Source organism: Lissotriton vulgaris, chromosome 1_1 (assembly GCF_964263255.1).
Source record: "Lissotriton vulgaris chromosome 1_1, aLisVul1.2, whole genome shotgun sequence".
NCBI lineage: Eukaryota > Metazoa > Chordata > Amphibia > Caudata > Salamandridae > Lissotriton > Lissotriton vulgaris.
In genome coordinates this window covers 1,956,323,919-1,956,468,097 of record NC_141685.1, presented here as the reverse complement: position 1 = coordinate 1,956,468,097, position 144,179 = coordinate 1,956,323,919, and the positions used below count along the sequence as shown (strand labels likewise).

At 46.0% G+C, this 144,179-nt stretch overlaps 2 non-coding genes across 2 annotated transcripts; both read right to left on the bottom strand.

Moving 5' to 3' along the window:
• Positions 1–3,101: 3,101 nt before the first annotated feature.
• Positions 3,102–3,209, bottom strand: LOC147751435 (U6 spliceosomal RNA). Its single transcript, XR_015300362.1, has one exon. It is a non-coding gene; the product is annotated as a U6 spliceosomal RNA (small nuclear RNA).
• A 732-nt stretch (positions 3,210–3,941) lies between these two features.
• LOC147751434 (U6 spliceosomal RNA) lies at positions 3,942–4,048 on the bottom strand. The gene has a single exon (XR_015300345.1). It is a non-coding gene; the product is annotated as a U6 spliceosomal RNA (small nuclear RNA).
• Between the last annotated feature and the right edge of the window lie 140,131 nt (positions 4,049–144,179).

Sequence of the window (144,179 nt, the reverse complement as noted above, 5' to 3'; positions counted from 1 at the left end):
TTGCTGCAGACAGCTAATGTAATATGAAGTTTTAAAAAAGAATACAATATCTGAAATACTCAGAGTGAATGAACTTTGGGTTAGTCACTGACTTTCATCTAATTTTCAGGATTTGCACGTAAGCGCATGGCATTTCATAGAAGATTATATTGTCCTATTACTGTTACCATTACATTTTCATGATAGGGCCTTAAATAGTCTTTGACATCTCACTCGCTCCTCATCCTCGCCTACTCTTCATTGTGGGACACACCTAAAGAAACTGTATGTACTGTATCCGAGAGCCACGAATGCCAGAAAGAGCCACCTTTCGGTTCTATATATAAAACTTATGCCTCATAGTCGAGGTTCCATTACCTGTTTAGCTCGAAGCCCGGTTGTGAAAAGACTTTTTTCTGCATTATGAAACCTTCCCTGGGAATGTATTCAACCAATTGCTTACCATTGACTTGGTGGGTTGTAACTCACATTTTCTGTATTTCTATTTGTCTGCTTTATTTGTTTTAGGCTGTCCAACATGTCTTCATCCCTCCTGTGGAGCATAGCCTGTTCACCATCATTGAATTTTTCATCTAGTACTCTCTTTTTGTAAACAGGCCTTTAAACCTTGTTCTTAACTTGTCACATTTGCAGTGCATTCAAAGACAGAGGTCAAATGTCAGACTCTGTCTTCCAGGGTGCTTGGTGTTAATTTTTCTTTCACTGATTTCAAAGTGCGAAGATTTATGTGATAATCTTGCTGGGTGCTTGGAAAGGAAAAAAAATTTCTAGCACACAACAACATTTTTATTTTTATTTTTGAGTATATCTGAATTAGGAAAGGACAAATAAAGCACTGTTCTGTAATTCTGAAGTGTGGTGGAAACAAATCAGTACACTATGTAATGCCATTTCCAAACATTATTTTTTGTGCCCTGTGTAGTTTTATTAGTCAAACCGTATGGGCAAATGTAAGGGTCATTTCAATGAAAAATGTGTTTGTCTGAAATGGCAGTGCGCTAACACACCATACATTCTCCCCTCTAAGCCACTACACTTTATGACACTCCACTCTACGACACTCCATTCCACTCTACAACAATCCACTCTATGACATTCCATTCTACGAAACACCACTCTACAAAACTCTGCTCTATGACACTCTACTCCAATCTACCACACTCCTCTTCACTCCACCACGCTGCACTTGACTCAGGGTCACTTTACTTCACTCTATGACACTCTATTACATGACAGTCCACGCCACTTTACCGTACATCACTACACTCTTTGACACTCCACTATATGACACCCTATGTCACTCTACCCCACTGTACAACACACCATGCTGCTTTACTCCACTCTATGCCCCTCCACACTATGCTCTCCACGCTATAACACTTTACTCAATTCTACGCCACTCCACTCTGCACGACTCCACCCCATGGCACTCCACTGTACGCCACTCCAATCAGCAACACTTTACTCTACTCTAAGCCACTCCACATTATGACACTACTCCACTCTACAACACTGTACTAAACTTTACTCCACTCACCTCCACTCCACTGTACGTCACTCTACACCACTCCATTCTAGGCCACTCTATGCCACTCCACTCTACACCACTCTGCTCTTCTCTACGACACTCCACTCTAACACTCCCTCCCCTCCACAACATTCAACTCCATGGCACTCCACTCCATGACACTCCCCTCCACTACACTCCCCTCCAAGACACTTCATTCCATGACACTTCATGACACTCCACACCATGACCCTTTTCTCCACTCTTTGCCACTCTACTCCACACTTTGCCACTCTACTCCATGACACACCACTCCACACCACTAACCTTTAGCCATGTTGAATTGCAGCTACACTGGTAAACAACAACTTGAATAAGTGAGCCCTATTGGCTTTGCCAATACTTGTTTTCTATAGGGTCATGGAATGCTCCCTCTGGGTGCAGATTACGAACAGGGGCACTGTTGTGTGAATGAGGGGCTGGCATTCCTGCTGTACTGCCCATTGACACATGGGCGCTAACGTGTGTCGGTGCATGACCTACTTGGTTGCTTGTGTCAGTGCTGCATTAGCTCACCCTTTCTAGCACAGTATAGGCACTGAAGGGGGTTGGGTTGCATTCTACCCTGGGGTGACAACAGCGCCAGGCAGGTGGTGTAAGCTTTTAAGGTGATGCAAAGGGCACATAATGCCCCGGTTACTTACCGGTAATCTTCATTACTCCGAGTATGGTCTTCCTCGCCACATGAGTTACATAGTGAGCATAAGCTCCACGACAGAACCCTCCAAAGCAAAAAAAGCCTCCCACCCCTCCCAACATGGCCGACCAGTCCCACCTGACCTCTATAAGAGGCGGGCCGGCCCAACCAACAGCCTGATCTACCAAGCAAACAATGAAGCCGATAGCCAGACAGGGAGGGGGGGAGGGAACTCATGTGGCGAGGAAGACCATACTCGGAGTAATGAAGATTACCGGTAAGTAACCGGGGCATTACCTCCTCGTTAGTCTTCCTCGCCACATGACTTACATAGTGAGCAAATACCCAAGCCAACAAGGCTTCATTGACCACCATAAGAACAGCACCACACGGTGATGCAGAGAAACCAACACAAGGTTGGGTCAGACCAATGAAAAGAAAACAGGGATCACAGGAAACCTGAAATCAAGACACAAAGGAAAACAAGGCCAACCAGGAGCCGCAGCTCCTGCACTCAGAACGGCCCCAGCGAAGTCCCCCGGGACTGACAGTGACCCATGAACAAGGAGGGGGACGACAGCGTCTGCGCCCGACAAATCACCACAGAGGAGACACCCATGAAGGGAGGCCCAGGACACAGAGCCACTCCCCGTGGCCCGACCCCGGACCCCCGCCGGACCCACCGAACCCAGCGCAGCATATGAAAGGATGATTGTGTAAGCCAGCGACTCCAGGAGAACTAGAGAGGGCCAGCGGCCCGAGAACCGGACCGAACAACACAAACAGGCCATCCCACCGGGGAAGGGAAGACGAGTGCTCAAGAGAGGCCCAAAACAGCACGCCAGACAACCAGCACAGACAAGAGAGGAACCTTGTCGGCCGGGAAAGGCGGTAAAGCCCAATATGGAACGCTTCACGAACATGCGTGGCATCCTTGCGCAGGGGCCATGCTTAACCACTCAGTAACGCTCCATTTTCAGTCTAGGTGCTGCCGAAGGAAGTCACCCGAGCCCGGGACACCAGGGAAGGAACCCCAGGAAGGAAACGGGGGACATGCCGGAGGAACAACCTGTCCGGCAAAACCCGTACGAAAGGAGGGGAGGGCACGACCCCCGAACGCCCATCCGCCCAGCAGCCACCAGGGAAAAACCACCTAAAAAAGGCGAGGAACCGCAAAGCCACCGAGGACAGGGGCTCAAAGGGCGGACCCTGAAGAGCTCGTAGAACGAGCGAGACCCCAAGGGGGAGACAGGTAGCGCGTCCGAGGGCGACGGAGAGACCAACACCGGAGCCAAGCGAGCCACCAGGGGATCAGCCCGTCGAACACCGGACTGCGGAAGGCCCGCAAGGCAGCCCCCCGGGCCCACAGGGAAGAAGGGGCCACGCCCCAGGAAAACCCCACCGTCAGGAAAACCAAGAGCCACAAGGGATCCACGGAGGCGGGGTCAGCACCAAGCCGACCGCACCAACTCGAGAAGGAAGCCCAGTGCCGGGCAAAGGAAGAGAATGTGGAAGACCTGCGGGAGCCCAGCAGCAAAACCACAACCCCAGAAGAACAACCCCGAGCAAGCAGTGCAAGAATCAGGCCTGCAGACGGAGGCAGGCCAGCCGAAAGAGCCGGCTCAACACCGACACCGGACCAACCACGGAACGGGAATAACCGGGATCGGCCAGTAGGCCCGAACCGCCAGCTCGCAAAAGGAGAGGGTACCAGGGGCGGCGGACCCCGCCGGGAACCAGAAACAGGGACGCTTCACGAATTTGCGTGTCAACCATGCGCAGGGGCCATGCTAAACTTCTCTGTAATGTTCCAACGTTAGTCCACGCGCTGCCGAAGCGAGCACCCAGGAGCACCCCGGCCCTGCCCAAGCGAATCCAGCAGAGGACCCGTGATAGCAGAGGGCACGGGAGAAACGCGTACATCAGACCGAAAAGGTCAAGCGAAAGACAGGGCAACCACAAGGACCCGGGAGGAGAGAGTAGAACCTGGGCAGGAGGGCCGAGTCCCCCTCCGTGACCACCGGAGGCAGGCCGAGTCGAGGCCCCAGGCGCCGAAACACCACCGGGGTCAGGGAGAGACCAGGCAACGAAGGCTAGATCCGACTCAGTCGAACCGCCTCCACCAAGTCGGACCCCGGGGGAAAGACAGCCCGAAGGGACAGGACAGGCGACACCTACACCACCAGGTCGACCGACCCGACCAAGACATGGGGACCCCGAAGCACCGGTGCAAAAGACGGCAGGCCAGGAGGGCTGCCAGCAACCCCCGAAGCACGAGGAGCTGCGAGACTGCAGGAGATCCCAACGACCCCCAAACGCCCCGGCCAAAGGACGCCCCCCCCCCCTGAAAGAACCAGAGGGAAGAACCGGGACCAGGCACACGACCCCCGAAGGAGGACAAGCCCGAGACGGGAGCCGAAGGGACCACCGCACATAGTGCCGGGAGCCGACGGAGGAGAGACACCGCCTGACGAGACGCCTCACCCACGAAAACGATGAGGCCGAGAAGATACACACGTCCAGACAGGGAACACCAAGACCCCCACCCGGGGAAGAAGATCCACCAGGCGGGCCAGGAGCCCAGTCCCCACCCACGGGTCCAGAAAAAAACCCACAGGCTAGACAAGGGAAGGAGTAGGTACCCTAACCCTCCGAGAAGGTGGGATCCCGCGGAAAACCGCAAGACTGGACACCGGCCAGCAAGCCCCCCCCCTCCAGGGAATCCCCAGGAGGGAGATGGCCGAAAGCCAGGATCTAGGGGCGAAAAAGGGAGCGGCCGCACCAGCACGAGACCGGGAAAAGCCGAAAACCCGGGCCCGGAAGCCCTGAACGCCCCACGTGAAGGCCGACACCCCGAAATCCAGGTGGAATGTCGAAGGACCCCACCCAAGAGACGGCGAGACGCCCTCACCCCTAGGCAGACGAGGAGACCGAAGGACGGCCACGCCCAGGGGAGCGGGCCCCAGACGAAAGGACAGGAGCCAGAACAGGCCCGTCGCAGAAAACACTGTCCCCGCCGATCCAGATGCAGCCAGACCAGACGGCCGAGCCAGCCCCTCGGCCACCTCGTCCCACACAACGAACGCAGGCCGAGGAAGGGAGTCCGGAGACAAGCGTAGATAATGCACCCAGAGAAACCCCGGGGACAATGCCATAACCTGGAACGAAACACGATTCCGCGTGACATCCCAGCTCAGGGGCCAAGCTAAAAAATTCCGTCGCGTAAGCGACACAAGAAAAAGCGCACAACACCCCCAAGGGTCTCAAGGCGCCGGCACGAATGATCAAAGCCTACAGCACCCGGACTTCCCAGGCCGACTCCCATCCAGGGACTAACCAGGCCCGACCCTGCTCATTTACTGAGAGCGTACGAGATCAGGTGCCTTCAGGGTGGAATGGCCCTATGCCGCAGTGGCACCCCTCCTGGCTTACCCAGTGAGACGACCCACCCGGACACCCCTAAGGTGGAGGCAAGGCACCCTAAGCATCGTGGGGGCCGGTATGAAGAAAAAACAAGCTATTGCCCAGAGAAGAATATGGGAGTCCACGAGTGGAAGAGGCCCCGAGGTGAGAAATAACCGGTCCGTGGCACCCCATGAACCGAAGCCCCGCCGAGGCAGGGAACTGACCACAGATCCCGGGCCAGACCTCCGAAGCAGGGCCGCCGCAATACACCGAGCCACACTGCACCACGATCCATTTAAGCAAAAGTGCTGCCGAAGCGTGCAGGAAAGGGAAGGCCCCGCCGACGGTGACAGAAGAGGGGCCAGGGCCCACGCCACCACGAGCGGACCTCCTGACCACACAGCACACCACCCCATCGGGGGAAACACGGGCCCCCAGGACGAAAAAACCGGAACTGACGAAGCGGGGTCCGAACCCACGCCTGTTAGCTCCCGAACGTGCCACTGGCGCCGGGGGACAATCCGTGCAGCAGCAGAGCTGCCCGAGGACGGCAGCCACTAGCGGGGGACCTTTAGATCTTCAGTCTAACACTCTCCCAACAGAGAAATCTCGGCCTGCCTCAAACAAGCGGCCGGAGACGCCAATTTCATCACACACCGGAAGGCGAACTTTTAAAAAAAAACATCACCGAATGAAATCTTCCCACCCTGGGAAACTCCACAGTACAGGTCGGAATCGAACCCAAGTCCGTGCGGGCAGACCCCACCAAAGGCATAAGCCTTACCTATGAGCCACTGCACCTCGGTCCTGGACCCCAAGGGCGTCAGCACCGCTCCGCGTGCCGCCGTGACCTGCCGCCTGTAAGTGTATTCTACAGCCCTGGCCGCTACACAGGCCGCACCTGGCAGAGCGACGCCCCGCCCACAAGAGGCGGGAGGCACCCGTAGCCAACCCCAGCGCTGCAACCAACCGCGGGACCTAGGGAATCCTAGAAAATCCCGTCAGGAGGCGGAAGCGACCAGCGCCGTGACCCGAGGCTGCAGAACAAACACACCCGGACCCGACCAGCAGAGCCCACGAGGACCCGCCGACCGACGAGGTAGGTGCAGTCAGTAGCTAGAATTCGTAGTACCGAAGAACATCGGAATATGCAAGCGCCGAAGCGACCCCGTGCGAGGCACGTTACACGCAGGCAGACCAAATCACAGGGGCATGGCCGGGGCCACACACAGCGATGCGTTAATGGCAAAAGTCTGGAGACGCCGGGGATTGAACCCGGCGCCTCCTACATGCAAAGTATGCGCACCACCACTGAGCTATTTCTTCAGCAGACAGGAGTACCAGGGAAACGCGCCGCACTAACGCGTGCAGGGATAAAGTGGAGCCATTGCGTTGTGGAGTCGGAAAGAGTGACTCTATCATTGGAATAGGCACCGGGACGAGAAATATCAGGTCCGTTGTAACAGTCCACTGCTAGACAGCGTGAGCCCCAAGGACCCACGCCAGGCGTTTCAAAGGTAACCGGGGCCCCAGCATACACACAGGAGAACCCCCAGCGCCGGACCCAAAGCCCCTCTAGTGGCCAGGGCCCATTAGTAACGACCTGGGGAGAACACGGGAATGTACCAACACCCCACATCCCCGGCCGCCCCCCCCCTGTAAACTCATGGCACGCTAGAGCAGCACCTAACCGGCCCCCTTAGGACCGGGGGAAGGAAGAGGGGGGGGGGATTTTTAGGCATAAGGCACCAGGGACCGCTAGAGCAGGTCCTCAACCCTAAAACCCAAGGGCCAGCTCACGCCGGCCCATCTTACCTGAACAGCGCCTCTGGAGAGAATCGCGCAGAACAAAAAAAACAGGCTGTTGGTTGGACCGGCCCGCCTCTTATAGAGGTCAGGTGGGACTGGTCGGCCATGTTGGGAGGGGTGGGAGGCTTTTTTTGCTTTGGAGGGTTCTGTCGTGGAGCTTATGCTCACTATGTAACTCATGTGGCGAGGAAGACTAACGAGGAGGTAATGCAGTTAGAGCACACATAAAAAGCAGCTCCTGGGGGGCACAGCTTTTCCACTATCACAGATCTCAAGTGGAGGTTGAGTTGGCCGTGCTAAGCACCCAGGTGCCTCAGTGGACCCACTGATTTTTAAAAGCTGCAGAACGGGGCGGGGTTGTGGGTAGTGTAAGAGAGGCAATGTCATCCTGTACTGCTGGAGCTAGCAGAGAGGCAGAAAGTTGAAGGCTGGAAAGGCATTGTAGAGAGGGGTGAAAGGAAGGGGCACTACTCTACCCTCCCCCCACAGTCCCTCATCTCGAATCTTGTAGGGATTTTTCGACAGAACTCCATAAGGGGCTGAGGCAGGAGAAGGGCATTTGGGATCTCTCTAACCACTGACTTTTACCAATCAGGAGCTGTGGCAGCTGAAGGGGTGGGGCGCACAGAGGCAAAGAGAGAAGAGTTGAGATGAAGCCACCAGTAGTAGGCGTTGAGGTGCATAGACAGAAGCTATGATTGAGTAGCGAGTGAAAGTCAACAAGAAAAAAAATGTGAGGCTGGATGAAATGGAGAAACGCTCTTGCTAAAAGCTGAAAAAAGGTGATATTGAGCGAATTCAATCTCTGCTGAAGCAAATACATTTGGAGTTAAGGCTATTTACTTGGAAGACCTATCTCCAAATGGCAGGCACAGGACACAGCAGGGCCGAAGAGACCTTCACACTTCAAAGACTTAGCGAAGGAGTCAGTTGGGGATAAGACATTTGGAGGGAGTTCTTGGAGGATTTCAAAGGAGTTTCCATGTTACAGGGGTAAGAAATGCCTAGCAGGAAGCTGAGTTTTGACAAAGATACAGCAGGGAACACTAGCTTTGGAGCATTCTGGGCAGGATGTTTAGTAACATTAGGTGGCCAAAAAGCTATCTCATTACCAACATTATCTTCCTAAAGCTGTTTCCTATTTTGGTGGGAGTAGAAATCTGGGCATTTTGTGCTCACACAGCTTGTCTGTTACACAACTAGATACACAGGTATTCGGGCAGTTGATATAGTCTGAGCAGAGTAGAAAAATATAAGTTACAACAGACATAAATAAGCAGATCTATACATCTTAATACAGTTAATGCTGTTCAATACACAAAATCGCCATTTTTTTATATAAACATGGGAATGATCCAATCATCAGAAATAAAGTGCATTTAGTAACATGGTACAAATTCAGCAAGCTTATTTTCAACATTAGCAGGAGTCGTCACCTAAATCATGTATATTCAAGAGAGGGCCATACTCCTAAATAAAAGTGCGAATGCAGATTCAATTGAGGTCAGAGAAATACAATTATACAGAGAGAATTGATACAGTTAACTATTTACAATGTTTTCATCCAAAAGGAGTGTACATACATCTCGAAGACTATTACTTGAGATAAAAATACAAATGGAAGGCATCCCCTAGAGGATAATACTTAAGAGAAAACAACCATTCTCTTCAGCTGAAGTGCACATCAGATTAATATCGCTGGAGTAGAATTAAACCACAAACATAATAAAGTTATCCCTGCAGATCCCTCTCCATTTGATCAAGACATTTTTTAACGGCTCCAATCCTTTTCGCATATACTTCTTCGTATGCTCTAGTCTAACTCGTTTCATTTTTTTATACCAGTCTAAAAAAGTTGGACTTTTTGTTGTCTTCCAGTTCTGAAGAATCAGAGAGCATGCCACCAGAAAGGAGATTGATAGAAACATTTCCCTCCTTATTGTAATACCCTGGTTTGGGCTTCGTTTTAATAGACCAAACAGTGCCACCTCTGGTTCTAATGGTATATTACTTCCCAGAGTGTGGCTAAGCCCAGCGCATAATTCCATCCAAAACTGACTCAGCTTAGAGCATGTACAAGCAAAATGGAGCCAGCTGCCCTCACCAGCTTGCTGACAGCGAAAACAAGTATTTTCAATTTCTGGATACATTTTATGGAGAGCATATGGGAGTAGTTGATATAGTCTGGGCTTGCTAAGGGCTTTGATACTGAAATGTGTACGCTTTGATATTAATTTCAGGGTAATGTCTGTGCAAGGATGCAAACATGCTACTGATTATTATTAATCTCGTTTTCAGATGGAAAGGTTCAGGATGCTACAGCAGAGGCAGAAGAGGGGAAGGGCTCCATCCCAGCAAAATCTATTGAGTTTTGAGCTCCCATGTGAAACAGCTTGGCTCTCAAATCACACAAATATTAGGTAAGTATGAAGTGTCGTTGGAGACTGATCCAGCGGCCCCGTGGAAAATCTGTCTCAACATCACTACCCAACACCACAATACTCACCCTTAATCATAGGCCCATAATTTACCGAGACAAATATTGGGCTACTGAATCATGTGACCTAATTAATCAAATCTATTCAGAAACTATTTACACATTTATATACAACTGCAGTATATCACTAACAAATTTATAAAAATATAACAAAAACATTTAATTAAGTCACCTAGGTGATAGATTAACTGATGGTAACTTCAGAAAACAAGACCAGCTTGTCATTTCAAAATCAATTTTATTAATTTTATTTTCAAAATAAGAGCATTAAATTTAGAATCTTTTTATTAGCAAATGTAAGCATCATTTTATTAAGGCACAAACTTTATGAACTGGCACTTTTAATGCAAGTCAGAAACAATGAATTATTTGCAAATCAGTTTTTCCATTATAATCTATTTCCCTGACTAACTAAATCTCAACCTGAAAAGGAAAAAATTAATAAAGATAGAACATCTTACGTGCGCCAAAAGTTCATCTGCACGGCATCAGGTATCAGGAAACAGCCAGCAAGGGCTGACCAAAGAAACCAGTTTTTATACCTTTCTAACTAACTAAGTAGCTAAATCTTAAAAGTCTCCAAAAATCCTGCTTTACTATTGGCTGAGCCATGTCAGTCCACTAACGTGTCACTCATTCCTGACCAAGTCCGGGGCACATCATAAGCCCTTATTGTTCTTAGATTCCATCCTTCTAGCTTCCTTCAAAATGCAACATTTATTCGAGTGAATAAACTTCCACTTCCTTTTCTTGGCAGGCAATACAGGCTCACTGTCCTTGGTGCTCTCTCCAAGAACACGTACTCGACCATCAACTGTTCTGCACATTATTCCTTTGTTTTGGGAGGAAATTCTTTCTTTATCACAGCACGTGAGTGAAGACTTCACTCTGGTCAAGTCATCATTTCAGCTCTGCCAGGCACCCATTTTCTTTTCTAAGGCCCAATCGAAAAACTAATATTTAAACAAACAAGACTTATTCTGTTACCCACCCTCCTTGCTAATGTTAACCCATTAGTTTATGTTATCAAACTTTAAGCACATGAAAATGCAGCAATATAAAAACCCTCTTCATCCAGGATTCTCCACGAACGTATGCCACATGTATGACACAACATAGACAAAGGCAAAAATAAGCACATGCCATTTAAATAAACAGCCGCGATTAATGTTGACAGACAATAGACAAAATTAGTAAATTATTTTTCACAGACTTTCAAGTGCAACATAAAAGCACATTAGTCCTGCGTATAGTGTGTGCAATTTAAAACTAGGTTGAATTAATACAAAAACATGCAAAAACCATTAATATTTTTAATTCATTATGGAAGTATGACTTCACGAGCCAAAAATAAATGTATTTCTAAAACTTGCTCCATCAAGATGTTTAGGGACTGGTATAGGAGTGTAGCTGCACCAGCCATTGGTTACATCAGAAAGCATACATAATTTGTTTGGGCTTCCCAGAAACTGAAAGTGAGGTCATGGGTGGCCCCCAGGCTGGCAAATGTAACATTACTGGCTAGGGCAAGAGCAAAACCAAAATCATAGTGGGGTTATAGCTCAAAGGATAATGCTGAGATGGGAAGAGTGCAAAAGCACTGTGAAGGGCAGGAACAAGGGCATCTCTATTCCAATGTTTAAAAGTATGTTGGGGTTGTTATCAGGGTGTAGTGTAGTTTCTATTTTCCCAATAGGCCATGCGCATTGGAATAACATAAACAATAGTATGGACGTAGAAGTGCGGGTCTTTCAGGTCTCTACTGACTATGCTAAACTTAATTGGGGTTGTTACCAACTAGCTCAGAGGTCACTGGAAACTTTCTTGACTGAATAGGAAGTGATCAGCTTCCCTGGCACAGACAAGAAGGGATTCAGTTTTCCAACAACCGCATAAACATGACAACTTTGCTCCTTAGAATAAGAGTCAATCTCTAGAGTCGTGTGAAACAATAGACAGTTATTTTACTCAGTCAGTTGTGCAGATTACTTTCACCAAGAAGCAGAGACATAGAGAGACGGGCGTTTTCAATAAAAAGGTATTATTTATCGAACAGTCTTTCTTCTCATGCAAGAGAAATGAATTGCCACAATTGCAAGACTAGTTATTATAAAAAAGTGCGTACAGTAGAATGAGGATTGCGAAATAATACTGTAAAAGCATTGATATGGTTTCTTAGCCATACAATGGTTTAAAATGAGTAAAATATATACATTCATATATACATTTAGCTAACATACTCAACTGGTGCTTCTAACTACGCCTACCCCAGTGTACCTGACCTAAGCCTAATACTTGGGAGGGAGTAAGTAAGTAGCAGTTTTAGTTAAGTTGGTTTTGCCAAGGTTTGCTTCAAGAATTCTCTCTAAGGGTTTAGTCAACACCATACCTCTGAAATAGAATGTTGGAGGTCTTGTATCTCCTTCTAGGACTCGATATCCTAGTCACTCGCAAGAGTAGGCTGGAAACGCCGGAGCTGGATTTTCTCTGCAGGAGAAAAGACAGCGTCTCTCTCAGCGCGTCGAGGAGGAGGAGGGGCAGCGTCCGTGGGCAGCTTGCATCTGCTGGGCTCTGCAGGGGACAGCTGTTCTGCTCCTATGTTCACCACACCATCGCTATCATCGATGTCGTTGAGGCAGCAGCGTTTGCTTAAGGCAACGTTGGTAATATTTATACCTAAAAGGTGCCTTGTTTGACGTACGGCTTTGGACATAAGACGTCAATAAAGATGTCACTAGGAAGTGATCGTCTCTCAGTGCTCATTAGAGTTCTATTACTAATCAAAACATAGCAAGCGGGGTTTTCCCAGGTTGCTGAGTTTTATCTTGTTGAAGAACTCGGAGTGTAATCTAGGAATCTTAGATAGTGGCTTCTGCTGTGTTATTTGCTCTAATGAGCTGCAGAGAAAGAGATTCTGAAATGTGGCTCTGATCGTGTTAGGCCAGAGACGAGTTTCTGAAATATCGCTCTTGATCGTTTATGCCATTATAGGGGAATAAATGGATTATAGCCGTATAGGGGCATAAGGTCACAGTATTGATCGGGGTCCTAGATTAGAACGGGACAAGGGATCTCTCGTTCATCTGGGGAGCAGAAGCATTCAACTTGTGCATAAAGAATGGCTTTTTATGGGGATTTACATGTCACTGAGATGGTGGAGGCCAGGAGGAACGAGAATGATAATTCAGGTCAAGAACTGTTGGGCGGAGAACAGGACGAGTTTCTCTGGATAAGACAGGACAGACATGTAGGGAACATTGAGTAATTCTGCAAACTAGGGGTAGATATCCCTGGTTCCCAGTGGTAGCAACTGGGACAAGTCTGCAGATTCATGGGGCAGTGTGGAAGGCCTCCTGGTTCACAAAGACTCTTGCAGTTTACCAGCCCAGTGAGACCTTGAAGGCCATGAGGATGAAGTGAAGATCGGGTCCAGTAGTACCCATTCACTAGGACTGATGCACCAAATCATGAAGATGGGTCAATGACATTCTAACTCATGCCAATGCCGCAGCACACATAGAGCCAGAAATCCTCTGGTCTGGGTCGTAGTGAAGCTTGGCGTGAAAGAGTGCTCAGACTCACTCAACAATAAGATGAGATTTCAGTTGCCACAGGAGCTGTCACAGGCTGCTTATGCCCAAGGATGGATCTTGCCCTAAGGGTATAGGCTGTAGTCAAAAGGGGAGATTTTTGGGGCTTGCTTATCACTGCTAGCGCTGCTTTTCTTAGGAATGCTAGGGCCAGCTAATGGCAGTTGGGTAGGTCCTGTGGCATGTTCATGTGTATGCTGAGTAAAATGCATAATGTTTGCACCTACCAAGTTATGTTGCAGGTCTTCTATATCAAGTAATTCAGCTGTTACTCGAGCCAGAAGGAACAAGTTGAATTCCAAATTGTAATTATTTTGTACACAGATGTTGTAAACAGACTCTTAAACAAGTAGATCCTGATATGTATGCGTTAATATTAGCTGCAGCATGCTCCCAAAAGAGGTGGCGGTGGATACCTGCTGTAAATAGACTACAAAGGATGAGATTTCAAGGTTGTAGGGAGCCATAACTGGCTGGTCCTTATTAGTGGGGCTGACACAGCTGTCAGGAGTCACTGGGTGGCTGTGGTGGTACCACCTTGTCATCTTGGTGGCACCAACTAGGAAGGAGGGCAACAGTACCTGTGCCGACTCCTGGAAAATATATAGCACTTGGGTATTAGGGAGGAGGGTTTCTGACTCCAAACCCTGCCAGAAGGTGCAGGGGCGGAGTCTAATATCCTCCGAGGATCATCATCCGCATTTAAGGCAGCGCCCGCTCCCCCGGGGAAGGGATTGAATATCTGGGTCTGCAAAGCGTCAGAAATAACTGTGCAAAGCTTATATGCCCACGCTCCTCAGGTTAAGCTTTCAGATTATGATGGCCAATCATTGTTGTTTCTCCTTTCAATGAACATGCGTCAATAAGATTAAAAACAGCTGCAGCCATAAAACCCATGCAGGTGATGCGCTTTTGTGTGTGAGTGGAAGGGTCTACTACTAACGTTGAGATGTTGGGGGATGACACTAGTGTGTGGGTCCAAGGCGAACCAGCCCCATCATGATCCATATAACATATCTGTGCATGCCTTGACATGCAGTTCTTTATTCCTTCTTCTTGTGTTTGCAAAGCTCACGTCACCAGCCGTTCACGCCCTGTGCTGCCTCGTTGCCAGGTGGATGCCACTACCCTCCCAGATGTGTGTGCCGATGTTTTAAATGAGTCCTGGTGCTGATGATGCCTCGCTCTTTCTGGTGCTGCAGGAGAGAGTCACAGTGAGATGGCCGGAAGCATCAGAAGTAGGCAGCAGGGCCACTCCAGTGGCTAACGTTTACCCGGACCCTGCTGCGCGTCCAGCAGCACTGGCTAAGCCCCTGGGTTGACAGAGAGCCTCAGAGTCGAGGCAGGCAGACATTGTCTGCGCCATGACCCTCAACCCAACTCTGGCCTGAAAGGGGGCCTGCTGGAGCAGAGGGTGGTCGCGGGCTCCCTCAGGAAACACTCTGATGGTTTGTTTGCAGTGTTCTAGGCGGGAGTGTTATTGCCCTAGTCATGTGTCAGAGGAGAGCCGCCCATGTGCAGCAATGTATGGCCATGGGGTCATTAGTTACCAATGCCGAAGTCCACTCTGCTGTTCCTGAGCTTCTCTAGTCTTTTCTGGAACCGAGAAGGCTGATCAGGTCCATCAACACTCACCCGCAAAACTTGTGCCGTAGGACCCTTATTTCCGCATTCTTAATAAGTGAGCGTAAAGGACTATTGGTGAGCCTCGAGAACAGTAACTTCAGCTGACTCTTACTCCTCATGTTTGCTCCCACCTGAGGTTGATGGAAATATATATTATTTGTGTAATATGTATTGATCTGAAGTACCCCTCGTCTCGACCAATACTGGAAGCAGGATTCCCTCGGGGACATGCACTCCTTACTCACATCTGGAAAGGTTGTCATCCTCATCCTCAACAATTCCAATGTCCCTAAATGGGATTTGCTACAAAAAGCACTTCTATCTGACCCCAGGGACCCTAGTAATCGACATGGGGACTGCAGTCTGCCACACTAAGCACCCTTGTCAGACTCGAGGGAACTCCGATAATGCCCTAAGATACTACAGTCTGCACCAGGAAGGAGCCAATTGCAATTTTTTCAAAACTCCGAGGACATACAAAGATGAATGGAAGTAGGGACGGAATATGCAAATATGCAAATGAAATGCATCATATCCACGTGACCCATGCACATGGGCAATGTGGATGGGACACTCCTGAGCTAGCCTTCGTCATGTCCCTGAGATGCCCTTTGCAAGAAGGCTATCTGAATCACTGTAAGGATGCTGCCATCAAGACGCGGCGTCTCACATTAAAACTGTGCCTCAGACACCTGAGAGAGCGCAAAATGTAGTAAGAAATTGTAGGGGTGCACCATATTCATGAGTAATTAGCACCCGTATATATAAAGGATTATAATCATGTTTAAATGTGACACAGAGCTATGAAACCAAGTGCCAGAACTCCATAGCTGTAACGTGAAGTGCTTTGAAAGTACTAATGCCATATTAACTTAGAAATATTGTTTGCAGTGCTAGCAGTTAGGAAATACTAATGTAATCAAAGGATGCTCAATAGTCATTGATGTATTTAAATGTGTGTTTAGAAATTCTTTATTGTATTCACATAACGACATAGAAGGGTTTAGGTTAGAAAATGTATTCTTTTTGTTTTAATGATGAAGGCCTAATGAACGGGAAGAATGTTTGCCAATGTTTGGATGTGATATCCCGAAACGTGCAGAGGCCCAGGTGGGGAGAAAGACTGTGTAGGCCGAACTAAGAATGTTTCTTTTAACATTAAATCATGGAGATGTCTTCTCTAAAGGGTTGCTTTAGAAACTTAATTGCAAGTAGCATGGAACTGTGAATCGATTTATGTGCGTTCCATTGCAGGTGCAAGGTTAACTAAAGATAGTAGAGAAGGGCCCGTTGTGTATGAGCGTTAGGATGGTAGTCCCAGACATGGAGGAGTGGCTGCAGAATTTAGGGAAGCAACTTCAAGAGGAGAAGACTCTGGGACCCAAGGACGTTTTTCAACGAACAAGGATGAAGATGTCGTAATGGAGTCTTTTTGAAAGTTAATACTTTTGAGAGGGGCGTACCCTAGGGCGTGTCGCCCTTATTGTGGGGTTTGTATTAGGGACAGCACCCCGGTAGGAGAGCAGAGCAGATGCGCATGAGGGCGAAGAAAGATGCTGGGTAGGCAGAGAGCTTTGCTATGCGAGATGGGTTCTTAGGCTAAGTCCGAACATGTGAGTGTGCTTCCTTGGAAGTCACCACGGCTGCCACCTTTGTTAGGAGGAAACTTTGTTAAGTAGGGATGCCATTTAGTATAGCGTAGGGACAGATTAATCTGGATTTATTTCTTTTTCCGATGCCTACCAAAACCCAGATCATTGCAATTCTTGCTAGTCTGGTGGTTTTGGAATTAGTACTTGTATTGTTTCTTAGTCGATTGAGACTTTTCCGTAGGATCATGTTTGTATTAGTGCCTATTTATCTTCTGAATCTTTTACTGAGGTGTTTATATACACAACTGCTTTTGGCTTTATAATAAATCTTTAAATTTGACGTTTTGTCAGTGGTTTTTCAGGGAGAACGGTGGTGATGGTTCGAATTGATAATACTCTGTTGAAATAGATTGCCTTCTACACTCTATGACAGGTAAAAAGGTCTAGTCGACCTGTGGCGGGATTCTAGAAATGTTATTCTGATTCTAGCGATTAAAATCCCACCTTTCCAGTTGGTAGCAAGGTAGGATGGTTTATCTTCTGGAGTGAGGGTAATCTAGAGTAGGCTAAGATACTCCCCAAGGCCCATAAAGATCTGGAGATGTGCGTCCGCAGAACCGCGGACGGAAGATGGCGTTCCACGGAAGATGACGGAGAGTGACGGTGTGGCGGAAAGCAGCAGGTCGTAGGAGAGTGAGTATGAAAAGGGTCATGCGTGTTAGATTGCGGTGTGTATTGTGTTGTTGAAATTGTATTGTCTAGCGGAGTTGAGTACCTGTAGTGTGAAAGGAGATCAGGTTGTGAGCGCGCGCAACCGGTGAAAATCTTAAGCTCAAGGAGAGTTTAAGTGGTTCGGGTGTATCGAACACCTACAGTAATTTTCTACCATTGAAAGGGGATCATGAGGTACCATTGATCGCCCGCAGGACCGAGATAGGGGGAACGAATGTGTGAGTGTGTGGGTAACGGACACTGGTCGGAAGTTGCCGTGTGTATGTAACCTATCGGAGAGGCGACTGTCTGGTCGTTAAGTGGACAGACATTTGCCAGTCGGTGACAATTACAGTTAGACTGTGGACGTACAGTCAAGGAAGTGGTTGCTTGGTCGGAAGTGATCATTTCAAGTGTATGATTGAGACGCATGCATGATCGAGAGACGAGCGGAGAAAGGAGGGGAACTGCTGCGAAGCGGAGGCAAGTGACGTCAGAAAGAGCCACGCTGGGATAGGACGGTTAGTGTGGAGCCGCGCTGAGATTGGGCGGTTAGCAAGAAGCGAGTGATGTCAGAGGAGAGCCGCGCTGGGATTGGTGAATTGTCATTGTGAAGTAAAACGAGCATAGTAAACAAGGAAACGTTATGGGTTTCATCAAGAAATGTTTAAAAGGATTGCGAAGCTGTTTTTCGGGAGAAAAGAGGCTAGAACCTCGGGGTGGGGAAGAGGCTCCACCCGAGGATACGCCAGCCCATTACATGGCTACGAATGTTGGGTTGCATACCATATTGCGGCTTGAGAACTGGTGTAAGATGACTGACGGAAGTGAGGAATTAACTTTTCCTAGGTACGGGACATTCAGATTAGAGGTGTTGTACCAGTTAAAAGCGACTATGGCTTCTTTGCGACCTTTGCCTAGACCAACACAGTTTGAAGCATTAAATGTATGGATCAGGGCAGCCCACGAAAGGAACAGGGATAAAAGACAGGAAAGAGTGAAGAGAACAGTTAGGGCGGTACAGGACGCGAGGTGGGATGCACTGGCCAAGAAGTGGAGAGTGCAGACCATAGAGGGAGACAGACTTTACCCACTGTTGGTCAATGCAGGGGAAATGCAGAAAAAGAGTACAGAGGATGATGACAGTGAAACAGAAGACAGTCTGATAGAGAGACTGTTGTCAGAGAGACCACCTCCATATAATCCAGAAGTAGAAGGGAGGTCACCACCACCAACAGGAAGGGAGACATCTGTAGGAGACGGTGGAGTCCTAAGAGAGAGCGACTTGGGCCCAGTAGGGGACAGGTCCGGCTCGGTGGAAAGAGAGGGGGTATCTCAACAGACCCCAGAAGCGAGAGTAGTGGGAAGATTTACAGTACAGCAGGTGCACTGTGAAGAGGGGGCCAGCGCTCAGAGGCTACCAGATGCTCTTACAGTGCCAGTCACCATAGGTCCCATAGTATCAGTATACAATCCGGAACAGACACAAGGTGAGAGTCTGCCACAATTAGACAGAGAGAGGAGTACCAGCGAAGGTAAAAGTAATGTGGCGGACGACTGGAACCAATGGTCCAGACCTGTAGAAAGGAGCACCCCTTTGGCAGCATCGGCAGACTCATCCAGAGAACAGGGAGGTCTGAAAGGACCGATGGATCTGAGAGGACCACGGCCAAGGTCGATTAGGGAATTGAAGCCGGATTTGAGAACCTGGGAGACGGTTGTGGATGCCCAGAGCGATAGGACAAGGGAAGGTTATGGCAATGGAGGTCAGGACAATAGGGGGGTGTCCCACTGTACGCCTAATGGAAGCAGACATGAATGGGATTGTGGAGGGGAGGAAAATAGGGGAGCGTCTCCCCCTGCATCTACAGATAGAAGACAAGACTGGGACCGTGAAAGATGGGAGCGAGGAAGTGTTCCCCATAACACACCTGAGGAAGACAGACGAGTGAGTCAGGAATGTAAAGGGAGAGACTCGAGTGAAACCTCTAGTCAAGGCACATTGAGGGCGGCTATAAAGGCAAGGAGAATAGATGTGCTGAGACTTAAATCAGAGGTGGAGGAGATAGTGGAAGGCACAATACCTTTGGAGAGAATAGAACTTTACGAACCAGATGAACTGTTGTTTGTAGCGAAAGATGTTACTCGCAGAGCTAGGACAGCTCACGAGAAGCTAACTGAACTAGCGAACAAATACTCAGTGGATCTGACCAGGACAAAGGCATTTCAGGGTGGCCATAGGTTACAGTATACAGACCAAGACCTAGACGAGAAGAGAGTGATCGGATTAAAAACCCACATCAGAGAATTAATTGTGGGAATCCGAATATGGGTTCAACTGGACAAGTGGGAGGAAAAGTGGTCGAAAAAAAAAGTGTTAGGCGGAGCACTATAGAGACATCTCCAGGAGCTGGGCTGATGCATGCAGAAGCATACCCCTTGAGGGAAGTAGCTCATGGAGGATATGTGCATGTACCCTGGAGCAGGGGAGATTTGGCTGCTTTTACCAACACATTTCCAAAATTAAGAGAGCCCAGTGGAGTGGTACAAGCAGGTAGAGAGGTTTGTCAAGATCTCGAAGGTACTGTGGATTGATTTGAACACATTGTTTGACATCGTGGTTCCGGGAGATCTGTGGGTAGCATGTAAGGTCAGTGTTGAATGGCCCACAGAGGAACCAGAACGAGATGCACTCACGAATGGACCCTCACCTAGGGTGATGGTAAAGTACGAACAGGTGATTACGTGGTTAAAAACCAAGGTGCCACCACAAGACATAGATTGGGTGAAAATCGATCAAACTAGGCAAGAACCGAAGGAGACAGTCCATGAGTATTATGAGAGACTGTTGCAGATATTCAAGCAGTGCAGTGGTTTGGATGTGATGGACCCGAAGGACATGGGACAGTTTGTGTCCAAGTTTGTTCTGGGACTGAGGCCCGAGATCTGTCTCATGATACAACAACATTTGATTTGTTGGCAGAACAAACCTTTAGACGAGATTCTGAGGTATGCCAGGTACTGCAGTGACGAGATAGACTCTAAGACTAAGAAACTCAAAGATAAGCTGATGTTAGTCCAGATGCAACCGGGAGGACAGGGTCAGTCTGGAAGTGGAACATTAGGAAGAAGATCGGGGGGTCAGAAAAGGGACAGTGAGGATGGTCCAAGGCCAAGGGTAGACCTGGCGACTCTGAAAAAGACAACTAGGTGTCATCAATGTCACGAGATCGGGCATTGGAGGCGCGAGTGTCCACATAACCCAGAAAATCAGGTACAGGAGGAGGAAGAGGAAAGTCAGGCCCCTCAAGTATCGAGAACAACAGTGGTTAAGCTCAAGGCGGCAAAAGGGGGGACCTCCGCTCCTAGAGCTCCCGAAGATTGTAACAGGGAACAAGACTTACCAACAGATGCCTCTCCTGGTAGACAGAGATTAGTACTATCACTTTGACCCAGTGACAGGACGATGCCTGAACGAAGGGGAAGATTGTACCTTGGGAGCAGTACTAGGGATAGACCAGAGAGGACCCTTTGTAGAAGATGATGTAGCCGGACACCCCACCACATTTCTAGTGGATACGGGTGCTACTCGTTCTACCGTACGGTCCGCAGTAGTTCCCAACTTGCCCCTTTCCGGACAAACTATCCAAGTTGTGGGAGTCACAAATAGGAAGATGACAAACCCACTGACTGAGCCAGTCCCAGTAAAAATAGGAAACTTCAGGGACAACCACCAATTCGTGGTATGCGATTCTAGTCCTGTGTGTCTGCTAGGAAGGGATCTATTATGTAAACTTAACTGCACAATTTACTGTACACCTAAGGGAGTGGAGTTAGAGATGAACGATGATGATGCTGCTTTCAAAGTTGCAAACACCCGTGTGTGCATAGAACTGTACCCTGCCCTAACGGTGGAGGAACTCCCCTGGGATTTGAGAAAGACAGTCAGACAGGAGGTTTGGGACTTTACAGGAGAGGAGATTGGATTGATCAAAGGAGTGGAGCCGATTAAGATTCAAGTGAGACCTAATGCAGAGTTCCCAAGAACACCCCAGTACAAGCTGACCCCGGAAACAATTGCGGGAATAAAACCTGTGATTGAATCCATGATTAGACAGGGAATCCTGAAGGAAATAATGGGCAGTCCGTGTAACTCTCCGATCATGGGCTTACAGAAGCCCAGCGGGAAGTTCAGGATTGTGCAGGATTTACGAAAGGTGAACGACATAGTTGTCCCATGCTGTCCAGTGGTACCGAATCCATCAGTGATACTGTTCCAGATTCCCGCACAGGCTAAATGGTTCACAGTGATCGACTTGTGTCAGGCATTCTTCTCAATACCATTGCATGAGGAAAGCCAATTTCTTTTCGCTTTTAAGCTGGAAGATCGTGTACTAACATGGTGTCGTATCCCTCAAGGGTATACAGAGAGCCCATCGATCTTTAATCAATTGTTGAAAAGGAATCTTGAGAGTCTAGTACTGCCCCAGAACTCGGTTCTCGTACAGTACATAGACGACCTCCTTGTTGCGTCAGAGACAGAAGATGCTTGCAGAATAGACACCATCGCTTTGTTGAACCATCTGGCAGAAAATGGTCACAAGGTTTCTCCCAGCAAATTACAGTACTGTCTGTCTGAAGTCCAGTATCTGGGACACAGAATAGAAAAAGGCAAATGAAAGGTATCTCCAGACAGAATAGAGGCCATAATGAAAATGATGGTGCCCTCTACGCAGAGAGAAGTTAGAATGTTCTTGGGAATGGTTGGCTACTGTCGCCAGTGGATTGCTAACTTTTCCTTGAAGGCGAAGCCCTTGCAGAAACTGACGCTCAAGGACGTGAGTGATCCGGTACCATGGGACACAGACTGCATGATGGCTTTCCTTGAGTTGAGAGAGGACTTGTGCCCTGCTCCGGCTCTGGGAATGCCTGATTACACCAAACTGTTTTCACTGTTCTGCTGCGAGCGAGAGGGTTGCGCGTTAGCAGTTTTAACCCAAGATCATGGAGGTGTCCGTAGACCAGTTACTTATTTCTCGGCTACCTTAGACCCAGTAGCCTCGGCGTTGCCCGGATGTCTCAAATTTGTTGCTGCAACAGGTGTCAGCATTGAGAGATGTGAAAGTATTGTGATGGGACATCAATTGGTGGTACACGTTCCACATTCAGTAGAACTGTTAATGACCAGGACTAAAACACAGCACTTGACCAACAATAGGCTTACACGCTACGAGCAGGTTATATTTGCCGCGGAGAATGTGACCCTAAAGAGGTGCTCTGTTTTGAATCTTGCTACGTTGATGCCATTGCCAAATGTTTTAGATGATGATTGTGAAGACCACGACTGCCTGGAGGTGACTGAACTGTGCACCAAACCTAGACCAGACATTGTCGATGAGCCATTGGAGGACCCCGATGAAATTTTCTTTGTAGATGGCTCATGCATAAGAGACAGTGCTGGACAGTTAAGAGCGGCTTTTGCTGTTTGCACGATTCATGGGATAGTCGAAGCTGCCTGCCTAGAAGGAGTACACTCCGCCCAGGTGGCTGAAATAGTTGCGTTGACGCGTGCCTGTTTGGCAGCCAACAAAATTCGAGTCACCATATACACCGACAGCCGATACGGGTTTGGTGTGGTTCATGACTTCGGTCAGTTGTGGTCTCAAAGGGGTTACATGACATCGTCAGGTTCCCCTATCAGGAATGGAGAATTTGTCAGGTTACTGCTGGAGGCTCTGCAGGGCCCAGCAGAAATTTCTGTGGTGAAATGTACAGCACATAGTAAAGGTGCTGATTTTGTGTTCCTGGGAAATCGCTATGCGGATGAGGTTACACGCTACTGTGCCGAACAAGCTTACTCATTTACTGAACAAGTTATCGAGGGGATGCATAGAGGGACCGAGCTAAACATGATACTTGAAGTGGCAGATACTTGGGATGAATTGAGAAAGATGCAGGAACAAGCGTCAGATTTTGAGAAAAGGGTGTGGGTGACCTCTGGTTGTATCAAGGGGATCTGGATTTGTGGATTTCAGCTGATGGGAGAGCTGTGTTGCCAAATGAACTAGTGAGCCCGATGGCTCGACAGATACATGGTCCTGTGCATTTGGGAAGGGATGCAATGATACGAGTGTTTAGGCAGACTTGGTACAATCCCAAGTTTCGAACGGCTGCGGAAGCGGTGTGTCAGAGATGTGTTACGTGTCAACAAATGAATGTTGGGAAAAGGACACCAGTAACGTTAAGTCACGTTGGGAGGTCTGGAGGGCCTTTCAACAGAATGCAACTGGATTTCATTGAGATGCCAAAGTGTAATCGTCTCAGATATGTCTTGGTGATTGTATGTGTGTTTTCCAGATGGGTTGAGGCATACCCAACTCGTATACACTCACAGTAGCAAAATTATTGTTGAGGGAGTTAGTGCCTAGGTTCGGGGTCCCGACCTCTTTGGAATCGGACAGAGGGACGCATTTTAACAGTGAAATTGTGAAAATGCTCTGCTCTGCACTGAACATTGACCAGAGACTGCATTGTAGCTATCGACCAGAGGCTTCTGGCATAGTAGAGCAAATAAATGGAACCCTCAAAGCTCGAATGGCGAAAGTGTGCTCATCCACGTCCCTGAAATGGCCAGATGCTTTACCATTGGTGTTAATGAGCATGCGTAGTACACCAGACAGGAGGACAGGACTCTCACCACATGAGGTGTTGATGGGAAGAGCTATGAGATTGCCGTCCGTCCCTTCAGCAGCCTTGCTAAATATCACAGATGATCTGATTCTTGACTACTGCACGGGACTATCTGACGTCATCCATTCTGTGTCTCTTCAGGTGCAGACTGCTGAAATCCCGGCTTCTAGAGACCTTTGTCACGACCTATGTCCCGGTGACTGGGTCCTGGTGCGGAAGCACGTGAGGAAGAGCTGCTTGGATGTGCGCTGGCGAGGGCAGTTTCAAGTCATCCTGGTGACGAACACTGCCGTCAAGTGTGGTGGGTTGCCGAACTGGATACATGCTTCTCACACTCGAAGAGTCCCAGCGCCCCTGGAAGAAACAGCTCCTCTCATAGAAGGAAATCCAGCTGTGGAGGAAGATCCACAAGAGGGAACAAGGCAAGCTGTGGGGGCGTCTGAAGAGGCTGGCAACTCATCTGACCGAGCTAAAGGAGATCACGACGGCAGTGACACAGAATCCGCCTCCGAATGGGGAAGCTGCTGTGAAGGTGACCTCAACCCTGAAAGAGCTGAAGGCAGTGACGAGCAGGTTGTGCCGACGAGAAGCAGAGGAGTGAACAGCACAGAGGCAAGTTGGCCTGAAAGGCGGAAAAGGCTGAACGTGAGGCTGACCTCTGAAAGAGATCTTGCACCTGTATCTGAAGAATCAGACCCGGAAGAGGAAAACAAAGAGTCAGAGGAAAAGGGTCCGAGGAGATCAAGGAGGGTGAGAATACCTCGTCGAAGATACACCACTCCGGAGTGGACCTACCCTTTGACAAATGCCAGGTGCACTGAGATCCGGGAAGGTGAGGTCGGTGCTTGTGACCAATACGACCCCCAATGTTAAGTTGGAAGTGATACTGTTGGTAGCTGGACTGGAAATTGAAGGTATACTGACAATCACGATTCCTAATCCTCCTTACCTAAGCAAGATAAATGACTTAATCCTGAATAGACTGGTTTCTCCTACCTTTGGCCCTGAGATACCTGCTTATGAATCTATAGTCCTTCATATGGAACTCTTGGATTATGTGCTATGTGCAGTTGGAGAAAATCTTATCATTGATTGTCAGTAAAGACTTTGTAAATAGCTGTGTATTTTGCCTAGGGCCGAGTTGAAGAAGAAAAAATTTAGGGACATCCCTTAGAGGACGGAGAAGGGTCAGGGTCACCTGATGGCAAATGGAAATGAAGAATTGAAAGGGGATTCCTGCTTCTAGGTGTGGTTCGAGAAATGTCATAAAGCCAAGGAAGAGACTTTGTGTTACTGCTAGAAACGAATCACACTGTCTGAGACCATGGAGGCTGGGAACCCGACTCGTAGGGCAAAATGTATTATAGGCACACTTATAGGGTTAGTGATTTTTTTATATTTGTAGTAGTTTTAGCCTCTTATTTAGCACCACAAGAGCAGGAAGCGGAGGTCGAGGGAACACCTACACCTACCACTCCTAGCCAGAAAGAGGTAAACATAGGTGCTGAGAAAGCTTTGTTAGCAGAAGAAAGCCGTAGATTACATGCAGATTTGTCTAAAGGAAACTTTGGAAAGAATGCGTATGCGAAGTTGTTGTATGAGTACATTGATGCGATGGATGCGAAAGATTGTTATGTGTGTATGCAATTGCCAGCTTCAGTAGACGAGGGTAATAGATACCATTACCTGCCATTGACATATGGAATTTCATGTAGTTTGTTGCTTAGCATATTTTATGGGTGGAATCATTTTGAATATTTCTTTTCTAATTATGATGCTGTGTTACCGGAAGTCCCAAACTACAAGCATTTGAACAAGTGGGACTATTATAAGTCAGAGGATAGACTTAGATATTTTTTCATTCCAACAAAAGGAATAGACACCTCATATGCTCATCGACATAATTTGACCTGTTCATTAGCAGAGGTAGAGAAGAAGTTCATAGAACAGGTAGAGGATAGGTATCAAAAACAGAAGTAGTTGCAGGCGTCAGGCCAAGGTAAAGTAGATTGGACTTATGAGGAGAAGTTGCATAAGACAAGGGAAAGCTATGGTCCGATAGCATTGGATGAGGTACAGAAAGGGAAATTGTGTCTTCACAGGCCAAAGACATATTATGGAAATGTGTACGTGGGCCAGACAACCTGTGAACACACTTTTACATTAGAATATTACACCAAGGATTTCCTAAAGAGTGTGATGCAAGTGATCCCTACGGTGTACTTTGTCTGTGGGAAAAATGCATACGTGAGGTTGCCGGATAAGTGGTATGGAACATGTTACCTGGCGATTATTTTTCCTAAGATATACCACACCGAGGACTTTGCTCTGGTGGAAGGTGGACAATTGACGAGGGTGAAGCGAGGAGAGAGTGCTGGTGCAATAGTGGGGGATGTGTTTGGAGCTGCAATAACAATGTTGGGAGTGATCTTGAATGACGTAAAGATACGGCGGTTGGCGACTGTGGTGGATGAATTGTCAATGAGTACAGCTAAATCATTGGTGTTGATTGAGGGCGAGATGTTGTCGATAAGGGCGATGGTTTTACAAAACCGTCTTGCCTTAGACGTTCTTTTAGCAAAAGAGGGCGGAGTCTGTAAACTTTTAAAGGTTCAGGAATGTTGCACGTATATTCCAGATAATTCCAAGGATCTGAAGAAATATATACGTAACATTACCGCAATTCATTACGAAATTGAGGATTTGACGCAAGAGAATGCATGGGAGAAAGTTGGTAAAGTATTTGGAATTGTTGGAAACTGGTTTGCCAGCCTGGGGAGGAGTTTCCTTGGATATATACTGAAACCCCTTATTATGGGGGAGTGGCGGTAGTGGTGAAGAAGAGCGTTTCCTGCTCAGTGCTTCCCCTGAATTCCATTGGGAGCGCTGAGTCGCTCGCCTTCACGCTCAGACTGTCCCTGGGCCAGGCTCTGAAGGGGTTGCTGGTTTACAGACCACCAGGCCCTGTGGGTTCCTTCCTGGAAGATCTGCAGACAGCTGTCTCAGAGTTGGTGCTGACCACTCAGCATTGTGTCTTGGCCGGTGATTTCAACTTCCACCTTGACGCGGCGGACGACCCGGATGCGGCCAAATTGCTGGATATTACATCTCCGCTAGGTCTTATACCGTTCGTGTCAGGGCCAACACATGAGAAGGGCCATATCCTGGATCAGGTGTTTTCGTCTGTCCCGATTACGGAGGTTGATACTCTGCCGGTGCTCTGGACTGATCACAGGCTGATCAGATTTTCAGTGTTGGAGAGTGCGCGGCTGGACAACAGCGCCTCTACCTTGTCTAGACCGGCCTCAAGAGCGTTGCACAGAGTGACACCTGACATGCTCGAGCAGGCGCTTCTGGATCACCCATGCCATCTCTCAGGTGATTTGGAAAGCGACACCGAGACTCTGCAGCTATGGCTCACTGACAGGCTGGACGATCTTGCCCCTAAGGCAGCCCCCCGGTCCACGGCGGCACGGCTATCTGCACCGTGGTTTACGGAGGCGCTTCGTGTGGCTCGCAGCCAATGTAAGGTGGCCGAGAGGGCCTGGCGCCTTCTGTATGATGGGGAGGCTAAACTCGCCTATAGGGCGGCGGTGAAGGCCTACCATCGGGACATTCTGGGAGCTAAGAGGGAATATCTGGCTAGGAGGATCGAGCCTTCTGCCAACTCCTGTAAGGAGATCTTCACCATTGTGAAGGAGTTTACTACCCCCAGCTCCTATTCGCCCCCATTAGTTTCTTCGGATGCGTGGGCATGTGATCTTGCCAGGTTCTTTACCAATAAGATTAAGGCGATTCAGGCCTCCTTTGCGGAGGGACCGGAGGATGGAAGCGGCGTCACCGAGGCGGGTTGCGGGCCTCCGCACACACCTGTGGCGGTGTTGTCTGATTTTCCTGCTGTTTCCAGCGATGTGTCCAGGCTGCTGCTGGGCAATCTTAAATCTGGCTCGCCACTGGACCCCTGCCCCGCCAAATTTTTGGCTGGGATGGCGGGGGTGGTGAACCCGCTGGTCAACCCCATACTCAATGCCTCCTTGAGGGAGGGGAGGGTCCCTAGCTCTTGGAAAAGAGCGATGGTGATCCCCCTCCTAAAAAAAACGGGTCTCGATGCTGAGGCTTTGGCGAAATCGCCGGTCCCACCAGCTGGATCCCTCACGTTAGGACGGGGACACGCCCACTCGAGGCCACGCCCCCTTTTCGTCAAATTTCACTTAAATAGCGCGCTGAACCACAAGCGCCCTGACAGCCAGTCAGCTCCTGAGGCACAGCCGGGAGCAGCAGTGTAAATTGTGTTTTTAACCTTGTAAAAACTGAAATTTTAATTTGTTTGAAAACTCACCCACTTGTCTGTAGCACGATTACTGTGCACAGGCATCCATTGCAGAGCAAAAACGAGCGCTGGGTAGGGCGAAATCGCCGGTCCCACCAGCTGGATCCCTCACGTTAGGACGGGGACACTCCCACTCGAGGCCACGCCCTCTTCACTGCCCCCTTGCCATAAACATGTGCATGTGCCGGAAGCGCAGCGGACGAGCGCAGCGGGCGCGACGGATGCGCGCCGAAGGCGCGCCAAAGGCAAGCCCGTCTGCGCCCGTCCGCGTCCGACCGGGGCCAGGGGCGATACCCCCTGCAAGTTCAACCCAATGCCTGCAGACACCCATTCACTATTCTCGTAGTGAACTGCTAACTTATCAGAAAAACAACAGAGTTGCCGTAAGCCAACAATGCGCTCGCCTGACACCAGGCACTAACCATGGACCCATTTCGTGCATGGCCTGTCACTGGTCTAGTATGGCTCCAGCCCAATTCAATAGTCATTCACCCCCCACGAATAATAATCTTGTACTAAACTGTTTATATTTTAATGCCAGATCTTTACCGGGACATGCTCTAGATATCTGGGAGCTATTAACATCCAAGTCACCGGACCTGGTTTTTGTAACAGAAACATGGTTGTCTGAATCCAATGCTCCTGATCTTGCGATTGCCATCCCCCCCAATTACAAAATCATCTCCAAAGACAGAGCCGGCAAAAAGAGAGGTGGCGGGGTTGCTGTTATATTCAGAGAGCACTTAACCTGCCTGGTCGAAACAACAACCGCCCAACCCGAACACGAAATCTTACCGTTCAAAATTCTCCTGGACGGCTATACCATGCTAGCAGGTGCAGTGGTTTACAACCCCCCAGGACATCAGACAAACATCGGGGCAAACCTATTAAAGCAACTCCTGCCAATATGTTTAAAACACAGAAACTACATGCTAGTCGGTGATTTTAACATTCATTTCGAAAAAACAGATGCCCCAGGATCTACTGAACTCAAATCAGATATGGAAATTCTTCAACTTAAACAGTGTATTGTGGGCCCCACGCACTCTGCGGGCCACACACTTGATCTTCTATTCACCAACATCACTTCCACCAGCATTAAAGAAATCAACCCACTGCCTTGGTCAGACCACTCTCTTATAGATTTTTCTCTCTCCCTTCCTGGGCGACCCCCTAAAACCAAATCCGTTCAACAGATATCCAAGCGAGCTTGGAGGTTGATTAACGAAACAAACTTTGATTCCAATTTCCCTAAAGACAAGGTCATATTTCCGGAGGACTCTTCTATTTGTCTGAACGCCGCCCTACTTGAGGAGGGCATTCTGCAAACACTGAATGCATTAGCCCCACTAAGAACAGCCAGAACCAAAACCATATCTGAGAAATGGTATACTCCCAACCTAAAAAGCCTAAAAAAAATCTGCCAAATAAAGGAACATCTATGGAGAAAGTCCAAAGACAGTGAAACCAGATTAAACTACGTCAACGCTCGGAAACAATACATCCGTGCCATAAAACAAGCAAAAAAGGACTACTTCACACAACGAATACAGGATAACTGCAACTCAACAAAAGAGTTATTCAAAATAGTCAAAGAACTAGGCAAACCCCCCAGTACGTCACAAACTCTAACCCCCTCCACAGAGGCCTGTGAACGTATTAGCACTTTCTTTTCGGACAAAATCAAAAAGATTTACTCCTCCTTCATCCCTCAAAACACTAATTTGTTTAACTTTTCCTTCACAAATGTCCCCCCATCAGAATCCCGTACAGACCTCCTAAACTCCTCAGACCTAGACACCGGGCCCAATCTCACCAGCTTCGAATTATTTTCAACCGAAGAGGTCCTGGCAGTACTGAACACAATTAAATCTGGATCCCCTTCAGATCCCTGCCCCCATTTTGTGTTTTCAAAAATTATATCCGCGCTTTGTCCCCTCATCACCCAACTGTTCAATAAATCACTAACCACAGCCACCTTCCCACAAGCCTGGAAGCACGCCTCTGTCACTCCCTTACTAAAGAAAGCTGGAACCGACATCTTAAATCCCGAAAACTATAGACCAATATCACAGCTCCCTTTTCTCTCAAAAGCCCTGGAGAAACTGGTCAACATACAGCTGACTAAATACCTAGAGACCAACTCCCTCCTAGACCCGTCCCAAACAGGGTTTAGAGCCAATAACAGTACCGAAGCAACGTTGCTGGCAGTGTCGGACGGTATCAGATCCACCGCCGACCAGGGTGGGGCGGTGGCACTGATATTGCTCGACCTGTCAGCGGCGTTTGATACGGTCTCCCACGAACACCTGCTTCATATACTTCGAAGCAAGGGAGTACAGTCCAAAGCCTTGGGCTGGCTCCACTCCTTCTTATCCAACCGTACCCAAGCTGTACACATGGGACAGTATCACTCTAAACCAAGCACCATCGGCTGTGGGGTACCACAGGGTGCCTCTTTGAGCCCCACCCTCTTCAATGTCTATGTTTCATCTTTAGCCGACATTGGGAGGAAGTGGGGCATTGGAGTCTGCTCATACGCTGACGACACACAGCTGGTGGTGACTATGGATGAAGGCCCTGAGGTCATCAAATCCAAACTACACAACTGTCTAGGAGAAATGGCCGACTGGATGCACAAGCATTCCCTGAAGCTGAATGCCGGGAAATCAGAGATCCTACTATTTGGGGGAGCAAAACATGTATGGGATGCCACATGGTGGCCCCCTTCACTGGGAACGGCCCCCTCTCCCAGTCAACAGGCCAGGAACCTGGGAATCATTATGGACGATACTCTTTCCATGAAAGATCATGTCAGATCACTCTGCGGGAAAAGTTTTGCCATACTCAAACTCCTTGCTAAAATATTCCCTTGGCTACCCTTGGACTGCAGACGGTCCGTTACGCAGGCACTACTGGTCAGTCGCCTGGATTATGGTAATGCACTTTTCAATGGGATGAACGACCATCTATTCTCACGTCTGCAGATTGTGCAAAACCAGGCGGCTAAACTTATTCTTAACAAAAGTAAGCGCGACTCAGCATCAGAGTGTCTAAATAAACTCCACTGGCTCCCAATGCGTCAGAGGGCTGCCTTCAAGCTACTCAGTCATGCTCACAAGACCCTACATGGAACTGGCCCTTCGATACTGCAAGGAAGGATCGAATTTTACAAACCTAACAGAAATCTGCGATCTTGCCAATCTGCATTGGCAAAGCCTAAACGCATCCATAAGGTCAGAACAGGTGGACGTTCCTTTTCCCACCTAGCAGCCAAGAGATGGAACGAGCTCCCCCCCAAGCTAAGACACACCTCCAACTATCTTCAGTTCAGAAGGAATCTCAAAACGTATCTCTATACTAAACCATAAATCCCAGCTGTCACCCTAGCAGCTTCTCTGGCTCTTAGCGCCGTGATATCCTTCGGGATGATTGATGCGCTCTATAAAAACCACAAAATAAATATAGGCCAATTTCACTCCTTCCGGCTCTAGCGAAGATCACGGAAAAATACGTCCACGGCATCCTGTCGAGCTTTTTGGAAGCTAACAATCTGCTCCACCCATCCCAATCCGGTTTCCGTCCTAATTTTAGTACGGAAACGGCTTTGCTGGAGGTCACTGAGATCATCAGGGAGACCTTGGATGTCGGCGGTAGGGCCATGTTGATCATGTTAGACCTATCGGCGGCTTTCGACACCGTCCCCCCTAAGGCGCTTTTAGCTAGGCTTTATGACATCGGCCTTAGGGGGACGGTGCTCAGGTGGTTCACATCTTTCCTTGAAGGCCGCCGCCAGACGGTCTGGGTTTCCCAGAGTTCTGCCGAGATGCCGCCACTGGGAGTTGGGGTTCCACAGGGCTCTGTGTTGAGCCCCACGTTTTTTAACATCTCTATGTCCCCTTTGGCGGCCTTGGTGGAGGCATACGGGGCCCAGATCGTCTCCTACGCCGACGATACGCAACTCCTCTTCACATGCGGGAAAGACCAGGAGTTTGATGGAGAGAGAATTCGGGACTGTCTTGCACTGGTCTTCGACTGGTTCCAGCGGAACAGTCTGAGGGCCAACTCAAGCAAGTCTGAGGTTCTATTCTTTGGTTGCGTCGCTGATCCAGAGTGAGTCCTCCTGCACAGTCTTCCTTGGGGGCTAAAAATCTGGGTGTCAAGCTGGACAACCAGCTGTCGCTGAGAACACATATTCTTGGTCTGGCTGGCACCTGCTATGGAATCTTGAAAATGCTCTGTAAATTTCTGCCCCTGCTGTCTGAGGAGCACAGGCGGATTACTGTGCAGGCTCTTGTTGGCTCAAGGTTAGACTATGCCAACGCCCTCTTCCTTGGCCTCCCTGATTACCTGGTTCAGCGTCTACAGGTGGTGCAGAACTCCGCCGCCCGGGCGATTTTTGGCCTGCGTAGACGAGCCCGAGCCTCCGGGCTGCTACAGGCGTTACACTAGCTGCCCATCCGGAAGCGGATTCAGTTCAAATCCCTGACTTTGATGCACAAAGCCTTGTTTGGATCAAGGGCTTGGAGTTCTGGACTTTTTGGTTCCGTCCAGAGGTGTCAGGGAACAACACCCGAAGACCCCGGAGTTCCACCTGTCTTGGTGCACGAATAAACAGAAACACAGGCTTCTCGATGGTGGCGTCAAAGACCAAAGGTTTATTACTGCAGGGACACAGAAGTCACAGAAACTACGCATGGGCAGTGTCTAGGAGCCTGTTCGATTTGTACAAAGAGGGTTGCTCCTTATATACTGAAAATTGGGCTTCGGGCAAATTCTTCACATGTTAGTACATTCCCAAACCTTTGTGTCCTAAACAATAAATATTTGGCGTTGCACAGGAATCGTCGACAATATCTGATGACACAACATTACGAATGAGAGGTTCCCACTTTTCCATCATAATCTCATGTCAACTTTTCATTCAGGACCCGGACCGCCTCATCGTAAATTTCGTTACCTCCCCCTAATAAAGGCCCAGAAGGAAAGGAGCAGAGGCAGGTGCAGAAGATAGAAAAGCAGGATAAGAGATGTTTGTGGGTTGTAAATGGGCAAGGCTACCAGCTTCGGCCGCCTAATCGTGATCAGGCCAACGGACATGAGAACCAGTTCAGCAGGGCTGGCCTCGGGCAGAGGAGGCAGCCTTTGTCGAGTCATGCAGCTACAGCGTGATCTGGTCTAAGGTGCACGTGTCACTAGAGAGGTGAATCTCCGGCTAAGGCTACGTGTCCTTAATCGAAATGAAGTGATCAGAGGTTATTGCGTATGTGAGGGCAAGAAACACAAAATGGCTGCCATGATCTAAGATGGATGCCATGGGTAGATCAGAAATGTGTTTGTTACAGGAGTACTCTTGCTCGTAGCATAGCGAAAACACCAGGATATGCTAAATGGATCATTTGAGGTTCGCTGATACCAATATTATGTATTTCCGACAATATTGAAAACACGGGTTCAAATCGTCACGGAACCTCAGACCCTCCTTTTGCCCTTACATAGGCAATTACTCAGTCTATGTCAGAGTCTAATTCTATGCTCATCAGGTCAGTGACATGTTGTTGTATCATCATCCTTTCTCGCGCCTTTTCTCCAAACGCAGGTGGTTTTCTAAAACAGGTTGCAGCACAAAGACTACACAGAGCTGGACCACACTGGATAATCAGGCAGCATGAGAATAGGAATACTAAGATGACACCAATGACCATCAGAACCTTCCATCCCCACGCTGATATCAGAGTCCAAAACCACTCCATGAAGGACCAGTTTCCCTTGTCTACGTGTATAGAGTCGGAAATCTTGTGTAGCTTAGAGATCGCCTCATAGACTGTTGGAGCATTATTGGGAATAAAGACACAGCAGCTCGATTGGATCATTCTGCATACCCCACCTCGATCTGCAAGTATTACGTCTAGAACCATACGGTTCTGCAACGTCATGAGTCTATCCGCCTGAAGCTCAGCTGTCAAATTGCTAAGGGCACCAGCAGTTTTGGTAATAGTAGATTCAACTACCCGTGTTCGCTGACGTATGTTTCTACTATTGGCCATAGGCCCCCAGAACGGAAGGAAACCTTTGAAGAAGTCTCCAGCTTCCTGACCAGCGGTATCTTCCTTGCTGAAGACACCTCTTGCTACTCTGGTCTTGTGGTAGTCAGAAGAAGCAGTGTATGTTGGAGGCAATAATCGAGCAATATAACATGATCCTGAAAAGTCAGCAGGTAACCATGTATATGCCCTGTCTCGACAGATGAAGTAGGTACCCCTAGCAGTAAGAAAAGCAGGGGAAGAGTTAGACGGAAACACGTAAGTCTCTACGCACTCACTCCTCCCTAGCTGAGCTCTCGGATTTCTCCCATTTCCTTGCAAACAGACTTGACCTCGGTGAGGCACGACCCAGATTGGAGTTGAGCTTTTACGCTTGCTTTCTCCCAAACTAAGGCGATACTCTGAAGAATTCCAACTCAAATATACTCGTAATTCGTCTCTAGGGTAAGATGGAGTATTATTGACGTCCTTGATCATGTCAATAATTCCCTGGACTAAAGCTTTGTTGGCAGAGTTATATTTAGCGGAACGTGGTGGACGTAGAGGATAGGTTTCAAGAGCATAAGCAAAGATGGTTTGAAGGGCCTGAAATGATCCATTATGGCTAAAAGGCAAAACCAGATAGGGAATGCCTTTATCCATAGTGTGGGGTATCAAGCCACACACCCAGCAGTCTGTAGTGTTAACTACCAGTTGGTGTTGGTGCAAGAGCTGTACAAAAGTGTTATTGATGAATTCTGAGCGTCGAGCTTGCTCATGTTCAGGAAACGAGTGAAAAGAGTGTATGGAAGAAACAGTAGAAGTAGCAGGATCAAGGGGAGGTACTGTAGTTACTGGTACAAAAATCAAACTCATACCAAAGACGATTCCACCCACCAACGTTATCAAAACAATCAAAAATGTAATGGCACATTGTATCAAAAAGCATTTGCTGTGAAGAATTTTGTAAAGTCTGTTTCTGCGAACATAAATCACATTTTCTCATTGCAGCGCAGGAAGCTCCATCTTCTACAATCCGCTCGTGACCACTGATGATGTGTACGTAGATGAAAATGCCTCTATCAGCCCTGGGAGTTCCCAGAACCAACAGAAAGATCGACCTTGTGTCAGACCCCCGCAGATTCAACTAGGCACACAGCCACGACCCTACGGCTACCCAGACGGCAAGGCAATTTTAAAAACAATAAAACAATAGCAAACTTCCTGGCTGAAGGCAAAAGTTCAAAATTTCAAAATATCACAATAGGCAGTTGCCTGCTTTATTTGTCCATATTACGAGGTCGTAAGTTGTATCTTAGTTTTGCAGGAACTGTTTGATCGGCAAATAACGTATCACTAGTAGCTGTTGCAGTGTTCGGGTTCGCAGATGACAGAGTTTTTTCTGATGCAGAGGACAAATGTTCAGAGTTCAAAGGAGTCTTTTCAGGAGGAGAGTCAGAGTTCGGAGTGTCAGTTATCAATTCGGCATCGCTGAAAGGGATAAACTTGGGCGTTTGCTCGCATTCAGAGGCACCAATTCCCTTCTTCACCCAGTCGTCGTAAGGAAGTGGCAAAGGTACAGGTTTGACATGAGTTGCGTGTATCCAGTGCTTACGTCCAGCCACACGAACGGCAGTTCTCGTTGCAAGCAGCACCTGGAAAGGTCCGACAAACTTGGGTTGAAGGTTCTTTGTCCTCGCGAAATTTCGGACCACAACGTGGTCGCCGGGTTTCAGCTGATGCCCTGGACTCTCCGGAGGCTTTGGCAATGCATCGAAAACCTGTTGGTGAATAAGACTCAATTTAGCAGTCAAGTCGTAAAGGTAATCGATCAACATAGGATATTCTAGAGAACAAAACTCCTTTGGCCTAGGCACTCCCCAAACATTTGCCGGACGGCCAAAAACAATTTCGTAAGGACTAAGCCCTACTCTAGAATGTACAGTTGCTCTCGTTGATAACAAAGCCAAGGGTAGTGCGTCTGGCCAGGATAAACCCGTGGATGCCTGTATTTTAGCTAGTTTTAGTTTGAGGGTGCCATTGTAACCCTCAACTAAACCAGCAGACTGGGGATGGTTTGCACTGTGAAATTTCTGTTTAATGCCCAAACCGGCACACACACTCTGCATAACTTTCCCTATAAACTCACTTCCGTTATCTGACCATACAATCCGTGGCATTCCATACCTAGGGAAATACTCTTTGAGAAGAATTTTGGCAGTTGATAGGGCAGTATTGTCCTTTAGTGGATATGCTTCGATCCATCTGGAAAATGCACAAACTACCACCAGGACGTATTTTAAATTATTACACCGATCCATGTGTATGAAATCTAGCTGAATCACTTCAAAGGGGCAGGAAGGAGGAGCGAAGTGACCAGCAGGAGTTGGGGTTCCCTTGCCAGGATTATGCATCAGGCATACCATACAATTTTTCACCACTTTCTCTGCACATTTACTGATCCCATCATTCTTCCAGACTGGAGCCAACATCTTACCGATTCCTTTAGAACTTATATGCGCTACTCCATGCGCCATTGTCACTACTGCAAGCACATACGCGTCAGGCAACATCCAACGCTGTTGTTCTGACAGATCAATCCAACACCCATTCGAATCCAACTTGCCCGTACTTTCTTTCCATGCACGTTTTTCCTCCTCAGTTGCCTCTTTCTGAATCTCCTTCACACTTTCCACTGTATCCTCACACATCCCAGACTCAGAAATCCATCTTGCAGACGTAGCAACATACATTCTACTCATCATATCTCTAGCTGTCTGTTTAGCGGTCTCATCAGCAAAAGCATTCCCACGACCAACATCATCTGTGATTGCTTTATGAGCACTGCATTTCACAATCGCAACTTCAGTCGGCAAGGTTAGAGATTCCAACAAGTCGTTAACTAGCTGACCATGTTGAATCTTAGTCCCATGGGACGTAATGAAACCTCTTTCTTTCCACAAACGGCCAAAACTATGGGCCACGCCAAACGCGTACTGACTATCTGTAAACACATTCACTCTCTTTCCCTTAGCTAAAACACACGCTCTTGTTAGAGCTATTAATTCTGCAGCTTGGGCAGAATTCTGACTCACTCTTGCAGTTTCCAGAATCGTTCTCAAAGTCGTTACCGCATAGGCAGCAGTCACATCACCATTCTCCAATTTAAAGCATGACCCATCAACATACAACGTGCCATCTGGATCTGACAACGGAGTGTCTTTTAAATCAATTCGTCCTTTTGTCTCTTCCTCGGTTCTAAAACAGCAATCATGGGGCTCGGAATCACTCGACTCTTGATTAGTTGGCAACAATGTTGCTGGATTCAATACATTGCATCTTTTAATCTGAATATGACTTGCTAGCAGTGTCAGCTCGTAGCCAGATAATCTCGCACTGGTAAGGTGTTGTGTCTTGGTTCGATTCATGAGTGTATCCACAGCATGAGGAACCATAACTACTAGCATGTTGTTCATCACCAAACCAGCAGATTGTCGAATGGAAGCTGCAGCTGCCGCTGTAGCTCTCAAACAACTAGGTAATGCTCTGGCTACCGGATCTAATGTTGATGAAAAATACGCACAAGGGCGTTGTTTATCACCAAATTTCTGTGTCAGAACACTCAACGCGCAACCTTCTCTCTCGTGAACATAGAGCGTGAATGGCTTGCTGTAATCAGGTGTGCCCAATACAGGAGCTGAACACAATGCTTTTCGTAACTCAGAAAAACTCTCCTGACATTCATCAGACCATGGCACCGGACTCGGAACATTTTTCCCAGTCAAAGCTACCAACGGTTTTGCTAAAAGAGAAAAATTTGGGATCCACTGCCTACAGTAAGAGGTAATACCTAAAAAGGCACGTACTTCTCTCTGTGTACGAGGAACACTCATTTGCGTAATTGCTTTTATTCTCTCTGGGGTCAACTTCCTTCCCTCCTTTGACAAGAGATGACCTAGGTAGGTCACTTCTTGGCAGCAGTATTGCATTTTCGAAGGTGATACCTTGTGATTCAAATTAGACAAATGATGCAATAACGAAATCGTAGCTGCTTTGCAAGTTTCCTTGTCATCGGCAGCCACTAGAAGATCGTCTACATACTGCACTAGAGCAGAACCTTGAGGAAGTACAAAAGAATCTAACTGACTTTTTAATGCCTGACTGTAAATGGATGGGCTCTCACAATAGCCTTGTGGAGCGCGTTTAAACCTGAAGCTTCGACCTCCTAGACAGAAGCCGAAAATATCTCTGCTTTCTTCGGCTATCGGAATGCTGAAAAAGGCATTCTTCAAGTCGATGACTGAAAACCATGTGGCTGTAGCAGGAATCAATGTTAACAAGGCAGTAATGTCTGGAACTACAGGAAACTGCGGGACCACAATCTTATTAACTTCTCTGAGGTCAATGACAAACCTATACACTGGAGGCTTTGTAGGATCAGTTCGTTTCAAAATCGGTAATACAGGACTGTTACAGACATTTCCTCTAGTTTCTTCAACCACACCTTTCTTAATCAAATCTTGTACAATCAATAAAAGTGCACGTTCACCTTCACTAGATATTTTGTATTGAGGAATTCGTGGAAATTTTACATTTGCTTTCAAAGTGACTACATATGGTGGTATTTCTAAAAGGCCTACATCGTTAGGACCAGTCGCCCAAAGAGTATCAGGGAGTGAACGCAGCTCTGGCGGGAGTGCATCCATTGACAAGTACATCGGAGAGGTGATTCTTTTGCCCAATGTAAGCTGTACTCCTTCCGGAGAACAGTACAATGTCGCATATAGGCGTTTTAACAAGTCTAAACCAAGCAGATTTTCATTACAACCTGTCGTCAAAATCAGGGGTGCTTTCAATTGACACGGTCCAACAGAAATAGATAAAGGACCAGATATGGGGTTGTAAACAGGGGCGCCTGAAAAACCTACAGAAACATTTGTTGAGCCGGACAAAGGTGCGCCAGGGAGTTTCGCATGCATGATAGAACTTTTTGCTGCACCAGTATCCAACAGAAACGGTTCGACTACACCTGATGTTGCTACTGCGACATAAGGCCCACTCTGATCCACTGGAACTGATACTACTCCCTCTCTCTGTCCATGGCTGTCCTAGTACCCATTTTGCTGAAATCCCTCATCCACTTCACAATAGTCTTCAACAAGATACTGTTGAGATCTATTTTGCTGGGCAGACTGTCCATTTTGTTGATCAAAGTGATTGGAAGGGCGATCATTCGTCTGTGGAGGCATAGCACCTCGTCCTCGACCTCTAGAATTCTGCACAAAACCACCACGACCTCTCTGAGCTGCTGCTGCGTTATTTTGCGCTAAGACTGGACACTCATTTTTATAATGACCTTCTTTCTTACAGTACGCACACTGGTTCCACTGATATTGAGGTCTCGGTGAACTATAATCTGTCCTTTGATATGACCCTTGCTGCGTATTAGTCTGATTCATACGAGGCGGATACGCCTGTTGCAAGAGAACTTTAGTCTTTAAGTCTTTTGTTTTCTTATCTGATTTCTCTTTCTCCTCTTTCTCCCTATTTTCATAATACTGTGCAGTTGCAAGTATTTGTGCAGTTGTAGAGACAGCCCACGCACTCTCGGAATCTTTTAATTTATTGCATAACTCAGGTAACAGATTATGTACAAATTTATCGACAAACAGTCTCTGTCCTCCTTCTGTGCTCATATCCTGACCACTATGATCTACAAAAGTCTCTTCGAACCTCGTGAAAAAGTCGGAGACACTTTCGTCTTTCTTTTGCCTGCATGCGGACAACTTGTCCCAGTTAACGCGCAATGCGGGCATCAGAGTCTTCATTAAGTCAATTATCCTACCTGGAAGATTAGCAATTAGAGGTTCGGGTTTGGAACCACCTATTTGCTGACCATCCGCTGCAATGATATCTGCCCAATTACCACCTAGGGCAACTGGATGATTCTCTTTACGTATCTTGGCCCAAATTGGTTGTGGAACTACATTTTCAAATAACATGTCAATGTCCGCTAAGTTCATTACACAAGCCTCAACTGTTTGCGCGAACTCCTTATAGTACCCAGCAGGATTCTTACGCGGATCTGGCAAGGCCTGTTTCACTGCTAACACTTCGGCTCGCTTCCACGGAATGTGTATCCACACTCTTTGGAATTGGGCCGGAGCGGCTGCAATACCATTAATGGCATCAGCTTGCACAGCTTCGCGCCAAATTGGAGGAACCTCCCTCATTGGATATTGGCGAGTCTGTTTCGTACTACCTTTCTCTAAGTCTCTCGGTGAACAAAGTGATGGATCATTTCTATAACTTAAAATCAGTTCCATCGCTTCTTTTATATTTTGACCTACTATCATTCCTGCAGCAAACTCTTTCTGAACCTTAATTAAGTCTTCTAAATTCGATTCAGAGTCATCTTCTTCTAATTCTTCACGTAAAAGAGAGCACATCTCGTCAAAAACATATCGTTGCGTTGGTTCATTCCACTGCATAAATGTATCTAGTACATCTCTCGTGCTATATCTCCTACTCTTCGAGATCCATCTGAGAGCCGTGGAATCTAATATTCCCCGTTCCTCAGTACTCGGAAGCTGACTACGTCTTTGTACAGAGTCAGAAGTAGGAGTCTTAATTAAAGTTTTATAGAGAGGAGACAGAATGCTAGAGACAGAATCAGTGATTCTTCGACGAACAGAAAGTGGAGTCAACATACTGGCAGATGCAGAGAACACAGTAGTAGTTGGAATAGATAGCGGGACAGTAGGAGTATCGAGGAAGATAGCTTGTGGAACAGTAGGTGTAAGCGATACAGGTATAGGTAGAGAAGTCGGCAACCCAGGAAGAGGAGGTGCCGTAGGAACATTTACATTGACCACAGGAGGTATAGGAGCTTGATTCTGAGGGGCAGGAGCAGGAATACCAGGTTGTCCAGCAACCGGCAATTGAACATTTGGTACAGGTGGAGCCGTAGCACCTTGTGCATAAGGTGGAGGTGACCGTAACAAATAAGACAACAGAGGATCGTTCTCGGGGTCCTCCAGTATCTTAGTTGTTTTCGATGGCAAGGCAGGATAGCACTTGTCGATCGCTAAATTATGCTCTCTAATGGCCACCTGTATGGCCTTCTCAGACTCGTTGACTTGCAGCTGTTTAGCCGCTTGTTCTAAAGTCAACTCTTCTTGCTCTTTCTGTTCTTTCTTCAACCTTTTAATCTCTCTCTGTTTAGATTCTTTTCGCCAGTAACGGAAAGAATCAAACATTGCCGGCCGGGCTTTCTTCCTAAACAATTTCGCTTCTAAATTATCAAGGATTTCGGGTTCAAAACTACCATGCAGTGGCCAACTAAGGACACCATCCTTTTCCGTATAGCGGACCCATACCTCATTATAAGATATAGGACCCACACCATGCTTACAGTACAGATCATACAAGGGAGTCCCAATCGGAGGAACCAGACATGAGTCCTCCAATCGTGAATCACTTTTGCAACCAAAACAGGACAACATACAATTTCTCCGACTTACCATTTTGCAATTCGGAACACAGAACAAACAAAACAAGAAAACAGATATGTGCACCTGAACCAAGAACTTAGGCCTACCAAAAGCGAACTGATGTATCGATACCCAAACTAAACCAAATAGATTATCGTAACCGGAACAACCAGTGATAATCTTACGAAACCAAACCAAACCAAGAACCAAAAAGGATTTTAACAACCCTCACGAAGTAACCAGCTAGCAATCACTAAATACTTAACTGAGGCACTGAAGACGTCACCAAGGAGAAACCCGTCACGTTTCGCCGTACTAAGGACTGCACCTCGGGTCCAAGACAGGGCGACGGTCAAGGCAACGGCCCACTACAGCCGTCCTGAACGGGAACCCTCGTGGAAGAGAACTTCGGGCCACTTTTGCGATATGCCGGGATCGATGAAGTGGGGCGCCTCCCTCAGGAATCTTCACACGAAGCTTCTCGAACTCTTCAGGCTTTTGGACCGGTACCGAATGACGTCGCCCTACGTTGGGTGCCAATTGGAGTTCTGGACTTTTTGGTTCCGTCCAGAGGTGTCAGGGAACAACACCCGAAGACCCCGGAGTTCCACCTGTCTTGGTGCACGAATAAACAGAAACACGGGCTTCTCGATGGTGGCGTCAAAGACCAAAGGTTTATTACTGCAGGGACACAGAAGTCACAGAAACTACGCATGGGCAGTGTCTAGGAGCCTGTTCGATTTGTACAAAGAGGGTTGCTCCTTATATACTGAAAATTGGGCTTCGGGCAAATTCTTCACATGTTAGTACATTCCCAAACCTTTGTGTCCTAAACAATAAATATTTGGCATTGCACAGGAATCGTCGACAATATCTGATGACACAACATTACGAATGAGAGGTTCCCACTTTTCCATCATAATCTCATGTCAACTTTTCATTCAGGACCCGGACCGCCTCATCGTAAATTTCGTTACCTCCCCCTAATAAAGGCCCAGAAGGAAAGGAGCAGAGCCAGGTGCAGGAGATAGAAAAGCAGGATAAGAGATGTTTGTGGGTTGTAAATGGGCAAGGCTACCAGCTTCGGCCGCCTAATCGTGATCAGGCCAACGGACATGAGAGCCAGTTCAGCAGGGCTGGCCTCGGGCAGAGGAGGCAGCCTTTGTCGAGTCATGCAGCTACAGCGTGATCTGGTCTAAGGTGCACGTGTCACTAGAGAGGTGAATCTCCGGCTAAGGCTACGTGTCCTTAATCGAAATGAAGTGATCAGAGGTTATTGCGTATGTGAGGGCAAGAAACACAAAATGGCTGCCATGATCTAAGATGGATGCCATGGGTAGATCAGAAATGTGTTTGTTACAGGAGTACTCTTGCTCGTAGCATAGCGAAAACACCAGGATATGCTAAATGGATCATTTGCGGTTCGCTGATACCAATATTATGTATTTCCGAAAATATTGAAAACACGGGTTCAAATCGTCACCGAACCTCAGGCTGGATATCTGCGGCGGAGGCTGGCTTTCTATCGACCAGTCCGCTCCTTGCGTTCGGAATCCCTTTATAAAGCGGTGGTCCAGCGGGTGAGGAAGGCGCGCACGGGAGGGCGTTCTTTCAGCTGTAAAGCTCCCCAGCTGTGGAATTCGCTTCCTCTCTCGCTCCGTAGCACTGCCAATCTGCTCCAGTTCAGGAAGAGCCTGAAGACCTGGCTTTTTAATCTTTAGGCTGTTTCTAATGTTTCTTTTTTGTTTCTTCTTTCTTTTTCACTATGTTGTGTTATTTTTACTCTGAGTTGCAGGTGGAAAGCGCCGGGACACTCCTTTCGAGTAGCCGTGCGCTATACAAAAGCTTCATAACATAACATAACATCATAGTGGCATGTGTGATTGGACTATGGGGCTTGTTGAGATTGTACAAATGGTATAGGTCAAATAGGTTAACTAGATCAATGAGAGTACAAGAGCAGAGAATGGAGAACTTGCAAGTCAATCAATATCGAAGTCTAAGAGCATTAGAAATGCTCAGGTGAGGGAACCTTGCGACAAGTGCTGTGTAGCTCGGTCCCTACTTTAAAGAATGTTGGGTTGGTGCTGATGACACAGGTCATCAAAGGGGGGACTGAGAGAGAACGCAAAATTTAGTTAGAAATTGTAGGGGTGCACCATATTCATGAGTAATTAGCACCCGCATATATAAAGGATTATAATCATGTTTAAATGTGACACAGAGCTATGAAACCATGTGCCAAAACTCCATAGCTGTAACGTGAAGTGCTTTGAAAGTACTAATGCCATATTAACTTAGAAATATTGTTTGCAGTGCTAGCAGTTAGGAAATACTAATGTAATCAAAGGATGCTCAATAGTCATTGATGTATTTAAATGTGTGTTTAGAAATTCTTTACTGTATTCACATAACGACATAGAAGGGTTTAGGGTAGAAAATGTATTCTTTTTGTTTTAATGATGAAGGCCTAATGAACGGGAAGAATGTTTGCCAATGTTAGGATGTGATATCCCGAAACGTGCAGAGGCCCAGGTGGGGAGAAAGACTGTGTAGGCCGAACTAAGAATGTTTCTTTTAACATTAAATCATGGAGATGTCTTCTCTAAAGGGTTGCTTTAGAAACTTAATTGCAAGTAGCATGGAACTGTTAATTGATTTATGTGCGTTCCTTTGCAGGTGCAAGGTTAACTAAAGATAGTAGAGAAGGGCCCATTGTGTACGAGCGTTAGGATGGTAGTCCCAGACATGGAGGAGTGGCTGCGGAATTTAGGGAAGCAACTTCAAGAGGAGAAGACTCTGGGACCCAAGGACGTTTTTCAACGAACAAGGATGAAGATGTCGTAATGGAGTCTTTTTGAAAGTTAATACTTTTGAGAGGGGCGTACCCTAGGGCATGTTGCCCTTATTGTGGGGTTTGTATTAGGGACAGCACCCCGGTAGGAGAGCAGAGCAGATGCGCATGAGGGCGAAGAAAGATGCTGGGTAGGCAGAGAGCTTTGCTATGCGAGATGGGTTCTTAGGCTAAGTCCGAACATGTGATTGTGCTTCCTTGGAAGTCACCACGGCTGACACCTTTTTTAGGAGGAAACTTTGTTAAGTAGGGATGCCATTTAGTATAGCGTAGGGACAGATTAATCTGGATTTATTTCTTTTTCCGATGCCCACCAAAACCCAGATCATAGCAATTCTTGCTAGTCTGGTGGTTTTGGAATTAGTACTTGTATTGTTTCTTAGTCGATTGAGACTTTTCCGTAGGATCATGTTTGTATTAGTGCCTGTTTATCTTCTGAATCTTTTACTGAGGTGTTTATATACACAACTGCTTTTGGCTTTAATTGATAATACTCTGTTGAAATAGATTGCCTTCTACACTCTGACAGGTAAAAAGGTCTAGTCGACCTGTGGCGGGATTCTAGAAATGGTATTCTGATTCTAGCGATTAAAATCCCACCTTTCCACACCCATGCCCTTGCGTGACAAGATCAGAGCCTGTGTGGAGGACCATACCTGCTTGCCACACGTCATGCAGCTTTGCTCTAGACTGGCATAACTTGATGAGACCTGGAGGGAAGGACATGTCTTCTCACTTACTCATGTAACGTGATTTGTTTCAAGCAATTTTATTAAAGTTCGTAAAACAAAAAATACACAGAGCAATTCTTGTAAAGTTGACAATAAAATCACAGAATTAAAGGAGACATAGCAAACATAAAAGAATGTAAATCCATAACATATATCTGAATGAGTGAGCGGGGAGAGGATGCACCCTAACGGCTAGGACGGTCGACCTCAAAGCTGGGGAACCACGTTCTAGTCTCGGCAGGGGCGCTCAACATCCTGGGATTCTGGGCAAATCACTCAATCTCCCTGTTCCTAACAAAAATGAATGTGTCCATCTGTAATGCAACTGGTGCTCATGTAAAGCACTCTAATGCCTTCGGGTCTAGTGCGCGCTATATAAAACTCCTCCAAAAAATGAGTGAATACAATCATATGAGAAAACATAAAAACAATCTTGCCAGTGGCATTAAATGGAGGCTCCTGGAAGGTAGACAACCTAATTTTAGTAATAGGTGCCCAGTGCAACAACTAAAAACAGAGACAAACGGAAAGCAAGAAAGAAGAAAAAAATGACAAAGGGTGGGGGCAACAGTCAGGTGTAGCTGGGCCGCAGGTACATCAGCAAAAGTACAATGAAGATGACAGAGTTTTCCAAGTAATCAGACTACATAGGAATTGCATGGAAGGACCATTTGGATGGTTCACATCTCTGCAGATAGACTTCAAAGGAATCTCGTAAGCATCAATCACTAGTCTTGATATGTAATTTTTTATAGATCAAATTATCGGCAGTCCTTTGAACATATAACATATTCCACCATTTATTAACAGGGAGTCCTAACGTTGACTTCCAATTAGATAAAAAAACAATTGCACCCACTGAAAACAACAAATCTAGTAATAGCATATCCTTTGCAGGCAATACTAAAGGATGTGTTTGGGCCAATCGTTTTCTTAAGGAAATCGATTGTAAAAGGCATCATTAAAGTACGACATATTGGGGTCGATTCCGATTCGAGAAAAACCTCTCCGAATAGCCGTGCGGAGCGTTTTTCCCATACGAATCGTACCCTGCAACGTCTCCCGTACGTATGACGAAGTACGATTCGTACCAGGAGCTGGACTCCGTACGAATCGTACAGAGACCGTACAAATGAAATCCCCATGCGAATCTCCCACGGAACCCGCTGTACGCGACATCTGTACGGTTCGCAGCTGCTTTTTCCGACCCGGCAAGTACGATTTGTGTCGGGTATGCACCGTACGACCCTTTTTCTACGGGAGCTGAAAACAGCCGTAAAAGCAGAGTTCACCCTGAAACAGGTACGGAACGGCCCCCCGGTTATGGTGCGTACACCCCATGATCGCAGGGGTACGGTGCGCAGCCCTACGATCTTGGGGTGTATGCACCTTACCCCGCGATCTTGGGGTGTACGCACCGTACCCCTTGATCGCTGGGCGTATGGTGCGTACACCCTGCAATCGCGGGGTACGGTGCGTACACCCTAAGATCGCAGGGGTATGCACCATACCCCTGCTATCATGGGGGGTACGCACTATACGGTGTGTAAGTGAATGTGTACTTTTCCGTACAAATCGCCCTTACCTGATGTGGACTGTATGAATCGTGTCCTCATACCCCGGTCCGGATCATACTCGTTGGGTCGTACGGCATGTGTACGAGTCATATGGTTCATTGTTTCAGCCTTGCAATACATACGGATCACGACAATTAGGACGGATTTTAACGGAATACGGATCGTACTACGCGACTCGGACGGACGGGTCCGAATCGTATGGCGATGGCTCCGGATGAAAATCGTACAGTCGTTTTTTTTCCAGGATCTGAATCGGCCCCATTGTGTTTAGTAGCCTAATCCAGAAGGGTTAAGTTAGCTTCCTCCCCACAACACCAGCAAGTGCTACAAGCAATAAGGCTTAATTTATGGAGTCTAGAAGGGGTCCAATATGTCTTATGTATTGACCAAAATCTGGATTGAGCCAATGTCAGGGTGATTTTTGCAATGGAGGTAGATTGCCAATCTCATCCGTAATGTAAGTCGAATGAGAAGGTGGGATGAGAGGTTGCCATTTCTTAATTAGACTTTTAGAAAGGGAGATCTTAGGTAATTTTAAGAATTTGCATAAACGTGAGACAGTGTCCTAGGGCCAGATGTAGGTCAGTCGGTAACGGCCGAAAATCGGTATTTTTGGCCGTTACCGACCGGTATACATGATTTGGCATGTAGGGGCACAATTTTACAGAATCGGTAACTTTACCGATTCGGTAAAGTTACCGATTCTGTAAAATACTGAATCGGTATTTTTACCGATTCGGTAAATCTCTGATGTAGGTGGGACTCTTCTGAGTCCCAAAGGCCCTAAAAAATCGGTATTTTACCACACAATCCTATTGTGTGGTAAAATACCGATTTCAGGTGTGCATGCACATGTGTGTATGCACACCTAGCCATGTGACAGACAGACATTCCCTTAGGGCATGTCTGTGTGCCACATGGCGCACATGCTTATTTGTGGGGTGCCAGAGGGTGTCAAAGTGACACCCCCTGCACCCTTGCAAAATTCGGTATTTACCGATTCTGTAAATACAGAATCGGTAATTCCCATTGATTCCTATGGGCTTTGAAGCTCATAAGAATCAATGGTAAATACTGATTCTGTATTTACAGAATCGGTTAATACCGAATGTGACAGATTCGGTATTTACACATCTGGAAATACCTACATGTCCACCACATTGATTTACCGATTTTCAATTACCGAATCGGTAAAATTCGGTAATTGAAAATTGGTAAATCAATTTTTCCTACATCGGGCCCCTAGTCTCCTAAAGTTACCCTGTAAGGAGAGAAAGTGAGGAGTGTGAGAGAGAGAAATTTCCATGGGACTCCTTTAACTCTTAAAAATCCTATGTCAGGGAGGTTATGATTGGCACGCGATGTACGAAGCAGAATTGGATTGGAATAGTCACGAAGTGTGTTAATACCTTTGAGGGCCCATAAATCCCAATGTAGAGTTTTCTCATCTAACTTAATTTTGTTATTGTGCTACAAGGATGTTAGGAGTGAGTCTGGCATATGATTACAGAAGCACTTATTTACTTGTAGCAAAGCCACGATTGTGTCAAGAAAAATAGGTTGAGAATGGGCTATCTGCAACTTTGTAGCATGCTTGATGGTTAGCAATGACGATAGCTGCAAGAGGTGTATGATGGGTGTTTCAATCCCACACAATAGAGTGGAGATGTTATTAAGGGTCCTAAACCACAAAGAACCTTGAGCTGAGATAAAGGCACATTGATAACCAGGAAACTCATGTGCCATGTTTTATGCTGAGTCTCTCAATAAACCACTCTCCTTACAATGTACCCATAATCTTAAAACTAGCAGAGATCAGATTAACACGTTCAGACAGACAGACCACATTCAATGTTTTCCTTAATGCAGTAGGGAGATTGCATCTTTCCTGGTCTTGCCTTTCTCATGCAGGCAGTATCAGTCATATGCTTCTGAAACTGGGGAAGTGTTTCTTCTTAAATGAGACAAAGGGCTATCACTCTGGTGGACCCAACTTTAGTATCTGAATTCAGAGCGATGTGGTTCTTCTCAGAACCCATAATACAAGCAGGAATGATGTACTCCTACTGAGAGGGGAACGGCCTATAGAGGGCCACTTTCTCTGACTGTTGAACTAGCAGAAGGCTGGTGTATGTTTTGGGAAACATTTTCACACCTCACTTAGAAATATCGTAAATGACTATATGTGGCTTTAATGTAATGTGGCAATAATTAGGAATCGAAATTTGCCTAGCTTACGTAACGGTAAGTTTCAATTCTATTAAGGACACGGAGGCGAGGATTATGCTATATCTTCCTTCGCTTTATTAACATAAAGACTCCACAGCAGCTTAGGAAAAGATATAATAAGAACAAAAATGCTTTAAACATAAAGCATTAACGTAATGTTCAACAAAATAAACAACAACTCCCAAGAGTCTCTTGCGCAACAACAGTCCATAGTCCTTTTACTCTGTCCATCATCACTATATAACCGGACTTCTCATCATCTTCCTCCTCTTTCTTCGCGCAGATCACGCCTGAGCCTCATTGGTCCTGCTTAGCACCGTCGTTGCCTGTCAAAAAAGGAACAGCGTCAGCGAGGTGGCCCAGGAATGCGACAACAAGGCGAGGAGCAGTCAGTGATTAACACAGTACTGACAATGTAAAGGAAAACGCTTTACTTACTGCCATACGGGTGGGTAGAAACACCACTGTGGCCCGGGTGGGATAATCCTCGCCTCCGTGTCCTTAATAGAATTGAAACTTACCGTTACGTAAGCTAGGCAAATTTCGATTCTATGTCAGGACCGGAGGCTTCAGATTATGCTAGTTTAAAGCTTACTTACCACCAACTGAGCCAAATCCACCACCGGCTTAAAATAAAACCTCTTGAAGGTGGAATCCGAGGACCAATCCGCCGCGCGCATTAGGTCCTCCAGACGAGCACCCACCGAGAATGCCTTAGAGGCCATGGCCCCCCTGGCGGAGTGTGCTCCAAAGAGAGAAGTATTGATGCCTGCTTCTTGCATGACCCATCGCACCCACCGAGCAATAGTAGGGGAGGAGACAGCTTTGTGTGGCTTCCGCAGGGCAATCAACAACTGGCGCTCGCCCGGAGGGCGCAGATCCAAGGTCAGGTCCTCATATGCTTTGAGGCATTGCACGACACACAACTTAGGAGTGTCAGTAAAGGCTGGATAAGAAATGGAACGCGACGACGTCTTAGTACGCCGGCCCACGGTGAAAGTAACCCCATCCGGGGAAAAAATGCGTGCAGAGACATCCAGCGCGCGCACGTCCGAGACGCGCCTACAAGAAACCAGACATAACAACATGGCTAACTTCGCCGACAGCTCCTTAAGAGACAGATAAGAATTGGCTGGCCACGACAGGAACAAATTCAGAACCAAATTGACGTCCCAAAGGACGGAGTACCTGGGTTCTGGCGGCAGTGCGAGGCGAACAGCCCGCAGAAGCCGACACACAAAAGGATGTTCCCCTACCGGGTGGCCATCGATGTTATCATGGCCCGCAGAGATCGCCGACCGGATCGCATTGATCGTCCTATACGCTAGACCCTTGTCGGCCAAATGCGCCAGGAAATTCAGCACGGGAACAAGGCCTGCGACCACGGGATCCAGATCCCTTCGTAAACACCAACGCATCCACTTAAGCCAAGCGGATCTGTAACGCTTCGTCGTACTGTCGGCCCATGCTTTGGAGAGCAAGTGCTCAGCCGACCCCGAAAGGCCCGGGAGCGCCCAGCGTCTCCTGAGAGCCTCCACGCCACGAGGCGGAGAGTGTCCTGCACGACGAGAGGGTGAGGTTCCTGATCCGGGTTCGTCAGGAGCAGAGGAAACAGGGGGAGTAGGATTGGAAAATCCCAAGAAAGTTCCAGAAGAACCGGAAACCATACTTGAGACCTCCACAGCGGTGTAACCAACACCAGTTCCGCACCCTGGCGGCGTATTTGAGCCGCTGTTCGCATGATCATGGAGAACGGGGGAAACGCGAACGGCTGTTCCCGACTCCAATCCTGCAAGAACGCGTCCGTGGCCTCCGCTAGAGGGTCCGGCCTCCAGCTGTAAAACCGCGGCAGCTGGTGGTCGAGACGGGACGCAAAGAGGTCCACCGAGAAGGGACCCCAAAGGGACTGTAGCCACCGGAAGACTTCCGGATCCAGTTTCCACTGGCTGGCGTCCCTGAGATGTCGAGAGTGCCAATCCGCTACCTGATTGCACTGGCCCGGCAGATACTCCGCCGTCACCGCAATGTGACGAGACAGGCAATAATCCCAGAAATCCTTCGCTAAATCCGCCAAGACGCGGGAACGAGGACCTCCTAGGTGGTTCACATACCGAACCGCCGAAATATTGTCCATCCGTAACAGGACACAAGCCTTGACCGAGTCTTTGGTCCAACAGCGAACTGCGAAGGAGCCCGCAAGGAGCTCCAAACAATTGATATGCAATTGTTGTTCTTCTGACGACCAGGCGCCGCCGGTGGAAAAATCGCGGCACCGGGCGCCCCAGCCCGACCTGCTGGCGTCGGACTCTATGATAAGGTCCGGAGACGAACCGAAGATCGCTCGCCCATTCCATGCCTCCATGTGAGACAGCCACCATGACATTTCCTCCTTCACCTCGTCCGTGAGGGGAACCCACTGGTCGTAACACATCCCCCGGCGCAGATGCTGCGCCTTCAAGCGTTGCAGAGCCCTGTAGTGCAGCGGGCCCGGGAAAATCGCCTGGATGGAGGACGAGAGAAGGCCCACCACCTTGGCGATATGACGCAGTGGCGTACGCTCTCTTGCGATCGTCTGCCGAAGCAGGTGTCGAATCTTCGCGACCTTCCGACCCGGCAGGCTCAAGACCGCCTGTACCGAGTCCACCACGAAACCCAAAAAGGTGATCTGTTGAGTGGGAACCAAAACCGACTTGGAGCCGTTGATGACGAACCCTAGTCTCTGCAGCAGGCCGACAGCTTGACGCAGCTGGCCCGCCAACACCTCCGGGCACTGTCCCATGAGGAGGATGTCGTCTAAGTATACAAGCATCCGGACCCCCTGACTTCTGAGAAACTCCACCACCGGGTGGAGGACCTTCGTGAAGCACCACGGGGCCGAAGAAAGACCGAACGGCAGGGCGGTGAATTCGAACACCTTGTCGTCCCACAGGAATTGTAGGAAACGACGATGAGGGGGGTGGATGGGAACGACCAAGTAGGCATCCTTGAGATCCAGTCGTACCATCCAATCCCGAGGGAGGAGCGCATCTCGAAGGAGGTGGATCCCCTCCATCTTGAAGTGACGGTAGACCAACCACCCATTGAACTCTTTGAGATTGATCACCGGCCTCTTGCCCCCATCCGTCTTGTCCACTAGGAAGACGTTGCTGAGGAACCCATGTGGGTGGCGCGTTGATAGACGGATGGCTCCCTTGCGCAGCAAGTCTGAGACCTCCTCGTCTATCAATCGCGCGTCGGATTCTGAAAAAACCATTGGGCGCGGGGGCCTCGCCTGAGTTGGCTGGTCGTAAAACTCGATATGGAAACCTCTTACAGTTTGCAAAACCCAAGCGTCGGCAGTGAGCAATTCCCACTCCCCGTAAAAGCTTGCCAGCCGCCCCCCAATCGGAACTTGATCCAAGCAAAGTACACTTACCGGGGGCATTTCCCTGTCCGGAGTTCTTCTTGAACCCTCTGCCACCATAGCGCTGTCCCCTCGTGGGGTAGAAGTTGGTGTAGTTGGCTGAGGTCTGGTACTGACCTCTTCCGGAGCCTTGTCCTCGGTTGTTGGTCTGCTGACCACGGCCGATCGCGCGGCCCCTGCCGCGACCGGCCCCTCCAGAAAAACGCTGGTGGAAGACCTTCTTGATGCTGGACTGAGCCTTGTCCAGCGACGTGAACGTATTCACGAACTTCCCCAGCTCGCGGATGAAAGGCTCACCGAAGAGGCCACCCTGAGCCACGGCACCTGCCTCCAACGAGGCCAGGTCCCCCAGCTTCGGATCCAGCTTGATAAGGAGTGAACGCCGCCTCTCCATGGACAGGGCACAGTTGGCGTTGCCCAAAAATACGATCACCCTCTGGGCCCAGTTGGAGAGCACCTCCGGTGAAATGGCAGTGCCATTCACTCGAGCCTCCTCCGCCATATCGAGGATCTTCGTGGCGGGCCCGACCGCATCCAACAACTTGTCCTGGCAAGCCCGCCAGGACCGGTCGATCCCCTTCCTGGGGTCCTTCATGAATTTCGCCAGGAAGGTGGCCATCTTGGGGTCCAACTCTGGTGTCATGGCCACTTTCCCTTCCAGGGTAGGCCGAGGGCATTACCCACGCAGGCAACCCCTCGCCTCCTTTTCTAGGGGCTTGCGCAGTCTGCCCGCGACAAACTTCGCCACCGTCTCCCCCGGGGCCCATGCCGCGGATCGGGGGTGGACGATCTCGTCCGGGTCCAGCATGCCCGACTCGTCTCGGGGCATCTCCTTCGCTGAAGGTGTCGGAAGCCAAGAACGGGTCGACTCCCCGTCGTCATCCGAGTCCGGAGAGTCGTAGATCGGGGAGGCGGGCGCCGTAGACACGTCGCCCGAAGTGCCAGGATCCACCAAGGGTGCAGGGGGCACCGCCGTCGCCTTGGCCAGGAAGGCGTCACGAAGCCGCTCGAAAGCGCCCCTGTCCACGCCTTGGGCCTCTGATGAAGGTCCCTCCCCACGAGGTCTCTTCGGAGCGGGTGGCAACCCGCTGGACGTCCCCGGGAGTTCGGGGGACGGAGGCACCTGCGCCGCTGCCAGCTTCGCGCATTCCTCCATGATGCGGGCGGAAAGGCGGTCCTCCATGGGCCCTACCACCTCCGTCACGCAACGATAGATGGAGTTGTCTACCGCCTGATAGAACTCATCATCCTGCAGGTAGGGGCAGGCTTCCTCATCGTATTCCCCTTCCATCTCGGAACCAAGGGCAAATGCGGGGCACCCAAGAGGGCGGCAACCGAGAAAGTTCTCGAATGTGGGCAGGCCAAGCGGCTGCGATCACGTTTTGGGCCAGCTGACGTGGCAGGTGGGCTGCACCAACCCCCAAGCGCGCAGACCCTCCTCGCCGGGACCGGGTCTACGTACCCCTCAAGCGCGCTAGGCCACACACGGGTAAAGAGGTGCACAGATCTCGCCCGAAGGCGATTCACGCGGTCAGAACCGCCATACCGACCCCAGAGGGTGTCAAAAAATGGGCAAAAGTACTGACCCGGATCACCAGGTGTCAGAGGGGTACGCGAGGATCGGCCCCCGCGCAAGCAGACCCTACGGCGCGGCTCCTCGCACTGCGGAGGCGCGCCGGCGGGTCGGCGAGACGACAGGCCGCCCCCTTGCGGTCTATGTACACACCGCACACAAGTGGGAATAAAGTCGCGTAGGAACGAAGAACGTTCCCGCAACTGGGGACTCTGTAAGGAAATAAACCATGCAAGGAGTCCCCCCCAAAGATCGTACACAAGACAATCAATCACAATGAAAAGGTAACAAATAGAAAAGCACTTATCTGGCTGCGGGAGCAGCGAAGAAAGAGGAGGAAGATGATGAGAAGTCCGGTTATATAGTGATGATGGACAGAGTAAAAGGACTATGGACTGTTGTTGCGCAAGAGACTCTTGGGAGTTGTTGTTTATTTTGTTGAACATTACGTTAATGCTTTATGTTTAAAGCATTTTTGTTCTTATTATATCTTTTCCTAAGCTGCTGTGGAGTCTTTATGTTAATAAAGCGAAGGAAGATATAGCATAATCTGAAGCCTCCGGTCCTGACATAGAATTCATGTCCAATGAAAACCCATGACACTGTTATTGTGTCGCAGTTAAAGATGCTAAAGCTGGACCACTAAACTGCAGCAAAAAAAGACAAGATGTGGCACATCAAATTTACTGCAATCTGTTCAAAGTGCGTACAGATGTTTTAGCACCCATCTGGGAGAAATAAGCATTTAATGTACTGATGTATGAATATTGGAATTCCCAACCCCCTATGTAATTTACAGTGCTCTGTTGCTTCCTAGCAATGCTCGCACTAATTAAATACCAATACAGACATACCTCAAGAATGTCCCACATCTTGTGACCTGACACCCTCAAAACCAGAATGAGTAAGAGGTGTCCCAGAGGCCTTGAATCTGACCCACAAGAACAAACGGCTTTATTACAAAATCCTCTCCTGTAATCCATTTCGTTGAATTAAACTAATTAATATGAACAATAAAGATATGCATTTAGTTGGTCGTCTATTAAACAAAGGTTGTTTATATCAAATTATCTCTTTATTGTACCATCTGGACAGTCTTATCTGGTTCGTTAACGAAATAAACAGTCTGCGGTTCTGTTCTTCACAGGTAATTACCTCACATTGTGATCTAACAATATAACATACTTTCATAATTATCACCTTTACTAATGAACAGTGTTGGAAAAAAAAGTTTTAACCCTAACGTTCGGTCTCTTGGGACTAAGCTCATATGTTATTATTATTTAACCTAGCAGTAAAATCAGCTTAAAAAAAATGAAATTTCTGGACTATCACTGGGATTAAAAAAAACTGTTCAGAGGGTTACACAGAGATCTTTGTAACAGGTGCACTACTAACCCGCTGAGATTTTACCAACCGTTCATTCAGTTTGTGCTAATATGTTAGAATACAGTTTCTAACATATGCACAATAACACAGTAATGCTACATTTATGAACAAAATGAACATTTCTATTACCCCAGCACTCTATGCATATTTGAAACTATTTAAACTTGAGTCGAGTTAACTGTTGGCTATACTTCCTGAATAGGAAGTGGTGGGTTGATAACCAACATCCGGACATCAGTATGGCTACCACTATTCTGATAGTTATTGGTGCATTGGGCATATGTGGCCGTCTTCCCAGGCCTCGAGAAACCCCAGGACTTCTCCTCACCCGAGAGCATCCATGAAAGGCAGGTCGGGGCAATTGTCAAGATACCTTGAAGCCTAGGGACAAGAAGAAGGTGGTCTACTCTCAGATGAGTGCTGGAGGGATCGACAGCTGTCTCTTGTCTTCCTGATTTTCCTCCTGCCATACTTTACATCATGTGCAGCCTGTTGCAACATGGAGAGATGTGCCCATATGCAGGGATCCTGCCTACGGTTTAGCATAACCACCGCCTCCTCCCAGCCTCAAAATCAGGCAGATGGAAGGAGTTTGGCTGATAGCTCTAAACCAGCCTCACCATTTCCAGAAACCCTGATTGCAGCAGCAAATGCCTGTGATAGACACCGATCAGTCAGACTCTGGTCAGTTTAACTCTATCTTGTAATTTAATAATATCTAGTTCAGGTGGCAGCATGAGCTTTAAGGCCATATTAAACAAAGTACTATACCAAGCTGTGTTTTTTGGACCTGCATGGTGTCACATACTGTGCACTTCTTGTTTGTGGACCAATGCACAATTCATGACGATGTGTGCCCGCCACAAGTGTTTTGGGTACCCAATAAAACCGGTAAAACCCTAGCATTAGATATGGGATCAGTTGATTCTAAACCCCCACGTAGCCCCTTTGAATTCACCCCCCCATCCCCTTCAAATTCAACTTAGCAAGATTGGTATTTTCAGCATGGCGTTTCATGTAAATATGTATTGCTAGAAGATGCTTAGAGCTCATTTTCATTGCAATTTAGGGACAAAGAGTGTGATTTAGACCCTGGCGGACGAGTTGCCAGCGGATCAGGCTGGAGCCCTACCTGCTCAAAAAATCATTACCTGCTCCCTAGAGCTTGATTCCTAATGAAAATCCATATTGTGTTCTTATATATAAACACTATTCGAAATTCGGTTACTGGTTGAGGGGGTGAAACCCTACTCAACCCGCAATTACAGTATCCTTGTCAGGGTGAAACACAAGCAAACCCCATCTGGCTTAACATAGAGGCAAATCGTAAAGTATATATGGCATTGAAATAATTATAAGGTGAAAGTACAACACAATAAAAATCACACACCAAAATATAACAAGCATTTGCAATGCACTAGGTCTCGCATTTGTGAGAGTTTGAGCTATTGACATTGCAATTGGCAATGTCTTTTATTTACGTGTTGGTTTTTAAAACATAAATAAAAGGCATTGTCATTTACAACGCAAATAGCTTAAACTCCCGCAAATGCGAGACCTATTGCATTGCAAATGCCAGGGCATTCCAAGCAACAGTCCGTCCCCCTGCAAATAACTAATTATAAGCAGACAATAGCTGGTGACTCCAATAATTACTGTATTTAAAGCATAGTGTACAAACAGCAGAGAAGTTTAAATTGTGTCAGCCGTTTCCGGTGCCCAGCACAGGCATATAATTGTCAGCACCGGCTCACGTGAAAGCCGAGCACATGGTGAGGTTGTCTTTTTAATTGAGGTGAGTATATTTATTTATGCGATTTTATATAGCGCAGACTTTACCCGAAGGTGTCAGAGCGCTTCACAATAGGAACAGAACTGATACATGAGGAGAAAAATTACAAGTGACCAAATTACAAAAGCAAACGTTAAGTTACATGAATCTAAAGTGACAATAGTGAGCAACCAAAATACATGAGGTAGCAATCGGTACATTATAGGAGGAAAAAGTGATATGTGTGCAGGTTACAAAAGCGTGCAAAGTACAAGTAGAGGTATAATACTGCAATAAATGACAGACACTCCAGCATAAGAACAAACGTTACGTAGGCAATGGTGGCACTTGTGCAAGTATCTAAAGCAAACAAAAAGTGAGAGGTAGCATACAGTGTGATACAAGAGAAAAGTGACGTGTGCAAGTTACAAAAGGGTACCATACACAGGTACAAGGATAATACTGCAATAAATGGTAAACACTCAAACTGCCAGAACACACTGGGAAGGCACTTCAATAGTCAAGGACAATAGAATTTTCAATAATGGGAGGTCTTCCTTAAGGTGATAGAGAGGGCGTGAATTAGATTTGGAGGTGTCTTTGGAGGAGGAGAACTTTGAGGTCCATTTTGAAGGCCTGGGAGGAGGAGGTGGTCCGGAGTTGAGGCGGAAGTGAGTTCCAGATTCTCACTGCGCTGCCTGAAAAGGATTGGGCCATCAATCTTTCCTTCTTGAAAGTGGGGGGTTCAAGCAGTAGATTTTCGGCATTACGAGATGGTCTAGAGCCTCCAGACAGTTTCAGTTTATTCGACAGGTAGAGAGGAGAGGAGGAGTGCAAGGCTTTGTGGTGGTACAGGCAGTCTTTTAGATAGCTCTAGCCTCGATTGGAAGCCAGCGAAGGGTGGATAACAACGGTGTGATGTGGTCGCTTCTTTTTGCCCCACAAATGAAACGGGCTGCTGAGTGGAGGACAGATTTAAGGGGGGACAGGTGAAATTTGGGGAGGCCAGTAAGAAGAGAATTGCAGTAGTCCAGGCTGGAGAGGACCAGCGATTGCACCAGTGTTTTAAGGTCTTGTTTGGGAAAAAAGCGACAAATTCCCCAAAGAAGGCGCAGTTGGTATCGTGCAGATTTTGCAATGGAGTTGATGTGGGGGATTCGATTGAGTTTGTTGTCGAGTATGACACCAAGGGATTTTGCGCTGTCGACAATGATGGGTTTATTGTTAAGCAGATTCATCTGATCCATCCATGAAAGTGAGGAAGAGAGGAGGAGGAATTCAGTTTTGGAGGGATTCAGAATCAGTTGATGAGTTGACATCCAGTTTTGAATGGAGTAGAGAGTCGAGCTTAGGATGGCGAGATCATGAGTGGAGGCAACCTTGAGGTAGATTTGAGTGTCATCTGCGTAGAGATGATAGTGGATCCCGGATTTTCTTAGGAGATTTCCCAGTGGTTCTAGGTAGAGATTGAACAATGTGGGTGCAAGTATAGAGCCTTGAAGAACACCTTGACCTACCGCCAAAGGGGATGAAAGACTGTTCGCTATTTTGATCATTTGGGATCTATCAGAGAGGAAGGAAGCAAACCATTTAAGCACAATGCCCTCCATGCCCATTCTCTGTTGTAGAGTGTTGAGGAGAGTGTCGTGATTGACAGTGTCAAAGGCTGCAGAAAGGTTGAGGAGAATTAGAAGATAGGACCCCCCGCCCCCCCGAGTCGAGTATCCTCCTCGCGTCATCAACCACTTGCAATAGGGCTGTTTCAGTGCTGCAGTTTTGGATGAAACCGGACTGATAATTGTCAAGAAGATCATTGTCCTTGATATGACGAGAGAGTTGTTTCGCTACACATCGTTCTGTGATCTTCGCAAGAAATGGTAGGTTAGTGATGGGGCGGAAGTTGTTGAGGTCATTCGCATCAGCAGTGGGTTTTTTAAGCAGAGGGGTGACCTGTCCAGTTTTGAAGGAGACAGGAAGGGAGCCTTGACAGAGAGAGAGGTTGACCAGAGTGGTCCAATAGGAAAGAGAATGGGAATAGAAGTCAATGGCAATGGCACTGGGGATGGGGATGGGGTCAAGAGAATGGTTGGAGGGCTTTGTTTCGAGGATGCATTTGAGGAGGGCATCTTCAGAGATAGGGTCAAAGTTCCGCCAAATAGCTAAGGATTTGCGCTCCTCTGGAGGGGTAGGATGAGCGACCTGAGCCACAAGGGATTTCACTTTTTCGTCAAAGAATATACCAAAATCCGGTGCTTTCTTTGTAGAATCCTCCAGCTTGGAGTTTGAAGGAGAACGGTTAGGAACCTTGATGAGATCGAATAGTTTTTTTAGGTCTATTTTTGGCAGAGTCAAGGAGGGTTCTGAAGTGCGACGCTTTCTCAAGGAAGATGTTCTTGTGGTACTTGGATCTTGCTGAACGAAGCGTGGCCAGATTATCAGTGGAGGCCGATTGCCTCCATTGTTTCTCCAGGAATCTTAGTTGCTTCCTTTCTTCATAGAGAGATTTGTTGAACTAGGGTGCTGAGGGAGTGGGCCTTATCTTTTTACTTTGGAGAGGAGCGACATTATTGATTTCGACTGCAAGGACTTTGAGGCATTGGGAGGTGAGTTCGTCAACATCTAGGTTCGGGTCTAGCCTTGGAAGTGATAACAAAGCTGAATCCCAGAGGGAAACAACGTCAATATTTTTAGCATCACAGAACCAGGAGGTAGCCCTCTTAGGTTGGCCAAGAGTTTTAGAGTGTGATAGGTGAAGAGAGAATGGGATGAGGAGGGGGTCAGACCAGTCTACATAAATAGGGGTAGTGATAGAAAGCATGTCTGCTTTAGAAATGACAAGGCCCAGGATTGAGCCCTTAGAGTGTGTTGACTCTGTGCAGTGTTGGATAAGATCGTTAGCAGAGAGGAAGGTGGCCAGCGAGTTCGCAGAAGAGTCTTGCGGTGAGCCCCAGTGGAGATTGAAGTCACCCACAAAGGTCTGATTGTCAGTTTGCGAGTATTGGTTGCTGATGAAGTCAGTGAGTTCCTCCATAAACGAAGGGCCACTACCCGGCGGGCGGTAAATGACATGGAATCTGATGGGTGAGCGGTGGTGCAATTGTAGCTCAAGAGAAATGCATTTAAAAGTGCGGAAGGAGCTGAAAGGAGAAGCCTTCAGTTGAAGGGAGTTCCTAAAGATGACTGCAACACCTCCCCCAACGCTGTCAGTTCTGTCATTCCTAAGTAAAGAATAGCCTGTGGGTAATAGGAGATCAAAGATAGAGTGAGAGGTATCGTTGAACCAGGTCTCTGTGAGAAAGAGCATGTCTATATTGTGAAAAGTGATGGTATCGGAGATTTCAAGTTTGTGTTTTACTGCAGATCTGCAGTTGTAGAGCAGACAGCGCAGCTCTGTCAAGACTGTTTTGGTGACGGGGGAACTTGGGCTCTGAAGGGTGTTCGGGATATTGTGTTTATACGAGGGTGCTCGGGAAGGTTTAGGTGGATGCTTGGTTCTGACAGAGGAGATGGTCGGAGTAGAGTAGATAGTAAGGTTACTGGGAGGTGCAGGTTGCAGAAGGGAGGCATTCAAAGGCTTGTGTGAGTTGAAGAAGTTTGTAGATGACAGGTTCAGCTTGGCTATAGTGGGGTGAGGGGGCGAGGTGCATCTCGTGGGATGGTGAGGGTTTTCCAAAGGAGTAGAGGTGTAAGGAAAGGTGGAAATCTTGGAGATTAAAAGTGAAATGGCAGTTACAAGCTGGGAGATGGAGGTGATCAGAGAGTCTAGCTTGTTTTCCAGACAGAGTAAGGCAGAGCACGGATGGTTGGGTGGCTGGATGGAAACAGGAGGGGGTGGAAACGGTGGTGGAAGACAGGTGGGGGTACAGGAGGGTAGTTGGGGTACAGGGTTCAAAAGTGGGGAAAGGTGGAGATTGAGAGCGGGAGTTGGTGAGCCAGAGGCGAAGGGAGAGTTGTCTTTGTTGGAGTTGCAAGAAGGAAAGGAATTAAGGACAAATGTAGGGGGAGATTGGTGCGGATCAGGGCGGTATGGTAGAAGGAGAGGGGAGGCCTGTGTGGAGTCATGGGAAAGTAGGGGGTTAGGGAGGAAAAGAGGGGAGGTGGTTGAAGAGGTCCTGTCATCGGGAAGGTGTGGCTGTGAGGAAATGGGCATCTGGCAGAGTGAGGGGGGTTAGGAGAATGGGAAGCTGAAGAAAGGAAGTGCTTCTGCTGTGCTTGAGGGAGGGAAATGGAAAGGGTTGTCAAGGGGGAAAGGGGGTAGCACAGCACAGCTGGAGGAGTGGGGGGAAGGAGAGATATGCAATGGGTTTGTGGAGAAATCGGGGTGAATAACAAGGGGAGGAGGGGGTAGAGGAGAGGGGGGAAGGTGGAATAAGGGGAGCGTAGGGAAGGTTAACCGGGGTAGAGAGTTGGAGGAGAGGTGGACTGAAAAGGGGTGTGGCAGGTAGGAGTATGGGTGAGGTGAAGAGATTGGGGAACTGGGTTGGTGCAGATTGGACGAGGAGCGTATTAGTTAGAGGTAAGGCTGAAGTGATGAATAGGGGGGCAAATTGTGAGGGGGGAGGCATAGGAGAGGAGGGCACCGTGGAGGGGTAGGGAAGAGGGGCTACCTGTGCTTCTCGAGGGTGCACCCTGATGGTATGTAGGGGGTCAGGAAAGGAGAAAGTGAGTAGTGGGTGGAGCTAGATGAAGAGTCAGGGGATAACCCAGTCGCAGAGGAGGGGAGTAGGGAGGGGAAGAGGTGGTCAAAGAGCGAGAGACAAGTGTATTTGTCTTGGATCATGACAGTACCGTTGTTATAGAGTGAGACAGTGAGGTAGCCGTTGAAACACGCAGAGGGGGAAATTTTTTGTTGTTTACCATGAGGGATAGAGGAGGAGGAGGTGATGTTAAGGGAATTATATAAGCTGGTGGACCAAGAGGGGGTGTCGTGAGTGAAGAAGATGAAATCGTTTTTGAGCGGTGGTGACGAGAAGTAAAAGGAGACAAAGGGGGCACATATTCCAAATGTTGGGTGAAGAAATCAGAACTAATGTGCCGTCTGGGAAGTGGGGTGGGTATTTGATGGGCCCTTCATCTAGGTATGAATGATGTCACCTGGGACTAGATAAACGTAGGAATTGTTTACATATGATAGGACCAACTGGACCACTTTCAGAACCATCACAAAGCAAATTTGGTCAAAGTAGAACAGATTATAAACGAACACCCAGTGACCACTGGTGATCACTGAACTTAGCATCAGCCTGTGACAGAGTCCCATTTGGCACCAAACGTGTTGTACGCCCATAATCTCAACAGACTACTATTGCACCCTAATCTCCTGAGAATAACTAACATTAGGGGCAAAGAGCATGGGGTGGAACAAAATCTGACTAACAAGGTCTAAATATGCAAAATCTGACTAACAAGGTCTAAATATGCACGACAACCTCGTCATCATAAGACCACCTTTAGCGGAACTCAGAACAGGGTGCGGAACTCATACTACAAGGAGAACATTTCCAAGCACTACATGTCCGTATAAGGGCATGGCCACATCATCTGTGTTTATTATGTGAACATACACTGGACCTTAATAATACCTGCCTCTTGTGCCGTTATTACAGCTTTGGGAAGCCGGAAATCTCTGAATTGTTAAACTTGCAGGATGTTGCTGCTTAGGTGTTATGTTGGTACTGTCAATGGCAATGCTGGCGGCTATGGGTGGTGCAGTCTGCAGTAGCCTTCTAAGAAGAGCCCTGGCAGTTTTTTTTTACAAATCAAGCAAATAGAATTTATCCGATATTAAGTATTAAGGAGTACTGTGCTTTAATTCCTCGATGGCACTATTCATCGCTGGGGAATGGAGCCAGACAGGAGCTGTAACTAAAATGGAGAAGCCCTGGAATGTCCGGTTTATTGAACCCTCTCATTAACTCCGGGCCCTGACATATCCACACACCTGAATACTGCTGCTTCCAAACTGTGATTTGTAGGCCCGTGGCACATTTTTGTTACAACCTAAGTCCAAATAAATACATTTTTGCCTGCTTACCGCAAATAACCCATGGCTTTCATGCTCGCATGCCCCTGTATGAACCCTGCGGGGTTTCTTAGCATGCAATTCTTTGGGGGCAGATCTCAGAGAATCTTCTCCTGCTAAAAGCCTCAGTACAAACTCCACAGTGGATGTGGTATGATCTCTCTAGATGATCCAAGTAAAATAAGCTGTAAGTATGCTCTTCAGATAAATGTAATGGCATGTCGAAAAGCTGTTTATTCCATAGCAGATGCAAAAAGAACAATTGATGGACAGAATACAGAACAATGTCATACATTCACCCAAGTGCAGAGATCTGGGCCTAAATCCATCATTTTTTTGCTCCCCATGCCATTCCAGTTTGAGCCCAGCCATATGCAAATCAGTCTTGACCCTGCGCCCAATGGGAACAGTCCAGCCCGAACTGCCAGGCCAGGTCCTCCCTGGACTGGAAACAAGCAACCTAGGACCGATTTTGGGCATTCAGCCCTCATCAGGCAGGATAGTTTGACTTCAGTGGCATGGAGAGCACGGGACTCAGGGCTGAGAATACACGTCCCACTCGGGGTGACAAATGCAAAAAGAACAATTGATGTAAAGAATGCAGAACAATGTCATACATTCACCCCAGTACAGAGATCTGGGCCTAAATCCATCGTTTTGGATGAATGATGATGGATTAAACCCATATCAGTTGACTGGGGGTGCATGCTTGCAATGTTCTTTTTTTTTTTTTTTAATTTTTTATTTCCAGTTGGTATAAGACAATAATACATACTAAACGGGGAAAAACAAATGTTACATGTTATAATTAATAAACTTAATTTGACGTACAGCTTACATTGAAATTAGAATTTGCTTTTACATAAGAATAGAGTATAAAACCATTACCCAAAATATTTTACTGCCTAGATCCAATGTAGCCCAGAAGTTAGTAGACGGATAGAAAGGTTGGTATAAGCCGACAAAGTATAAAGTAAGACAAAAAATTCAATTCTAACAGTGATTTTCCCTTTCTCGAAGCCTGAAAATTCCTTTGATTACAATCATTCCAGATCCCCCCAAATTTTCTCAAATTTCTTTAATGAGCGTATACCTCTTGGTTCCGCTAGATTCTTCTCCATTGTTTTAATTTCTGTAACTAAATACCACCATTCTATAGCGTTTGGTGCATTGCTGTTAATCCAGGCCCTTGCCAAGATTAGTCTAGCGCATGCAATTAGTATCACTGCCAATAATGGCCGTGGAGGTTTTATTAAATGTACACCAAGTAGCACCATAGGCGCCGTTATAGAAGAGTTTAGGATATTTTTTGTATTTAGGATTTTTCCCACCTCCTCCCAATATTTCCCGAGCATTGGGCATGAGAACAGCATGTGTGTTAAATCCGCCGCGTAGGCCGCACATTTCGGGCAGTTGGTCTTATCACCTTAGATGTTACTACTGGACCACTTTGAGATCTTTTCTGGCGTATATTAGAGTAAATAGGTAGTTCTATATTGTTGAAGTCTGAGACTAGACGATCGAACAGAGTTGTGTATATTAGTATAGGAATCGATTATTTGTTTCCCTGTGATACTTGTCCCAAGTTTCAGGTTCCACTTATTCGCAATTGACTCTCTATCGTCGGAACTAAAGCTTATAAAGCATTTATAAGCCATACTAATAATTGCCTTCTCTTTCCTAGAATTAACGCAGTCCCATATGCCCCCGCTGGATACGCTATTGATTTTATTTTTGCGCACCAAGAAGTCGTGTATTTGTATGTATTTAAATCTATGTATTTCCGACAAACCATATAGACACTTAAGGGTGGAGAAATCTAACATACCTAAAGAATTATACAGATCGCCAAGACATGTTTTGCCTTTCAGTTGCCATCCACGTGTTAGACCATCCCTAAATATGTCTGGCAGCCCTGGGTTATCCCATAGTTTAAGCTGGGAATGGTAGATAGTGGTTTTACAATAAGTAAGAATGTCTTTCCAGACTCTAATTATGTCTCGAGCCGTCTTAAATTTAACTCGTTTGTAGTAGTTTGGGTCAGTTATGCGATATAGGAATTGGTTCGAGTCATTCTTTAACAATAAATGGTGGTAATAAAGTGTGTCGTCGTTATTTAATAATGAGCGTAGCCGTCTGACGAATGAAGCCCAGAAATATAATTTTAGGTCTGGGACGTTAGGACCGCCTAGGTCAATCTGATTTTTCAATAATTTTAATGACCTCCTAGCTTTCTTATATCCCCAAATAAAGTTTCCAAATATACTATCTAGTTGCTTAAAAAAAAGCCTATTCAGTGCCAAAGGGATTGACCTAAACAGATATAGGTATTTGGGTATAACTTTCATTTTAATCAAGTTTATTCTGCCTATTAAGTTTAAAGGGAGTCGATGCCATTTTTTTAGAGTCGCCGTGGTTGTTTTAATCAGCTCGTTATAATTGATGTTGTTGATTTCTTTAACATTTGATATGATTTTGACTCCAAGGTAAGTCGCGACCTTGCAGATTTCAGGGACTGGTGTCTGGGGTTTAAAATTAGTTATTATTTGAGTTTTATGTGTATTTAATTTGTATCCTGATACTTTGCCGAAGTTAAGTGCTTCGAGATTGATGGCTTTTAAAGTTTCGATTATTTCAGAGGAATAAATGGCAATGTCATCTGCATATGCAGTAATTTTTAGAGTATCCGGACCTGTCAAAAATTGAGTTATTTTAGGTTGGGAACCCAGAGCTTTTAAGAAAGGTTCTAGTGATAGAGCAAATAATAATGGAGACAGGGGACACCCTTGACGAGTCCCCTCAGAATTGGAAAGCATGGCGAACTAAGCCCTCCATAACTAATATGTGCTGTTGGTTTGTCGTAGAGCGCCCGAACTCCATTTAGAAATTGCCCTTCAAAACCCATCGATCCCAGTGTCTGCCAGAGATAGCCCCATCCCACCCGATCAAATGCCTTTTCGGCGTCGAGCATAATCATAGCCAGTGGGGTATTTTCTCCCTCTGCTATATCAAATGCTGTAATTGCGGTGTTAACATGTGTCGACGTGTCCCTCCCTGTTATAAACCCATGTTGTTGTTTGTTTATAATTCTCGGCATTAATGGAGCAAGTCTATTGGCCAAGCATTTTGAGTAAATTTTAGCATCTGTATTGATCAAAGATATGGGTCTGTATGACCCCATCTCCTCTTTGGGTTTTCCCTTTTTGTGAAAAAATATTATTTTAGCTTTGTTCCAGGAGTTAGGGACCAATCCTGTTATCCCAATGTGTAATATGATTTCTAAAAGAAGAGGTGTTAGTTCGTCTGAGCATAATTTATACATTTATAATGGAATAGTGTCTTCCCCTGTGGCTTTCCCTGAGGGCAGTGATGATATAGCTAATTTAAGTTCATTTTTAGTTATCCCAGTTGCAAGAGAAGCGCTTTCTGCCGCCATTAACTGATTAGTATGATTCTCCCTTAAATATTCATCAATTAACCCTTTCGATGCTGATGACGAGCTCAGCTCGTCATCACCCACGGGTGTCGTGTGCTGATGACGAGCTGAGCTCGTCATGGTGCCACTAAAATGGCATTTTCCAGCACAGGGGGGGGGGGGGGGGGGGTGGAAACGCCCAGCAGCCATGTGGTTAAAAGACTGTTCGGCATGTGTTCAGGAGTATAAAGAGATTCGTAGTATTTGGCAAATTGTTGGACGATATGGATTGGTTGAGTGTATTTCTTATTATCAAGACCTGTTATTTGAGTAATCGTGGAGTCTGCCCTATCTTCTGCGACCTTAAATGGTAAAATTTTGCCTATTTTATCTCCACCCTCATAAATGATGAATTTATATTTATGTATCTGAGCACTATTTTTTTTGAGTAGTTTCTCTTTAGTCTTACATTTTAATCGACTAAGCTGTGCGCAGATCTCCAACGTGGGTAAATTATCTCGCAAAGCCAGAGCCAATCGCATCTCTTCACCTGCGATATCAGTCATCAGGGCCTCATCGTTCTTACGTTTTTCAGAGTTGCGTTTCAAAACGTAAGATTGCGTAAACCCCCTTGCAAAGTTCAACACTCCGTCCATCATCCCCTTTGGTTTTGCTTTGTTTGCCCTAAAATGGCAGGATATAGCCCAGACGTTGGTCCCTTGCTCACTTTGACACTGGATTCAAGCTAGCCTGGCTGATGACGGCTTATTAGCCAGAAACCGGTCCCAGGAGGCTTGTTTCTGGTCCAGGAAAGGCATGGCTTCGCAGTTTGGGCTGGACTGTTCCCATGAGATACAGGGTCAGACTGATTTGGATATGGCCATGTTTGAACTGGGGTGGCGGAGTGAGCTAAAGAATGATGATGGATTAAACCCAAATCAGTTGTTAAAATCTCTGTTTGGACCAGACAACGTTTCTGTGCTTTTTGCGTGGGAACAGGCACACCACATGCTGCGCACCAGCATTTGATGGGAGCCCCCAGTGCCCCACTATATTCAGATTACTGAACTTCAGAGACCATGATACAGTGGTCCATCTGGAAAAATAGAGATTGTTGTGCCTTCACGTGTCAGGGTTTTAACAGTTTACAAAATCCCAGTAAACTCTTTTCTGTCTTTAGAGCCATTGGGAGGGAGTTCTACAATCTGGCTGTACCTGAAATAAAACTCCCCCCACTCTAGGCTATCTTGGCACCGGGGATTATCAGATTTGCAGAGGTCGCAGAGCGCAACTGCCTTCCAGGAATATACCACTTGAACTTGTCGGTGAAAAATTCCGGGCGCAGGCCATGTAATGCTTTAAAGGGGATACAGAGGGCCTTGAATTATATCCTTCTTTTAACTGGAAGCCAGTGTAGATTTGGGAGGGCGTGGGCCACTGATTGACGTTTCGGGATGTAAAGTAAAAGATGAGATGCTGCGTTTTGGAGGACTTGCATTTTGTTAAGGAGATGTGACTGTATAATTAGAAACACCCTGCTACAGTAATCTATTCTAGACAGAATCAAGGCTGTTTACGTCAACATGCCATTAACTAAATTAAGAAGTTAATTAACTGTTTCTTAATACCAAATGGGTTTACCCCAAGGGAGAAAAAAAGCGGCTGCGATCCAGCTGATACTTTTGGAAGTATCTGCCAGGATGAAACATCACAGTAAACAACCAATAGTGAATTATAGTTGGAGGGACGTGGCCAGAAACATGGCCGATTAGGTGTACCTCCGGTGAGCCCCGCCGAGCTAACCTTGATCCGACGATACCAACAATCCATAGACCCCGATTTCCGCGCTGATCTATGGAGACTGCCCCCGGGCTTGCAAAATGGAGGCGCCCTGAGCTGAAGCTCCTGAGGATCGGCCAGACTCGGACCTATAGCCGGGGGAGCGACGGGCGAGAAGCTCTGAGGGGTCAGGATGACGGCCCGCCCCCCCCCCAGCGTCCCGCCTGCCCGACTGGTGATCCCACAAGCAGTGGGTTCAGATGCTGGGCTCCCCGGGCTGAAGTGGTGGACGCAATCTGCTGGGCGCGGAAACGGCCTACGGGGGAGATCAATCCACCAGCATGGGAGTCCGTCCTGGAGACCTGCCGGCCAGCTGCGACAGGCACATGAACATCGGAGATGGGGCTCTTTGAGGTGAGGCTGCTGGTGACGAGGCCCGGCCCCGCAATCTGAACGCAGACATTCCGGAGGCGCCTTCCCCTCTGCCCGGGTCCCCCCGGGGTGCCACAAGGGGTTGAAAGGCCCAGAGCGATCCCACTGCAGGGGCATTCTCAGGAGGAGCACTAAGGATCTTACTACAGCGGGTCCCTGGGGTTGCTCGGCACCCGGAGCATCACCCCTTACAGGGAGACCTTGATTACACACCTAGCGGAGCCCCGCCAAACTGTCTCCGTCACTGCAACATCGGAGGGCGCTTTGCTTACCCACGAGACCCCCAAAACCTCTCTGGGGGCCCACGTCGAGAGGCGGGTACGACGGTAATCCTCACGGCAGAGGCCAGGAGCCCAGCATGTCGTCCTGGCGGACTTGATGATCCTCATCACATGCAGACGCAGGATAAACGATGGAGAACCCGCTGCGGATCCCCGAGGCGGTCTCGACACGCCTTGGACCTTCCTTGATCCTGACACCGGCGACAAGCTTGCACCACAGAAGAAGGTGGCCCCGATCCGGGATACACATCCCACACATTCCCCCTCCCTTTGATGTGAGCGTCCCGGTGTCGAGGCTCTGAGCTGGGACAGTGAGTGACTGGCGGGAGCCACCCTCCCCACAGCAGTGACCGGCTCCTTTGCCGACGAAGGACAGCAGGTGGGAGCAAAACTAGCGCCCGGTGGAGAGGCTTGGGCCCGGCAGGAGATAGGAGGACCCATCATGGGGAAGAAGGATATGACCGCCCGGACCCCGAGGCAAGCTACCTTGGAACGATATGCATCAGCGCCGCGTCCTGCAGGGTCGGAAATGCAGGAACCGCGCTCAGATACGGCGCACCTGATGGACGCCATCCAGGCGTCGCGAGACGATATAAAGGCGTCAAGGGCTGCCCTTGAGGTCAAGATTGGCGAAGTGGGATCGGAAGTTACCCTCCTACGACAAGATTTTTGCAATCTGACTGAGAGGGTGACCACGGCAGAGACCCGGCTGGGAGAGGCGGAGGATGCCCTCACCACGCTGAAGAGAGACATGGCTGAACTTCGGGCGTCGCATAAACAACTCCACTGGAAGGTGGATGATGCCGAAAACAGGGCACGATGCAACAACCTGCGCTTTGTGGGATTTAGGGAAGGAATCAAGGGGAACAACACGGCAGCCTTCCTTCATGCGTGGCTGCAGAAAACCTTCCTGAAGGCGCCCTTCTACACCTGCTTCACCATAGAGAGGGCGCATAGGGCTCTATTCGCAAAACCCCCGGAGGGGGCCAGACCCTGACCACTTATTGCCCTCTTCCTGAACTTTGCAGACCGTGATCTTATTTTGAGGGAGGCCCAGAAGCAGGGAGAAATTCGGTTTGAGAACGCAGTGATCATGATCTTCCCGGATTACAGCCAGGAAGTCCAGAAACAAAGATGTTCCTTTGATTCGGTGAAGGCGAAGTTGCGGGACTTAAAATTACAGTACATGTTGCTCTTTCCGGCGAAGCTAAAAGTCCTCTATCGGGAGAAATCGTACTTCTTCACACACCCTGATGATGCATGGCAGTGGCTAGAGGAGCGGTCTCCACAGCAGGGACAGATGAGGGAGAGGCGAAAGTCGACTGACAGGGCCCGGAACGTGGCGACCTCGTGGGAGATACCAAACACGCAGAGACGGCGGGGCTCACGGGGCCACGGGAGGATGACAGCGACTCCCTATCCGAAACGGACACAAAACACCCGCATAGAGAGACAATCAGCCTCCCCTGACCCTGGGGGCGAGGCAGGGTCCAGATATCGCTGCCTGGAACGGAGGGCTCAGTCGGAGGGAGAAGAAGACGCGACCGAAAATGCTTCTGAAGAAGAGGACACTGACTGTGCATCCACTGGTGACTGAGATCCGAGAGATGGAACAGGATGCAACACGGGAGAGTGGGGCCTCCCAGGACGCTACCCAGGACTCCCATTCCTGAATGCGGGGTACAATGGACAAGAACTCTTTGGCTCGCTGGAGTACACGCAAGTTGTTACCCCCCCCTACAAACTTTCTTTTTACGCTTGTTTGATGTATTTTGCTGTTTTTTCTGATCTTGAGGTGGAAGGGAGTCTTGTCGGCTCTTGGACCACTGTCCGAGAGATAGGGTGTTAAGGGTTTGCGGAGGGCGGGCGACAGACCTTCTCTACCCTAAAGTCCCTAACAATGTTAGCAGCAGAGAAGGGGCTGGCGGGAGGGGGAGGTGGTGTGGGGATTGTTTGCAGTTATTTCGTTGATGGTCTGGGGAGGGGAGGGGTAGGATCGGGAGGAGGTTGGGGGGGTTGGCAGGGAAGGAGCCTGTTTAAGCTTGTCATGTCGAACGCACGCTCACAAGACCTGGTAACCCAGTCTCCGGGACACTGGCCACACAGCACCTTTACTACACGACATGGCCACCGATAACTGTGAGGGGACGGCAGGGTCTTTAGATGACCTAAGGGTCCTCACTTGGAATGTTAATAGCATGGGATGTAAAATCAAACTAGGGTTAGTAAGCAATTACGTGAAGAGGTCTGGGTCAGAGTTCGTGCTCCTTCAAGAAACGCACCTGAAAGGCTCGAATTGCGCCTTCCTGGCGAGAGGCCGACATAAAGTACTGGCCCATGCAGGCTTCACATCTGGCTCACGGGGGTGGCAATCTGATTAGAAAGTACCCACCCATGCACATAACACAGACCTGGATTGATCCACAGGGGACATACGTTGGTGTGAGAGGCCACTGGAAGAGGAAGGAATACACGCTCATATCAGCTTATGCACCACCCAAACTCCAAGAAGCCACACTTATGGGGATTATAGACATACTCCTCAACACTTCCGACATGATCCAGGTCCTGGGAGGGGACTTCAGTGATGTGATGGACCTCAGGGCGGACAAAACAGGTGATAGGGATAGGCCTAATGCCCCGACCCCGCTGTTTACCGCTATGGAAACAGTAGGACTGGTTGACGCCTGAAGATGGATTCATCCAACTAGTAGAGAATACTCCTTTTTCTCCGGGGCACACAAGGTGTACTCCCGCCTTGACTATGTCTTCATGGCTAGACACGAACTGTGCCACTCAGATGTGATGGAGTACCAGGCCCGAGGTATCTCGGACCACTCGCCCCTGCTGCTTAGAGTGGGAGGTCGGAAACATCGCCAATCCACGGTGCTACGATTGACGGCATGGGACCTCCAAAATATAGAAGTACTGAAAGGCCTGCGGGCAGACCTGAAGGTCTGTATAGCCGAAAACGAAGGGTCAGTGGACTCCAGAGTGACGTTGTGGGAGACACTGAAAGTGGTAATATGAGACAGGGCACATGCTTGACTCGCTGAAGGCAAAAGGAGACCCAAGCAGAAGTGCTAGCCCAGGAAACGCAGATGCTCGCGCTTGAGCGGGAACATTTGTCCACCAGCGACCTAGGAACACTCAGGCCATTGCTGGACATACGAGTCCATTATAAGCATCTCCTAATGGGGGAGGCAAGGCTGCAAGCTCTGGCGACGCTACACCGGCTCTATGATGTAGGCAATAAGTCCGGACGGCTCCTTGCATGGCTGAGCAGGAAGGAGAAGGATGCGAGGTGGGTGGAGAAGGTGAGGGATCGACGGGGGAACTGGGCTAGAGCGGATGACCAGATAGCCTCTGCCTTTGCGGGTTACTACGAGACCTTTTATGAGGAACGGGCGTTGGGAACAACGGAAGAGGCCCTGCACTACATGGCGGATATAGATTTACCGGCCATAGATGATGCAGATCATCTAGATCTGGAAGCTGACATTACAGTAGAAGAGATTAGGGTGGCCATAGCTAAGCTCAGGGCGGGGAAGGTGTCGGGACCAAATGGCTTCCTAGCGGAATTTTTAAAGAAAACAGCAGATCTCCTGACCCGCCATTTATTAGGACTGTTTGTGGACGCGGAGTTGGAGGGGATATTTCCATTGGATCTTCGACAGGCTACGACTATCCCAATCTATAAAGAAGGCAAGCCACCGGATGACTGTTCCTCTTACCGCCCCATTTCCCTCCTTAATGTGGAGGCCAAACTCTTCGCTACGATTCTAGCCCTTCACCTCAGGAAGGTGATCTCTGGTCTCGTGCATCTTGATCAAACGGGGTTTCTCCCGGAGAGGGCGACTAGGTATAACTTGAGGAAAACACATAATTGGCTCATGGAAGTAAGCAACAGAGACGACCCCCACTGGTTCCTCTCCCTCGCTGCCGAAAAGGCGTTTGACGAGGTTCACTGGCCGTTCCTGGAAGGAGCGCTAGATAGATTTGGCTTTGGCCCAAAATTCAGAAGGAAGATAAGACTGCTTTACAATGATCCTAGGGCGAGAGTTCGGGTTAATGGCACACTTTCGAGGGACTTCCCAATACGGCGGGCACCAGGCAAGGTTGTCCCCTGTCCCCGCTGCTGTTCGCGCTCTCCATAGAGGTAATGGCTTGTGCGGTTCGGCAGAACACGACGATTAGGGGCTTCAGCATTCAACAGACAGACGTCATAACGGAAAAACTCTCATTATATGCCGATGATGTCCTGCTGTATATCACAGACCCGGAAACCACCATACCGGCACTATTCCTAGAACTATATCGGTATGGGTCATATGCAGGGTATCGGATCAATTGGCATAAATCCACTTTATATGACCCCCAGGGACGCGAAGGGAGATACATACTCCCGGAGCAGTTGGAAAAGGCCTCGGAGGGGTTTAAATACCTCGGGGTGTTCATCACAACCAATAGGGATCTCTCATTTGAGTGAAATATTCGACGCGTGCTGCATAACTTTATTGAAGATGCAGCAAGATGGAGACTGCTACCCCTGACACTCCTGGGCCGAGCGGCAATGTTTAAAATGATTACGCACCCCCGGTTTCTCTATGCCTTCCAAAATGAATATTTTCCCGTGAAGGGTAGGGTGTTCAAAGATATCCAGGCGGAGCTTAGGGCCTTTCTGTGGCTAGGGAAACAATCCAAAGTGGCACTCTCGACCCTCCAAAGACATCAATATAATGGGGGTATCTCCTTGCCTGACCTAAAGGCCTACTACTGGGCAGAACATCTGGTCGCCAACAATGAATGGATGCATGCCCCGGCCACCCACCCCACATACGTACTAGAGAGACACACCATGGAAGCACATACTTGCCTACATTATCTGTATGGGGGTAAAGGCAGGGCCAGACTACTGCCAGCCACAAGACTCACACAAGGGATCTGGAAAGGGGCGACACGAGCAATAGGGTGGGATCATAGATTGACCAAACAGACTCCACTGTGGAAGTGTGCCTGGCTCAAGGAGATTAGTAAATTGAAGGGGTTCCGGAGTTGGGATGCTATTGGCATGTCGACCCTGGGAGATGTGATGAAAAACGGGGTGTTGCAAGCCTTCCCAGCTCTACGCAAAGAATACGGCTCCACCACACAGAATACTTCAAATACATGCAACTAAGACATGCGTGGATGGCAGAGGGAGCCCTGGCGGAGGCGCTTCCAGAATATGCTCCACTAGAGGGCCGCCTGCTGCAAGAAAGCATTCCTACCAAGGCAGTGTCCCTTACCTATAAAACAATAATGAATAATCGGCCAGACAAACTAGGAAACTACGTGCCACATGGGAGCGAGAAGTGGGGGATATGGATGAAGTGGATTGGGGGATGGTCTTGATGCATCCAAGGGAGGTAGCAGTTAAATCTCGACTGCGGTTGATTAAATTTAATGTCCTCAATAGACCCTATTTTGACAGGGCACGACTATGCAAGATAGGAAGGATACCGGATCCTAGTTGCTTGAGATGTCACACGGCAGTAGGGGACTTCTATCATACCATATGGGCATGTCCACATATACAACTCTTTTGGAAGGAGGTCCTGGCAGAGTTGGAGGAAGTGTTAGGGACCAGCATACCCTTAGATCCCAAACTGGTGCTGCTAGGAATGACGAATTATGTGGATCTGGCTAGACTGCTGTTGATCTTTCTGGTATTGGCCCTAGTGGTGGCTAAGAGAGATGTGGCCAGGAAATGGGGGCGCCAGACACGCCTCAACTAGATGAATGGAGGAGGGGGATGGACCTTTATATGGCTGCTGGGAGAACTACATATAAGGCAAGGGGATGTCCCAAGAAATTTGGCAGGGTATGGGGCAGGTAGAGGAGCTATCATGGGATGGATGGTGGGTTGTGAGTTGCAAGCTGGGGGGGGCTTTTAATCTCCATGGAGCTAACTGAAATAAGGGGGTTGGGGTCGTTTGATGAAGGACACAGAATGGGATGCTACATTGAATTAATGGACATTGTGACTCTTAGACTACAACAGGAGACAAGGCCAGCGGATTGGGGGGCGGGGGGGTGGATGTGTTGCTCGACAATGACATGCTTCATGTTTGATTTGTTGATGGAAAATGCTAATAAAAATGTTATAACACAAAATAGTGAATTATAGTTTAGTTGATTGCCAGTGGCAAGATGGTTGTGGCCTTACTCCTCTTCACTTAGTCCACCGTTCAGAGTGTTTGGGTATGGGGATGAGATTCCACCCTGTGTTGTGATGACCTGCTTGACAAATGGTGCTGAAGCCTTAGGTGTCTGAAACGCACGTGGTTTATTTTAGTTAGTTATTTCCAGGCATTCAGAGTATAGCTTTCTGTATTGGATGTCAGCTTGGCAAAGTTTACATTTCATTGGTTGATATTTGTGTTGTAACTCACTCACAGCGAGGGTAAAGTCTGGTAATGGAGAAGCAAGCCCTGACACGTGAAGGCACAACCATCTCTATTTTTCTAGATGGACCACTGTATCATGGTCTCTGAAGTTCAGTAATCTCAATATAGTGGGGCGCTGGGGGCTCCCATCAAATGTTGGTGCGCAGCAGGTGATGCGCCTGTTCCCACGCAAAAAGCACCGAAAGGTTGTCTGGTCCAAACAGAGATTTTAACAGTGCCTCCACACAGTCCAGCATGATGCTGTCAGTGGATTCAAGTATGCCCACCATGTGCAAATTGTTTCATTTAGAGCTGGCCTCCTGGTCCTCATTCTTGGCTTTTATGTCATTTAGCTTTTTCACCATATCCAGCCACTTTTTATTGTTGTTAGCAGCACCATCTTCAGAGTCAAAATTTGTGTCTCGGCAGTGGATATTAATTTTTACTGCTTGTCAAGCTTGGCATTGGCTTTATCGACCCTTGTACTGAGCAGGTCAAGTTTGATGTCTATGGAAGTGAATATTTGTCTCATATGAAGCAGGAAGGTTTTACGTCAAAATCCTCCATATCCTCTGATGCCTCTCACTAGGCATCAACTTCATCAGAAGATGTCCTTGAATTCCAGCTTGGCCTGCTTGTGATCCTTTTTGCACATGCCAGTTATAGTCTATAGTAGCAGTCCCCGCTTTAGGATCGCCACTTGATAACCACAAATAGTTGTGCTGTTGGAGGGCAGGTCAGATCACTATCTGAGTTGTGTCAGCTTCCTGAAGAGGCACTCAAATGGCAAGGATCTGCTGGACAGGACTAGGACTTAAGTCCTCCCGTGCAAACTATCTCATCAGTCTCAACAATCTTCTGGAGTCGGCAACCCCTAGTGCACTGCTAAATGAGTCACGCAGGCCAGTATATACCCCAGTGATCCTCCTGCCGGGTCTCCGGCCCATCATCACTAGTATCTAGGCCAGACTTACTGGCCTGCAGCACACAGTGAGCTCACAACACCCCCGACATTAATGAGATGCTGGGGAGCTTGAGCAGGCCTCACTGCTTTAAGTGCAGTTTGTCTTCCCCTCAGGCAAGCTTTTACTGGTGTTGCGCTGCTTCCATCCTGCATGGACGATCGCATTGGAACCAACCCGGACCCATGTTGATGGTTCTCAAGACCACTCAACCCAAGCAGACTTCCAGGCCAGTGGCTTGTATGCCTCATCTGCCTCTATCTTGTCCCTTTCACTCCATCAGAGGAATGCGGGTAGTGGGTTGTGAATCTCAGCACTAGTGACTCACCTTTGAGTCCAGTCACTGAGCCTCCGGCCCCAGTTCACGGCTGGCTTTATCGCAGCTCCTGCCATCCAGCACACCCAAGTCAAGTAGGCTGAAACGTGGGACCTCAGGCAGCTGCCACCTGGACATTTCATACCAGATGTGACTTGCAGGATCCTTTTCAAGGTTTATCCCATTTTGCCTTGTTGTGGCTAGATGCTTAAAACCAGAAATCCTTTGATGAGGCCCAGTCATGGAAAGGCTCATTCCAAGTAGGACAGCAGAATTGTCTAACTGATATTTACCAATATACAGATGTCGATGGGACTTTGTTTGTGGCGCTAAATTGAATCAAGGTAAAAACTCTTTGTTTCTAAACAGTAATGGCCAACACTTTTAAAATATAATAGATACAGATAGATGTGCGAAGTGGTGAATGTATTGAATGAAATCTTGAAGTCTGGATTTTCCATATAAAAGTAGCCAAATTCGTTCTTGTTCTCGTGAATCTGCCTCATTACTATATAGGAGATGGCTATTTCTAGTATAGATACACTGAGCGCCTACAGCAATAATGTTTATTTGCGACACAATTGATAATGTGTTGATGGAGACAGCATCAAGACATTTTTTAAATCTGCAGTCTACAGAATGCTGTGGCCTAGATAATTGCAATTGTTTTTGGATAGAGCATATGTTACTTGTCCTCAAAAGGTGAATTGATGGATGGCTGAGACAAGGCAGCAGGTTAAGATTCTCACATTGAATCCCATGATGATAAACACCTAAATTCAACAAGACATGGTGTGGTGTGCTAGATGAACGTCTTTCAGCCCCATGCCAGAAAACACTGCTTCCTTTTAAGAGCTGGTGGAGATCTCTCTGTTCTGGTCATCGCCATCTCATTATAGGACCTGCATGGCATGAAAGCCAAAACAGGTTCAACACTATTCAACTGATACTAATATAGCTGATGACGATGATGGCGACAATGGCAGGTGTAGTTAAATGTATGCTACCACACATCACTTCCTGCATTGAATCTGTTGGGGTGGATTATCTTTCTTGCATGCACAGGTTTGCGTGTTCTGGCCTAATGATTGTATTGCATGTGTGACTGTGCCCCTGTAGTCAGGACATACAAATACAATGTAATCAGGGCTAGTGCAAATCTGAATTTGAATTAGCAAAGAGCATATATTTATATTAATAGAGCTTGATTGTGCATGAACACTCCTGTGTGTACAAAGTTCTGCTTTTGGTCATTTGTGCAAAAAAAGGGCATGTTTCTGGTGTTCACGGATTTTATACATTTCCTTTGTGCTGTTCTACATGCAGAATAGGCTGCACAACGTTTTACTGGCAAAGAGAAGGCCTATCCTCGGGATGTTTGTTTCACAGCTTTCTAGAAGATTGCCATTACCAGCATACTAAATTGGTGGCTGACTGCATAAATGAACACTCACACTGCACATGCATGTGACTTGTGCCATCCAATGCAGTCCATATTTGAGAGTGCAGATGCCTGCAGACATCTGGAATTAGTTGGTGTGCTGCTGCAACTGTATTGGAATAACTCATGAAGTGACTAAGCCGTTTGCAGGGTGTCACTTTATATTCTTCCTGCATGGTCAATTTTTTAGCACTTTGTCTGAGTGGATTGTGTCTTTCTCTTAGATTCAGCCTTATTTATTTGTATGTCATTTATAGTTTTGTTCATGTAGCTTGGACCTGGCCCACAAGTGCAGGGATTTGCTCCTTAGGCCTGACAAGAGAATGACAACATATTAGAAAAGATCCATAGCACAATATTATAGAGTGCCAGAGTGCTATGAGTACAGCGGCCAGAAGGGAACCTCCCACAGTGAGACACGATGGTGGAGAGGACTCGACTTTGTCAATAATTTGTTCAATTTTGGATTTTCCTGCATATGTGGTGTATCCTCAAGGGACGCGAGTTGGGAACAATAGAAGGCATTAGGCACCAATGCAATGCGGAAGGAGATGGAGACACCCAAGGAGTCAGCAGGGAGCAGTGATTGTTAAAAAGTGAGAGTTTCAGAATGAAGAATTCATTTCAAAGGAGCTGGTGTAGATTTTCACAAAGCAACAAGGATTGCAAGATTGAGAGGGTATAGGAGGGATGGGAGGGGAAGTCGAGCAAAGATTTTGGGCCTTATTTATGAGGCCTTGCGACAGTTTTGCTCTTCCGTTGCGTCACTTTTTGTAACGTATCAGCAGCGTAAAACATGCCTTCTAGTGCGCCCCATTTACAAAGTGATGCATCTATGCAGATGCGTCCCTTTGTAAACCCCTGCGCTACATTATACCTGCGTCAGGTATAATGTGAGCAGGGTGGGCGTTTTCACGTAAGTAAGCCTCGTAGAAGTGATGCAGTGAAGTCTACCAGATTTTACTGCGCCACTTCTAGGGTGCAAATGCGTCAATATCTTACGCCTGCCTCACAGCACGCGTAAGAATGAAACAGACCCTTTCACGTGGGGCTTGCCCCATGTGAAAGGATAAATTGCTGGAGTTGCGTCACTTTTGTGACACACTCCAGCAATGCGTCACTTTTGCGCCATTCAGATACGTCAGAAATACTGAAGTATCTGTAACTCCTTCCGACATGATGCGTCATACAGTAAATATGACGCATCAATCATGTCGCAAGGGGGCTCACTGAGAAGTGACGCATCACTGCTTTCATGCAGCGATGCGTCACTTCTCATAAATGAGGCCCTCTGTATTTTGACTAATGCCTTAACCAGGGACCGTTCTAGGATTTTTGGTGCTTGAACAGAAACTTAATGTACGAATCTATCTAGTTTGCATATACCGTGCCCCATTCATGGCTCCTGCATCTCAACAGATGATCCTGCTCCAGAACCTGCTTCCGGCAGACCTTTCCTGCACGGCAGCTCCTCCATCTCAGCCACCCAGAAGCATCTCTTTTACAGCTCATGAAGGGCTCAAAGTGTGAGAGCTGCTTATCACAGAAAGGGTTAAAACTGCTGGGACAGTGTGCGCCCTGCAGTGCCACTGTATGGGCAGCAGGCTTGATTGCAGGAGAAAGGTGGAGAATGAATCTCCTTGCCTCGCCTCCCTACACAATAGCAAAGTGGCCGGGGGGGAGAAGCCCCCCTTTCTGTGGGAACAATTGCAACGAGACACTATGTTCTCAATTAGATGAGCAGGGGGCACAAATAACCGACGTGCTGTGGCATACTGGGTTGTGGCCCTGTATTGGTGGGCTGAGTGTGGGGCCCTGGCCAGCTGCCCACAGTGCCCATACCTAGCTCCTGCCCTGACCTTAACATTCTGTAGAAGTGGAAAGGAGCGTTTCAAAACCTCAGTGCTTTAAATGGGGCGGTACTCGCTGGTACTGAGTACTGGCACTTCCAATTTTTTTGCTGTCAGTATCGGCACTTCTCTGGAGCCAGGGAGAGTTCCAGTACTCTGATCGACAGCACGGCAGGCTCAGGTTAGGTTTCTCCTCCAGGGCTGAGGCCACTCTGCTTCCGAGGAGCTGGTACTTAACACGGCTGAAGCAGCCTTTTGCAGATTTGCTGGCGAAGATTCCAGCAGCGCCCATTTGAATGGGCCAAACTGTAGGGGGTTGAGAGGCTTGTGTTACGCTGTGTTAACAGGACAGGGTCTCTAGAGAGACCCTGCACTGTCAATCAGGTGCGCAGCGACCATTCGGGTGAAAGTGACATCATGACTTTTATCTTGTGTAAGGAGTTAATCTGTTTTATTTTTTATTTTTACAGAAACCCACTCCTCATGTTTTTTAATATGTGCTGCAACTGGTACAGAAGTAATTATGCATGATCATATTTTGCCCTTAGCCCCGCCCCTAGTCCCGCCCACTCGCCAAACCTATGCAGCAAGTCCTACCATGCAAAGTGCTGCTGGAAGCAAAGCCTCGACCAGCCAAAATGTGCGAACGCCGTGCTGACTTGATGGAAAGGCCCCTGGATCGCAGACAAACAGAAGAACTGAAGAACATGATTTCTGGGTGTGTGGCCAAGTGTAAATGTCCTCATGGGAAGGACAGAGCGCGGCTATACGTTTAACGTTTAACAGACCTGCCTCTTTCCCAGACAATATTTCACTTTCATAAACAACGACCGGCAAGGAAGAGAGGACGTGGCAATGTCATTTTTTTTTTTTGCTGCAATATTTTTCTTCCCATTTTTTTATTGCTGTTAATTAAAAAAATATATACTTTTTTATCGGATATATTTTATATATTTCGAACGTTTGACATGAAAATGATTTCCAGGCCTCTGGGTTTCTTTGGAAACAGGGTTTTCATTGCAGCGAGTAATGCGCTTAACTTTCTGTCTGGGTCGTCTCAGGTTGTTGTGCAGCGTCTGATGCGCTGGTACTGAGGGAAATGGAGGCCAAAGAAGTCTTTTTAGCACAGAGTATAATTACCATTAAACTTTTTGAGACCGCTCAACTGGTGCGTTCCGGATTATGCATCTCCGAGGCGCGCGAGGGAGCAGCTTTGGCTTTGAAGTGCAGATCTGTGATCATATTTAATAATGAGATCTTTTTTGGAGAGAGGCTTACTGAGGGCTGTTGATAATTATTCTGCATCACTGATAGCGGCGCAGGCACGCGAGAGTTTCCAGCAAAACCTGGCCTCATTTATATGCATGCTGCATAATTAGCATGGAGCACCGATTTTGCTACTAAATTGATTTTCGTTTTAATAGAGAACGTTATTATGGGGAACGTTAGGAGAAGCTGGTTGCACACCTGGAAGAGAATACTTCTACACCTCTTATGGATACTAAAGAAAGCAGCCCAGGAACGTGAAATGCTTTTAAGGGACACTGCAGCCGAAGGATGCGCGCTAGGCTGCCATTTTAGCATCAGATTCACAAAGGTTTCTCTGAGCATAAGTTACAAGTATGCAGAGGCAGGCCAAGGTTGCCATCGGTCCTAATGAAAGCAAGCACATTGAACCCCTGGCCCCCTCATTTGGTCGTCAAAGCATGCCCAAATTGGGGCAAATGGGCCCTAACGGGGCCCCTCACACCATGGGCCCGGCGCGCCACAGTACTTGCTGCACTGCTGATAGCTACATCCCAGGAGGAAGGCCTGAATTAAATGTATTAGATACTCCTTTACTAACTGTGCATGATTCATAGCACTATGCAAGGTATAACTGAAGGAGTTTGCAGGTGCACATTTTGAACATCTGTGCAAACCTGACTTTATTAAGATTATTGTAAGATCATAAGATAACAACAATCAAAGATACAGAATGTGATTTAATGAGCCATTTTGGTGTATCATTGTTAATACAATGAATTAATCTTATTCAATATTACCAGCTACACCCAATGTGTTTTCACTTATATCTTAGAAAAAAAGGATGAATTTGAAAAAAGGATGAAGGGATCTTGTCTGATTTTAAACTTGACTTTATTATATGTGGAATAAAAGCGAAGAAGTGTCCCTCCCTCCAGTGGACTCCCTCAACAATGATTAGGTACATAAAGAAAGAGGAAGGGGAGTGAACCCACTCTGAGCACTCCTGTCTCCCTCTAGTGGTAATAGAAGATCTTGCAACCCCCACCTCTGGTTTGGGGGAAACAACAAAATCCAACCTCATTCAAATACCAAATGATTGCAGTGTCCATCACCTATCTGCAATTATAAGATACTGGCAGAGCCGGAATGGTCGTAGCGGGCATCAGGCATTTTGCCGGAAGACTTGAAGGGCAGGGTCGGGTTGTGCAGCAGTGGGGGACTTTTTTGTTACTGGGGGCCAGTTTTGCAGCAGTGTTGCAATATTGGCCCCCAATAACAAAGGCAGCAGCGCTTCACACTAGCCCCACCCCCCCCTCACCGGGGCTGGTCCTACAAAATCTCCAGGGTTGCTTTGGGTTCCCAGTCTGGCCCTAGAGACTGGCATACAAGAAGCAAAGGGCCCAGTGCTTCTGGCATTAGAAGGTAGAAGGCAGGACATCTATGGGGGCCGGACTTGAAAGACTCGGAGCCGCATCCGGCCAGAAGCCTGACCTCCAGATCACGCGTCTTGTCGGCACAAGCATGCCAAAGAAAGAGGGCAGTCTTTCATGTTTATATGTTTATCAAGAAAAGCATGAAAGCAACACCATGACCTTGACGTTTATATTGATAAATCTTGACACCTTGCATCAATACAGCCAAGAAGGAGGTAGAAAGAAATTAACTATATGGCAGAAAACATATCTTGTCACACTTTATGTTTCTTTGAGTTCTGCTGGTTAACCTCGAGTGACAACCATGGACAAAACTGACTAAACAAGTACTGTTCACAATAATATTCTTTAACTGGGCAAATGATTTTCCTAACGCTAGAATATTTGATAAAAGTCTACTCCAAAGGGAAGTTTAAGAGCACTAGGCAGTCACTCTTCTTGACAGTCCATAACCCTCGCATGTGCCTATTCCGTGGAGACCCAAGCATACATACCTACCGGCCCCCGCATCCTGCTGTTGCCAATGGTGGGAAATAATGTCAGCCAACAATACTGGTATTAGTGGTGGTCGTTGTTGGCCGCAGTTTATTAATAACCAAAGACATATTAATAACACAAACTGGTTTTAAGCAATCTTCCATTTTGCGAACAGTAATCATCAATCATACATGTCATATTTACAAATTATGACACCATCTTGTGATAACAGGTGTCAGTCTTTTTGTGCCCTCCTTAGTTCGAAAATGGGACTTATACACAAACCAGTTTGTTGCCAGTCTATTGGTGCTCCAGTGGTTGGTTGCCCACGCCTTCTGCGTGTTGCGGAGGGGAGCTTACCTGTCGGGAGTTAGGTCCCCAGCTCGCTACCATTTGCGCCCTGCCGTCCGGCCGGGTCTGGGCCGCGAGTGCCGTCTCCTCCTGTTACTCCCCTCCTTTATGCCGCCACGTCACCCTGCCGTGCGGCATTCAAAAGTGAGTGGCCATCCTCTTACACACCACCCGCCGGTGTGTTTTCTTAGCCAACCAGTGTAGGATTTCCGCCACGCCGCAGGGAGGCTCACGTCTTACTGCGGCTCCCCCCCTGCACCTGGTTCGTGGCTCCCACCTTTTTTCCCCCTTATTATTTTTATTATTTTTTTTTTAATTGCAACCTGCGAGTGTCATTGCACCCCACAAGTTCTCAGAACACCTTCATCCCCTTTTCGGAGAGGTGCACCCCATCTTGCCCGTAAAGTTCCGGGCGGCCCAGGTGGATGAGGCCGTGCCGGATTGATTCCAGGCCATTGGCATAGCAAAACTTGTGCATCGCGATATTTAATTTCCTCCTTGCGTTATCGACGGCCTTGTTGGAATCAGCACCTCTCCAATGTTTCCTGCTGATCATTTCGGACCAGACTACCGTTGTGGGGCCCAGCCACGCTGCTGCTTTGGTGAGATCCCTTTGGATGGCCTGCCCGACTGCTTTTCGCCCTAGCCGGGTCAGGTCGTTGCCCCCAAGGTGGATGATCAGGACGTCGTGCAGCCAGGCCGAATCTGCCATGAGGCCGTCCAGCGTCGGCAGTAGCTGCTCCCATCTCATACCTGGCTGCCCTATCCAGTGGATGTACGTTGATTTGGGCCTGCTTGTGCTGTGACCCAATTGCCGCCACCAAGACTCCATTCGGGACACAAATGAATGTCCCACCACCCAGACCAGCCGCGGGCGTCCCCCTGTCGAGAGAAAGCATTCTGTTAAGGTGGCCTTCTGCGCACCGGGTGTGGTTGAGGGGGGCTATCACCCTGCCGTGCGGCATCCCAAAGTGACTACCTCCCCTTCTCCCCCCTTGGATTTTTTTTTTTTTTTATACGAGGTGAGGGCGTATGTATGACTTGTACGCCCTGGAGCGCCATCTGCCCACCGCCTGGATCCTGTCCTCGGGCATGCCATGCTGCGCTGCCGAGGTCGCTGCGCCCATCCTGAATGAGTGAGAGGCAAACGATGCCGCGCGATACCCGGCTTTACCAAGGCCTTGGCGCATTATGGCCGTAAACTGGAACTTACTCAGGTTCCTTCCATCCTTATGTATAAAGAGGGGGCCCTCGCCAGCCGGGCGAGCCCCCATGTACTTAAATAGCCAGCATACCGCGCAGAGCCCAGCCTCTGGGATGCAATGGAGACATATTGTCGTCCCCCTCCTTGCCCTGTCTGTCTTGGACTGTCTCAGTGTTAAATCCACAGCCTTCACCATTGGTTTGATGTCCCTCGCCTGAAGGCATTGCTGCGCTGGGCCCGATTTGTTGGGAGCTACCAATTCGCTGATTCGGAATGCTCCGAAGAAGGCCGTGGTGAACGCCGCCCTGAATAATAGCAGCTCGTATTTATCTGATATTATGCCTGCGAGGGCTCCTAGGAGCTGCCCCAGCTTGGCGAAATCGATGGGACGCCTGTCGTCCTTCTTTTTCCCCTCAACCCTTCTCCAACCTTTTAAGGCTGTCTTTAGATAGGCCGAGGTAGTGGGGTCCTCGCCTGTTTAAAGCCTGGCAAAGTGGGCGATGGCGGCCAAGTGCGCCTGGGCCCACGATCTCGTTTTCTTCGAGTTGAATGCCCATTGTACGAATTTCTCGACTGCTGTGCGAGTTTCTGCCCTGTCTTCCAGCGATTTTATGCCCCCTACTCTCATTACCGTCCTCGCGTAGGTCCTGTATCTTCTGTTTGCCTCTGCGGTAAGTGAGTGCCCTATCAGCCAGGACAAGTCTACTCCCCCAGGTCCCACAGGCACAGTGGAAAGGGGGTCATCTCCCTGTCCGCCCCGGGTACCAGTTCTCTGAACCGCTTCATTTGGGACCGGGAAAGTGCATCTGCTGCCGTGTTCTCTGACCCTGGCACGTGGCGTGCCTTCAGCTCCAGATTCCCCTCCAGCTGTAATTTAATTAACCGCCGCATTAACCTCAACATGTCAGGGCATCTCGCTGCGCCTCTGTTAATGGCCTGCACTACTCCCATGTTATCTGACCAAAGCGTGAGTTTCAGGTTTTTTATATTTTCCTTCCAGATGGTCAGTGCCACAATTATCGGGAACAGCTCGAGAAACGTGATGTTCCTAGTGAGCCTCTGCGCATGCCACTTGTCCGGCCACTGGCTGGCGCACCAACTGTTTCCCAGGACCGCGCCGAACCCCAGGCTTCCGGCTGCGTCCGTGTAAAGAGCTATCTGTTCGGCCGTCACCCAACCCTCTCTCCAAATCCGCACCCCATTGAAATCCTGTAGGAACTCATCCCACACCTGCAGGTCTTGTTTCACGCCTGCACTCAGCCGGATGTGGTGGTGTTTGTGGGTGACGCCGGCCGTTAGCCCTGTTAGGCGCCTAGAAAATACCCTGGCGGGAGGGATTACCCGAGCCGCGAAGTTAAGTCTACCTATTACTCCTTGGATATCCCTCAGGGTGGCTTTCTTCCGACCCTGTAGCTTCGACACTTCTTCGCGAAATTCCTTTACTTTGTCCGGAGGCAGCCTGGCCATTCCTGCTATAGAATCCAATTCTATGCCCAGGAACGTGAGTCTCGTGGTCGGGCCTGTCGTTTTCTCCTTTGCGAGGGGGACCCCTAGAGACCTGGCTAATTCCTCGAAGGCTGCCAGTGTACTAGCGCACACCGAGGATCCTGCCGGGCCTGTGAACAGGAAATCGTCTAGGTAGTGCAGTTTTCCACCTTCCTGGTGCCCGTCGTGAAGCGCCCATTCTAAGAAAGTGGCGAACTGCTCAAAATAGGCGCATGATATTGCGCAGCCCATGGGCATGGCCTTGTCAATAAACACATCCTCCCCCCATTGGAAACCCAGTAGGTGAAAACTGGAGGGGTGGACCGGCAATAGGCGGAACGCTGATTCAATATCCGCTTTCGCCATGAGGGATCCTATGCCTGACGCCTTCACCAGCTCAATTGCGTCGTCGACTGACGCGTAGCCCACTGAGCAAGCTTCGGGGTCAATACCGTCGTTCACGGAGGAACCTTCCGGAAATGATAGGTGGTGTATCAGCCTGAATTGCCCTTTTTCTTTCTTGGGGACCACGCCCAGTGGGGAGACGACTATGCCTCCGTGCAACTCCTTTGGGAGAGGGCCCTCGACTCTACCCAGGTTCAATTCCTTCTCTATCTTAGCGCTAACAACCTCGGGGTGTTGCATTGCTGACTTCAAGTTGCTTGCCCCCGCTAAGGGGAGAGGGCCCTGGAATGGGATAACAAAGCCATCCACCAGTAACCTGGCATCTGCTCTGTTCGGATATTTGTTCGCCAATCTGCGCAGCTGTTGTGTCATAATGGGGGATCTGGCCAGCTGGCACTTATGAATGTCCACCAGTTCCCCTCCTTTCCCTGCGTTGGGGCTAACGCTTCTTGCTCTTCTCTTTCTTTTCCCCTTTTGACTCGCGCTTGGAACCTTTGCATGCAACGGTAGCGTGCCTGCCCCCGCAGCTAGCGCATGCGTGTTGGAACTTACAAGAAGAGCCCCATGAGCAATCCCCCGCCTCGTATCTCCAACAGATCGCCTTAGTTGCGGTTGGGGAGTAAGATCTCCCGGCAGGCCGCCTCTGATATGTACTATTCTTCCCCTTTTGGTACGAGCTCCGAAAGGGCTGGTCGCTTTTGCCCGCCCAGGCCCTAACCTCTTTGGCTGTAAGCATCTTGTGGATAAACCCCGAGACATCTTCCTCATTCCACTCCATTTCGGGGTGCCTCTGCATTTTCAATCTAAACCCTTTATCGTACTCTAACCAGGCATCCCCAGGGAACTGCCTCTGTGCTAGGTGGATGTTGGCCTCGTACAGCCACAAATCAGCAGCGCAATGGGGGAACCTTTCCACTATAATGCATGCCATGATTCTGAATGCGTCTAACCAATTGTCGAAGGTGCGCTCCTTTCTGGCCCCGCGCCTTTCTCTCCTGTCCTCGTCCTTCCTGTCGCACGTGGTTAGATCGAGCCCCTCTAGCTGTATTTCCAGTAGCGAAAATATGTCTATGAATTCCTTGCACCATATCCTCTCTTTAACTGCCAGGGGGATGAGACATGCTAAGCCAGTGGCTTTCGTAGTCAGGGACGCCGGACCCGGGGATGGCCTGATGTAAGGGTCGCTGACTAGCCCGCCCGGAGGTGGGCTTCCCGACACGGGGCCGTAACCCCACCCGGGTAGCGGGGAAATTTGTTCGCCTTGGGCGGACAAGCCTACCTGCTCTTGCACTCTTGTCTGCCGGGCCCACCTCCGGTCGACCATATGCCAAGTCAGACCTGCCGCTTCCTCTGCGCGCTGCTCTCTAGGCCCTGCTAATACTTGCCCTGTGCCATTAAGTAACCCCGGCGCCAGCGATTTCAAGCATTCTTTTATGATGTTGCTAATATGCTCACCCTTTTTCTTTTTGCCGGTCGTCTCACCCTGGTCGCCGCCCTCCGGTCTCGACGGAAGAGGTTTCTGACGTACTTTCCTCGGAGGGTTCCTCTTGGATGTTCTTTTCATCGGCGTGCTTTTGGGCTTCTTGGGTGCGGAAGGCCCTGGTTCTTCGTCTGCCTGGTCCACTGGTCTGTTCTCCTTCCCTTTACCCAAGTGAGGGTGGAGCCAGTCGTCACCGTGGATGGCCGATAATTCGCTGATCTTCTTCAGTACCTCTGCCATCTCGTCTGGCTGGCCTTCCGACATGTCGTGAGTCTCTGCGCACTTATGTGTGGCTTCTTTGTTTCTCGCGTCTGCGTCAGGCTGTCGGCTGGGGCACAGCCAAATGCGTGTGCTCACCCCGGGCTCTGAGCTTGCTGCCGCTTTACCTGATGCGATCTGGTGCCTTCGAAACCTTCGCGCTAATTCTTTGCTTCGGGGGAGCTGGCACGGCGCACCGTACTCCACGAGGTGTCCTCGGCGACGGTGACCTGGATCTCCGACAGGGCCTCGTCTTCTTCGGCTACGTCCTCCGCCGCGTCGACTCCTTCTCTTCAGTCGTTGTTGCTGTCGCGCCGTTCTCCCAGCTCCTCGAAGGCGCTGTGCTTCTGCTGGGAGGGCGGCGTCGCTTAAATCCTCTTGGGCCCTCCATGAAGGCCTCAGGTGAGTCCCCCTGATTGGGGGGGTTCAAATAACGCCAGGTTGACCATTGGGTGCCCTCTGGGGGCGCCCGGGTCAAGAGGTCACTTCCGGTCGGGTGGCTGGTGCGCACCCCGCTTCCGCTGGTTCCTGGGCGCATCAAGGCGCCCAGAACCAGTTTACCCCACTGGTGGCACCACGAGGATTATGGCGCCGGCCTTCAAGCCCCCCCCCCCTACGGGGGGGGTGCGGCAGCCTCTGCAACTCTCCTTCTCAGTTTGCGCACCTCTCCTTTGTATCTGTGCTTTCCTCCTTCTCTCTTCCTCTTCCAGGCTCTGCCACTTGTTTATTTGCTTCCTTCTTGCCTTGGTGCCTGCACCAGTGTCCATTTCTGCCTGCTCCTCATCTTATCTGAATGTTTTGCCATCAGAATATCTATATACACAGGATCCATAGGGAGCAGGACACACCAAATGCATCCGGCACCCCCTGAAAAATATATATCATTGGCGGAATATCAGAAACAAAAATATTGTGTGGCCAGAATATCGTGTCAAAAATATTTAGGACGAAAATATCAAGAAAGATAGGTAAGTATATATTCTTACCTCCAAATCTACATACCTTGAAGATATATTTATCGTCAAAGACATGTATGTAGAGTTTTATATATAGTAAAACTTTGCTTACCTATAGACATTTACCTTTACAATATTCTTGTCCTCTATATTCTTGACAGAATATTTTGTCTCACGATATTTTTATTTCTGTTATTCTATCTACCGAAAAGTATACGTACAATAACATGTCTTCTGCATATTATTGAATAACTAAGCAAGGAACAGATCCATGATTTGTGATAAATAAGTGATAAAGAGAAATAGATTAGAGGAATAAAACATGGCATACAAATGGGGGAAAAATAGAGTCCCCTAATGTCAAAACTGTTCCATTTTCCCTGGGCGCATAGTAATTCACTGAGACCCTAGACACATCCTTGCCTGGCAAAGATCCACAGAAAAGTATCCTTGTGCATAGTATTCAATTCAAGAAGTTCTTGAAAACAGAGATATTCAGATGAGCTTTCAACATGGTATCTTCCTGATCAAGTGGATTAACTGAAGAAAGGAGGACCTAGAATCAGTTCCCCCAACCTCGCATCCAGCTAGACTCTAAGGGGCTTATTATCAAGGAACGGCGTTTAAATTATCGCCGCTTTAGCGGCAGGAAACTGCCGCTAAAACAGCGATAATGGGCTTGATAATATGCCGTAGAGAATGCCGTAGAGAATTCCAATAGAAGCCCATGTTAACACCAGAACATGGGCTTCTATTGGATTTCTCAAGGGCATATTATCCAGTCCATTATCGCCCCTTTAGCGGCAGTTTCCTGCCGCTAAAGTGGCGATATTTTTAACGCCGTTCCTTGATAATATGCCCCCAAATCCCTTGACCTTTTTCCTCTCTTTAGTGTATGTGGTATCTGCAAGCACTCTGAAGTAGCTTATATGCAATGTGGCGCTTCATAATACGACATAGCAATGCATATGTAATAAAGTTAAAATGCTCGAAGTTTTTCAATTGCAGTACTCAAAATGAGCTCCTAATACAGAGCAGTGCTAGCCCATTCCATATTTTTGGCTGGTACACAGCCACATTTTTTGCAAGTGCTTTTGCAAGTGGAAAATCCCAATCGACTTCATAATTTAGGGCAATTAGAGAAGTAATGAAATTTGATAGAAACTCCCAGGCCCACATCTCCCATAAACGTTTTAAAAATGGTGAGGATCACTACTTCTCTGACAGGATAAGAGAATGAGACTTACAGAAAGAGTAAAATATTCAGTACAGTGAGTGAATTAACCTCAGCCACTGGTAATCACTTTGTTTTTACCTAGTATGCCATTCCAGACAGGGACCAGCTGTATGCTATTCCGCATTGGCACTGCTTCGATAAAAACAATCCATCCAGACCTGCCGGACCAACTGCCCCCTTCTCCCCAAAACACAAGCAACCGCAGACACGTTTCAACCTCATTGCACTTCATGGGTTCAGTGACATAGTGAGCAAGGGTCCCACGTCTGGCCATACCCATCACTCTTAGCCTGGCATACTGAAACTCAGAGGTGATGGGTGAATGCTTACAAAAGTCTCAGCCACTATCAACCCTCTGGTGTGCATTCCCAGCCCACTGGATTTTTGCAGACTATAGTGTGCAAGACCAGCTCTTGGATCCCTGGCTCTACTCCAATGAGAACAGTCCATCCCGAAATGCCACTCTAGGTTCGTTGTAGACAGGATTGCAATCAACTCCAGTCCTGGGTCGGTTTCACAGGGCTTCATCAATGTGGTGCAGAGCGAGTCCTCTGAGCCAGCAAGCACAGGGCCCATGCGGGGCATTGTGCCCAGTGAACAATCCACCGGGGCCCAATCCACCATACTTGTGGACTGCCCACATTCATAAATCCGATCTGCAAACATGGGTCCACTAATTCTGTATCAGAGGATTTCCACTTCACATATACGTTTCACCTAAATACACAAAGCTGGGACTCTAGACCATTGTGCATTTATGGCTGAAGTAAGACCCCCTCCAGTTATATTCTGCGACAACTTGGAATTCCTCATTCTGAATCAACTAGTGCTTCCATCGCTTTGATGGAAGATATATGGTATATTATAGGAATTCTGTTTAATCACGCACTTGTCTGCAAATCAACACGACTCTAAGCAGTAACACAAATGCATACAATCACAATTTTCGTTGCAGCACAAATGATGTGGATTAATAAAATCAGTTGTGTGCAGCGATACCAGTGAATGTGCAGTAGCAGTTTGATGCACAGTATGGCAAACATATAACAAGTGATAAAAGTGAGTACACTAGATAGCAGGTGCACCCAGTTACCCAACCGTGTTGACGAAACATAGAGCATGAAGTAAAAGAAGTGTGTACATCAATACTTCAGTCCATGGTAACACAAATGCATGCAAGTGTGTAATATAGTATCCGAAATGTGTACAGCAGTACAGCTTTTTGTACAGTAGCAACATGTTTTGCTCAGTTACACAGTGGTTTTACAGTCACACGTGCATGTGTTTGCAGGCGTGAGTCTGTGACCAAAGTAACAGACCTTAAAATAAAATTCAAGTTCGCACAAATATGAAGTGACAATAGAAGCAAAACACAGCGTCAAGGCACACCAACACATACCAAATATAACCGAGTCCAAACAATGTGATCAAAGGTCTCTCTGATGTTTTGATTTCAGGTTTATAATTCTCATTGACTGGCGTGAAAATACTTCACCCTAGTTGCTTTTAGTGTCCTTTGAATTTGTGAACAGGACATTGTAAAATAAACAACATTTTTGTGCTTTTGCCATTGTGCAATGAGGTGGTAATTTACTGTACTTTCAGCACCACAAAAGTGTGGCGTAGAATGCAGTGGCATAGTGCAGTGGACTAGAGTAGAGTGGCGTAGAGTGTAGTGGTTCACAGCACAGAGGTGTAGAGTGGCTTAGATTACAGTGGCACGAAGGGCAGGGTGGTACAGTGTATTGGTGTAGAGTTTAGTGGCACAGCGTATAGTGGAGCGGCACAGAATGGAGTTGTGCAGAGTAGAGTGCAGTGACCTAGAGTAGAGTGGAGTAGAGTGTCATAGAGTGCAGTTGCGCAGAGTACAGTGTTGTATAGTGGAGTGGTGTACGATGCAGTGGTGTAGAGTTGTGTACAGTAGAGTGCAGTGGTGTGCAGTGGAGTAGAATGGATTGGTGCAGAGTGCAAGGGTGTAGAGTACAGTTGTGTAGAGTAGACTGGCAAAGAGTGCAGTGTTGTAGAGTGGAATGGTGCAGAGTAGAGTGGAGTAAAGTGCAGTGGCATAGAGTAGATTGGTGCTGAGTGGAGTGCTATAGAGTAGAGTGGCGTAAAGCGCAGTGGCATAGAGTAGAATGGTGCAGAGTGGAGTGCTGTAGCGTAGATTGGCATAGACTGCAGTTGCATAGAGTAGAGTGGTGTAGAGTGCAGTAGCGTAGAGTAGAATGGTGCAGAGTAGAGTGGCGTAAAGTGCAGTGGCATAGAGTAGAATGGTGCAGAGTGGAGTGCTATAGAGTAGAGTGGCGTAAAGCGCAGTGGCATAGAGTAGAATGGTGCAGAGTGGAGTGCTGTAGCGTAGAGTGGCATAGACTGCAGTGGCATAGAGTAGAGTGGTGTAGAGTGCAGTAGCGTAGAGTAGAATGGTGGAGAGTAGAGTGGCGTAAAGTGCAGTGGCATAGAGTAGAATGGTGCAGAGTGGAGTGCTGTAGCATAGAGTGGCATTGAGCGCAGTGGCATCAAGTAGATGGGTGTAGAGTGCAGTAGCATAGAGTAGAATGGTGCAGAGTAGGGTGGCATAAACTGCAGTGGTAGAGTAGAATGGTGCCGAGTAGAGTGCGGTGGTGTGGTGTAGAGTGCAGTGGCATGTATTGCAGCGTTGCAGAGAAGAGTAGATTGCCTTTCATTGTAATAAGGTGCAGTTGCGTAGAGTGGAGTGGTGCATTGTAGAGTGCAGTGGCCTAGAGTAATGCAGTCAAAGGTCTACGTCAGAGCCTCAGTTCAAGTTCAACAGGATCCTTAATCTTTAAAGGAAGCCACTCTCATGGGTTTTGTAAATGTTTCACAAAAACACTGCACTGGTGAGACTGTACTTTGGACAAATTAGGAGACCTCTGCAAAAACAATGTTTCACTCTGCAAATGATATTTGGAGTCAAGAAATAATGTTGCAGCGTATATTTGGAAGGCACACAGAATCACATTCACAGTTCAAGGACCAGCACATTTTTGCTGTCATAGATGAGCTTATTTGCTTACATTGTTCGGTACGGGGTGGGAAGGAAAGAAGCCACATGGAAGGAGGGGTGGGAGGGAGGGAAATAGAAGCTTATATGGACGGGGATACGAGAGATGGACTAAAAACACAAGCACTCATATCAAGTGCTTGAACTAAAAAAAAGCAGCTCCAAAAACGAAAGCAGTAGAAGGACACAAGTACGTGGGCCATGCTCCAAGGGAGGGCCAAACACAAGAATAGGACATGACACAGGCATGCCCAGATGAACGGGAATGTAGGAAACAAGAGTGATGCTGGCGCTAACAAATGGTAAGCATGGGTGGGCTGTAAGACCACAGTATATAAATAAAATGTCTTGCAGAGCAGCGTATGTGCTTTCTAGTTGAAACCTAAAAACCGGCTCATCTGACCATAAAACAGGACTATAAATAGCTATGTATTGTGCAGGTGTGTTGCTGCTTTGCCATAGAAGGTACATCTACTTGTTTTGTTTCATGAAATTGAGATCAGAAATTCCTCTTTGTATGATAAGAAATTTCTCGTTTGTACATCAAGGTTACATAAATAATACCGTAAAAGAAAAGTGCTGAGGGGTTACATTTTCGTCATAATACAGCGTTTGCCTGCACATGATTGCATTTATATGTGCCAGTGTGGAATAATTGAATTGCAGGCACGTTTTCATTTTTATATGTTGCATAAAAATAACTTCAGAAGCTCCAAGATACGGGACAGTGTTTTATTAATATTTATAATCAATTCTGTGATTTCGTTCTAATTACATGCTTGCGAGGTGCAATAATTGCGAGTCGGACGCGTGTATTTGTTTTCTTCTGCAGTAAATGTCAGGAGCAGGCTGAGCGCGCGGGTGATTATGGGCCGCTTTATGAGTGGCTGGCGCGCTCTGGGGGTCAATAGAGCGGTCATGTCACTGCCACCTTTTATTTACACCTCTACTCAATCTGCCTTCGGCCCAGCGGTACAGTAAGTGACCCAATCTATCAGCTGCTCAATAATCTTACAAACTGGAAGTGATGAGGTTAATGTCCGCTCACCTGCGCTCAGAACGGCCTCTGATTGAGATTCAGTGTCACAAAATATGAGGGTCATTTTTACGCCATGACATGCCTTACGGCTGAGGGATCTCCCTAGTGTTCCTAATGCATAAGACATAGGCAAACCCCGGGCAGGTTCGGGGTAGGACTGTGCTGCCTAAATCATGGCACGAGGAAAGGATTCTGGAACAGAGCCTCAGGTCGTGGAATAGCTATACAATTGTTTATTTTCTTTATGATAAACCCTAGTATTTGCATGCATTATACCGCATGGTATTTACATTGAATTCACTACATCTATCCAAGCAGTGCATCACAAAGTAAATATAGTGGGAACATGTAATAGATACTAGGGTTAGGTAGAAGATGCAAAGGTAAAACTGTTTACATTGTTGATGCAGTGATGGCAGATATGTTGGGTGCACTTTAATTGTCATTCCATACTATCGATCTCGATATAGTATTATACACAATTTCTTAGCGAGTTACTAAAAAATCTGAGTTTACTTGAGATAGAGCACATTTATGAGTGAATGAATGAGGAGGCACTTATAAAGCGCCTGGTTACCCGAGGGCATCCCAGCGCTGGAGAACACAATTTCAGACTCATAACATATCAAAGGAAGAGAAAGGTTTTGAGCTGCTTACGGAAATGGTCATGATTTAATTATATTTGGTTTTTAATTTGCTTTTTTGGGCGTATTATGTCCTTTCTTCGCAATCAAGCACTTGTCTGTGATACTGAAGTATGAATCTCTGTTGCGATAATCAGTGCAATTGCTCATATAGTCCATAAGTCGCGCGCTGCGGAGCTCAGAAATTGGTGGACCCAGACTCATTGGATGGTAAGGTGGACAGGATATGATTAATTTGATATCCTTAATTTGATGGGGTGGTGTGGTAAGAAGACCACACTTTGATCTCCACTGACAATAATGAATCACAGCGATAAACCTGCTACATTTTAACAAAAAATTTAATTGTGATATAATTGGAAAAAAAGTTAGATTGTGAGATGGAACCTGCAAGCACAGTTTTTTGGGATGACCTCAATGCAGGCTGTCATCAGCGGTGTTTGTTTCTGGAACCCCTCTTCAAGGCAATGCTCATCTTCCTATGGGCAGTACACTTTCCCACATCTTCCAAGTCAAAGTAGATGGGAATACTCCAGGTTTAAGCGTAGCGACAGAGTTGCGGGGCAAACCACACCTAGCTCAGTCCTCTCCCGGACAAGCATCTCTCTGAGCTGGTGCACAGTCCAGGTTATGGTTCAAGATATTGGTCAAAAGGGTTCTAGTAGGCCTCCTCCTATGGGGGCACTGGTTGGAATCCACTTCCAACTACAGTTTAAGTTACTGTTTGAATGTTAATACTCCTCAAGTCAAAAACTAGTGCACTATAATGGCCATTCTTTCACCTTCTCAGGCATTTGCTGAGGGGCAAAAACCTGTATTTAGCATGAGAGAAATCTGATCATGTCAACCAGTGCTTATATTTCATTAGACAAAAAAACCAACCAAGTGCAGGGGAGAGGAAACCCAGGTATCTGTTTCTGAGTTCATATTCTGGGTCTAACAGTCACACAATGCACATTTAGGGGTCCATTACGATGTCGGGCGGTTTGGCGGAGGCAAACTGCCCGACATCGCAAGCCCAAATCCCCCCCGCCATATTAGGATGGCGGAGGGGAAGGTGGCGGTGCAAAATATCGCCCGCCTGTTTTCCGCCCCGGTCGCCTTGCGGCCGGGGCGAAAACGAGTAACATGCAGGCCGTGTCTGTCAGACACCGCCCGCAATATTATAATGGGCTTTTTGCAATGCCTTTCCGTGGCGGCAATGCCGCCACGGAAAGGCATGCGGTGTTCACACTGGGGGCCCCCTGTGGGCCCCCAGAGTGAAGGCCAAAGGGGGTGGCACACGGGGGGTGCCTGTGGTACCCCCCTGCCTTTGCATAATCGAAGAGGCAGGCACCGCGCGGTGCCTGCCGCTTCGATTGTGCAAAGGCGTGCTTTTGTTTTTAACATTGTGGCGGGCGGAGCAGTGAGCACCGCCCGCCACAATGTTAAATTGAGGAATGCGCCCGCCACTGTGGGGGTCGCATCCTAATGGCAATGTCAGGACCCCCGCCCTTTAGGCGGGGGGTCCCGAGTTCCGCTAGGGTGGCGGGCGGGCAAAGCCCGCCCCGCCATCCTAATGTGCCCCTTAGTATGTCATGAACGGTAACTAGTCATAATATCGATTCCAAAATATCGAATGGGCTAAATATCTAGTCAATAATATCGAGTGTAGAGAAATATTGAATGTAAGTATATCGATGTAATAAATATTGTTTTATATTTCACTAATAAAATATCGAAGTACAAAATATCGAATCAAAAATATTGTGTAGTTTTCCGCCGCGGTCGGATTACAACCGCGGCGGAAAAGCTCTAATATGGTGACGGTGTCTTCCAGACACCGTCCACCATATTAGGATGGCCAATAAAGTATGCTTTTCCGCGGCGGGTTTTCCGCCGCGGAAAAGCATACGGAACTTCACTGCGGGGGCCCATTGCGGGCCCCCTAGGTGAAGGGGGGGTGGGGGGTGCACATGGGGGGTACCTATGGTACCCCCCTGCATTTGCATGCAGAAAGCGGCAGGCACCGCGCGGTGCCTGCCTCTTTCTGCATGCAAATGCAATGCGTGCATTTTTAACATTGCCGCGGGTGCAGCTTGAACCCGCGGCAATGTTAAAAATAGAGGATGTGACCGCCAGGGTGGCGGTCACATCCTAATTGCACAGGAGGGAACTCCGCATGCCATGCGAAGGTTCCCTCCTGCTCTGGGGTCGCGGACGGACGCAAGTCCGTCCGCGATCCTAATCGACCCCTTAGTTTGTATTAATGTGTGAATATATGTTAAAAGTATTGTATTTATTTATAATTTCACAGCGCTGTTTGGATTATATGTGGCTAAAATGTTTAAAATTATTTATGTGTTTATAAAAATGTTTATTGTTTTTCTAATATGCATTGTGGAGTGTATTTTATATTTTAAATATATAGTTGTATTGTATTTACAATGTTTTAGGTATATTTTATAGTGTCGATATACCTTATTTTTCGATTTTAGTGTAATCTATATATTTGCATTCAATATTTTTGTAGTGTACTGTTTATTTTTTGACAACACGATATTTGGTTATTCTATATTTTGTCTTTCGATAATATTGTTTTCGATAATTAATTTACTCGATAATTTGTAGTCGATATTTTAGTAGTTTCTTAATTAAGTATAGGATGTCGATATATTTGTAGTCGATATTATGTCGCCGATATTTTGGTAACTCGATATTGTGCTCTTCGATATTATGTCAGTGATCCTAGATGAACATAGTGAAGATCGGTGACAGGGTGTGAGAAATGGGCGCTACTCCCTTAATCGGCCAGACTTTTTTGATTTGTGGAACATCTTGTTTATGTATTTCTGATTTGAGTGAAACCCACTCACTGTAAGCTCTGTTATAATGAACTGAGAGTGCTAACGGCCAGCGCCTGCCTTTTAGGATAGAGGGTAGAGGACAGGAAGAATGGTGCCACACGTACTCGGCCGGTCTCGCAGGTTGAATGTTGGTGTCCCGCAGGGCTCTGCCCTAAGCCCTACCTTGTTTAATGTCTACATTGCACCTATGGCTACAATGGTAGAAGTCTTGGGATTATGTCCTATGCTGATGACATCCAGCTGCTGTTCACGTGGAAGAACAGCTAGCCCGGCCCTGGCAAGTAAATTAGTACCTGCCTCTCAGCAGGACTTGGGTGGATGGCTGCACATTAGTTGAAATTCAATGCGGGTAAAACAGAGCTAATTTTCTTTGGCATGAATTCAGATCTGCCGTTGCAGTCATTCTTGCCACCAGACGCCCCCACACGTCATAAAAAATTAGGCGGTGAAAAACTTGGCTTTTCAATTTGACAACCTGTTGCTGTTCCATCCCCAGGTAAATTCAGTAGTGGGCACCTGTTTTGCCTTCCTCTGTCTTGAGAGAAAGTTTTTGTTCTTTCTGTCTCTGGCTGCAAGCCAGCAGGTAATCCAGGCCCTGATCGTATCTTGCCGCGATTACGGGAACAGTCACTACTTGGGCATGCCCGGGTATCTGTAAGACAGACTTCAGCTAGTCCAAAATGCAGCAGCTTGCGCTATCTTTGAGCTCCCTCGCAAGGCTAATGCATCCAGCCTTCTGAGGAATCTTCATTGGCTCCCAGTAAGGAAAATAATCTTATTTAAGACTGTACTTGTAGCTCAAAAAGCCCTATACGGGATGGGCCCTGTCTATGTTGAACACAGAATCTCATTCTACCTCCCACTTAGAAATATCCGCTCTTCTAACCTCCTCTTGGCCAACACTACTCGTCTTAAAAAAGCCAGGTCTGGGGCATGGCCCTTTCCTTCCTTGGTCCATCCCTCTGGAATTAACTGCCCCTGTCCCTCAGAAGCATCAAGTCTATGCCCCTGTGAAAAGGTTGAAAACGTGGCTTTTTTCCAGCCCATAATCTCCCCCTCTCTTCGATCTCTTGCTACCTTTTGGAATCCAGTGCCAGGACGCTACTTTGTAGTAGCAGTTGCGCTGTACAAATACCCCTACATAGACATAGTTAGGGTAAGTGAACGTAACACATGCAGAAATGTGCGTGTGTATAAATGTACAGTCCAAGCATTTGAGACTACTGTCTAACTCAGCCAGGTATTTGCACACAGGAAACCTGCTGCAGAAGGCATCCTTCATGATTTGTTGCTGGCTTGTGCAGGCCTTATGATATCAGTGGACATTAACAGTGCAAGTCTGTACATCTATAGCGCTTTATTGTATTACATATTAAGGTCGCATTCTGTTCTAAACTACAGAGTTGAGCGTGATGCACCGATATTATGGTAAATCAGGATCACAAAGGCAGATCTGACATTAATTTCCACCTATCTGCACTCTTTGTGGCTCTTCAAGATTTATAATTTTTCGCAGGTTTAGAGCCTGATTTAGTGTTTGGTAGGCAGGGTACTGTGTCACAAATGAGATAGATTACCCTGCCTGCCAAACCATTGATCCTCCCACCTTATTTAGAGACAGGAGGGCCTTAAGTATTCAGTTGCCAGAGCTCCCGTTAGCTCTGTTGATGGAATACTTTCTACTACAACACAGCAGAGTAGGGGCAGATGAAGGCAGAACATTACACTACGTGCTCTGTTTACAGCAGAGGTGCAATGTCTCTTTTTTTCCTGCCTGTCACTGCCAGGAAAAACCTGGTAGTGAGAGACAGAAAGAAACCTTAAAGACCCCACTCTCCCCCATCACTCTGGGGAAACAACTCCAAGGGTGTTGGCATCATTAGTTTTTTGTTTTCAAAAACAAACTTTCGTTTGGGAATTTGTTTCTCAAAAACAAGTCTAACGTTTGGTAGACGGCTGTCAAAAATCAAAAATGATGGTGGGCATCCACCAAAGTTTTAGTACATTGAACGGAACAGCCTTGATGGCATTTTTCTTCAAGAACAGAGATGATCTCTGGGCTGGTGGTCATCTTTAACTTTGGCGGGCAGTAGCAGTCAGGGTGGTGGAGAGAATTTTTTCGCCACCCGGATGGACTGTAGCTCTTCTGCTTAACTCTAAATCACCTTCTTTTTACATTCTAACGAGATTCAAGACTTTGAATCACCCTGCTGGGCCAAGAGAGGCTGTCGATTTTGGAACTGAGGAACCAGATTCGGGTCTTGCTCTAGGTTAATGGCCTGTGGTTCTGGGCTAATTACTTAATCTCCCTGTGCGTCAACAGAAATGCAATTTGTGCTTACGTGAAATGCGTTAATACCTTCGGTTTGAGTTTGCGCTATAATAACCTACAAGAAAATAAAATAAATAAACAAATACTGTCATGTGTCCCGGTTGGGCCTAGAAAGAAGCACTACCATTTAAATGCATGCAGGTTTTTTCCTAAATTGCCTTCACTCTCTCACATTGAGTTTTGAAACACATTTGCATCCTTGGCAGTGCGGATTACTGCCATCAAGCTATACTTGATAATAAAATCAACTTCGCAAGAATACTGTCATGATACCTTGAACATCACGTACAAGGTCTATACATACATTGTGTAAATGCAATCATTTGTTTTCGCCCATGTGGCAACACTGCTGTCTATAGCACATAAAAATGATAGCCTGACTAGAATCTCGGCAGAGGGCAAGTATGCTCTCTGTTGTAAATAAGCAAGTATTTCCATCTTGAACCAGAGGAGCACTTGCTGTCCTTTGTGAGGTCCAGCTGCTAGCTGATCCCGTGATGAGGGATTTCCAATCCATGACCACTATGGGGACCTACATTCTTTCCCTTCAGGTAACTTTGTTGGATCATCCGATGGGGGATTTCTGGCAGAGCACAGACATACAACTAGCTATGGTTAATTTGTAAAATAAAAATAAGCGTCATGGCTCCCATCAGGAAGGAGCTTGCACCAACTTCTTTCTCCTGGCAATGTAAGTGGGGAGAGGATGTGGCGTATTGGCCAGAGCTGCCGACTTCAGAGCTGGCGAATCTGGTTCGAGTCTTGGTGTTGGCTCAACATCCTGTGACTCTGGGCAAATCACTTAATCTCTCTGAAAATGAATGTGTCCTTAACTGGGGCTCATGTAAAGCGGTGTTGATAAGTAAGTGCCAGTGCTGAGCACCGGAAACCACTGGCTCAAATTAAGCACTGCACCCTAGGCATTTATGTTAGGGAATTCATAGTAGGAGTACACTTTATATACGTTGCATTAGAAAGATGATGGAACTTTTCATCCTGTTCACTGTTGTGGTATTGCTAATCACTTTCATTTGCTTCTGTCTATTGATCATTGCAGAACATATATTTTATATATTAATCACTTTGGTTCAATAAATATTGAAAATGCCCCACTGTGTATTCCTTATATACGTTTCTGAGAGAAAGAGAGCACTAGTGACTGAGCGAAAGGGTTCTAGATCTGCTATCATAAACCCTGGGAGAGCTCAGAGTTGTCATGTTCTGTGGTTGCTAAAACCGTTTGCCACTTATCTATGTTTAGGGGGCTTATGGTGGCACTGTGGGCTAGTTGATCTTTAGGGCCACATATCTTGCAGGGGTGCACGGAACCAGTCTGGCACCATCCCTACATTTCTGTTGCCTAACAAACGCACAGTTCCTACTGGGAAGTGGGGAACTACCTGATATTACTTTTCTGGCAAACTGGAGGATCAAAGTTTTCCCCACTCAATAGGGCCAAAAGACAGTAATTAGGCCTTGTCCTGGGAGGGAGAGGGTCATATTGGTATCTCCATGTGCTAATTTTCACACCGCACCTGGCCTCAGAAGAATAAATACCACAGAAACAAAGAAGGGTATCTAGACCTTTGGTGTAAGACACAGGAGGGGTTGCCCTTTGACGAGGGAAGGGGCAGGGCTTAGGCTCTCAGAGAAGGTCTTTCCAAAGACCAATTGATGGGATCAGCTTGGCAATTCCCAAAATTCTGTGCAGGAAAGTTGGGGCAGGGGTAGAGTGATGATGTGTTGTCCTTGGATTGGATAGTTGTCTACCTTCTTGGAAGTTCTCATCTACACTTAAAAACACATGCCCATGCAAGACACTTTAGAGATCAATTTAGATCTAGGGCGACCGACACTGGAAGGATGCCCAGCAGGAAGAGAAAAGACAACTGGACCCATACGTAGATCGACTCAAGGACTTCTTTTTTCAGTTGGCAGCATGTAATGTAATGTAAGCCTGTCTTGTATAGCGCACTATCACCCAAAGGGTATCCTGGCGCTGAGATTACTATACATTCCACCGTGCATATATACAACCATTCCAGACGAAAGTAATCAGAAGTACGGGTGGGCTCCACTATACCCTGGGGAATAGCCACGTTTTAAGCCTTTTCCTAAAGTATTACAATCTTTTATTTGTTAAGTTCAACCGGGAGTACAATCCACAGCCGCGCAGCTGCAGAACTAAAAGCCCTGCCTCCGATCCTAGTCTTTCTAAATCTAGGTGTGCCTATCAACTTTGCTGATGAGTAGCGGAGGTTTCTGGCTGGGGTATACCAGGTAAATTTGCTCTGTAGTGGTCTAGGTCCCATTCCATGTGCTGCTTTGAAGACAAAGCAAAGTGACTTAAACAGTATTCTTTGCATAATGGGTAGCCAATAGAGATCTTTCAGGGACAGGGAGGCAGAAGACCTACGTTGTCTCTTTAAAGCTAACTTGGCAGCTATTGTTTAAATTCTCTGAAGCTTCTTTATCAGAGAATTCTGTGCTCCAAGTAGCAGAGCTTTACAATAGTCTAGCTGACTCGGGATAACACCTCTCACCACCTGCGCCCTAGCCGAAGTTGGCAACAACGGAAGTATTGTCTGTAGAGCCCTGATCAAAGATAGACAAGTGCCAACTGTTTTGTTCACTTGGGAGTCTAACTATAGTCTATCGTCAAACATCACCCCCAGGTTGAGCACTGTCTTGGATGGAATTAGAGGTTTTTCTGTATGGGTGGGCCAGAAATCGGCTAGGAGTGGTCGAGATATTTTGTTCGCTGTACAGTATACAATTTCCGTCTTATCTCAATTAAATTGTAGGGAGTTATCCTTTAGCCATTTTGCAGTTCTTCGCATACACTCATGGAATTTGTCAAGCGATACTGCTTGATTCCCTTCCATCGAGAAAACAAGTTGTGTGTCATCTGCATAGTTCACTAATTTAATTCCATAAGATTTAATAATTGGAATAAGTGGGTGCAGGTATAATTGAATAAGATCAGACTGATTGCAGATCCCTCAGGAACGCCAAGCTGGATGAGACTATATTTAGATAGAAAGGGAGGTATGGCCACTGCCTGTTGTCTGCCTGATAAATACGATGTAAACCAATTCAGTGCATTCCCTTAACTCCAAAATCCATAAGTCTGCTTAGGAGGATGTTGTGGTTGACCGTATCGAATGCGGCTGACATATCTAGTGACAATAGTATAATCAATTGACCTGTGTCAGCTTGCATTCTAAGTTCATCTAGCACTGTCAATAAGGCAATTTCCGTTCCATGAGCTGGACAAAATCCAAATTGTACCTCATCTAGCATGTGATTGTCTTCTCGAAATTGTGAGAGGGTCTTGCTAACTGACAGCTCCAAGATTTTTACCGCTAGGGCAGCCGGGAGATGGGTTTGCAGTTGGATGGGCATAGGGGATCAAGCGTTGTTTTTTTCAATAAAGGTGTCACCATTGCCTGCTTCCAGCAGCAGGGGACTATTCCACTGCTCAATGATTGAAAACAGATTAGGTGGGGCTGAGGAAATAGCTCTTCCTTAAATTCTGCACATATCATATGCGGGAGAGGGTCCATTGGCGACCCAGAAGAGACACTCAGAGCTAATTCATTAAAATCCTCCTCTATAGGGATGCGGAAATGATTCAGAGTAGCCAGTTAGCAAGTAGCCAATAGCATGAAACTAGGATTTGTTTTTCCAAAGCCAGTAGCGCTGCCGTCCCTACACTCTCTGGGAAACAATAGAGATATAGCCTCTTTCTTCAACTCACGCTGGGATGCCCACCGGTCGGTAAGCGCTCTATAAATCTTATAGAATAGAGGGATGGACCTGTTGGGTATGACCGGATCCTCGGCGGACCACTCATGCAGGAGTGTGACCTCCAGAAGGAGACAGCCTTTGACTTCCGCTCACCCAGATGCTCTACATGTGACCGAAGGAGGCCAATGGACCTGGAGGGTAAAGGAAGGGTGTGCACTCTGGACCAGGAGAAGTGGCAGGCATCCATACAAGGGACAGGTCCTCTGCAAGGGTAGAGAGCAGTAGAAATCAGGCGCCCCAATAATTGCATAATATAGAGGCTAGGAGGCATGACGACACCACCGCTAGTGATGGGAGCATGGCACAAGAAGTAAAACACTACCTTTGCCATGCAAGTAATTATTACATGTATTAATGAGTGTCAATATAAGATTGTACCTTCTTTAGTGATTTTAATGATTTTGCATTGGTTTATTATGACACATTTCTGCATATTTTAATGTGGTGACTTCCTAACAAACTCTTATCAAAAGAGGGAAGAGGAAATAACGTCCATTCAGTTTCCCTGAATAGGTACCTCAATAATCACAAATGGGAATGGACATTTGTATCTACAATAACCATTGGTTATTACTTGACAACCCTCATAGACGCTATGATTTCGTTGTTGCGGTGTATCTTTTATCCGCCCCTTCTCTAGCGCCATGGCATAGTCATCGGGCTGTCAAGTGACGTGCTATATGCCTGCCTCACCGAGGCAACCTCTGGCAAGTGTAGAAGTGTCCAGAGATGATTAGGACTGTTCCAGAGAAGTTGACGGCAGTGCCAATAAGTGGGTATAAAAGCAGTGTCGCATCAAAAAACTAAATTTATTATAAGAAGATGCACACTCTACTCCCAGGGGCAGAGTCAGCACCAGCAACCAATACGTTACAACACGAGGCAAACGCCTTGTGAAACGCGGCTCTTTGGCCTCCTGACGTTGTGAGATTTACCGACAAATAAGGAATCTCAGTATGAGAATCTCACTGTTAATTAAAAGGAAAAATAGTGGTATATTCGGTAACCGAGTTACAGGACTACCATATAACTCTATTAGAAGGTCAAGATGTTTCAGCTCTATATGGCCCGCAGGGGTCTGTAGAGCTTTCGTCAGGACAAACAAAGAGGGTTCATACTCACACCATTAGTGCAGTTTTCAAAAGGGGGGGGTATGAGATTTGGTTTTTTGATGCGACACTGCTTTTATACCCACTTATTGGCACTGCCGTCAACTCCTCTGGAACAGTCCTAATCATCTCTGGACACTTCTACACTTGCAAGAGGTTGCCTCGGGTGAGGCAGGCATATAGCACGTCACTTGACAGCCCGATGACTATGCCATGGCGCTAGAGAAGGGGCGGATAAAAGATACACCGCAACAACGAAATCATAGCGTCTATGAGGGTTGTCAAGTAATAACCAATGGTTATTGTATTCCCATTTGTGATTATTGAGGGACTTCCTAACAAAACCAGTAGGCCTGATATTTTTGATAACTACACCCCATTGTATTGTTTCTTGTATATATGGGTGTATTGTGGTTATAGGATTAAGAATTCCCTAGGCATGTGAACTGTTAGGAGAGTGTCAAGATAGGTATTTACACATGCCACTATGTATATATTTGTAAATTAAAGTGTATTATTGAGTGGTGTGTGTGTAATAAAGTGCTTTTCCTTTTCATAAGTAAAAGCCCCAGCTGGATAATGATTTATCGGGTGGTGTTTGTTGCTTACCTGGAGTACTAGGACAGGAGGAAAGGCCTTCTCGTATCAAGCGCCCTCCTTATGGTATCAACTTCCCATAGCTTTAAGGCAATGCCCATACCACTTGAAATGTAGGAACGCTTTGAAAACTGTCCTCTTCTAGACCTGCCCACTGTGACAACTTTCTTTTGCAAGTCCACGAGCGCTGAGATACCCCTTAGGGGGTGATTCATGCGCTATATAAGCACATAAACTAAACTAGCCCACACAACCAAGATCAGACTGGGACAGAAAACAGGATGAGACACCAAAATAAAAGTGACCCAAATGAATGAATTAGAAAGCTAGAAAAGTGGTCACAGAGTGACTCAGGTTTGCAAATTGGGGCAGTTTCGAACTTGTGAAGCCACTCTGTTTAAGTGTTTTGCAAGGTATGGAAGAATGCAAGGATTTCAGCTTGCTGCAGGCAATGTTTGTTTTAACATCAGGCAAATCACAGTAAAAACTGGTAGGCGGGTGGCGTAGCGAGGCACAATTAGGAGAAATTGCAGTTTCCTCTTTCTAGGGGCGCTGCATTCTGCAGTACACATAGGAAGAGGAAATCACCTCTTTTTTTGTTTTTGTTATTGTTTTTGTGCAGGAAGTTACCCCTTCTTGCACAGAAACAATCTCCATGCAACGCAGGCACCCTTGCACCATGGCACAAGGGTGCCTGCATGGCACATGGCAGCTGATTGTGCGCCAGCGCTGGGGACACACAGGGATGCGTCATATTGTAAATGCGATGCATCCCTGCGCTTTGAAAGGCCGCAGCGTGGTACAGCCAAAAGCCCTGCACTGTGCGTTGCAGAATTTTCTTGTAAATGAAGCCCGTAATGCTTCTAGTGAGACGGCAGTAGAAAGAAGGAAAAATAACGAAATTGCTAACTGTTATGGGCTGCAGGCTAATGGTCACAGCAGGTTCTCCTTCGACATGATGTGGAAAAACATGTATTTTTATCTTTATTACTATTGTGGAGAGAAGTGGTAGAGTTCTCAAAGAACATGTATTATAATTAAGTCCACATGTCTTCTCTCAAAAAAAAAGAAATACTCAAATATAACTACTGCCAGAATGTTGAATTTTATAGCCTATTTCTACAGTCTCTATCGCTCTGAAGTTTCTGACTTCTTAACCAAAAATATGATAAAACCAGGGACATTTTTGTTACAATTGAAACAATTATGTCAACAACTACAAATATTTGCAAATAGTTAAATACTAACAAAGCGATTGTTAATTGAAATATATTCATTAAAAACTTGCAAGCAATATGAATGAACTTTAACACCATCAACATTGAGCTTTAATTTAGTCTTTAAGGGCCAGATGTACGTAATCCCAATTTACCTATTCTTACCGAATTTTACAGATTCGGTATTTATGAATAGGTAAATGCCATTCATTCCTATGGGCCTGGAGGCCCGAATAGCAATTACAGAATCAGTAAATACTGATTTGGTAAAATGGGGGAAACATTCAAGGGTGCCCGGGTGTCACTTTGACACCCTGTTGCACCGCTGAATCGTGCTTGTGTGCAGATGTGGCAGATGTGGCAGATGTGGCACACATACATGCCCTAAGGGCATATATGTCTGCCACATGGCACAGTTGAAAATGCACAGATTTGCATTTTCAAAGGTATTCTTTATTTACCCTCACACACACATATTTCATGGATATATTGGGAACCCAATAAAAGATAATATGAAGGATTTCTTTACACTCAGAAATGGTTTTTGCCTACGGGGTAACTTTATTGAAAAATAATGAAACACCATCATGCCCCCTCAAGAAAACATTCTCGGACGTATTTTCTGACGATTTTCATCCAATTGCGAATAATAAATGGTCCGAGTTAACAACAGCACTAAATCAATTTAATATTACAATGAATAAACTTGATGTAATTTTGTAAAAGAAGAATGTAAGCCAAGATCTCGAGATAATTGGTCTCGTTGGGGCATTTACATAGATTGTAAGGGATTGTTGCCCATTTCAAAATGGCAGCCGCGTTTTATCGCGAGAACACGCCGCTCAATAAACATATATACACCAGTTCAGTTTGAACCATGCAGGGGTTGAGACGCCGCCCGGTACCTTCCACCAATCTGGTAAGGAGTAAGGGCGCTGGGATTTTTCTGTGCTTCTGTGGTTATAATTGGGGCATTCCGTCACGAACGGGTTGGTTCGGAGCCATTTTTGGCCCATGAGGAGGGTTGCCGAGTTGCTAGCTGTGCAATACGGAGGAAATGCAATGGCATGTTCGGCTTGTGATGACTATGTTTACGTTGGAAAAACAGTTTGCGCTCCGATTTTTTAATTAAAGGGTCATGAAGGCACGCTAAGTTATATCCACACTAAATGCTCCACACCTGTTTAGCAAACGAGTGAGTTCGATGCGAGCGTGGGATTTTGTAACCTGATAGCATAACAACGTATCAGTTACAGAGTGTGTGCTGTATCCTTTGCAGAAAATTGAAGGGGAAGAAAGAATAACCGACTTTTGCGGTTACATTTTATGAGAACTCTACCTCCTCGGCTGGTACGAGGACTGATGGCCAAATGAGGGTAAATATCATTAAGCTATATGCGAATGATTTGAGTTTGGCACGCGCTACAATAGCAGGTTCATTACAAAAGTGTGTTTATGTTTTTTCAGTTGTGAAGACTAATCTGTCCATATGCAGTGGCTTTAATATACATGACGCCCTGAAGAAATTGCCAAAAATTCCGTTGGCAATGAAACATGTTGGCAAGTAAAGTAGTATTGGTTGGATAGTTGGTAACCATGACTACTTTCCTTTTTTAACCCCATACCCAACACAAGAGACAGAATAAAATTGCATATCTGTGTTGGTGTTTGTGTTTTATATGTTGTTTGACACTTTACTGGTCACCTCTTGGTCTGTTTTTACTGCATCTTTTCACAAAACTCTTTCCTTTTTAGTTTTCTGGACACTTTTCTTTTCGAGCTCGATGGTGCCAATGATGAGAACAGGGCTATCCTGGTGAGTACCTGCCAGATTCCCATTGGTGGTGCGCCCGTGAGGTGCCATCTTGCTCTCACACACTTTTTTTCGTTCCTGCACATCACAATTTGACACTAAAGTGTGTGTGTTATGTGTTGTCCCACAACTGATTTTTACTTATTGGGAACCGGGCGATTGTTTAAAGGAGGCAAGATCTTAGGACATACCAACTACCCCAATAATTAGTGGAAGGGGAGTAAGGTTTGCAAAGATAATGCAACAAATGGTATAATGGTCACCTCTTGGTCTGTTTTTACTGCATCTTTTCACAAAACTCTTTCCTTTTTAGTTTTCTGGACACTTTTCTTTTCGAGCTCGATGGTGCCAATGATGAGAACAGGGCTATCCTGGTGAGTACCTGCCAGGTTCCCATTGGTGGTGCGCCCGTGAGGTGCCATCTTGCTCTCACACACTGTTTTTCGTTCTTGCACATCACAATTTGACACTAAAGTGTGTGTGTTATGTGTTGTCCCACAACTGATTTTTACTTATTGGGAACCGGGCGATTGTTTAAAGGAGGCAAGATCTTAGGACATACCAACTACCCCAATAATTAGTGGAAGGGGAGTAAGGTTTGCAAAGATAATGCAACAAATGGTATACCCCAAAGAAAGACAAATTTACAAGTGCCTAGGTCTTTTCTGCACTAGTTATTCTTTATTTACCACCAACTTATAGTTGGTGGTAAATAACGAATCCTAAAATGGGAAAAGCTCTCATTTGAGTGCTTTCTACATTGCAGATTTGGTAATTTACGGATTCGGTATTTTAAGGAATCGGTAATTTACCAATTCCTTAAAATACTGAATCGGTAAATTACCGAATTATGCAATTTAGGCCAGTTACCGACCGGTATTGGGCCACCTACATCTGGCCCTTAGTGTACAAAATCAACTTTGTACATAAACAAAAACAATGCAACATTTGACACCATTATTAAAATCCCAATTTAAGTGAAGAGGTAAGGAATAAAAACACTTATTAACTTCAGACCAGTTTCCTCATTCCAAGCATTATATGAATAGAAGTTGTTACCTTGGTAACACGTTGGGCACTTAGAATAGGAAACAAAGCTCCTCTGATCAGCCTGTATTTCACTGAGGTAATGAAGAGAACTGATTAAATGGGTAAAGGTTCATTGATGCTGTTGTTGTTTTAATTATATATGTGAAAAATAGGAAAAACCTGTTTGCAGCATTAATCATATCAATTAGAGTGAATGAAGCACATCTAAAGTCAAGGACTCGGAGAGGAAATAAAACAAAGCAATTAGTTGGTTGGAAAAATAATTTAACAAATCCTGCTTCAGTGCAACCACAATACAAGAATCTGGCCCCTCTCCTCCTTAAGTAGCAATGCAAATTACACATTATTAAATAAATGACATATTTCTAAGAATCCGCTTGCTGGTGTGAGCCTTACATCTTGCAAAGGTTTTCCTTGATCTCTGAGAGAACTATCGATCAGATGGGGTACATTATATTTTGGGGGGAAATGTATTTTTAAACGAGGAAACAATTGTAGGTTAGAGAATGACAGGCACTGGTTTGGTTCAATGGGCCAATATCATCTAAAAGTTTTCTTGCAAACTCATAACTTATAATGATTATACAATGGATAAATTGCTTCGTAAATTGAATGTTAAACTGAATATATGTCCGATTTTGAAACGCCATTGAGAATTTCGTTATTCGCATAATAAATATATTCTGCATCGGCAAAGCCATTAGCTCTCGGCCTCAGCACCTATTGGCTTTGCAAATGTTTTTTAGCAATTCTGGTCAGCATCCCTGAGGCTGGGCAGCATGGCTAGAGCAGCTGCAGCCCGTGCAAGTAAGAGCGGCGGGGGAGGGAGATTTCGACAGGCGATCAAGGAAAAAAATATAAATAATTAATTTTCCGTCGCTATCTTCTGTCGAATCCCCCCCCCCCCCACTCTACCGCTTTTACCTGCAAGGATCGCAGCTGGGCTAGGGCAGACCCCCCACCCCCACATGCAAGTCCCAAGAAGCTGCTATGTCGCTGTGGGTGGCATACAAAATGACAAGAGCTTTTTATTGCTTTTTTATTTACCTATCTGAATGTGATCAGTAAATGAGCAGCACAAAAGCATTTTTTTTTCCAGAGCGGTGGGAGAAGCAAAACGGAGGGCAGAGGAGTGACAAGCCAGACTTTACAAGCAACAACTGCAACAGAGTCTTGAAGCATTCAGATACTGCTTAGTCACAGCAGAAACAAAATGAACTTAAGGGGGTACAGTTGCATGTGTGCCAAGCGCTCATTATGGACACTGAGAGTGATCATCAGGAGTCGTGATTGGCATGGATTGACTAGAGATGGAGATCTAAGCAACCAGAGGGAGAAGGATCACAGAGAGAGATCAGCAAAGTGTTAATTTTGCTTTAAATTGTTTGCCAGTGATACAACTTATTTGGTTAATATGAACTCTGCCGATATGTGTAATCTGGATGTTAGATTTTCAGCCTGCAAGGAAGACCTCCATGCCCTCATAATTATCCTTTAATTAATGGAACTGGCATCCTATCACATCACTTCAGCCACTTACAAGGTGTCTATTGCAAACACTCATCTTCCGACTCTCACTTCCTTGCCTCACACCAACCAATCCCACCTATTAGCAAGTTTGTTGCCACCTCTTCCTGAAGAGACGTCTCACAAACAGAGTCTTGTTCCTCCTTATGCCTCCTTAAATCCCCCTCCTACCCTACCCATTCTCCTTGGTCACACTCTGCGGGATTCACTCTCTCAAGCCTGGTTTGCTCTCATCCTATGCTACCTCTTCTTTGTCCGCTCATCAGGCTCGTTTACTCTTCTGCAGAGACCTTCTCTGCTTTCGAACTTTTCAATTATTCTCCCTGCTTTCAATTCGCTCGATAATGGCATTGCTCGCGAAACCGACACCCATCTCCCTCTCATTGTCCAGTATTTTTCAAAAATATATGAGAGCAACCCTTCTGACAAAAGGGTCACGGTTTAAATACTTTGTAACAGTAATGAATCCCTCTTGTGTATCACGTATGTGGTAACATACCCATCAATTCTCTTCTTCCGTGGGAAACATTCATTCACCAATTTTCCACTCATCAATCCATACAATGAGACCAGTTTGATGCAACAATATCTGTCCTTTTTTAGAATAATACAATTCGTATTCTTCTTGTTCCATGAATATATCGAAAAACAGTATCACACTAAATTAATTTATGAATTTAGTGTGATACAGTTTTTTTACATATATTCATGGAACAATAAGTAATGACATGTTTTGACCTAATGAAATTTAGTTAATATATTGATACAGAAAAGCTCTGAAAGAGGAGAAACACATTAAAAGAGGTGATCTTGATAGGATACGATGATTTTTAGATTGTGAATTATTCTTGCTAATATCCAATGTATTGACATTTTAGATTGCTGATGAGCTACTACTGTATTGTGACAATTGTATATTAAGAATATTATTATTATAATAAAGGACAGATATGTTTGCATCATACAGGTCTCATTGTATGGATTGATGAGTGGAACATTGGTGTATGAATGTTTCCCACGGAAGAAGAGAATTGATGGGTATGTTACCATTTATGTGATACACAAGAGGGATTCACTACTGTTGCAAAGTATATAAACCCTGTCCCTATTGCCAGAAGGGTTGGTCTCATATATTTACGAAAACAGGCAATTTCAAACAATTGTTGGGGGACTCAAACGTGCTGAGTGGCAGTTGAGAGGGGAACACCTCCAGCCTATAGTTTGATTAGCTACTTTTTGGGCATTTCAATGTAGTGCTGGGCCCACCATTCTTAGGAGCAAGTTAATATTAGCGTCGGTACATGGAGACCGAAATAACATCCTATCAAACAAATATAGATTTTTTTTTTAAAGTAATTTGAGGAAAGCAGCACTTAAGTTAACAAAAGTTAGCAACCAGGGTAATCTTGGTTTTTGAGTGAAATATCAGAATGAACATGTGATGATTAACTTTAGTTCTAGAGTTTGTAAGAGAGTATCAGGAGGGGCTTCTTTTTCTTTTAACAAGTTTTATAAGAGGCTGCTTTTTTGTAGCTAAAAATAAAAGATAGAATGATTTGTATTATTCAGTCAATAAAGAATAGAAGCATTTCAAACTTGTGATATTTGTTCACAACACAAAAATAAAATTAGAATTAGCATTTACTGGCTGTCTAATGCAGGAAATAAACAACGACAGACCCAAGGTAGAATGAATTAATGAACCATGAAGCGTAGCGTCAAGGCCAAGTCAAGTCAAGTCAAGAAATTTGTATAGCGCACTACATACCCAGAGGGTTTCAAGGCGCTTAGGAGGGGAGGAGGATTACTTGTCAAATATCCACGTTTTAAGTTGCTTCCTGAATGCTAGGTGGTTCTGGGTGAGGCGAAGGTAAGCGGGGAGTGAGTTCCATGTTTTGGCAGCCAGGTACGAAAAGGATCTGCCTCCCATGGTGGTCTTGTTGATGCGAGGTACAGTGGAGAGCGCTTGGCTGCAAGAACGTAGTTGGCGGGAGGGGGTGTAGAAGGACAGTCGTGAGTTGAGGCAATCTGGTCCAATGTCGTAGAGTGATTTGTGTGCGTGGGTAAGCAGTCGGAAAGTGATCCTCTTATTGACGGGTAGCCAGTGGAGGTCTTTGAGGTGCCCAGAGATGTGTTCGTTGCGTGGGATGTCTAATATGAGCCTGGCTGAGGCGTTTTGGATTCGTTGGAGTTTCTTCTGGAGTTTTGCGGTAGTACCTGCGTAGAGGGTGTTTCCGTAGTCCAGTCGGCTCGTGACCAGAGCGTGGGTGACTGTTTTCCTTGTTTCGGAGGGGATCCAGCAAAATGTTTTTCTGAGCATGCGAAGAATGTTGAAGCATGAAGAGGATACGGCGCTGACTTGTCTGTTCATTGAGAGTGAAGAATCCAAGATGACGCCTAGGTTCCGTGCGTGGTCTGTCGGGATGGGTGCTTTTCCGAGGGCTTCCGGCCACCAGGAGTCGTCCCATGCAGAGGGGGATGTACCTAAGATGAGGACTTCAGTTTTGTCTGAGTTCAGTTTCAGACGGCTTTGTTTCATCCATTCGGCAACTTCTTTCATTCCTTCGTGTAGGTTAGTTTTGGCGGTGCTGGGGTCGTTGGTGAGAGAAAGGATCAGTTGAGTGTCGTCCGCGTAAGAGATGATGTTGAGGTTGTGTTGGCGTGCGATGGCCGCGAGGGGGCTCATGTATACGTTGAAGAGGGTGGGACTGAGTGAGGATCCTTGTGGAACGCCGCAGATGACTTCAGAGGCCTCAGACTTGAATGGTGGTAGGCGGACTCTTTGGGTTCTTCCAGTGAGGAACGAGGTGATCCATTCAAGAGCTTTTCCTTGGATTCCGATGTTATTGAGGCGTTGTAAAAGGGTGCTGTGGCAGACTGTGTCGAAAGCTGCAGAGAGGTCGAGGAGGATGAGGGCGACTGTGTCTCCATTGTCCAGTAGAGTTCGAATGTCGTCTGTTGCTGCGATGAGGGCGGTCTCAGTGCTGTGTTTTGCTCGGAAGCCAGATTGTGAGGGGTCGAGGGATTTATTGGCTTCGAGGAAGGCGGCGAGCTGGTTGTTGACAGCTTTCTCGATGACTTTGGCCGGGAATGGAAGAAGCGAGATGGGGCGGTAATTTTTGAGTTCGGTGGGGTTCGCTGTTGGTTTTTTCAGAAGGGCGGTGAGTTCAGCGTGTTTCCAGCTTTCCGGGAAGGTGGCGGAGTTGAAGGAGCAGTTGATGACGTCTCGGAGGTGCGGTGCTATGACGGAGTCTGCTTTGTTGAAGATGTGGTGAGGACATGGGTCTGTGGGGGATCCTGAGTGGATGGAATTCATCAGGCGGATGGTGTCCTCAGTGGAGATTGGGTTCCAGTCGTTAAGGGTGTTCACGGGGGGAAGATGATCAGCAGATGGTAGGGTGGGTTGGTTTCCGGGTTGGTTGTCAAAGCTTTTGTGGATGTCTGCAATCTTGTTGTGGAAAAATGAGGCTAGGGAGTCGCAGAGGGTTTGAGAGGGGGTGATGTCGTTGGAGTTGGCCGAGGGATTGGAAAATTCCTTGACGATGTTGAAAAGTTCCTTGCTGTTGTTCTGCAGTATCAATGTGTTAATCAATCCCTTGGACCCAGTAGAGGTATGAGAATAACACTGTGTGCATTTGAATGTTTAGGTACAATAATGATGTGCTAGTGGAGAGTTGGAGTAGCATCAGCATGCTCTGTAAAGTACCTGAACGGTTGAATCAGAGTCAGTACAACCAAATGTTCTTGAGGGATGTAAATGTTTTACAAAGCATCACAAACACTCAATAATGATAAGAGTCATACAATCCAGTTTAGGATTTCCCGGTGTGCTCTAAATATATTGTGCAATTATAAGCTCCAATTATGGTTTACTGCCCTTTCATGCAGAATAGGTTCTCCATACTAGTTATTTTGGGAAATTAATTTCACATGGATTAACCCTTCTCTAATACATGTGAAAAAACGCATTCCTCATATGTGCATGTAAGTGCCAGAATCTAGCATGATGATGAGATGTACATGCAGGCAAGTATGAAGCCTCACAACTACTCAAGACACTGTAGGCCTGATTACGATCTTGGCAGACAGGGTTACTCGCTCACAAACATGGCAGATATCCCGTCCGTCCAATTACGATCCCATTATATCCTATGGAACTTGTAATATGGCGGACGGGATTTCTGCAATGTTTGGGACGGTGTATCCCATCCAGCAAGATCGTAATCAGGCCCTAGGTAGCTAATGTAGAAAACTATAATTGAAATAGCTGACTGGGAAACCAGGGGAATAGGGCAAAGGCAAATTACACACAGCTGGGATGGAACACACCAGGCCTTGTGTCATAAGAGCTTTTACAAAAGATAATACCCAACAATTAATTGGTGTTGTACCTGGAAGGTGTTAGAGAGGCACTCAGGATTTTCAGTGTTCAGAACTGCTGAAACTGGCCATTTCTGGTGCATTCCCAGCTGGATGGCGGGAAGGGTGACATTTTTGGAATAAAAAAACAGAGGGAGCAGAATTGGACACGGAAACATATAATGTAAAAAAAACTGAAAAATCAAAAATGTCCTAAAACACAATCAATGGTGTTATATTACACGAAGATAGGTACATGTACCAATTCAAAATGTCGTACTTCAGGGGGAGCCCTCTCTTTCTACTATCTCTGTACAGTTCAACCTTAAAGCATAGTGATTGCCGATTTCCTTTGGCCACCATATTTGCTTGGGACTGTGGAGGAGAGATTAATGGATATTCTTATTAAGACTGCCATCCTGGCTAGGGACTGCCACCAAAAATGTAAATTAACCCTCGTGACACAAACTACTGTCCAAACTCCAGTTACACCCCAGTCACCATAATCAACACTGCTGTGGTGTCTTCCCCAGAGCCATGCTGCTACAGGCCTACTCCACAGACCAAACCCACCCGACATGATCCCCAGGATGCTCTGGTACTTGTGGATAAGGTGTTGCTTGAACAGCAGATCGTTTCCAAAACAAAGAGACAATAGAGCCTGCTAGCAGGAGTCCCAGGGGTTTGTATAAAGAATTTAAATAATTACTGAGAGGGCGAAATCCTGGAGAATGTGGCTTTCCATTGGGGAAGTACTCAGCTGAGGAACAGCTCATCTGCGCAACCTGCACGCTATTTTTCAGGTATAAGTTGAACCACGGTAGAATGGTACTTTTGAAGCCCATGCAGTCAGCAAGTAAACCCTGCAAGATCTGTCAGAAATATAACATTTTGCAGATGGGTCACAGTTATCTGTGACCTGTAGAGTACTGATTACAACTTGAATAGTTTGCCTCATGGTCTGAGGAAGGAAGTGCATTTGATTTTGTTGTGGCTATCTAAGCCTTACTCTATGAATTTTCTGTAAAGAATTAGGGATGTGGGATTACATGGTTGCCGTGGAGGGGCTCCAGTTTGGGTATCTGAGGAGAAGGCGGCTCTATTATGGCATACTGTAAAGCCCTTTGTATGGGGTATGCTTTTACTGTATTTAATATAGAGCTTCTCCTGTTTTTTTAATTATTGGTTATGGGAGGATATCATCTTCATAAGCTTTGACCATCAGTGATTGTAGTTTACTCACGAGGGTAAGGGGCTGTGGTTGAGTGTCTGCACCGTCCAACCAATCTAGCACCTATAAGTAAAACAGGTTTCGGTTAGGAATCCCAAGATTATCCAACCAGCAAGGCCTACCTCAGAGAAATGTATATGTGATAAAAAAAATATGTTGGAGTTTCACTTTGAATTCAGTTAAAAAGTGAACAATTTAATCATTCAAATGGCACAAAAATGAAGTAACTCCAATGTAGGGATCTGGAGCTATTTAAAAAACAAATCTGCATTTTTTTCATCACAGTCTGTGCACCTACACTTTTAAGCTAAGCACACCACTACATCTTACATGTCTGGAATTTAAACAAAGAACAATATGCAACTATGCCTTATCTGTAAAGACACAATAATACCTCACTTCACTAGTGTCAAATCTAATATCCCAATTGCAAACACAAATTAACTTCTCCCGCTAAACTTCACAGCTTTATCTGGAGTGTGACATAGCTTCCTCTCAGCTCACTAATTCAGTTCTGCTTTCTGTGTCAGCTATTAAGCTATGTTTGCAACCAATATGTGGTAACTGACTTTTACACAGCCTACGCAATTTAAGTCCACTTATGGCTCACTGACAAAGAGCCAACGATGACAAAATAAGCAAACAGTTACCAAGATTTTAGAACAGGCAGACAGTCAAAGACTGTTTGGCAATTATTCCCTATGCTGGTGTCCAAAATATCAGCTATCCATGTCTGAAAAAAAGCAAAACTCCAGGTACGCCCAATTTTTTTATTTTTTCTAAACAATTATTTTCAAAATTTCAATTCATATGCACATAGCAACTCGTTAGTTCAGAAATGGACAGGTACATCCTTTGCTGAGAACGAATCTATGACAGAATTTCGACAGACAGAATTTCGACCTACACAAATATCGGCGTAATTATATCGATAGCAAAAATATCGACGCCCTATGTACAACATGGTAAGTACCAAAATATCGAAAAAATAATATCGATGTTAAAAATATCGTTGTCAAATATATCGTTTTTTTTAATTTAAAATAACATAAAAAATACTGTAAATAATACTTATTAATTACTTAAACATATTTAAATATATATAATAATGATAAAAAAATAATAATACATATTTAATAAAAAAAATAATATTTAAAAATCATATATAATATATACTTACTTAACAATAATTACTATTCCCAGTAACAGTAGGGAAAACTGACCCTGAACCCTAAAAATACCCCTTTACCCAAAAACCTAAAACTGACCCTGAACCCTAAAAATACCCCTTTACCCAAGAACTGAAAACTGACCCTGAACCCAAAAAATACCCCTTACCCAAAAACTGAAAACTGACCCTGAACCCTAAAAATACCCCTTTACCCAAAAACTGAAAACTGACCCTGAACCCTAAAAATACCCCTTTACCCAAAAACTGAAAACTGACCCTGAACCCTAAAAATACCCCTTTACCCAAAAACTAAAAACTGACCCTGAACCCTAAAAATACCCCTTTACCCAAAAACTGAAAACTGACCCTGAATCCTAAAAATACCCCTTTACCCCAAAAACCAAAACTGACCCAGAACCCTAAAAATACCCCTTTATCCAAAAACCCAAAACTGACCCTGAACCCTAAAAATACTCCTTTACCCAAAATTAATTAATATTACAATTAAATTACTTCCCACCCTATTCCCCTATAAACCCACAACCCGCTCCAGTAGTAAAACATATAATTTAGTTAAAAATATACATAAATTATCAATTAATTATTCAATTAATCAATTAAAATAATTCATTGCCAATTAATATTTAATAGCAAAATAAATTAATCATTAAGAAATAATTATTTAATTACAAATAAATTACTTCCCACCCTATTCCCCTATAAACCCACAACCCGCTCCAGTCGTAAAACATATAATTTACTTAAAAATATACATAAATTATCAATTAATTAATCAATTAATCAATTAAAATAATTCATTGCCAATTAATATTTAATTGCTAAATAAATTAATCATTAAGAAATAATTATTTAATTACAAATAAATTACTTCCCACCCTATTCCCCTAAAAACCCACAACCCGCTCTGGTAGTAAAACATATTATTTACTTTTATATATTTTTTATTTATAAAAACATATTAAACACATATTATAACAATTAATTTAAATACTTAACTAAAATTTCTAACACATATTAGTAAATCGAAATTACTTACATCGATATATATGCTATCGATATAAGTAATTTCGATATTACTTACCTTAGGGTCGATATTCTGGACATCGATATTCTGGACATCGATATTCTGGCCCATCGATATTAGGAACTCGATATAAGTGTAAGTCGAAATTAAAAATTCGATATTTTGACTGTGTACCGCTGAGAACACCCATGTTAGACCCTCTAGACTCCTAAAACGACAGACCTTTCTCCAGATCACTTTACTTGAAAAACTCGTGGAACACTACACTTGCAACCAGGATTAATGCTATACCAAAACACAAAACTTGCTTAACCAATCCCAAGTAGGTATTTGACCAGCAGTAATGAAACCTTGCTATTTTGGGCGGGGGGGCCCGTGCCATTTTTACACCTCAAAAATGTACCTCTACAGAACGCCTACAATTCGATGAATCAGAGACATCCAGAGAGGTTCAGGAGACTGAATTGCCATAGCCCAATTAGGATTGAAACAGTGACAAGTACGTATGTCCTGTTTTAATTGCATGTGATAATATATACATTATGCCCTAGTATTGAACTCCTAAATGCGCATATGGTATTTCTATAGCGTGAACCCAGCCAAAAGTTTGCGAAGTGCTATATGGTTCAATACAAGCGTTAATTTGCATAATAAAGGAAAGGAAGCTGAGTTGTAAACGGTTACTTAATGTAGTGTTTTCTTAAAAGAGGTGAGTCTTCAGCTCTTTCCTAAATTGGAGCAGCATTGGGGGCGGTCCTGGTGGACACAGGGATATTGTTCCAGATCATGGGTGTACAGATGAAAAAGACCTACTTGTCTTGTTTGTTTTCTTTTTCACACTTCTTAGTCTGATGGTGTCCTGGCTACAGGTGTGCTGAAAACCACCAGAGATGGTGAGCTTGTCTGCAAGATAAGCAGGGGTGATAGCTGAGACGAACTCCTATGTCTGGTTTTATTTTTGCCTTACAAACTGAGAATAGATCAGCTCATAAGTATAATCAAAGTGCTCTCTATTAGGCTGTTCAGCAGGACCTGGGCCAAAAAACTGCAACAGCGAAGGGTGACCGTACCAATTTGGAATGCACTGACATTCTTCCCTCCTCTTGCTGAAGTCTCAGGGACATCAAAGACTTCACCTGTATTTTGCTACCAGTGCCTGGGCTCCTATGCTGTGAGTCCTGCCCTGCCAGGTGGCGCGAAATCAAGTCCTGGGCCCTGGAGGGGAAGTTGGTGCTGCAACCAAGAAACTGACTCATCAACTCCAAAGCGTCAGTTCGGAACCAGCACATACCTGCGAAACTGACGCATCGCTGCTGCCTGCACCAAAGCCGTGGACACCACTCACCGCATGCATGACGCAACGACCTCGACTTTCTACACAGCCTGACTTTGCCACAGTGCATGAGTCTCGAACACCGCCTCACCTCTGGTTATGCTATAATCTAACCCTGGGCAGAGCTGGCGGAGTGCAACTAAGCGGAGGTCCACGGCGTTGGGGGGAAACATTTCCGTTCGCACTGGGGCATTTTATGGTGAGTTCTAAATCAAAACATGATTAACAATCATAAGTATAAACAATCAGCAGTGATAGACAATGGAAATGTATGCAACCTTGTCTGACAAGTATCAACATGTTCTTAGATGAATCAATCTTTAGCATTCACTTGTGCATACTTTAAATAGGTAGTGTGGGCTGCGTTTCTATACCTTTCCCCTTTTCTCTACCCATTTTTCCTTCTTCACTCCATTTTCCTTACCCTCTATGTTCTTTAAATGTTTTAATGGTATATTTTTTGTTGTATTTTGTAACTGATTTAATTGGCAACATTGTGAAACCTTATGTAAAGTGCTCTGATACCTTCAGGTCCAGCCAGCGCTATATAAAACTCTTGAAAATAAAATATTTAAAAATATATATATATGTATATACTGTTGTTACATTACCTGGTCTGTCTCTTTAAACATGGTGGACACCCACTGTAGTGAAGAAGAGACGCTTAGGCTTAAGGGCAGTGGCCTCCAGGATTTCCGCTGTGCCATGTAGCTGTTCCCTCCGATTCAGGGCTGGGGCTCACATCCTGCGCGGGTGCGCAGTCTAGGGAGCTTATAGCCTGATTGTTTAATCACAGGGACAGAGACACGATCCTTCAACATGTACACGCCCACAGCCCTCCCCGCTATGGAGACAGAAATATCCATGCTCATTTCTCACAAGACGTCTTGTGAGAAATGCGCGCGCACGCATGCACAGTTTGTGCAAGACGTACAGCAGAAAAGGAGGAGGGTAGCCCTGGACGCCACATTTCAAGTAAGTGACTTTATTTCTTTTAAATTAGGTTGTAAGTATTATTTCATCAGGGGGGTGGTCGTAGGGAGCCAATTTAGCGGGGCGGGGAGCTGGCTATTTCCGCTCCGCTGCGGAGTCAGAGTTTTGCCCTACTCCGCGATCTCAGTAGAGCGTGGAGTAGGGAAATCTCGGCACACTTTGCTGGCGGAGCGCCCTTTCTATAATCACACAAAAAACACAATGAATCTAATTAATCAGTAGTTAGTAGTACTAGTATTAGTCTGCATCACTTTCTGCTTCTTTCCTTTTGATTCTTCCATTAACTTCAGCTAGTTGTAAACACGATCTCTGACATCCTCCCTTTCATATTCTTGCTACTTTCTCATTGACCATTTTCGTTTATTCTTACACCTGCATTTTGGAAATAAACACTCAGACAAATCGGATAATCTCACAAATCAATACAATTATTAAAGAGATTATTAAAAGCCTAAAAAAAAAGACCCTTCCCAACCTATCAAACCATTCACCAACCTAGTTTATCTCACTAACCCAGGAACTTACTGTTTCCCACAAGCCATTTTCTTCTAAAATGTGGACTTTACAAGAAATATTAGTTATCTTTGAGACATAATGCACTAATAACCTCACTGTTATTAGGTATGAAGGCATGGCTCCCCTAAACTTCAAAACCCTACAAACACAGCCTTTCTTCACAAGAAGGATGTCTACACTAAGCAGGTTTGCATAATCATTGCATGCAGAGCGACTAACTCAGAGATAAGCATAGACAACTGTCTAATCTTCAGATAATTCATAGTCACACCTATAGATGAAATCATACGACTTAATATATATAATGCTATCTACACAAAGCCACATTTTACTATCTTCAAACCAACAGCATCATCTACCCCACTCACATGATAAACCCTAGGGAAGACTAAAGTAAGATAGCACAAACCAGTAGTTTTACCACACACATATTAATTCATATCAGAATAGTTTTTTCACCAACCAGGAAATCACCACTTTAAGCATCAGTCTTTTTATATTCACTTTCACCTACATACTCAATTGACCTAACTCCTGTACGTTCACAATGCACCATACACAACTCACCCTTTCTCTCATGCTGAATTCTCAATCTTGGATTCAAATTTGACAATCTAAATTCTTCTTCAGCCTTAATTTGCTCTCTTATGTTCTTCTTATTTTTTCATTCTCTCACAATCTTCACTCTTCTCTCATTGCATTCCCTAACAAACTGACACATAGTTTTGTTAGTATTTTGGTTAACGTGAGCGACTGTATTCAGAAAATCATCATATATTAACCCATTCTTTGCATCCTCAGATACAGGAAGCTTTTCCAGCGAGATGCCGAAATCTGACATATGAGGTGATAGAAACTCATTTTGATAAATATACTAACACACTCATTACAAGACAGCAAGTAGGACATCAGCAGATGTATATATGTTGTACCTTTGCCTGCAGAAGAGGGTTGAAAAGTACACAAAAAACAATTCTCAACCCCCATAATACCCACATACTCACCCAACATTTTAGTATAGCTATTATCCACAAGCTAAAATGTCCCTATTTGTTAATGGAGTAAAAACCAACACCATTCTGTACTGTAGTTAATTCAACTTCTGTGGAGACATATGCCATTAGAGAAATGAGGCATAAGAATAAACCAACTAAAACTACTAGGGTCATTTAGAAAATTAAGCCAACAACTTTGCAGCACTGACTATATGCCATTTCTATTAAGATCAAAACAAAAAGGAAACTTGACAACTTCAAAAAATCTGGAAATTTTTCTTTCAAAGCAATAATAAAACTTTATTATTTCCTTCTTTTAAAAAAAATCAAAATAGACTTCAAAGGTTTTTCAATAGATTCCTTTAGTTCATACAGTCCAGACTCTCAAAGCCTTTACTTAATCAGGATTCTTTTGCATATTCAGAACTGATTTTAGCACTTTTGAACTTTTCAGAGTTCATGGTCGTTCTTTTTCTTGCAGCTCATTTCTGAAAATAAATTTGAAAAAGTTTATTGCAGTACAGATCTCTGTATCTGACTATACTTCTTCAGACACAGATGCTAGATATGCGAATTTAGATTAAGCATACTTTCTGTTTGAAGTGTCTTTCTTTCTGGTCTTTTAACAACTGGCGACTCGCTTTCACTGAATCGATTTCAATAACTTCAGATTCTTCTTTGATTTGCTTTAGTCTCTCATTCTGTCAGTGCTTTCTTTGAATGTTCTCTTTACTGCTTTTGTTGTCTGAACTCTTGCACCTTCACATATGACTACTGTTGAATCTTCTCCACTCACCTTCAGCTTTAATCAGCATCAGCAACTCAGCTCACTGTGAAATGCTTTTTTCCTCTGAGAGTGTTTTATTTTTGCTGCTGCTCTTAACTTTGATACAGCTCTTCACATTGACCCCTGATTTGAAACTGAACACTGCTACTAATACCTTCACAGGATCGTCACTTTCATCAGGAGGTTCACCAGCTACACCTGTCTCAAAATTTGCACTCCCCTCTGGAACCATGCTGCAAACATGAGCTTGACTCTGTGAATCAGTGGTTGTGTCACTACTTTGTCACTAGTACCCTTCACTCTTCTTGTGTGAGCGACGTGGACCCACTGAGGCTCTCCAGCACACATCACAGCAGATTTAGTCATATGTATGACCTGGAATGGCCCCTTCAGCACTCTTCCAAACAATTTATGTGGTCAGGGTCCTAGATGAGAATCCAGTCGCCTGGATTCAGTGCATGACACTAAGTTTCTTTTGTCAATGCTGTTGCCAAACTCACCTAGTGAGAAACAGATTTCACCATATCAGCCGGATCTTTGTAGATAATCTAAAAACAATGTCAGTAGTAGGGGTGGGCTTAATTCATAGAGTTTTACTCCTCAGAATTCTGCTGAGTTACACAAAAACTTTGTGAGATTCCATGGAATTCTGCCCATCAATGAACTTGTTTGATCTCAGAAGTGGTGGTATGAGATGGCCTCAAGGGGAAGGTAGGGAGTTTTGAGAAAGCTCAATTGGTGAAATAATGTTTCTCAATGTCACACTAAAGAACTAGGTGTCGTGTGATGCCATCTGTTGTGTAAAATATCCCAGCTAATGGTGTTCCTTCATACAGTTCTGAACCCAACTCATCATTTTATCCTACTGAGGTCATTAAAAGTCAGACAATAGTGAAATTCATCGGGAGTTACTTCAATCTGCCCTGTGATTAACATATGGGGAAAGTGTATAAATAGTCAAAAACTGAAGTAAAAGACTGTTTGCTTGGACAGCAGAGCTAATGGCTGCCTGATCCTGTCTCTCTTACCGACATGGAGCCCCTAATAATACCCCAGCCACAGGCGAGCGCTAATTTTAGCATTCCTAGGATTTCTAACATCTCAGACATCTTGCGGGTAAATCTGACGCTTGCGGAGAGCATATTTCTGTGGAGTACAAGCAAGTAATTCATCCCCGCTGCCTCTCACCTTCAAAATGGCGGGGACCATCTGAGTTCGCTGATGTGACAATGCTCTTCCTGGACCTCACCAAACGTGCACCAATGGGCCTGCCTGGTAAATACCCAGAATATCCAAAACATGATTTGCGCCTCAGTATTCAACACAGCTGACCTGTTTTTTCCAGCATGGCAGCCTCCAACGCTCGTTGCCTGGCCACAAGATGGCAGTGCATGTCCCTAATGGCACTACGCACCTTCACTGCAACTGATCACAGTCGGGAATATCTAAACAGCGTATCTGTGCAGAGTTGTGCGGAGCAAAACCAGACTACCTCACCACTCCCAGTGTGCCCCAGTGTGCCCAGACGGCACTTAACAGCCTAAATATCCAGGAGGAAAAGCCTGAGAGGGTACACAAAATGGCAGGTGCTCCCACCGCAGCTTGCCTCTGTACCTCTGGTCCCTCGCGCCTTCTGGACAGTGTATAGATATAACTACCTGTGTCAGGCTGCAACCAACAAGTAAGGTTTGCCAGAGCCTACCAATTGTGCCACACAAATAGCTACCCCACAACTCTTCCATACTGCTAATGTGTCTGCTTTGTCAATGCTTTAACAATGCCTTATCAATGTGCTAGTTGTGCTAGTTGTTTCACAGATATTCCCACTTCTGAACATCCCAGAATGTATGCCTGACATTAAACTGGTGCTTACCGGGTCAGTCTGTTCAGCACACTAATTCTAGCCTGGTAGCCCTGTTCTGCCCCAGCAACTCCTGCCAACCTGCCTGACAGCCAGCCAGTGAGCTGCTCTGTTTGTCTCCCTGCCTGCCAGCCATTAACCTCAGTTCGCAAGCAGCCCCTTAGTACACTTGCCAGCACTTCGCAGGAGCAGCAACGGCCAACAGGCAACAAGGTGCAGCATCGGGCAATAAGTTGCTGCAGACTCATCCAACACTGCTTTACATCCTCCAGTCAGACAATCTGCCAGACTGCAGTTTGGTACTGTTAATTGTTGTGGGGCTGTAGTGTTTGCTGTAGTAAACCAACACCAACCTACATATCCCTACTTTCTGCTCGCTGCGCTCCCACCGCAGCCTCGTCCCATTATTCAGCAAATGTCTGACTCAGGGGGCACAGCTCGTTGTTTCTCGTCACAGCCCGTCTAACACTCTACTGTCAACCGCCTGGCACTCTACTGACAACCGATACAGTTGGTAAATCGGTAGATCATGTCTGAAAAAGAAGCTAAATCACACTTCAAGCGCTCAAAAGCCTTACCAGACTCTCCTATTAAGGCTAAGGCAGACATTAACAGCACTATGGAAATAATTCTGAAAAAACTAGCAGCTATACACAATCTCAAAGTCAACAAAAAAATACAGATGCTATGCAGCTAGAGATGACCACCATCAGAGCTGATATCAATACAATCAACTCAAAACTTTCTGTAGTCGAACAGAGGATAAGCGATGTTGAAGATGCCACTACTCAACACAACAAAGACATTGCATCCCTTCTTTACTCTACCAGACACTTGAAGAAATAGATTGCAGAGCTCGAGGATTGCAACAGACGAGGGAATATCAGAGTCTTTGGCCTTTCTGAGGGTTTGGAGTGCCCAGAAGATGTGCACAGTTCCTGCATTTCCTTCCTAGAAAAATGGACCTCTTAAACTACTGGAATCTCATTTAACAAAGATCTGGAGCTTGAACGAGGCCATAGAGTCCCAACCTATAAACCTGCCTCAATAAACACCAGACGACCAATCGTTTGCAACCCGCTGCGGTTCCAACATGCTGAAGCTATACTTAATTATGCCCTCAAAAATGTCAAATCACTTGGAAAGGCCACAAATAATATTCACACTAGATTTCTCAAAGCCTACGGTGGAAGCAAGGAGGGTCTTTCTATCTCTCAGAGACAAACTCCATGAAATGAACATCCAATTTTCCTTCCCAGGCCCAGCTAAATTCAGAATCACAGCAAAAGGGAAACTACACGTCTTCTCAGGCTCATCTGACCTCTCAAAATTCATAGACGAAATGACCTTGCTAGAGATGGAACACTCTAGCTCATTCTCTAACAAAAGGAAGTCATAGTGCCACCTCAACAGTCCTCCTCGGCATTGTTCCATATCACTAAATCTCCTCACGCTTCAGAGTCCAACGAGTATTCTAATTGTTCTAATTGTTATCCAAGTTAACAACTACAAGCCTTGTATCAATTTTAAGTCTCTTCTCAACCTATTTTCAAACCTCTTTCTCACTTCTGCATGCTACCCATTTTCTCGTCATGTGTGGGATCTGTATACATGACATTATGTCTGGCAACCCTTCACTCGCTAACCGAATTTCCTGCTGCTGACGTACATCAGTTCCTTTATTCGTCTGCAACAAGTTTGAACTAATGGCTAATTGTTTTCAAAGCTATGAACTGCTTACCTTGCATCAGTAGTAAGTCCCCACAAGAGAAGTGTTCTAATTGTTATTAAAGTTATCAACTGTAAGTCTATTATCAAACCTCTTTCTCGCTTGTGCATGCTTCCCATTTTCTCGTTATGAGTGGGTTTTGTATTTACGACGTTTGGTCTGGCTACATGTAATTAGCTAACCAAATTTCTTCCTGCTGTCGCACTTCAGTCAGCTAGGCATTTTTCATAAGTGCCCTTATGTACCATTATGTTCTGTTTAGCCTCCTAGGATATGTCTTGTTGAGCCACCTGGGTTTGCTCCGTGTTGGTAGATGGATAATCCTGCTGTTGCATCTCCCGTTCTCAATTCTTCTGGGGTGGGAAGGGAGAGGGAGGGACTAGAGATTAGGGAGGGCTTATTATTCTTACTTCCTTAGTTTTTTTTGTATTTGTTTATGCCTTTTCTTTTACGCCTACAGTGTATTGTTATTTTCACTCCCACTTCTGCTCGTGGACTACACAATACCTTACGATCATCTCAATATCAGGTCTTCTACTCCTGCTATCTCTATTAAATAGAATCTTCTCTCGTTGCACCTGTTTTTTTGTAACTCCGCCACTATGGTCTCAACATTCATTAAGCTCAAACACTTCGGTCAGAAAACAGAGTAGAAGAACTTCTGTTGCATACAGATTAACCTTCTCTTAGCTACACCCCTGGTTTAGACAACTGGACCATCTTAAATCACTGGGACCTATTATATTATGCCACAAAAGCTTCCCACCGCTTATACCTCCACAATGACGGCACCTAATCACCTCAATATCGTCTCCCTTAATGTGAAAGGTCTGAATCACCCAGTCACCCAGTGGGCTTAGGTGGATTAGCCTTGCCGTGGATCAGATCTTTTATAGCTGCCCAAACCTTCCAGGTTTTTTTGGCGTCAGCTAATTACAACTCTTCTCCGTACCCTTATGGAGTTCCTCAAGGGTCGGTGCTGAGCCCACTGCTGTTTAATGTGTATGTCCGTCCTCTAGCAGATGTTTTGGAAGAGGCTGGTCACTGCCTCTATTACTATGCTGATGACACTCAGATAATCTTTTCCCTTTCCTCTGTTAAGATGTCGGACCCCTCTGTTCTTCAGTCAGGTCTGAGTAAAGTTGCATCTTGGATGCAAAACAATCTACTCAAACTAAATGGTGAAAAGACAGAAGTTATGGTTTTAGGGAAAAGCATGATCTGTGGGGACCTCAGCATTGGCCCCCCGAAATGGGTGCACTGCCCTCGCAATTTGGGTTTCATCATTAACGAGCATCTTTCTATGAGTCATTAGGACATCCGCCATCTGCCTTACTATTTTAAAATGGCTGACATTTCTTTTATGGATGATTCCCTTCTCTGCCCAGAAAATGGTAGTCCATGCCCTAGTCACTTCTAAGCTGGACTACGGCAATGTTCTCTATCTGGGCTCCAATAAAGCTATAATCCAAAGACTTCAAGTGGTGCAGAATGCGGCTGCTAGACTACTGTGTTAGGTGCCTAAATCTTCATCAGTCACTGGCTTCCTCCGTAGCCTTCATTGGCTGATGGCGGAGAACTGTATAGCATTCCCTATGCTACACGTTTAAAATCAAAATTGGAATGGCCCCCAAATATTTACAAAAGTTTGTTCAATGCTACCAACCTTTGCGTCTTTTGCGCTCTGCTCACTAGATGAAGTTCTCTGTCCCAAAATTCAAACTCTCTTGCACGCGCAGCCATTCCTTCTCTTATTTAGGACCAACCCCGTGGAATTCTTTACCTACCTCACTACGTGAGGAAACCGTTTATGGTGTTTTCCGCAAAAGTTTGAAGACTTGGTTCTTCAGATCTTAGATCCTTCTTGCTAGATCTCAGCTTCCCTACCGGGCCGGTGCCGGGAACCCCCTCAGGGTATCTGTGCTCCATACAAATTGTATTCAAATTCAAACGCCACAAAATATTAGACTACTTAGCAAAAACAAAAGGATATATTATCCTTCTCCAAGAAACCAAACTTGGTGAGAAAGACGCGAGTTTTATTAACCACATCCGCGCTAGTGGAATTCTCCTTCTATGCTGAGATTTCTAAAAGCCCCTTATTCATGACGAGCTGGGCTCGTCATCAGTGTGCGAGGAGGCTACACCATGACGAGCCCAGCTCGTCATGAGCCTGGAAGGGGTTAAAAACAACTGGATCGCACATATGTCCTGCCCCCCAGCAAATCATAAGAAACATTGAGTAATTACCCTAATCTCAAAAAACTCCACTATCTCTCTCATATAAATTACCACAGCCACTGAGGGTAGAATCCTTATTACAAATCTACGGAGAGGTGATGACTCTTTTCACGCAATAAATATATAATGGCCCAAACTCGGATAATTCCTCTTTTCGATAAAATGTGTCTAATAAGATTGGCCATCTCCCCAAAAGATGATCTCATCATAGTAGGCAGTGATTTCAACCTGGGTCTTATAAAAAAGAGTGAGAGAGGAGTGAGTCAACCAGACGAAGCACACACTAGAGTACCAGTCTTCCGAGTGGGAGCGAGACGTCCTTCTACCAAGACCCATCAATCACCAAATGTGATGTCTCATCATCTGGGTTTGGGTGTCATCCCAATCAAGGAAAACCGATCTGTAATTTGATCGGAAAAACCTTGACAAAGAGGAAGACTATGGGTTGACTGGTCACCCTACATAGTACTTGCTCACATCCAGAGACTCACTTCAGAAGGTGAGAGGATCAGGAAGGTATAGGTAGAGGATGTGAAAATGTGCAGCGCAAAAATAAAGTGAAAAGGTGGTGTTCTAAAAATGACTAAGGAGTAATTTTATTCATCAAGCCCCCTTGCCATTATTAAAAAGCAGAGTGCTGACGCTTGTTGTTTCAAGACGTCAAACAGTGTAAAAGGTCGACATGTTTCTGCCCTCGCTAAGATCTACCTGTATCGGGGCATTCTTCAGGACCAAGCTATAAACAAGTACAGCTGCTGCTACAAGAAAAGTGAAAAGTATAATAGTGCAAAATAACGTTCGAATACTCCACCGGTAATGTCCAAATTAAGTGGTTAGGGATACATTAACCGGAACCTGCAATAGATAGAAAACATCATGTATGTGTCAAGCAAAGCTCCATGAATTGCACTCACTCTCACTCACTCTAAACTAGCGTCCAAAAACGCTTACGCATTTCTAACTATGTGGTGACACTCAGAAATGGTTTGTCACTTACCGATAACAATTGGGTGTCGCCCTCACCTCAACCTGGCACACTACTCAGGAAAGGGGGCCCGCTCTAAAATCAAGACAGAAAAACAGAGTCAGTGATGTATCTACATCACGACCACAACGTCTTGTATTTACTGCACTCACCCCTGGCTAGGGCCAACAGACGGTACAGCGCAGTCTGCATGTAGTACCCATCATTAATCTAAAACACCAATGGTGAAGGGGTGTCCCGTGGTATACACTCCATGCATACATATGTTTACCCACGTCACCCTTTATCAATGTTATACAATCCTCTCTGTCTGAGGCAAGCTGTTATTGTTTACAAAGGCAGATAAACACAGTCAGCTATAGACAAAGAGCAAGTAATCATAGTCTAAGGCAGTGAGAAGTATGTGTTAAATCCTGGATAGATCTCTAATGGGGCATCCAGCCCCACTACTAATCCCGCGTTTTCCCACTCAAATAACGCAGTCTAGATCAGCGTTCGCCTGTTTAAATGCTAGAATCTAGGTATCTCATGTGCAGGAGACTCACCTATCCGTCGGTACCCCGGGCCGTAAGGAGTAATGACCGGAGGTACCGACGTTTCCTTCTGTAATGTATTTAAAGTAAATCTACCTGTCTTCCCGTGTCGTGGGGTCCTTTTCCCAGCGTGCGTCCGCGGCGATGCCTGCGATGTTGCGTTAGTGCCGCGCATGCGCGCGGCAACATACACTGCACCTGGAGTGCCCGGCCCAATTAGCGCATGTGCAAGGCACCAGACACTATACGCCAGGCATGCTCGGTAAAGGAACATAATACCGAGCGTGCCCGGGTCCGTGTCACTGTTCCATACATATCCTGTTGTTTGTTATATAACGATGTTGACTCGCTGTGGGAGTGTGGGCAAAATCTATACGGGTGAAACAGAGATTTAAATCACCAATAAAGTATTCACCAGTAGTTACTAATTATTGTGAAAACTCCATCATGGACCAAATACCCATTTATTATACTCACTCTCCTTCTAGTGTGTAGGGATTATGCCTAATATAAACCTACAGTCTATAGATAATGCTGTTTTGTCAAAAAAGATAGAGTAGTGAGTAATGAATGATAAATAAATTAAGTATTTGGTGAGGATTACTTGAGTAGTCTTAAGTAAATTCTAGAATGTCTCTCTAAAAAAATGTTGTTTTATGAAGTAATTGTCAGGATTCGTGAGATTGAATCAGGAATTGTTACCCCTCAGCCGAGGGACAAACGACAAATTACCTCCCCTATTCACAACATGGCAATTTTCTACATAGGAGAATGCTACGTATCAGTATCTCCATGTAATAATATTGCTCAGATACCGCGTAGATGTATATGGGAAGCGGTATCTTCTGCAATACGATGGGTTCATTTATTGTAATGCCAACCACGGAATCTCTTCGTTGAGCCCATCCACATCTGTATGTAGTCGGAACACCCAGCGCTGTTCGCGCTGTAGGAGAAATTTTGGGATATCCGTAATGTGAGTTGGAATAAATGGTTTCTCTAGAATCACCCAGTGAAGTTCTGTATCCGAGTGTCCTGCCTCTATATAGTGATTAGTTAATTTGGTGGCACTCTTCTTGCACCGAATGGTACTACGGTGTTCGGAAATCCTCACCTTGATCTTTCTAGATGTCATCCCTATGTATCTCTTATTACAGGGACAAGTGATGAGGTAGATGACCCTCTCAGTGTTACAGTTTGTGTGTTTGTTTAGGGTCCAGGGCCTGGCCGTCCCTATGTCTACCTCAGTGGTATGACTGGTCAGTGGGCAAACCGAACAATTGCCACATGGGAAGTGGCCCATCACGGGTGGCATTCCCCATATTCCTGGTTCTGTGGGGTCCTGCTTGGGTTCACGGGGTCTCGTATGTACCAACCGATCTCTGACATTCATACTTCTTTTGAATGCAAAAAGCGGAGGGGGTAATGTCTTCCCTCTGATTACCAGCATCTTCCAATGTTTAAGGATACTCTTCTTCACGGCATTTGAATGTCCTGAGAAAGTGGTTACGCATGTCATCCTTTGTGCATCTGTTTCATCATTAGATGTTAGTCTCGGTTCCAATAGTGCGTCTCTATTCCCTACTGGAACCCTTGTCGACTTTTGTGGATTATTTCTTGAAACCCCTAGTAAAACAAATGCCAACATACATTCAGGACACCAAAGATCTATTACGTCTATTAACGACCATGCAGTATGATGAAGACCAGGATTTCCTTGTGTCTTTCGACGTAGAGTCCTTGTATACATGTATACCTCAGGATGAAACTCTCTCTGTGATAGAGACACTCCTGCTACAGACTGATCTGGACAGCATGACTCCGGTCAGCTTTATTATGGCATGTGCTTCCATAGCCATGAAAGAGAACTTCTTTCAATTTGGTAAAGACCTGTTTCTCCAAGTATCTGGCACATCCATGGGCAGTGTTTTTGCTCCATCGCTGGCGAACCTCTACGTTCATCATTTTGAGGAGACTCATATACTTTGCAACACTAATCCATATCAGAGCCACATTGTGACTTGGAAACGTTACATAGATGACGTCCTAGTCATTTGGAGAGGTACAGCTGAGACCATAAAAGAATTTCACCAGTGGTTGAATCATCGGAACCAATTCCTGAATTTTACTTGCGAATTTTCCAAAGAAAATCTCCCATTTCTGGATGTTAACATCTATTCTCAGAATGGGCATCTGAGTACTGAACTATATAGAAAACCAATGGCGAGGAACTCATTACTACATTTCCAGAGTTACCACCCCCAGGCACTTCGCGAAAATCTGCCCTTTGGACAGTTTCTGAGAGTTCGGCGGAACTGTTCTGATAGTGCGAAATACAACGAACATGCAGCAGCACTCTCTGTACAATTGCAGCAACGGCAGTACCCGAAGAAAACAATCAAAACCTCATTGAAAAGAGCGTCTAACAACAATAGAGACGCACTATTGGAACCGAGACTAACATCTAATGATGAAACAGATGCACAAAGGATGACATGCGTAACCACTTTCTCAGGACATTCAAATGCCGTGAAGAAGAGTATCCTTAAACATTGGAAGATGCTGGTAATCAGAGGGAAGACATTACCCCCTCCGCTTTTTGCATTCAAAAGAAGTATGAATGTCAGAGATCGGTTGGTACATACGAGACCCCGTGAACCCAAGCAGGACCCCACAGAACCAGGAATATGGGGAATGCCACCCGTGATGGGCCACTTCGCATGTGGCAATTGTTCGGTTTGCCCACTGACCAGTCATACCACTGAGGTAGACATAGGGACGGCCAGGCCCTGGACCCTAAACAAACACACAAACTGTAACACTGAGAGGGTCATCTACCTCATCACTTGTCCCTGTAATAAGAGATACATAGGGATGACATCTAGAAAGATCAAGGTGAGGATTTCCGAACACCGTAGTACCATTCGGTGCAAGAGGAGTGCCACCAAATTAACTAATCACTATATAGAGGCAGGACACTCGGATACAGAACTTCACTGGGTGATTCTAGAGAAACCATTTATTCCAACTCACATTACGGATATCCAAAAATTTCTCCTACAGCGCGAACAGCGCTGGGTGTTCCGACTACATACAGATGTGGATGGGCTCAACGAAGAGATTCCGTGGTTGGCATTACAATAAATGAACCCATCGTATTGCAGAAGATACCGCTTCCCATATACATCTACGCGGTATCTGAGCAATATTATTACATGGAGATACTGATACGTAGCATTCTCCTATGTAGAAAATTGCCATGTTGTGAATAGGGGAGGTAATTTGTCGTTTGTCCCTCGGCTGAGGGGTAACAATTCCTGATTCAATCTCACGAATCCTGACAATTACTTCATAAAACAAAATTTTTTTAGAGAGACATTCTAGAATTTACTTAAGACTACTCAAGTAATCCTCACCAAATACTTAATTTATTTATCATTCATTACTCACTACTCTATCTTTTTTGACAAAACAGCATTATCTATAGACTGTAGGTTTATATTAGGCATAATCCCTACACACTAGAAGGAGAGTGAGTATAATAAATGGGTATTTGGTTCATGATGGAGTTTTCACAATAATTAGTAACTACTGGTGAATACTTTATTGGTGATTTAAATCTCTGTTTCACCCGTATAGATTTTGCCCACACTCCCACAGCGAGTCAACATCGTTATATAACAAACAACAGGATATGTATGGAACAGTGACACGGACCCGGGCACGCTCGGTATTATGTTCCTTTACCGAGCATGCCTGGCGTATAGTGTCTGGTGCCTTGCACATGCGCTAATTGGGCCGGGCACTCCAGGTGCAGTGTATGTTGCCGCGCGCATGCGCGGCACTAACGCAACATCGCAGGCATCGCCGCGGACGCACGCTGGGAAAAGGACCCCACGACGCGGGAAGACAGGTAGATTTACTTTAAATACATTACAGAAGGAAACGTCGGTACCTCCGGTCATTACTCCTTACGGCCCGGGGTACCGACGGATAGGTGAGTCTCCTGCACATGAGATACCTAGATTCTAGCATTTAAACAGGCGAACGCTGATCTAGACTGCGTTATTTGAGTGGGAAAACGCGGGATTAGTAGTGGGGCTGGATGCCCCATTAGAGATCTATCCAGGATTTAACACATACTTCTCACTGCCTTAGACTATGATTACTTGCTCTTTGTCTATAGCTGACTGTGTTTATCTGCCTTTGTAAACAATAACAGCTTGCCTCAGACAGAGAGGATTGTATAACATTGATAAAGGGTGACGTGGGTAAACATATGTATGCATGGAGTGTATACCACTGGACACCCCTTCACCATTGGTGTTTTAGATTAATGATGGGTACGACATGCAGACTGCGCTGTACCGTCTGTTGGCCCTAGCCAGGGGCGAGTGCAGTAAATACAAGACGTTGTGGTCGTGATGTAGATACATCACTGACTCTGTTTTTCTGTCTTGATTTTAGAGCGGGGCCCCCTTCCCTGAGTAGTGTGCCGGGTTGAGGTGAGGGCGACACCCAATTGTTATGGGTAAGTGACAAACCATTTCTGAGTGTCACCACATAGTTAGAAATGCGTAAGCGTTTTTGGACGCTAGTTTAGAGTGAGTGAGAGTGAGTGCAATTCATGGAGCTTTGCTTGACACATACATGATGTTTTTATCTATTGCAGGTTCCGGTTAATGTATCCCTAACCACTTAATTTGGACATTACCGGTGGAGTATTCGAACGTTATTTTGCACTATTATACTTTTCACTTTTCTTGTAGCAGCAGCTGTACTTGTTTATAGCTTGGTCCTGAAGAATGCCCCGATACAGGTAGATCTTAGCGAGGGCAGAAACATGTCGACCTTTTACACTGTTTGACGTCTTGAAACAACAAGCGTCAGCACTCTGCTTTTTAATAATGGCAAGGGGGCTTGATGAATAAAATAGTTATAAGGACTCCTTAGTCATTTTTAGAACACCACCTTTTCACTTTATTTTTGCGCTGCACATTTTCACATCCTCTACCTATACGTTCCTGATCCTCTCACCTTCTGAAGTGAGTCTCTGGATGTGAGCAAGTACTATGTAGGGTGACCAGTCAACCCATAGTCTTCCTCTTTGTCAAGGTTTTTCCGATCAAATTACAGATCGGTTTTCCTTGATTGGGATGACACCCAAACCCAGATGATGAGACATCACATTTGGTGATTGATGGGTCTTGGTAGAAGGACGTCTCGCTCCCACTCGGAAGACTGGTACTCTAGTGTGTGCTTCGTCTGGTTGACTCACTCCTCTCTCACTCTTTTTTATAAAACCCAGGGTGTTCTGTATTGAGTATACATGTTAACAGGGGATATTCACCCTGCTGGTCTATAAAATTATCCCCTAGACCCCCCAGTAAGATATTTGTCGTGATATAAGTGATTTCAACCTCCCTCATGACACCACCTTGAACCGTCAATCCACCTGTAGACACTGCCCAACGACATCTCATAATCTACTATAAAATATATGATTGAAATACAACCTCAAAGATACTTGGCGCTTACAACACCCTGATAGCAGGGATTACACAGTCTATTCATCCCCTTACAATTCATACACTAGAATCGATTACATTCTAATCTCGTCAAATTACACCAACCTGATCGGCCAGACCAATATATTCGCAAAAACTTGTCTCCGATCAATCCTGCATAACACCCTTCTTTGTGGTATTCATGCAAAACCAGCTACTACATTTGGCGCTTTAATAACGACATTCTAGCTAACCCCGAAGATAAGGGGAAAATCGAAAATACTATCAAAAACTATCTTAGAGATAATGACCTCCCAGACACTAATTTATATACATTATGGGTCACCCTTAAAGCTACTCTAAGAAGAACCCTGACAGAAATTAAAAATAAGGTCAACAAGACAAATAATGCTAAATTACTATCATTAGAACAGGAAATAAAACAGCTGGAACTCTCACATGCGAACTCACTAGATAATAGCATTCTCTCCCAACTTATGCAGAAAAAATATGAATACAATAAGATTATAAAGGATAGAGTAGGTGTATGGATAAATAATTTCGACGGTCTCAAACTATGCGAAGCTAATAAAGCTGGCAAGATGCTAGACTCCTACCTCAAGCACAAACAAAATCAAAACAGAATCACAGTAATTAAAGATTAAAAATATATAACCCATACTAACCTAGAGAAGATTCTTGATAATTTAAAAAGATTTGATGAATCTCTCTACCGAAGCGACTAATCTTTGATCTAGTGGAATGTGAATCCTACATCAAAAAAGCTAATCTCCCCCAACTGTCAGAGGAAGGTAAACTAGTTCAAGTTTAACCGATTTCTCAGAATGAAACATCAAATGCAATTTAAAATCTTTTACTCTTTACAACCCGCATGGTCCCCACTTGGTGGGGCAGAATCGAGACCATAAAAATGATGATCACCCCTATAATAACTTACCTGATCGGCATGCTTCCCATGCTACTTTCAGAGGACTTTCACCACAAAATAGATAAACAGATCTCTAAATTCATTTGGCAGGACAAAAAAGGCAGAATTGCCTTGAAAAAGCTCAGACTACACAACTTGTTGGGGGGAGTCAACCTAGCCAATTTCAGGGACTATCAATCTGCCTTTCTGGCAAAACAAGGCTCAAATTGGATTCACCCATATGTGAATATACACCAGTCTGGCTAGAAATAGAGCGGATCCTCTTAAATAACTGTAACCTACTAACACTACTTACGCCTGACACAAAAAAACACCTCAACAGCTCCAAACATATTTTCCAAAACACAAAAAAATCCCTTTTAGTATAGATAAAAATCTATCAGTTGGTATAAAACTATAAAATTTCACCGCAATTTGGAACAACACCACATTAAATATAATGGTAAAATGCTGTATCTCCAAACATGGATTGACCATGGTATCTTCTCCCCCCACCAGCTAGGTCCTAACACGCAAGCACTTACCTTCACCGAACTACAAGCAACCTATCATCTAGAACAAAAAGAATTTTATAACTTCCTAAAAATCTAAGTGGCCATCACAAACTCCAAGGTTCATTTTGACACACCCTCTCTACCAAATTTCACCCTGACAATTAACAAATCTGGCCACCAAGTCTCCTACCTCTACACACTTCTACGCCCCAAATCGACACAACTAAACAAGAACCTTACAACCTTTTAGGGAAACCACTCTTCCAAGACCATTTCAACTACAGACTGGTCCCGCATTTGGAAGTTAGCCACCCACCAAAAAATCTCACCTAACTAAATTCTGGCTCCTGCATTGAGAGTTCTGGACCCCAGCCCGCTTACACTCACTGAAAATTCTAGACAACCCTACATGTTGGAATTGTAAAGAAGAGGTTGGCGATAATGCTCAGCTCATCCTACTCTGCCAGGTCCTCTCACAATTTTGGAATGAGGTTTTCTCCTTCCTATCAGACCTATTCAAATGCCAACCACAAAAAGAATTTGCATTCCTCATTAACGGGTTTCTCAACAGTAAATTAACCAACCACACAGATAACGCCTTGCTTGACCTACTGCTCACATCTGCAATTAAAATAGTCCTATACAACTGGAAAAATACACACAAAGTCTCTTTTAACACTTGGATATAATGGGTCACTCACATTAGAGGTGCTGCCAACATTTTCTTCAGCACTCACCTTGGAAATCTACCCCCAAACCTATATGGGTCATCCTAGACAATTACTTCACCACGAAAAAACCTCCTTAGACACAACTGTAATGTACACTCCTCTAATAACGAATCTTTGCAAGGACCTTTAATCCTCTTAAATGGTATGTGCCCCTCTTGACCTATACTGCGCTGAGCCCTAACTCACCTACTGCAAGTCCCCAGCACCCATGAGCCTATATCCTGCCCCGGCTCAACTTATCCATACCATAATAGTACTGCAGTGAACTAATTGGTGCTTAATTTTATACCATACTTGTCTATACCTTTTGTATCTACACCACTGCCTTAATAAACAAGGTCTCCTTCAAACGCTCATAGCTTACACAAATACCTGCAAAACCCCATTGCTAATGCACCCGCAGTAATTCAGACTACCACCAATGGTCCGGCCCCTATTTAATGGGCATGCAAAGACAAGTTCCTGCCTCCCCTTTGGCTATTCATCCCCTTTTTTGCTTTATTTAATTAGGGGCCTTTGTTCTATGTATACATAAGTCAATTATTTATCTTATGTTCCTCATTAAGTATGCTTTGTACTGTAGAATTGTTGTATAATTGTTTTATTATTGTTGTATTATTGCATACTTCTTGTATCTCAATCTAAAACCCAATAATCCAATAAAAAGTTTTGAAATATAAAAAAAGGCTGTTTTCTACATGTGGTCCTTTCTGCTCATCACACAAGAAGCTGCAAATGACTTTTGACTCAAATTTGCGAGTGTCTTTGGCTGCTTTCCACTTTTAAAACAGCTGAATGCCATTTTACTGGCACTCCAACTGCTAATCCAGGGGATCTTGCCAGCCCTGCCATTTCTGAGGCCCAGATACACTACATGGGACTCTGTGTGCGGGCCCTGGGGTATGGGGGGAGGGCAGCATGATAATACTTTATGGGTAAGGCAAGTCAAGCGTCATTAACTGAGGCAATGTGCTTCTCACCGTATATTAGAAAGAAACTGTACAGAAATGCCCATGTTAACATTGTTCCCCCAAGCTGCAATGTAATTACTCAAGCCACCAGCACTTAACAAGCCAAACGTCCCTGCTTATTAAATTTAGCGATGTGCATTTACAATGCAACTTTATTACAGCAACAAGTAGGGCCTTATTATGAGTTGGGCGGTCTGTGGATTGCCGTACCGGCAGTGGCGGTCCGACCGCAGTGAGCTTCGGCAGGCCGACTGCCGTATTACAAGTTAGGCAGATTGGCTTTGCGTAGACCGCTGCCGAGCCGCTGATACTGCCAGCCAACTCTGACACGGCGGAGCAGGCCAGCATTACTGTGGCGGTCCAACAACCACATCTGATACGGCAGAAAGGGAGGGATATAAGGCCGAAACTCAACTCTACTTACCTCTATTTGTCTTCTACTGTCATGGAGCCCATTGGACACGTTCTGCCACTGCTCTACCTGCTCGACCACATTCAAAACCCAGTCCGTCGCACACGTAATCTGCAGTAAGTCATACAACTACCTGTCTCCATAGACTCCTTAGGAAAACGACCCTGTCTTGGATTGTTTCATAACAATTATCAAAAATATATATGTAGGAAGCCCTCCTAGGCCAAAACATTTGTACTGCACAGGCACACTATACACAAATGGGCATGTGTTTGCAAATTATGTACAATGATAATGATGTGTGCATTATTTTGTGTTCCACAACAGCACGTCCTCAAGAAAATCACACCTATTAATGTCTGTCACACATCTTTTGTCCTTTCTCACTTATCTGCCATGTTACTACTGATCTTTACTAGTCATGCAGCTTGCCATCTTCCAAGTACTGGGAAAGTGATATTGAAGGGACTACAACTAGCATGCAGCCTTGTGACTGGCACTCTAACCAAAATGCTAGACTCCTTTTGCCCTTTCTCACTTGTCTGCCATGTTACTACTGATCTTCACTAGTCAGGCAGCTTACCATTTCCCAGGTTTTGAGAAAGTGACATTGAAGTGATTACAACTACCTAGAGGCCTTCTGACTGCAACTGTAACCAAGAAGCTAGACTCCTTTTGCCCCTTTTCAAATGTCTGCCATGCGCAATGAAATTTGTTTTATTTCTTTATTTATTTGCTTAACTCGATTCTGCCGTATGCCGGAGTTTACTACCCCCACCCTGCCACTGCCCTGCCCTGCCCTGCCCTGCCCCACCGCCCTCAGCACTCCCTCGAGGAGCCGCCACTGGTATTTCAGAAGGAAGTGTTAGGGGACCAAGATTTCACGCCCCTGCCCAACCCGCAGGTGGAAAGATGCAGCGGCGCACTGATAGAGGTTGATGTATGTGATACATGTATAATTGCCTGGAGAATCAGCATCTTGCCTAATAACAATCACAATTGTAAAACAAAAGGGTGTAGAAAGGAAAACTGCAGCCGAGCTACTGTGGAAGCTCTAGAGACTGGGAAACAAAAACAGGTTGAATGAAATGTGTGAAAAAAATTCAACGAAGATTACTTAAAATAATAAAGGTTCCTTGTTCACATCTAAAACAACAACGGGGAGACTTAGGGCCAGGTCCTAAATAATGCAAGCAAAAGAAATGTGGACAAAAAATGATTAACTGTTTTTGTTTCTAAAATAAGCACAGTAAATGTTGACCTGCATGCAAAGCAAATACAATCCAATGACTCAGTGCCGGCAGTGGTCTGATGAGAACCGATTTAAGTGCTATACGTGTGAGATAGGATAGGATAGTATTTATAACGCGCACTTATACCAAGTGGTGGTTAGAGGTATTGCCTGTCATGTCGGCATGCTAACCAATGAGAATTCAAGGGGTGGAAAAGAGGAAAACACAAATTGAAGAATAGCCACTCCCGTCAAGGAGGAAGGTCCTATTGCTACTGTGAAACAATTAGGAGTTTGAAAGAAATGTTTAAATCAAATAGAAAGCGATCTAAAATAATAACGCACCTTTGTGCAGGGCTAAAACCAGCAAACAAAATAAACGTGAAAAGTGGAGCCACGTTTTAAACAATACAAGGGAAAAAACGATGTCGCCAAATAAACGTTTTAAATGCTTTTTTAAAACCCACCAAGTGCTCACCTGTAAGCAAAGCAGATTACATTTCTCTGAACATTTTAGGGAGATATAGCCAAATACAAAGATCCATTTTGGAAAATATGACTAGTCCTCTTCCAAACCTAAAGAAAGACACATGGCTTGAAAATTCCCATGTGTCTACGTGTTCAGTTTTGTTTATAATATACTTGCCAAAAGGCTTCTTAAGTAAAGTTCTTCGAAGGCTTATCAAAATGGATTTTGAATAACAATATACTAGGTTAAAAATACCGTGCTTGTATTCCTCTTCATGTGAGAAGGAATTTCTCTGTAGTAGTGGCTTTGAATATAGAACAAGCCTTTGTATCGCTAAGGGGTAATTCCTCTTCGAGTCACTTTAGTGCCATAGGCAGGACATTGATTCGAAATTAATAATTTTGCCAGAATCTAAGAAGTATGTCAGAGACTTGATTCTCGATAACAGGCACCACTTACCCTATTTCGGCTATTACAGCGGTAGCAGGTAGGGATGGATGCCCATTGTAACGAAACTGGTGCTCATGTAAAGCACTCTGGTACCCGGTGTATCAGCTCTAATTCACGCTATATAAAACTCTAAAAAAATATCTTTTTTGTGGTAAAATCAGTTTTTAAATTACCATTTTGCAAATGCCAACTTTAGAAAGTTTGGATTTTCCTGCCTAACCCAAATGTGCCTTTTGGGCAAGGCTGGTTTTAGCGCTGGTGGCACCCAGTGTGTTAGTATTTGTTGGTGTTCCCCCAATGACCACCTTCCCCACGGATTCCCTCACTACCACCCTTTAACAGTGCCCCTCATGTTTCCATAACAATGTGATGCGTTGTTTCCTTACTCCCAGGGGAGGTGATGCGTCAGTTCCTTACTGCCAGGGGAGGTGATGCGTTGGTTCCTTACTGCTTATGTGTCGATTCCGCCCTGTCAATGAAAGTGATGCGTTGGTTCCTCACTGGAAGGGGAGGTGATGTGTCGATCTCCGGACACGCGGCCTCCGTTCCTTACTGCTGGGCAATGTTGATGAAGAATTTGGCGCCCTGGCATGATCCGCCAACAATCCAGACGCACTGTGTCGAATCCACAGCGATGATGCAGGCGCTGCATCGGAGTTGGAGCGGTATGTCATAGACTTCTGTGATGCGGTGTTCGAAACTCACGCTGTGGTGGTTCTTTTGATGCACTGCAACAGAAAGCTAGGGGCTGCGGTCAAAGCTGCGGTTGATGGCTGATCAGGAACCACGCTCCAGTGCTGCCAGCGGTGATGCGTCGAAGTGTGTAGTGATGCATCAATAAAAACAGACGCTGGGAGACAATGCATGTATTTTCTCCTTCAGTTCACCAGATTACACTTCCAAGGGCCCAGGGACTGGATTTAGATCCCCTAGACAAGTCAGGACTCTCTGCAGAAGAGCCCAGGCACTGGCAGGTGAAGTCTTTGATGGCCCTGAGAATTCTTAACAGGAGGCAAGCACACACAAGCCCTTGGAGAACCTTGGAAGCAAAGTCAAATCGTTTCACTCCCAGAAGCAGCAGGCCAGCACAACAAAGCAACAGGCAGAGTGGCAGTCCCTCCTACATCATCCAGCACTTTTTCCAGGCAGAATGTCTTTAGTCCAGAAGTGTTCTGATTTGAGAGTATCACATCTCAAAAGCATATACCACTTTCTGCCTCTGA